We start from the raw sequence: 144,179 nt of genomic DNA on the forward strand, positions 1-144,179 counted from the left end.
TAGCCTATTTTGTCTTGAGTTAATGTTACTTTAGTTTTAGGTTTGCAAAAGATCATTCAATTCTTTTAGTAGCAAAGAGTAAATTAGTGAAAGTTCTAAGTTAAAGAAAACGTATCAAGATTCGATTTCATCGACCTAAATTTGTATGTTTCCTTATAAATAGATGCTTATGAACTTGCTAACGATCAATATAATTACGTATCGACACCTATATCGTCCGTGTCCGCAACGATATAGTTAGATTTACCGTATTGTTTAACCGACGATTTCTCCACCGTTTAAATAATACAAATAACGTTTTAAGAACCGATACTTAGTAAACATCAAACTCTAAATCCATGTCTGCAACTTATAGTTTGAAAGATGATTAGTTAGGTCTAGATACAAACATTGATGTCTCAAACACTTATACCAAAGAAAAAGCTTTAATAAACAAACTAAACCATCTATATTGATCATCACTTGTTCATACACATATATTCACAAGAAAAACATACAAAAGGCTAGGAAGATTACATCTTATCTTGATACAAAAGTGATTTAGCTATCCATGAGAATGGTAGCTTGCACAAGAAGGTAAGGATGAAGATCAACAAGCATCAAATGGCGATTAATCGCCGATCAAGGCTTCCAATCTTCAACTCTATATTTGCTACAGTGTATATTGCTCTTGTTTCTCTCTAAAATATCTCCAACACACCCTCCAAAAGTGATCTGGCCCATAAACAAATAAACAAAGTTTCGCAGACCGCGCTTAGCGCGGTGCAGCCCGCTAAGCGCGCTATCAATAATTGCTTAAACCGCCCAATCGCGCTAAGCGGGCTCCAGACCTCGCTTAGCGCGGAACTCTCTGCCAGAACTTCCTTCTTTTCTTCAAAAGCGCGCTTAGCGGGCTCAACCTCGCTTAGCGCGCTACCTCTTTTCAGCAATCCTTGGCTTTGGTCTAGGAACATCTTCAAAGTGCTTTTTCCATGGTCCCAGCTTCCAATTATCTATAAAAACTACAAAATCCAACATAGATTGCAAAGATAAGAACTATTCAACAATAATATAAATATAAGAATAAATATATACCAACTGACAATAAAATACTACTATTAACCACAAAAAGACTTGAGAGTTACCAAAAATTACCTAAGATATTTACACAAATTGGTAACTAACAACTCTCCCCAACTAAACCTTTGTTTGTCCTCAAACGAAAACAAACACAAAAACAATCAACAAGCAAAACCAAGAGAGCACAAGCTAAGACAAGAACAAATGGGTGGTTCAAATTCCATAAGCACACAAGCAACATCTCACCCTTGCTCAAATAATACCATGCTTGAGATACTAATCCTAAATACACAATTGATGTAAACAGCTCCTAAAACAAAATAAGTTCAAAATTGAATCACAACCTACACACTTCTCTAGTAAGAGACAAAATTGAGGACCTAACACTCACACAACAATGTCGCCAACATCCAGAATTAATTATGCAATCATCTACACAACATTTATATAAAAAGTGTAGAAGCAAGAATCACAAAGACTTAAGGGTTGAAACTTGGGTTGGTTAACAAGGAAGTGTCATTTCTCAAGGCCATTGAAACAAAAGGGGTCAATTCCTAAGAGAGCATTCAAATCATGATTAAATCCACACATCCTTATCAACCGATCACACAATTTTATTGCTCAAGAGTTCATCTTTTTATTTTAAAAGAACTAGCTATATACAAAGCTCTTCTCTTTTCCTTTTTCTTTTTCTTTTTTCTTTTTCTTTTCTCTTTTTTCTTTTTCTTTTCTCTTTTTCTTTTTCTCTCTTGAGCAATTATTTATTTTCTTCTACACACCAATACAACCAAGATCAAAATTTTATTCTCCCCAACTTGAATATTACCACCACATAATCACGAATGCTCCCTATTCTAAGGCGAAAAGGAATCAATCCTAACCACATTTCATGGTACTTTTCAAGGTTCAAAGAAAGTCATCAAGATTCAAATCAAAAATCGGCAATTATAAGGCATGACATGATACCGATTGAATCTTGGCAAAATGGCTCAAAGTGGTTAGCAAATACTCACACACTCACCGGGTAGGTTATATTTGGAAGAGAAGTTATACTCGTAATGCGAAACAAAATGCTTTGATCACTTTCATGCTTTACACAATTAAAATAAAAAACGCAAGATTAAACATAATAAACACGAGTTAAACGCACATTGTTGGTAACCACAAAATAATATATATATGTACAATGGAAAGGCTCCTCACACTAGTTTTAGAACTAAAATGATTCATTATTGAACTATATTTGTTAAAGAAAATATGACATCTCAATTGTACAGTTACAAGCATCTCATTCATGGTATATTTAAAGGAACGGTAGAAATGTACCTTGCACGTGCTAATTTCACACTATATCATCACCGCCCCAATTGGTTGTAAAAGCTTGCTTCATCAAAGGAAGCACTTTCACAAGAACAACAACAAAAATTTAAAAACACAATTGCATATGTATATAGAAATAAAAGCAATTAAACTAAAAACTTAATAAATTAAAAACAAACACCAACAGGTGTCAAAATATCCAAAAAGGCATAGCAATGCCTAAGGTTCAAAATACCTCATCCTATAAAAGGACGGAACAAAAACTACAAAGCTTAAGTCAAAAATAAAAAAAAACATACTAAACATACTAACTAAACATACTAAGTATCAACTAAAAAGAACTACTCATCCTCATCATCATCTTCCACATTCTCATTCTCGCCACCATCTCCCTCCTCCTCAGGAAATGGACTGACCTCAGGCCAATTAGCATAATCCACCAAATCTTGGCGAGAACTCCACGGATGAGCCACATGGGGCTCCATCATCTGCAACCTCAGCTGAGACATAGCGTCATGCATAAACATGAATGCTCTCTGATGTGCCATATGAAATGCCAAGTTCTCCTCTCTATCAGGATCACTACGGCGGCGAGCAGGGCGAGCAGCAGCAACAGGAACAGCAGTTAACCTGGACAAACAATAACGCTCAATAAAAGTATCGTCAATAAAAGTGTCAATGGACATAAGCCCCTCAGAAGGAATTTGCACTCTAGCTCTCCTGCACAGATTCATGATCAAACCCGGGAATATCAACTTGCAGGGAGCACGATCACCATGGCGAGTTCCACTCAAAGCAACCCTCTTCAGCTCATTCGCAATAATGCGAGTAATATCAATCGGCTCATGCTCAATCATACGAGCAACCAAAGCAGCAGACTCAGCGGGTAAAGAAGAAGTGTGACTCCTAGGCCTCAAATTATGAAGGACCACAGACATTAGAATCTGAGCATTAGTAGACAACGACTTCCTAGAGAATTTCTGGGGCTGCTGTGAAGGATTAAGATCATAAGACTGCCCAACCGAACACAAGACCTCCTTCAGATGCTCCCAATCGAAATTACCCCTTGCTAATTGCACATGATACCCACACAGCTCACCATCCTCAAAAGGTAATTGAGTTCCAAGAAACTCACGGATAGCTTGACGAGAAAAATCAATTTCCTTACCACGCACCCAAGTTTTGAACTCAAAGGGAACACCTTCAACCGGAAATTCTTCATTTGGAACGGCATTAGCATAGAACTCTCTTACAATCTCCAAATGAAACTTAGGTGCAGGCTCACAAAGTCTAAGCCAACCATACTCCTCAATGGTGCGATGACACCACCCATAGGTTCCCTCAGGATTGATCCTCACAATTCGCTCTGGCCACCATGTCCTAACCTCTAACTTCTTATACCTCGCCTCCTGAACATGACTCTTAAAACGGTTTTGATTAAACGGAATAGCCCTAGGTGCTTGAGAAGAACTGCCACCTTCGGTTCCGGTCTTTCTTTTCTTAGAGCCCAGGAATTTCGGTCCCATCTGAAATGATTAAAGAAATAGCACACAAAAACCAATATGTTAACACATTATATAATCAAAAATTAAACAGCCCTAGTATGAATCAAAGAACAAGATCACTCCCCCTGCATCAAACAAAAACAGGCAGAAGAGGGGATTTTTCTGAAATCCCCAGACCGCGCTAAGCGCGCCTACCGCGCTAAGCGGGCTCTGCGATTTGCAGAAAAAAATCCCCTGCGAACCAGGGTTTCATCCATGCATTTCCAGCACCCAAATATGATTCTAAACAAGCACAAAGCACTGGAAACCAGATTGAATCACTAAGTTTTCAAAACAACAACCCTAACCACAAAATTTCTATTCCTAAACTAAAATTAAACCCTAATATATAAAACAAGCATAAAGAAATAGTAAAGGAAATGGAGAAATTACCTTGGTGAAGATGAAGGAGAAGAAAAGCAAGGAATTTGAATGCTAAGCAACACAAAAATGGAGAAGCAAAGAGAGAAATTTCTTTAGGAGAGCAAAATGAGGGAAATGAGGCAACAAGACCTCAAAACCCTATTTTCTCCACTTTGCAACGCGCTGGGCCGGGTCAAAAACATAAAGGCCCAAAATTGCAATATTTTTTTTTTCTTCTGAAAAACCAACCCGCGCTAAGCGGGCTCTGAAGCGCGCTAAGCGCGCAAGTCTCTGGAACTTGGGGTTCCAAATTTTCAAAAGCGCGCTAAGCGGGCTAGTGGCGCGCTAAGCGCCCTTGACAGAACACAGAAAAATTTTTCTTCTACCAGCAAGTGTAACTTTACCGGTAGACTGATTTTGGCTCGACCAGAACGCAAAAAACATAAACGGTAAAAAACACATAAAACAAGCTGAATATTTACAAATTGGGGTGCCTCCCAATAAGCGCTTTGTTTAACGTCGGTCAGCTCGACGGTCAAAGGCAATCAAGGATCACCAAACGATAAAACACAAGTTTCACGATTAAAATCGCATCCTCGATAAACCTTCAACCTCTGACCATTAACTACCCATTCTTGCTTTGATTTTTGGTCCTCTATCACAATAGCCCCATGGCTTCTAACCTCTTTGACCAAAAACGGTCCGGACCATTTAGACTTCAACTTTCCCGGAAAAAGTCTTAACCGGGAATTGAAAAGTAAAACTAATTGCCCTACCTTAAAGTCCTTCATTCTAACCTTACTATCATGATAGAATTTGGTCTTTTCCTTGTAAATCGAATTAGACTTATAGGCATGCAATCTCATCTCTTCCAACTCATTAAGTTGGATTTTTCTTCTCTCTCCACACAACTTGTGGTCAAAATTCAAAAGCTTCAAGGCCCAATATGCCTTATGTTCTAGTTCTACGGGAAGGTGACAGCTTTTACCATACACCATTTGGAATGGTGTAAGACCGATCGGTGCTTTGAAAGCGGTCCGATACGCCCACAAGGTTTCATCAAGCTTCATTGACCAATCCTTCCTAGAACTAGACACAGTTTTCTCAAGAATTCTCTTAATCTCTCGATTGGTCCTCTCAACTTGCCCATTAGTTTGTGGATGATATGGAGTAGCTACCTTATGCTTTACTCCATATTGCTCCAACACTTTTTCAAGCGGAGCATTACAGAAATGAGATCCACCATCACTAATTAATACTCTTGGCGAGCCAAACCGCGAAAATATATTTTTCTTCAAAAACTTTATCACGGTCTTACCATCCGCTTTGGGTGAAGCAATCGCTTCCACCCACTTAGACACGTAATCCACAGCTACCAAGATGTATTCATTTGACATTGAGGAAGGGAATGGTCCAACAAAGTCAATACCCCAACAATCAAATACCTCAACTTCTACAATACTTTGGAGGGGCATTTCCTCTCTTTTCCCTATTCCACCAGTTCTTTGACAACTGTCGCATGAGGCAACATGGTGGTAAGCATCTTTGAACAAAGTAGGCCACCAAAATCCCGATTGAAGGACTTTTGTGGCCGTACGCAAACCATTAAAATGACCACCATAAGGCGAATTGTGGCAATGCCACAAAATGCTTTTTGTCTCCTCATCTGCGACACATCTTCTCAAAAGATTGTCACTACTCAACTTAAACAAGTGAGGATCATCCCAAACATAGAAATTAGCATCGTTCAAAAACTTTTTTCTTTGATTCCAAGTTAGATCCTCAGGTATCCAGCCAGATGCTTTATGATTAGCCATATCTGCGAACCAGGGTCTAACTTCTTGTACCATGTACAGTTTTTCATCGGGGAATTCTTCCCTCACCTCTTTTTCATTGTTTGTCACCTCGGTATTCACTAACCGAGACAAATGATCCGCAATCAAATTTTCTGTACCTTTCTTATCTTTCACTTCAAGATCAAATTCTTGAAGCAAAAGAATCCACCGAATAAGCCTCTGTTTTGAATCAGGCTTGGTGAGAAGATATTTGATTGCGGCATGATCAGTATAACACACAACTTTAGAACCAATGAGGTAAGGACGAAACTTTTCCAATGCAAATACAATTGCGAGCAATTCTTTTTCTGTGGTGGCATAGTTAACCTGTGCCTCATTTAAAACTTTGCTCGCATAATGTATAGCATGGAATTGCTTGTTCTTCCTTTGGCCTAAGACCGCACCAACCGCATAGTCACTAGCATCGCACATGAGTTCAAACTCAAGCGACCAATTAGGAGCGACAATTATGGGTGTGGTGGTCAAATTTGCTTTAAGTTCTAGGAAAGCTTTTAGACATGATTCATCAAAATTAAATTCCATACCTTTGTTGAGCAAATTACTCAAAGGCTTTGCGACCTTGGAGAAATCCTTGATGAATCTTCTATAGAACCCAGCATGTCCTAAGAAGCTCCTTATGCCTTTCACATTCACCGGAGGGGGAAGTTTTTCAATAACTTCAATTTTTGCCGGATCAACCTCAAGCCCCTTTGAAGAAACCTTGTGGCCAAGAACAATCCCATCCGTCACCATGAAAGTGCATTTCTCCCAGTTGAGAACCAAATTTGTTTCAATGCATCTTTCCATCACCACATCAAGGTTCTTCAAGCACAAGTCAAATGATGACCCGTACACAGAAAAATCATCCATGAACACCTCAATGCTTTTTTCGATCAAATCCGAGAAGATAGCTTGCATGCACCTTTGAAATGTTGCAGGAGCATTACATAGTCCAAATGGCATTCTTCGGTAAGCGAAAACGCCAAAAGGACATGTAAAAGCAGTTTTCTCGTGGTCCGCCGGATTCACTGATATTTGATTGTATCCCGAATAACCATCCAAGAAACAATAAAAATTTCTTCCGGCTAACCTCTCTAACATTTGATCCATAAAAGGCAATGGAAAGTGATCTTTTCTTGTTGCTTGGTTCAACCTCCTATAATCAATACACATTCGCCACCCAGTCACCGCTCTCGAAGGAATCAACTCGTTTTTCTCATTTCTCACAACTGTCAATCCACCCTTCTTAGGAACCACATGCACCGGGCTCACCCATTCACTATCGGAGATGGGATAAATCATCCCCGCCTCTAATAACTTCACAACCTCTTTTCTAACAACTTCTTTCATGGTTGGATTCAATCGCCTTTGAGGTTGTGCCACGGGCCGAAAATCATCTTCTAACATAATCTTATGCATACAATAGGCCGGACTAATACCCTTCAAGTCGGATAAAACCCATCCTATTGCTTCTTGATTCTTCGTCAACACTTCCTTCAATCGATGCTCTTCCTTGTTAGACAAACCACTATTAATGATAACCGGCTTAGTAGAATTGTCACCGAGAAACACGTATTTCAAGTGAGATGGTAACACATTCAACTCCACCTTTTGCTCTTCAACTTTAGGTTCATCCTTCAACTCTTCAATTTGAGTTTCAAATGGATTCATCTCCTCACAAGCCTCTAAATTTCTCAAGCAATCTTCAATTTCCTTCTCTTGATCTTTGGTGAGAACTTCGAGAGCTTCCATTAAAGTCTTCTCAAGAGGATTCGACAAGTGCATTTGATTCTCCACTTTCATAATAGCCCTTTCGGTAGCATCGATTCTAAAACAATCATCCTCATCATTAGGATGCTTGATGGCTTCAAAGAGATCAAGACATAATTCTTCATCTTGGTACCTTAATTTCATTAAGCCATCATCAATATCGATCATCATTCGGGCCGTCTTCATAAAAGGCCTTCCTAAGATCAATGGAATCTCAGGATCTTCTTCCATGTCTATGACGATAAAATCAACAGGATACCAAAATTTGTCGACCTTGACAAGCAAGTCTTCCGCAACTCCATGAGGATGAGCTGTGGATTTATCTGCTAATGATAACGTCATTCTTGTCGGCTTCAAATCATTGATTCCTAATCTTCTCACCATAGACAATGGGATCAAATTAATGCTAGAACCGGTATCTACCAAACCTTTGCCTATGTGAACATTTCCAATAGACACCGGTAAGGTTACCCGCCCAGGATCATTTGATTTTATCGGAGTAGTGCGTTGAATTAACGCATTACAACAAGAGCTCACCGTTACTACCTCCGGATCCAAGAATCTTCTCTTCTTAGTGATGATGTCTTTGATGAATTTTGCATACATCGGCATTTGCTCTAATGCTTCGGAAAAAGGGACATTGATTTGCAACTTGCTAAAAATGTCCAAGAACCGAGCATAGTGCTTTGCGTCTTCTTTCTTTGACGGACCAGGAGGGTAAGGTAATTTCTTCACTTGTATAGAATCATCCACCTTCTTCTTTCCCTTTTCACTCACACTCAATTTTTTTCTCTCTTTTTCTACAACTTTCTCAAGAGTTTCTTTTTCCACTAATTCTTTCTCTTTCTCATTTTCAACTAAATCACCCTCAACATTTTTTTCTACTTCAATCACCCTATCTTTTTCACTCTCAACAATCTCCTCCTCAACTATTTCTCCTACACCCATATCAATATTTCTACCGCTACGAGTTAGAATTGACTTACAATGCTCACGAGGATTTTCTTGTGTAGTAGCCGGAAAAGGACCTTTGTTTTGATCGGCAAGTTGCTTTGACAATTGCCCGACTTGAGTTTCAAGGTTCTTAATTGCGGCATCCGTACTCTTTTGGCTTGCAATTTGCAATTGCATGAATTGGCTAAGAGTGTCCTCGATAGAAAGCTTTGTTTGTTGAGGTTGTTGATTGTAACCGCCTTGATAAGGATTTTGACGATTCGATGGGCCCGCTTCCGGCCTCCATCCTTGTTGATAACCTTGATTACCTCTTTGTTGGTAACCTTGGTTATTGTTGTAAGGTTGTTGTTGTTGTCTTCCACCATATCCTTGATTAGGATTAGACACATAATTCACCTCTTCACCCGGTGGAGGACAAAAACCTGTTTGATGGTCACCCCTACACAATTCACAACACATCACATGTTGATTTTTAGAAGGGCTCCCATTTATCTCTTTGATTTGTTGAGGGAGTTTTGACATTTGTTGAGTGAGCAATTCTACTTGTTGTGTCAATAACTTGTTTTGAGCAAGTATTGCATCACTAGTATTCAATTCAAGAACTCCCGGTTTTCTTTGCAATGCACTACGGTTGTGTTGCCCTTGATGATCATTCAAAGCCATTCTATCAATGATAGCAATCGCTTCTGCAGCAGTTTTTGACATCAACGAACCACCCGCGGTAGCATCTAAAAGAGTTTTTGGTTGAGGTTGGAGTCCATTTCTAAAGATATGGATTTGAGACAATTCATCAAACCCATGACCTTTGCACTTTCTAACCATGGACTTGAACCTCTCCCATGCTTCATTGAGAGATTCATTCGAACCTTGAGAGAACACCGCAATAGAAGTTTTCGCTTCCATGAACCTATTGTGAGGAAAGAACCGATCCAAGAACTTCTCTTCTAACTCGTTCCAATTTGTCATGACATTATTAGGTTGATCAAGGTACCATTCCTTAGCTTTTCCAATTAAGGAATGAGGAAAAAGTCTCCTGAACACCTGTTCTTCTTGGTCTTCCGGAGCACCAATTGTTCCGGCAATCTCGTAGAACTTTGTTAGATGAGTAAATGGATCCTCGTGATCTGCCCCTGTGAACGGATTTTGATATAATAATTGAAGTAACCCCGTCTTCATCTCGGAGTTTCTTCCATTGGCCTGATCACGAGCAAATTGTGCATTGAGACGAGGGCTGTTAACACATGGCCCTCGAGGTGGTGGATCCGCAGCCATTTCTTCCTCAACCAAGTTTTCAACAGGAGTTGAAGAAGAAGATGCCTCTTGTTGTTGTCTTCTTTCCCTAGCTAGTTGTCTCCTCCTACGAGTTTTGCTATTCTCTCTACGAGCAGTCCTCTCAATCTCAGGATCAAAAAGGAGTTGATCTGCGGGTACACGTCCTCGCATAAACTGTAATCTGAAAACTAACCAAGCAAATTAACAAACACAAGGAAAATAAATTTAGAAACAAGATATTAATTATAAGACTCAATACAAAACAAACTATTGCAATGCTTGCAATATCTAAACAACAATCCCCGGCAACGGCGCCATTTTGTTGAAATAGTATTGTGGTGTACTTTTCGTTATTATCGTCTCCACAGGGATTATTGCGATATCACCGCCGTTCTATAGCCTATTTTGTCTTGAGTTAATGTTACTTTAGTTTTAGGTTTGCAAAAGATCATTCAATTCTTTTAGTAGCAAAGAGTAAATTAGTGAAAGTTCTAAGTTAAAGAAAACGTATCAAGATTCGATTTCATCGACCTAAATTTGTATGTTTCCTTATAAATAGATGCTTATGAACTTGCTAACGATCAATATAATTACGTATCGACACCTATATCGTCCGTGTCCGCAACGATATAGTTAGATTTACCGTATTGTTTAACCGACGATTTCTCCACCGTTTAAATAATACAAATAACGTTTTAAGAACCGATACTTAGTAAACATCAAACTCTAAATCCATGTCTGCAACTTATAGTTTGAAAGATGATTAGTTAGGTCTAGATACAAACATTGATGTCTCAAACACTTATACCAAAGAAAAAGCTTTAATAAACAAACTAAACCATCTATATTGATCATCACTTGTTCATACACATATATTCACAAGAAAAACATACAAAAGGCTAGGAAGATTACATCTTATCTTGATACAAAAGTGATTTAGCTATCCATGAGAATGGTAGCTTGCACAAGAAGGTAAGGATGAAGATCAACAAGCATCAAATGGCGATTAATCGCCGATCAAGGCTTCCAATCTTCAACTCTATATTTGCTACAGTGTATATTGCTCTTGTTTCTCTCTAAAATATCTCCAACACACCCTCCAAAAGTGATCTGGCCCATAAACAAATAAACAAAGTTTCGCAGACCGCGCTTAGCGCGGTGCAGCCCGCTAAGCGCGCTATCAATAATTGCTTAAACCGCCCAATCGCGCTAAGCGGGCTCCAGACCTCGCTTAGCGCGGAACTCTCTGCCAGAACTTCCTTCTTTTCTTCAAAAGCGCGCTTAGCGGGCTCAACCTCGCTTAGCGCGCTACCTCTTTTCAGCAATCCTTGGCTTTGGTCTAGGAACATCTTCAAAGTGCTTTTTCCATGGTCCCAGCTTCCAATTATCTATAAAAACTACAAAATCCAACATAGATTGCAAAGATAAGAACTATTCAACAATAATATAAATATAAGAATAAATATATACCAACTGACAATAAAATACTACTATTAACCACAAAAAGACTTGAGAGTTACCAAAAATTACCTAAGATATTTACACAAATTGGTAACTAACAGTGAGCATGGAGAAGATGCCTTCAACAAAGTATAAGATTGAAAAGTTCGCCGGAGTGAATGATTTTGGTCTGTGGCGCTTGAAGATGAAAGCCTTACTGATTCAGCAGGGTTGTTTGGAAGCGTTGAAGGGAGAGGATGCCATGAATGCATAATTGACGGCAGCGGAGAAGACGAATATGATCGAGAAAGCACACAGCGCAATTTTGTTGAGCCTTGGTGATAAGGTTCTCAGACAGGTATCAAAGGAGACGAGGGCATCAGGGTTATGGGTGAAACTTGAAAGTTTGTATATGACCAAATCGCTAGTAAATCGACTCTATCTGAAGCAAGATTTGTATTCATTCAAGATGGTTGAAGACAAAGTGTTGGCTGAGCAGTTGGATATGTTCAACAAGCTGATTCTTGATCTTGAAAATATTGATGTGAAGATCAAGCGCTATTACTATTGTGCGCTTTGCCTCGATCACATGCTCACTTCAAAGAAACTTTCTTGTATGGAAGGGAGTCCCTGACGTTTGAAGAAGTTAAATCAACCTTGTATTCTAAGGTCTTGAATGAACGAAAGGAGCAAAAACCTTCGAATTTTGGTGAAGGTTTGGCCGTTAAAGGAAAATTCTTACGAAAGAATGGTAAGTTCGACAAGAAGGGGAAAAGCCAGTCGAAGTCTTACAGTGGCAAAGCATCTGGCATTCGATGCTATCATTGTAAGAAGGAGGGTCACACAAGAAAGGTGTTCCCTGAACGCCTGAAAGATCATGGAGGTAAGGATAATGGCAATGCAGCCATTGTTCAAGATGATTTTGAATCATCTGATGTTCGTGTGGTTTCAAGCAGTGACTCGAGAAGAGAGTGGATTATGGATTCAGGTTGCACTTGGCACATGACTCCAAACAAAGATTTGTTTGAGGAATTATGTGATCAAGATGGTGGATCAGTATTGCTGAGAAACAACAAGGTTTGCATGATTGCAGGTATTGGATCTGTTAGATTCAAACTCGATGATGAGTCAATAAGGTTGTTGACTGAAGTCAGGTATGTTCCTGATTTGAAGAGAAATCTGCTTTCTCTTGGTGAATTCGACAAGAAAGGATATGTTTTCCCAGGAGAGAAAAGTATCCGAAGAGTCATGAAGGGTTCGAGGGAAGTCTTGAGAGGAGTGAAGAAACAAGGCTTATATACCCTTGAGGCTGAAGTTGTAAGTGGTTCGACAAATGTGCATCCACGAAACCTTTGTCGAAGACAGAAATCTGGCACATGAGATTGGGCCATGTTAGTGAAAGGGGTCTGGTCGAATTAGGGAAACAAAATCTGCTTGGTGGAGACAAAGTCGAAAAGCTGAAGTTTTGTGAACCCTGTGTACTTGGAAAATCTTTCAGAGTGAAGTTAAACAAAGGCAAACAAAGAACACATGGATCCCTTGACTTTATCCATGTTGATCTTTGGGGGCCTGCAAGGTGTGCATCACATTCTAGGGCGAGGTATTTCTTATCCATAGTAGATGATTATTCCAAAAAATTATGGGTATTCATCCAGAAGACTAAGGATGAAACTTTTGAGAATTTCAAAAGTTGGAAGACTCTGGTTGAAAATCAGACTGGCAGAAAGGTCAAGAGGTTGAGAACCGACAATGGCCTTGAATTTTGCAATGAGGCATTCGACAGTTTTTGTGCTACCTCTGGTATTGCAAGGCACAGAACTATTGCATGTACTCCACAACAAAATGGTTTGGCTGAAAGGTTTAATCGAACTATTTTGGAGAGAGTCAGATGTATGTTGACTAGTGTTGGGTTAAAGAAGGTGTTCTGGGCTAAGGCTGTTTCGACAGCAACATATCTGATAAACAGATGTCCTTCGAGAGCGTTAGATATGAAGAAACCTGAAGAAGTTTGGTCGGGACATTCACCAGATCTCGACAAATCGAAGAAGTTTGGTCGGGACATCCACCATATCTCGACAGCGTTAGATACGGTGAACTGACTTTATCAGAATGTCGTGGTAAGCAAGAGTCTTCACCGACTTTTATTTTATCCATATTAACAGAAAGGCTAAAAGAACAGGAAAAACCTTTTTCTTAAAAGAAACTGAGTACGGGGGGTAATTTATACAAAGGGAAGGTGTAAGACACCCTTTGTATCCATGGTTATCCATGGGCTCTTAATTGCTTTGCTCTTTTCGGAACCAAAAAGTTTTAGAAATGTAGAAGAAGAAGATAAGGAACAGGTTGGGACCCTTTTCTTGGCTTGAATCAAGCTAGAACTTGGAATTCGAGTTTGTGTTTTTAAGAAAAAAATCAAGTTATGTCCTTGATATCCTTGGCTGCAAAACCTAGTGAATTCGTCCCTTTGCCTCAGAATATGTTTGTGTACTTATATAGTGTGTATTAGGTCACAAATCATGGCCTGAATTTGATTGAATCAAAGATTGAAATCTTGGAGAATTTAATTTTATGAATCTTTCTAAAATTGGTCTAAACTCAATCCAATCTCTCCAATTCAATTATACATTAAATTTGATTGACCATGTGCTATAGTTGATAATTAGAATTGATTTAAAGATATCCTAAAAAAAAATCTTTGATCCTTATTTGATTTATATGAATTATAACATTTAAAAATGAATAAAAATTCATTAAAAATCAAAATATAATTTAAAAATCGTGGCAATTGGATTTTGGATCTTGGATAACTTGAGGATCAGGCTTGGGCCAAAAAAGTTTTGGTCCTTTTTCAAGAAAACTCAATTTGAATCCCTTTATTTCATATTTTCTTTCTCAAAATTGTCCAACTTTGACAAGACATATCTCCCGCAATTTTTAAGATATGGAAGCAATCTAGGACTTTTTGGAAATCTCAAGATGTCCTTTATTAGCCACTTTGGAAGATTTTTTCCATTTGAAGAATTGATCTTGATGATATTGGCTTTGACAAAAAACTGCTTTTGGTTGACTTTCAAAAAGGACCTATAATCTTTTGATCCATATCTCTCAAATGAAGCATTTTTGGACCTGGCTTGTGAGAGATAAAATTGTAGCGAATTCAATTTCCTTCAAAATGAGCTTTGGATGGAAACTTTCTGACGTTCCATGTAGGAGTTATGGCTAGTCAAAGTTCAATTGACTTTCTCCAATGAAAACCCTAATTTAGAAACTTTTGAATTTGTTGATTTCTGATCTTTTCTTGATGAACCATGATCAATCCTTGATCAAAAGGTGAATGATACTTCAAAATGATGTTGTTGACAAAAAATCAGGAGTTTTGACTATACTTTGACCACGGTTGACTTTTAGGTCAAACTAGTCGACTGTTGTCTTTCTGAGCAATTGAGTGATCAATCCTTTAAATTAAAGCCTGAATTTTGTCATGAAGATAGTTTGAAACATCATAAGCCATGTGAAATGCCTTGGAGCCCTTGGTTCATTGATTTTCTTCAGGAAACCACAAACTCTAGTTTCTTGAGCCTTTGTTTAGGAGGGATGTCTTTGAGCTTTGTACTTTGATCTGAGTTTGAACAAGAGAAATAGTATGGGCAAATTTTGGGTTATGACAACCCCAAACTTAGCACAACTCTGAAAACCATAACATTTATTCCGAGCAAGGGTTGGAAGTGTTTGGCTACGAATTAACAAATATGGTTATAGTAAACAAAAGGATGGCTCAACTGGGGTAACAACAGATAAACATATAATTTAGTATGGCTAGAAAGGCTCAGGTGGTAAAACAAACAAATTCCTTAGTGTGTGTCCTCATATTATGTTGTGTCAGTAGAACATACGCAAAATCAGAATGATAAAGTCATACCTGAATGAACTCTCATGATGATCATCTGTTGTGTTTGGCTTTTTATAACCTCACCATGTTGGGTAAGCTTACAGGTTCCAAAGCACTCCTCGTGTCATGTGGTTTCTTTCTGGCGCATGTACACCATACAATCCTCTTTGTCCAGTATCACCAAGTTGCGTCCAACAGTTACTTTTCTTTCGGCTGCATCAACTTCCAGGGTGCCTCGGGGGAATAGGTTCAGGTTGCACCTTTCATCCACTAACTACCATTCATCATTCATTCGGCATCCATAAATCAATCTATAACACAATGTCAACACAACACACAAACAAAAACAAAAATGGAAAACAACTAAAAGCAAATGAAAAGAACCCCTCCCACACTTGAACTAAACATTGGCCTCAATGTTTTAGAACAAGCCTTGGAGAGGTTACTTACAGAGGGTATTGCACTCCAATGATCACTTACGAGCTTTAACTAGAGATGCCCTCTTTTATTTCCTGAAAATAAAACAAACAAACAGAGAAATTAATTATTAAAACTGTGGGTTGCTTCCCACGGAGCGCTTCGCTTAACGTCGCATGGCTCGACGATCCATTACCCTTTATTATGGAGGGTATTTCCTTTTCCAAACCTTGTTGCTTGCCACTTCCGCAACCACGAACTCATGAGGATGAAAATTATGAACAACTTTTCTCTTCAACTCACTTCCCACATTCTTCTTGACTTCCTTAGCCTTCTTAGGATTTTTGATAGCCACATAAGTTGGTTCCACCCCAGAGGCTATGCTTGAAACTTTTTCTTGGAGATGTTTAGGCCTTTTGTCTTTTTCCTCACTTTCCGCTATATCAACAGAAGTTTGATCATTTACACATGTCTTATGTTTCTTAACTCCTAACATCTTCAAGGTTACTTCTTCATCAAATGATTTCAGCGTTAATGTCCCTTTTTCAATGTCAAAGTTGCAGCGGCCTGTCAACAAAAAGGGTCTCCCAAGAAGGATAAGAGTTTCTTCATCTTCTGGAATATTCATGATGTGGAAGTCAACAGGGAATACAAACTTATCAACCTCAACTAGTACATCTTCAGCTACCCCGTATGATTTCTTGACGGTGTGATCAGCGAACCTTAACTTTTTCTTACTTTCCTTCACCTCTCCCAATTCAAGCTTTTTGAAAATAGATAGTGGCATTAAACTCACATTGGAACCAGAATCGATGAGTACCTTTTTGAACATTCTATTCTTGATAGTGCATGGTATCGCCACAGCTCCAGGGTCTTTCCTCTTGGTTGGGATCTTCCTTACTGACGAGACTATACCACACTTCTCAATTGCAATTTTTTGTTCTCCTTCCACTGATCTCTTTTTCGCCATTACCTCCTTCATAAATTTCTTATATAAGGGCATATGCTCAAGTGCTTCGAAGAAGGGTAGATTTACCTCTAACTTTTTGAATAAGGCAGTAAAATTCTCGTCTTTCTCTTTTGAATCCTTCTTTGTCACTCTGGAAGGGAAAGGTAGTTTGATCACCGGTTCCGCATCTTTTTTATTTTTTTTATTCAAATGGTTTAACCGGTGATACCACAACTTCTGGCTCTTTATGGTTTTCTCTTATTTATAAATCCACCTCTGTAACGACCGTTTTTCTTTAATTCCTTATTTAAGTGATTTATGTGAATTAATTTTGATCTATGTGTTAATTATATGCTTAATTGATTTTATGTTGTTTTATTTGGGAATTATTAGTATATAATATAAGATAGTGAGTGTTGTTGATTATTGGGCCTAAGTTGGTATTAGTAAGTGAGGGGTGTTAATTAGAGCCCATTAGTAATTTAAGATAGTAAGGGTTTAACAAAACAAGGGTTTTTAGAGGTTTTAGACTTAGAAGCTCATTTTGACAAAGTGGTGAAAGAAGAGAGAATAGAGGAGAGAAGAGGAGAATCTCAAGGTTGAAGATAGAGTTGGCTTCAATCCAAAACCTAAGGTAAGGGTGGGATTCTTTCATGCTAAAGGGATGTATGATGATGTTTTGGGTGGGGTTTTGATTGTATGATGTTATCCATGATTGTGTAGAAGTTGAATAGAGATTGTTAGGGTTTATGATTAACTTCTATGAGATTATGAATCTAAGCATGATTGAAGATGTTATGATGTTATAAGACCCATAATATGTATTGTATTCGTGTTTATATCATGCATTCTGTGGTTGTTCGTGATGTTTGATGTTTCCAACTTGATTGGGTTGAGTTTGGGGGTTTTGGGATGGGTTTTCGTATGTTGTTTCTGTGTTTTGGGGGTTCCTGAAATCGCCAGTTCGCGCCGCGAACCCCTGTGCGCGCCGCGAACCTCTTGGCAGAAACTTGGGAAAAATTGGATCTGCTCAGTTCGCGCCGCGACCCCTTGTTGGCGCCGCGAACTGCTTGGCAGAAAGTTAGGGATTTTTGGATTCGCTCAGTTCGCGCCGCGAACCCTGTTGGCGCCACGAACCCTGTTGGCGCCGCGAACCCTGTTTTGCAGAATTTTTCCAAACTTTGAAATGACGTAACTTTTTGAACTGTAACTCCTTTTTAAGTGCCGTTTGAACCTATGCGAAGCTATAATTGAAACCTTTCTGATGAATGTGATCTAAGAATGCTTGTAAACCTTTTTGAATCCTTCTTTGAATGTATTTGTTGATGTTATGATTTGTGTGGTGAAGTGATGTGTTGTTGTATGATGATGCAACGTAGCGACGTGATTGGGAAGTGGTGAATTACTATAAAAGTAATGATGCTTATTCGGTATTTGTGATGTATTTGTGAATGTCGTGTTTGTATGGATGTTGCGTCTAGTGAGTCATATTCATTGCATAAAGAGACGGTGGCCTTAATGATAAAAAGTGACGGTGGCCTTAATGGCAATTAGCGACGGTGTGCCCAATGGCAAATCTTAAGACGTGGGAGTTTTACTCCAAATGGTACCACATGCATTTGCATAAGTCGAGTCACATGTGAGTTGCATTCGAGTCTTACTTGGTTTTGATGTGGTGACTTGATGATTAGATATTTGTTGTGATTGTATGGAATTTCACTTGCGAATTGTATTTATTGCCATAGTTGAATTGATGACATTGTTGTCATTTCTTATTTGATTATGTGATGTGAAATTGTTGTATTGAGTATTGTGGTGAGAGGTGGTGACCAATGTATGATCTTTTCTCTTGCTTGGAATGTTATCATACGTTTCTTTATAATGAATGATATCTCACCCCTTATGTTTGAATGTTATCCTCCGTTGGTAACGTGCAGGTAACGACGTGGAGTAGCCGTGTACCTTATAGCTCGAGTCGGTGTGTCAATGCTCTGATATGTAGCACTCGGGGGGGATGTTGCGATACTTGCTTGTGTCTTGTTTTATGTTGTTTATCTTTTCTTGAACTTTGATGTTATGTTGTGTGGGCATGTTTTAGGCCTATTGTGCCATGTTCACAAGAATACAAGATTTGGATATTGTGTTGTTATTTGGATTCCGCTGCAATATGATGAATTTGTTTGGATTTAGATGTTCAATGAATTATGAGTTTCCTCTGATATAAGTGTTATGTATCCATGTACTTTGAGCATGAATTGTAGTTTTGTTTAAGTCGAATATGTGATGCCTCAAATTTGTTACTTGCGCCGATGTTTTATACTCTGATTTCTCTTAATAATTGTGGGGTAGATTTGGGGTGTTACATTAGTGGTATCAGAGCAGGTCGGTCTTGTCTGGCCATGTGTCGTGTCGTAGTGTGGTCTAACAATCTTGTATTGTTGTTTTGTACTGATTGCTTTTGTGTTGTAGTGAAGAGTTGAGATGGCGGGAAGGAATGATGCTGCAATAGCTGCTGCTTTGGAAGCAATGGCTCAAGTTTTGGATAACCAACAGCATGGTGGAGAGAGTGATGCTTCTCGGAGTTTGGCTACCTTCCAAAGAGAGAACCCTCCCGTGTTTAAGGGAACTTATGATCCTGATGGCGCTTTGACATGGCTTAAAGAGATTGAGAGGATTTTTCGTGTCATGGATTGCACTCCTGAACAGAAGGTTCGGTATGGGACTCATATGCTAGCGGTTGAGGCGGATGATTGGTGGCTAGAGACCCGTAGGAGATTGGAAGCGAGTGGTGAAGATATCTCTTGGATTGTGTTTCGCATGGAGTTCTTAAGGAAGTACTTTCCTGAAGATGTCCGTGGCAAGAAGGAAATTGAATTTCTTGAGCTAAGTCAAGGGAACAAATCGGTGGTGGAGTATGCTGCTAAGTTTGGTGAATTGGCTAAGTTTTACCAATACTATGATGGACCGAATGGTGAGTTTTCCAAGTGCATTAAGTTTGAGAATGGGTTGCGTCCAGAGATTAAGAAGGCGATTAGTTACCAGAAGATTCGCATCTTTGCTGATTTGGTTGATTGTTGTCGGATCTATTTGACCCACTTGAACTTCCAGATATTTGATTGAAGTTGTGGTGTTTCTGTGGTTGGTTCTTGTCTCTTCTTGAAACTGAGAGTATTGTCCGGTCAATCTCTCGATAGCTACTTCCCACTCCGCCTTCTGAGGGCCTTGTTGTTGCTGTTCTTTCCAAGCAAAATTTGGATGATTCTTCCACCCTGGGTTATAGGTGTTAGAATATAGATTGTTTTTAAAAAAATCTACTATTATCTAAATATTTTTATATACGAAATATACTATTGATTAAAATATTTTTGTAAATGATACCTAAACAAAAATGATGTATACGGGAAAAAAATTATTATTGATCTAAATATGTTTATATACAAGAAATGATATTTATGATTAAGTATTTTTTATCCAAAAATTGTATACGGAAAAAAATTCATTATTAATGTAAATATTTTTATATACGAAATAATTAATTATTTATTTAGATATGTTTTTCTTTTTTTAACATTTTATTTAAAATAAATGATGTATTCAAATGCGCGTAAGAGAACAGAACATGTGCGTATGCACGAGTTTGTTACTAGTTATGATAAAACAATAAATCAAATAAATATATCATTTTATTCTATTTGATTTTAATTAATCCAAGCAATATTATTTTATTTTATCACATCACACTACTTTCCATTACAAAGATAATATATTCGTAGTTCCTAGTTTATTACATACATCAAAATAAAACACTAAATTATTGGTCACCATGATTTTCTTTGAGTCTTTTTAACCCATCATCAACTTGTTATCCTCTTTTATTATTTCCTCAGTTTCCATACTCATCTTAATCATCTCTAACTTGTATTCATTTTTTTCCGATTTAAAGGTAACATGAAATGTCACCATCAAATTGCTGCCAATATTCTAGGATCATTGTAAAGAAGGAATATCAAGTTCATGATTTGTGGACAGAACTTATATACGTGTGTTTTTATGAGGAAATTGAATAGTATAAGAAAAGTATGATGGACCAAACTTTGTTACTTGCTTCAATATCACAATAAGAATCAAAGTCAAGGAAAATATAATGCAGTTTGTGTTGTATGGTAAAGCCAATTCGAATATTTATATTCATCAATTTATTTACTTTATTATCCTTCCTCAGAATAACTACCACTTGGACATGCATGCATATGAAAAGCTCAGACATAGCACGAACAATGTATATGAAAAAAAAAAAAAAACTTGTTACATTGAAATAGTATATATTTTACACTCATTTATCAAATAATAATAATAATAATAATAATAATAATAATAATAATAATAATAATAATAATAATAATAATAATAATAATAATAATAATAATAATAATAATAATAATAATAATAATAATAATAATGATAACAACATACTCCATCTAGTCCTTCATATTAAAAAAAAAAAATTAAAACATGAAAATTAATATAATTAGAAATAATAGTTTGTTTTAGGGTTTTTACATCCATTTATATTAAAAACACATACATCGAATAAATGTTTAAAAAATATTTTAAATAATTAATACATGAAGTTGGACCACCTGAAATCATAGGTTCAACTTTGGTTGTCAAGTGAAAATTCTTTACTGAATAATTTATAAAAATATTTATTAGTGTTAAATGACGTTCATATAGAACTCCAATTCAATTAAAATTAAAGTTTTACAAGTATAGTAAAGAAAATAGAAAAGAAAGAAAAATACGCAATAGAAGAGAATCCCAATTTCTGTATCACAATAACTCATATATAATATGCATAAAAAAGAATCCATATACATGTGTATGTGGAACCCCACCACTTTGGAAACAATAACCCATAAACCACATGCCTCATTGATTCTCAATTCTTTACCTTCACCGGTTATTACTTTACTCATGCATGACATGGATACATACATATATAATTTGCATGACATGCATAATTTGCATTACATACATGTAACATTTGGAGTATAAATACACCATCCAGTCCAGTGGCTCTATCTTCAAATTCTTTCTCACATACATATACTCTCATTTAGTTTCATGATTCTGCAACACACCATTCTACTATCAGAGTCCTCTCCTCTCCTTCAAGGTATGTATATCCGGAAGTGGCTTTTGAGAATATATAACTCTTTGAGGCAAATATTTTGGATTATGAATCTGTTCTTGCAGCTAGACCCCAGTAATGTTGCACTCTATTTCACTTTTATAGCTTATTGTTGTTTCCCTGAAATTAAACAAGATCTCTTCTAATTACAATTACTTTCTCCTCTCAATTCAAGCAATGAAACTCAAGAAGAGAAAAAAACTCTATTCAAAAGGGAAGCTCCATACAACAATTATGATTTCCTTGATTATTAATAAGGTGAGAATACTAAGTCTCTACCTTAAATCTGATTGATTATGTCTTGTTTTTTTATTCAGTTTGATTTTTGTTGGTCATGTATTTATTTTACCAATTTTGAGTTCATTGATTGTTTAATTTCCTTCGTCAAACCATTGTTCCTTCTTTTCTGTTGATGCAATTGAGCATTTAAACCATAAATTCACAATCTCTAGGTATTTAAATTCATCGCCTATTCTGTCCTACTAATAAAATTTTATTTTAGCCTTTTATTTAGTCAAATGTTGTTATTGATATAAGGTTGTTGAGATTTTATTTTTACATATAAAATAATTTTTATGTAAATAAATAAACTAATACATATCTAATTAGCATTTGCCCTACTCATGTTATGGGATTGCCCTACTCATGTTATGGGACCATTGTTAGAGTCACCCGCTAATGCTAATGTTGCATATAGAATTTTCGGTACACTTTAACTTATGCCATATAACATTGGCTTTATATAAATAAAATCAAAATTTTTGTGTTATTTATCTTGGTTTTATTTGTTTAAATTTGAAGGTGGTCAAATAAAGGGTAAGTATTGGCCAATTGTGGACGTGAGGGACGTAGCAAATGCATTACTTTTGGCTTACGAGAATCCTATAGCCAAAGGGAGATACATATGCATGTCCCACACTATAACCGAAAAAGATCTGAGAGAGAAGATGAGGATTTTAAATCCCAACTTAAACTTACCCCCCACAATGTAAGTTTTGAATTCCAATTACTTTAAATATTTGTTTGATTGGAATATATATATTAAATTTTTTAATAATTAAAATTTTAACTTTTATTTTACAAAAACAATTTATGCTTAGTAACCGCGTTGCGCGGGTCACAATCTAGTATATTTAAGTATATAAGTTTCATTGTTAGGTGCGTCGAAGATGATGATATCTATGAGGAGGTGAATAGCTATGTTGATGAGGAGGATGTTAAACGGCAGCTGAGCTCTATGAAACTGCAGATAGATTTGGATTGGAGGTTCAAGCCGATCGAAGAGACATTGGCTGATAGTTTTAGAAATACTAACATAATGCGGCGCTATAAACCAGAGAGCGCTATGTCGTATATTTCACAACTTAATTTTTGTAATAAGGATTTATGTTTGGTTTCCAAACAGTGTCTGCTAGTGATAGGTGCTACAGCAGACCCATTCATGCTTACTTATGCTTGTACGCAATCCTCATATCTTAGGGTTAATATGATTGAATCCCATATATATTTCATGGTTATACATGCTATACATTTTCTTAAGCAAGTGTTTGCGCATATCAGGTTAATTATGTAGGCAGATTTGGTATTACAAGTCGGAATTCTCTCAGAATTCAAAGCGAAGGTTGAAGAGTCGGAATTCTCTCAGAATTTAAAGCGAAGGTTGAAGATGCTGCTTGTATTTTGTATATTAAACTGTAAGTTACTGTTAGCCTTGTTGGTCTGAGCTTAACTTTTGTGTGCAAGTTTTTTAGGTTTTTTCAATTAGTTATGGGTTGGTTGATAGTGGTAGGAGTTTTTTGCATTCTCTTTGATTTATCCACAAACAAGGTATATTAGCGGTCCTTCCGGAGTTGTATATGCAGTTTTAAGAGGCAATGGACAAAAGCTAAATTGGCAAACAAGGTATACCAGAGATTATTCACAAAATAAAGCAGAAGCTAGGCGTGATAGGATGGATACAATCATGCTATAATGTACACCCAACTTTAGTTCATATAGAATTGTGGTCCCCAATTTTGGAGAAGCATACCTCATATACAAGGATTTCATTTAAGTGACTAATTTCACTTCCGGAATGATACCGGGTAACCAATTTTAGTGACAGCCAATTCATGAAACACCAAAACAAAACAAATAAATAATAGCCATGAGTATAAAGTATAGTAAAAAGAGAATTTGAAAAGATAGGAGATGCCATTAGAATAATTATTATTGCTGCACCTAAAAATTATTTCTTGTAAGCTTTGTTAAAGCAAAAGTATTTTTAGGCAGAATTTGTTAAAGCAAAAGTTATGCTGTTCTATGTCAAGCAGGGAATAAAGAATATATATGCAAAGTGTAAAAAATATCCTATTTCAATGTAACAAGTTTTGGGGCATATAACAGCTTGTTGTGATTCTTCTTTTTTTTCATATACATTATTCATGCTATATGTTAGAGCTTTTCATATGCATGCATGGCCAAGTTGTAATTTGTCTGAGGAGGGTTAATAATGTAAATAAAATTGATGATTATGAATATTCGAATTGCCTTTACCATACAACACAAACTGCATTATATTTTCCTTGGCTTCGATTCTTATTGTGATATTGAAGCAAGTAACAAAGTTAGGTCCATTATACTTTTCTTATACTATTCAATTTCCTCATAGAAAACACACGTATATAAGTTCTGTCCACAAATTTAGAACTTGATATTCCTTCATTACAATGACTCTAGAATATTGGCAGCAATTTGATGGTGACGTTTCATGTTATAAATTAAAGCAAATCAGTTCCTTGAAACTCAACTCAATCGAAACCAAAGTTACAATTACTTTCTCCCCTCAATTCAAGCAATGAAACTCAAGAAGAGAAAAAAACTATATTCAAAAGGGAAGCTCTATACAACAATTATGATTTCCTTGATTAATAAGGTGAGAATACTAAGTCTCTACCTCAAATCTCAGCAGCAGAATAACCACCCTCTTCAATGTAGAGCACTTGAGCAAAATCAGCAGCAGCCTCTTTTGAGGGTGAAGGTTGAGCTTGATCAGCTTATTCTTAGTATTCTTGATGACCCTTCTGTTAGTAGGGTTATGAGAGAAGCTGGTTTTCAAAGTGTCTGCTAGTGACAGGTGCTACAGCAGACCCATTCATGCTTACTTATGCTTGTACGCAATCCTCATATCTTAGGGTTAATATGATTGAATGCCATATATATTTCACGGTTATACAAGCTATACATTTTCTTAAGCAAGTGTTTGCGCATATCAGGTTAATTATGTAGCCAGATTTGGTATTACGAGTCGGAATTCTCTCAAAATTCAAAGCGAAGGTTGAAGAGTCGGACTTCTCTCAGAATTTAAAGCGAAAGTTGAAGATGCTGCTTGTATTTTGTATATTAAACTGTAAGTTACTGTTAGCTTGAGATTAGGGATTATGCAGGCCATTTTCACAAATGAGTCTACATCAACTTAGGCATGTGCAGCCTGAATGGTAAAACAGGCCCTTGACACTAGTTATAAACAAATTAAATTATTATAATATATGTAGCATTATGAAATATGATTATTGTGGTAATAAAAGCATAGTGGGGTTTTGTTTCGTTTCGGTTCTCCTCTCTCCACTTTTGTAATTTAATCCTTGCAATTTTTTCTTCAGTCTAATAGAAAATATTGCTCAATTATATTTGAGACAAGAATAAATTTAACTTAATCATTCAAGTAAAACATCTTTGGAATACATCATGCAAAATCAGAAAGCTGAAACTACAACATCAAAACATCTTTAAAATTCAAACTAATCTTGAGTCAAGGCATTGTTGGATTGCCAAGATTTCATGAGCCACTTGATTCCCTTTTAGAAGAAAAAAAATCAAACAGTTTAAGCAGTCATATTTCTTTAACAAATAGAAACATAAATTCAACATGAAAATGAAAATAAAAAGAGAATAATATTGATATCATTTATCGCTTCTATTCCCAACTCAACCCCCTTGGTTAGCAGTTTTGTGACTTGTATATAGGATATTGAAGAATGTCGAAGAAATAATCAGCGCCATTTTAAGCTGCTTCAGCTAATATAATTTTTAGATTTGCAGCTAATATAACTTTTAGATTTGTCACGTGAAGTAGAAGATTGTGGGAACCTATCTACTCCATATAGGGGTGTCTTAATAAATTAATTTTGTTGGTGGTCTCTTGTAGAACATATAATAGAATTAAAGAGATGTGTTATGATTTGCTCAATAATTATCAATAGATTAGACTTAGAGATGCACAACCTACCTCATCCATTGGTACAACTATTGTTGTTGATGACGAGGCTGAATTTGATGCATACGTTGAGACGGTTGCAGAAAATTCAAGTTCAAGTGTTAAGTATGAGTTGGATAACTATTTGAAGGAGTCAGTTATAAAAAAAAACTCAAGATTTTGACATTTTGAATTGGTGGGTAAATAGAGTTGTGTATCCAACACTTCAAACAATTGCAAGAGCTGTGTTAGATATTCCTATCTCTACAATAGCTTCTGAATCGACCTTTAGTAATAGTGATCGAATATTAAGTCCTCATCGTAGCCGACTTAACTAGACTAATGTAGAAGCTTTGATGTGTGCTAGGAGTTGGCTATAAGCTGCTGAGAATAATGGTATATCATTGTCAAATAATCTTTACTTTCTACCTTAATTTTCTTGTTGTATAATGTATTGCTATTTTTTGTTATTATATATATATATATATATATATATATATATATATATATATATATATATATATATATATATATATATATATATATATATATATATATATATATATATATATATGCATATATATATATATGGATATATATATATATATATATATATATATATATATATATATATACATATATATATATATATGGATATATATATATATATATATATATATATATATATATATATATGTATATATATGTATATATATATATATATCTATGTATATATATATATATATATATATATATATATATATATATATATATATATATATATATATATATATATATATATATATATATATATATATATATATATATATAAACCTCAAAAGTTGCAGAAGAAATTGCTACTGTGTTGAATAAAATGGAGTCTGACGATGAATGTATTTTGTACTTTATTTAGTGTAAAAGTTTTAAGCTTTTGGTGTTTTATTTAACTTCAATTCACTTCTTAATACAACTGAATTGATGGAAAGTTCTTTGGGTTACCATTTTGAAGAGTAGAAATTGTTATTTCTTGCTTTAATAGGGTGAGCATTGTTGTTTCTATCTTCCAAATTCACATCTTCCTCAACCGCATAGAAACATCTTATTATCAATTGTTGGATGTTTTTTTAAATAATATTTCAATTGTTAGATGTTCTTTTAAATGAAAGATTTATATGAATTTTGTCACTTTATGTGGCTTCAACATTGTTGGCATTAGGTAACAACAATTTAAGATCATAGATATGGTAGAATTCAGAAAATGTTGTAATCTGGCGGTTCCTTTGGTAATTGATTTGGAGGATGAAAGTTGTTGACGTCTAAAATATGTACACATGTTTGCTAGAATGAAAAGAGTTTCGCTATTTGACAACACAGCACTCAGCTGTTTACCCAGAAAAATGGTAAACAAGCGCTAGTTTCCTTTTTAAAGGTTACTTTGCGGAGTCAACTAGAATACTCCAGGACTGATTGCTTTATTTTGTTATGTTATGTGTATTTGATTTGTATTAAATGTAAATAGTGACTTTAACGTAAAAGTAAGCACTGAAATTAAAGGCTTTAAAGTAAATCAAAGCAATAAAACAGAAGGCAGTAAATGTGCACTGAAAGATAAAATGTAATGTAAAATGATTGCATTTAATTAAACTGGTACGCATAGGTACATTCCAAAGTTGCACTCGTTACTCATTGCGCAGAGATTTGAGTTTACTTGTGTTTATGTAGAAAATGCGGACCTCTAACTATTCCTATGAAACTTGCTTAAATAGAAAAAAATAAAATAACTACTACTAACGGTCGACTGGCTATCAGTCAACACGTGTCTTCGACATGCAAGATCTTCAATTGTGAGACTTCCACGCGTCCTGTGAGAACTGCCAGAAAAACTGCCTGGAACTGCCTCTTAACTTCTACTGCCTCTCGACCTTGGCTTCAGTTTCTGCAGCCAAAAATCCTTAAGTCTTCGCATCCTTTTGGTCTGGTCGAATCGCTGAAGCCTCTGATCATCTTTCTAGTCGAACAGCTTCGACTACTAAGCGTTAATTGGTCGACTCGCTTTGACCCACCTGGTAATGTAGATATTAACGTGAGGCCCAATTACCAATTTAGGGCCTTTTTACCAAATTGAGGCCCAATTGCCAATTTTGGGCCTTAGTTGCCCATTTATTTAGTAAGTCGAAATCCTAGGGTAACATCAGCACAATAATTATCTCGTAGAAAATACAGATAAAGTTGTAGTAGTTCTGAATTCTGATATGTTGGAGTGACTATTAAGGCTAGGGTTACAAGATAAAGTTGTATATAATGTGACAACTAGCTTGTTTTATCTTGATAATAATAAGGATTTTATAGATTTTGATATTACCTAACTGTAATATCTACATTATTTTTATTTTCAATGATTAATAATCATTTACTCGATGTAAACAAAACATACATGTCTATTTGAGAGAACTTGTTTATGAAATGCTTGTGATTGAATTTCCTTGGAGACTATGTTACTTTGTTGTTGTTGGAAAGTTGTATTTTCATTGTAGACTTTAATTTTAATTGTAATGTTAAGATGTTGAAGACTATGTTAAGATGTTTGTGATTGAATTTCCTTGGAGACTATGTTAAGACCTCAATTTTAATTATAATTTCTTTGAGAGACCTTAAGGTAATTTGTGTTCCAAATTTCAATGTTGTTGTTGTATTTTTTTTGTGTTTTTTGTTGCAGGTTGGGGTGAAAAATTCGAACCCAATGGATGTGGGCGTGAGTGTTACTTTATCACCTGAATAGTTTTTAAGTTCAGGTTTGAGTGGTGATTTTGAATTTGGATTTGAATAATGTAAAACCTGCACACTACCATATCTGTTGTCCTCCCTATATATCATTTGGAAATTGGAACTATTTTTATACCAATAATTTAATATGAAAATTTCTTTAGCCACCTCCCTATGGGGTCACCCCCAGCGAAAATTCCAAAATACCCCTGCTTCGGAAATGAACTTCCGAAGCGCTTTTTTTTAAAAAACATTTCCACAATTCGGAAGTGCATCTCCGAAAACACCTCATGGGGGGTGTCTTCGGAGATGAACTTCCGAAAACACCTCATGGGGGGTGAATTCGGAAATGAACTTCCGAATTATGCAGAAACTGTGTTTTTTTTTTAATGTTTTTTCTTAACAGTCTCGCATTTTAATTAAACGCAAACGCCAAATAAAATAAGCAACAGATAAACTGAAAATACTAATATGATAAATCCAATCCAAATAATATATACAAACCGAAAATAATAATAACACTGTGCGAAAGATACAATCCGTAATCAAAAAATAAATAAACCCGACCACTACTGGGTGTGCCTAACCCTCTCACCCTGGGCCCTCCTCTGCCACCTGTACCCCGCCGCACGGCCTGCATCAGTGACGATCATCTCCATCACAACGACTGCCTCTAGACCGCCCTGATCAACGATACCTCGATCCAACGCGTCCCGCCCAAGCATCTCTATCCGCTGGCAGATCGACATAAGATCAATGGCGTGGTCATCCTCGGCCTGTTGGTTCTCCAGGATCTCCTCGTGTGCTGGCCTAGGAGCGCCGAGAACGTCGGGTCTCAGCAGAGGATGGGACACCCGGTAGAACCATGTGACGTACCCCTCCTCACTGTGCCAGTCCTGTGTGACCCGAGTGAGACGGTACTCCTGCGGTACCACATGATACTGCCAGTCCGCCCATATGGCAGTGAGCTGCACTCGGGTCACTGTGTCAGGAGCAGCCTCAAAGGGTGATCTGGGTATCCGCTGCACGAATTCGAACTGACGCATGCACCACTCAGGGAGATACCGGACCATGATGCCGGTCCCGCATGCCAGCCAGCCTGAATATAGAGCAATGCCGTCAAAGGGGACAATCTGAGCGTAGTCGCTAAACGGCCTCCAGGTGACGTTGTCGTGCATCGTGCGGTCCAAGTACAAACGGTATGGTCCCACCGCATCGTTCCCCCTCTTGAGAGCGTAACTGGCGGCCCTGGGCATGGCGTCCACGTATGCAGGATCGATGTGAAAGTCGTGGATGCGGGAGAAGTAGGAGATGATCCAGCTCTGAAACAGAAACACAATAATGTATTAAAAATAAATACGAAACATAAATAAATAAATAAATACGATAATGTATTAAAATAAAACGTACCGTAAGTAGTGTGCAGGAGCCGACCAACTGCCTCGTCCTCCAGTTGGAGGCCTCATTCAGCTTCTGGTAGAGGTATGCCAGAGTAGCTGCCCCCCAGTTCCACTGGTGAACGGTATCCAGGTCCATGAAGTAGCGGAGGTAGGTCACGTCTACGTACCTGGCACTCTTGTCCACAAAGCATGCAGCGCCTACCACATGCATGTACCAGCACCGAAGAGCGCAGCTGCGGTGATACTGTGTGAATAGCTCGTCACCCTCACCCTCAGCCTCGGCAGCCGCGTCCAGGTGGTGCTCAAAATAAGTGCTCAGTGTGGTGAACCGGACATGAGGCCCAGATGTCGTGGCGCACTCAAAGTGAGCAACCTCGTGCTCCATGCCCAAATAGAGCGTCATCCACTCAATGGCCTCGACCCTCTGGATCTTGGAGTGGGTGAGTAGAGGCCCCCTAATCGGCAGGTGGAGAAGACACTGTACGTCATGCAAGGTGATCGTCATCTCCCCAACCGGCAAGTGGAAAGAGGAAGTCTCCTTGTGCCAGCGCTCCACAAATGCCCCCTGCATGCCGGTGCTGATGGTGGTGTACCCCGTCATGCAGAGCCCGCTAAGCCCTAAACCTCGCACATGGTCGTTAAACCACTCAGCTGTTGGTTTAAACAGATTGAAATTCTTCCGGGCGTGGTTAACCATTTTCAACGGCTCTCGCTCCTGTTACAAAAAAAACAAATAAGCAACATATATCAAATAAGCGACAAATAAACGGTTAAATTATAAAAAATGGTGACAATTAAACGGTTAAATTATAAAAAATACCTCTCCCTTCCATATACGTCGAATGACGTGATCGTGGTAGCTAATCAGCACGGAGGTGTCAAAGGGCCCTCCCGGATAGCCGTCCTCCTGCTCATCATCCTCTCCAACTGGAGGGTCAACATCCGGTACCCCCTCCGGATCGTGGTAAGTCACTGCCGCCACCTCCTCCTCCTCCTCCTCTCGCTGGCGGGTAGAAGATGCCCGAGCCAGCCGACTCCTAGATCCTGAACCAGATGTACCCTCTCCCACGTCCACGGGAACTCGCAAACGGCGTCCCCGGCCCTGCCCCCGTCCCTGGGTCGACGCCAGCTGCGCCGCCGCCCGCTCGCGTCTAGCCGACGCAGTCTGAGACTCTCTCCCCTGTCTAATGCGTGCTGGTTGGTTGCCTGACATGTTCCTGCAAACAATCGAAATCGATTAATATGCGAGACAAATGAAAAAACAAAAAAAATGCACTTCTGATACAGTTCGGAAGTTCATTTCCGAAAACTGGGATAGAGGTGTTTTCGGAAATGAACTTCCGAAACACCCCATGCGATGGAGTTTTCTGCAACTTCCATGGCAGACCCCAAAACCAGACATAAAACCAATTCAAAATGCTTCTAAACAACCTAAATACTACTAACAACCTACCCATATATCATTTATGCAATTGAAACCCTAAATAACATGCATTTGAATAATGAATCTAACAAATTCAAAACTTACAAATTGAGTGATTTGAGGGCTTTTGAATGTTGTATAGCAATGTGATTGGAGCCTTGATGCAGCCTTGGAAGTGTGTTTGCACAAATTTTCGCCTTTGCTTGTTTTTGATTTGAGTTAGGGTAAATGAATGGGGGAGGGGGAGTGTTTTGATAAATCTGCAGAACGCGCAGTATTTCGGAAGTGCACTTCCGAAATGCTGTTTTCGGAAATGAACTTCCGAAATAAGACAATTTTTTCAAAAAAAAAAAAGGCGCTTTCGGAGATGCATCTCCGGAAACACCTTTTTCTTGCATTTCGAAAATGCATTTCCGAAGTTAGGGGTAGTTTGGGTTTTTCACCAGAGGTGACCAAGAAGACATGGGGATTGATAAAGAAATTTTCTTTAATATGATCCACATATAGATTTGAGAGTTAGTAGTGGAGATGGTATAATTGATTTAGTGGTTATTAATTGTCATTAAAGAGAGGAGAAGTTTTAAAATGATGGTAGTTAATGTCTGATAAATATTGAAATTACAAAATTACGGAGATGGAGAAATTTCAAAAAGTTAGTGGAAGATGGTTAGGGAGATAGAAGTTAAATTTTAGTAAGGGTCATGCTAACATGTGCCCTTAGGGCACATGTTAAGGATACTATAAATAGAAAAAGTTAAATGTAATTAAATGCAATAAAGTCATATTTAAAATTTCGATATATTGAATCCAGGCGTTTTAAGAAAATATTTCTATAAATATCTCATTAACTTGTGCCCTTGGGGCACATGTTAGCTTTTCCCTTTTAATAATATTAAGTAGTTAATGTCTTATAATCAAATTAATAAATATTGAAATTACAAAATTATGGAGATGGAGAAAGTGGGGAGAAATTTCATAAAAGTTAGTGGAAGATGGTTAGTCATTAGTGAGACTGGAGAGAGAAGTTAAATTTTAGTAATATTTAAACATAAAAAAAAAATACTAACTAATGAAATATATATAAATCAAGAAATAAAGATGGAGAAAATAAGGAGAAGATTTAAAATTATGATAATGTATCATCGTTTACTAAATAATAATAATAATAATAATAATAATAATAGGTTAAATATAATATACTAACATGTAAAATAATTTTACACTATCATTTAGTTGAAATTTATCAATCATCCATATCACATAACTTTTTAAAAAATATCAGTGTGACTTTATACTGTCTGTGTATATATTTTTTCTCTAATTATAATAATAATAATAATAATAATAATAATAATAATAATAATAATAATAATAATAATAATAATAATAATAATAAAAATAATTAATAATTAGTGGAAATTTTTTTAACCAATTACTGGATAGTTATAAGAAAAATAATTTATTAATTAAAATAAAAAAATTGGTTAACAAATGACAGAATTACCATTAGTTTTAGCGAAAAAAGTTGGTTACGAAACTTAAAAACTTTAATTGATAAGATTATTTAGTCTCCGCGTTCGTTATGAAGCTTAAAGACTTTAATTGATAAGATTATGGGTCAGTTTGTTTCATCTTTAAAAAAATAAATTTTTTTCTTTGTATTTTTTAAAATAGATTTTTCTAAACGGTTTTTTAAAATATTACAAGTTTTTAAGTATTTGTTTTTTCTAAAATGAAACATTAATTTTGATATCTTATAACATAAACACACACTATTGAAGACCAAAAATTAGTCAAAATCGCAATTTTTTCAAAAAGTTGTATTTTAAAAATGATTTTTATGAAAATCTATTTGAAATAACTTCAAAATTAAGTGATTTTTTGAAATTTTGATATCCAAATTTTTTCCCATAAATAAATGAAATACCTAAAATCACATTTTAAGAATAACTATTCAAACAAAAATTTTATTTGAAGCTTTTATAAAAAATTTCTTTGTAAAATTTTTTTTCACAAAATTATATAACACTACAAAAATTATTTTTGAAAAAAGACAAAACAAACGGGTCCTATTTAGTCTCCGCGTCGCTATAATAACATTCACGCCGCTTCTCCTTCCGTGCCATTCTCATTTTGAAATTGATTGCACCGAGATGGACATTTTGCCACCTCTAATGCAACAATGAAAGGGTTAGAATTTCTACTATAATGCTTATTCCGTTTTACAACTCATGTACTCCCTCCGTCCCAAATTATAAGAGAAAATCACTTTTTAGATTCATTGAATAATTAATGTATTTGGTCTATATATAGTCCAGATACAATAATTATTCAATGAATCTAAAAATTGATTTTCTATTATAATTTGGGACAGAGGGAGTACTCTGTTTTGTTACGTGTAGAGATAGAAATTCTAATACACATAGACAAGCTCACAAAATAGACAACCTATGTGTCACTTTTGTTTTTAGGAAAGGTTTCATAGATCCATCCAATTAACACCTATGATCTTATCTCCCTCTTCTAAAGTTAAAAAAGTAAACATAACCCATAGTTTAAATATATAAGTCAATTTCCACCCATTTTTGGGATCGGTTTGGACAGATTGGGTTAGCATGGGCCGCGGGTTATTACACACGATTCAATCGGGTTATTGAGCTATTTTTTTTGGTTACATAGAGGACCTAAGTCCAAGAGAAAAGCAAACTAAACACAAACAAACCTAGAGTACAAAAAACCCTTTAAATCTTTCTCATAACTATCATCAAGCCAATGAGGCAACTCATGGAACATTTCAAAACCACCTCCAAGCTTTTTCCCATGCAAGGCTAAAAGGTGAGCACACCCATTCACCTCACGATAAACATGCCAAACCTCCACCTTCTCCAACTGAAACATCTCCTTATGAATTTGCTGCGTCAAACTACATCTAACCACATGCTCATGAGAGGATTTCATGCAAATAGCAACAACTTCCTTCGAATCCGATTCCACCAACACCTTTGAAAAGCCAAGTCTTCTAACCATCTTAAGACCTTCCAAGATACCCCACAATTCTGCTCTAAGTGGGCTACTACACCCCACACATTTAGCAAAACCCCCACACCACAAACCTGCTTCATCCCTAATGACACCACCGCAGCCAGCACCACCATGAATCGTGTGAGCACCATCCACATTGACTTTCACAAACTCATGGCTAGGAAATTCCCATCTAAACAACTTCTCTACTTTGCTATGCTTCATAATTCTATTATTGCACACCACAACTTTATAGTCTCTGATTTTGTTGCCAATAGTATCCTGCAAATCAAAGGGCCTCACATAATATCATCGTGAATTTGCCTATTCCTCCACTCCCAAAATAGAATGACATGCCGTAGCCCAAAACTGGCTCCAATTAACATCCTCAGTTAAGACAGAATTATGGCTCTCACCCATATTAAGATCACTCCAACTCTGCAACTCCACACTGTAAAAATCCTTGCACAAATTGACTGGTATATTGTTCTTCCAAACATCCTTCACCGGCCTACAGTCTCTCAAAACATGCATAATATCTTCTTTGTAGTGCCCACAAAGCCAACAACAAACACTCCCTAGCCCAAACATATTCATCCTCTCACCATTCAACATTCTATCATGCCTAATCAAGCAAATAAAACATTTAACTCTCTCGGGGACCCGCAACCGCCAGATACCTCTCCACCTCTCACTCCCAATGGAATCATAACCATCCTCTAAAAACTGATAAATATTACTAACAGAAATAGATCCATCCTCCAACATAGCTACTTCATACTTGTCTTCCTCAGAACACAATTTGAACTACAAATTAATTCCAACTTAAATTCAAATTACAAAATACTGAATTCCAACATAAATCTAATTGTCTATCAATGGCCTTAACATAAAATAAATTGAACATCATTCTAGCATTAATACAACATAAATCCAGTATAACATAATCCAACCAAATCAAAACAAAAATTAAAATCAAAACTAAAATTAGAAGCAACGGGCGATGACGACGGAGGATTCACATTTGGTGAAGAAACAACAGCTCCTTAACAGTTGCTGCACACAAAATCTTGAAATATGAGGCTTGCATACCCCAACACAGAGGCTCTTTTGCACCATTTATCAGCAAAACAAATTACTTATCACTATAACTTTATTTCATGTTCCAGATTTAAGGTCAGGACAACATATATCAAGACCAGTAAATGTCACACTACGATCTCCAATTGTTTATTGAATATATTAATATTAGTAGATAGAAAAACAATACAAAGTATTTATTTGTTTTCCACTTACTGCTAAAATTGAAATACTTACTACAATACAAAATAGAAAAACAATACAGCAGGTAGAGTTAATTAAAATTGATAGAGATTTAGACTTCGGGTTTAAATTATACTACTGTGATAAGTTTATTTGGTAACTATCGATCCTCAAGTAAAAAAAACTGCAGAAAATTTTGATGATGCATTGAGAGAACTGTTTCGAATTTAACTGTTTTGTTAACCATTTTAGAGATCATGATAAAGAAATTGAAAAGGAGACATGGCATTTGTGATGTCAAAACAATTGATTTGTTGGGTTTTGAGGTAGTAATGATAGTTTAGAATGTATTTGGATAGTGTGAAGAGCTTTGGTTGATAGTTGAAAGATAGTAGCAAGTAGTCTGTGAGCTAATATCGGAGCACGGCAACACATAAGTAATCAATTTGTTGTAGGAGGAGAGTAATAGTAGAATGAAGCCTTCATTGTTATTGATATTGGACCTTAAAGACTTAAAGGCTTGAATACAATTACACATATGCTTGCCTATTTATAGGTGCTTATAGATGTTTCTAGAATAGAACTATCTAGGCTTTTGTTTGTCTTTCTACATTACATTGACATAGAACTTTCTAGACTATTAATTAATCTAAGATTTATTGGAACACTCTAAAAACATGCAGCAACTTTAGACTATTCTAGTTTTCTCTAAATATTGTCACATATTTTTGCTAGAATATTCTAGAAATATGCATCAATTTTAACACTCCTCCTTGATGCATATTTTCGTAACTCCAAGTGTAGTCCATAGTTGTCCAAATGTAAATTTGTGAAACTATATCCTCCTCCATTGATACTCTTATGTAATATATTCTATTTTGAAAAGTATCACCTTCACCGTGATTCAATTTTGTCACACTACTTCTTTCTCATCATTATTGAAGGCTTTTGACGAGAATCATTCTTACTCCTTAATTGCGTTTGTGATCTTTCTTGTTTGTCTTGTTAAAGACTTCTAACAAGGACCACTTTTGTTATCTAGTTCCATGTGAATCTTCTTGTCGGTTTTCTTGAATAACTCTAACAGGGATCACTCTTTCTTCTTAGTTGGTTATGAGTCTCTTTGTCATTTTTGTAGAAGAATTTTGACAAGGACTCTTTCTTGCTCTAGTATATGTATTTGTCTCCCTAGGCTTGTACTCAAGTTGAGCCTCAGAGGTCACAGGTCTTAATTTTTGTTATCGTCTGGACTTGTGCTTTATCATAACTCAAGCCTTATTTACCATAGGTTTACGACTTTAGTTAGAGTTGAAATTAAGAGGGTCAGACTGTTAGGCTACCTGAACTCCGCTCTCTCATTTTTAGTTTTGGGTTTTAACTCAAACAGAATCAGGCCGTGTAGCTACCTGTACTCCTTTGTGTTTGAGTCAGAGACCTCATTTTCTAGTTTTAATAAAATTGTTGGTGACAAGAAGAAATAGTTTGCTACGCCCTGTGAATGACCGAACGTAGCTCTGATACCACTGTTAGTAGTTGATTAGTTGATAGTTGATAAAAGATAGTTTTAGAGAGTTGTTTAGAAAGAAGGCTATGTCATTGATTTCTTGGATGATAAATTACAAGATAGCAATTGCCTATTTATAGGCTCAAGTCACCAACCTCTCAATGGTGGTGAATATTTCTACATCTCTTTAGTTCTTTCTAGAATTCTCATGATAGATTAGTATCATGATGATTCTAGGTTATTCTATATTTTACATACACTTATAATTCTAGATTGATCTACCATATCCATTCACACTATAGTTCTAGATTATTCTACCATATTCTTATACACTATAATTCTAGGATATTCTACCATTTTCATACATATTATATTTAGAATATTCTAGAAATTTGTAGCAATTTCAACATGATTAAACTTGCACCACAGAATGGTATTTTTAAACTTGGACTTTCGATAATTCTAATTTTCAAAGTCATACCAGCTTGGACAATGCCGGAATACCCGTATGTATTAACCATCTATAAATGGTGCTGATTTCTTGAAGCGGTAAATGATGCTGATTTCCTGAAGCGGTAAATGGTGCTGATTTCATAAGGAACATAAATTGAGTATATATATATATATATGAATCAAAAAGAGATAATAGAGGTTGTAGAATCAATAACAGAATAAGAAAGTATTAGAAAAACCCTAACCTTAAACTTTCCCCGTAGATTGTAGACAGGATGTGGCGAGAAGAAAAAAAATTATGATCAATAAACATGTTCACGTAGATTTTCGGTTGTAGATGTCCAATTCGTTATCATGAAATAAAATAATAACACATAATATTAGAAAACGGAAATCAATTTGAAACCCTAAAAGAACGAAGTTAAGAGAACGAAAATTAATCCAAGAGATTCATCACCAACCTTGCAAACAAAGAGAATAGAAGAACGAGTGACGGTGGTCGTCGTTGATTGAGGTGAGTGGTGAGAGGGAGAGGAGATGAGAAGCTAGGGTTAGAAAGTGAGGTAATATGTGTGGTGGAGAGTGAGTTATTTCTAACTTTTGCATGGAAAATAAGTTGTTGTCGGAATAGTTAACAATTTAGTAACGGTTATGTTGAAAAAGTACCGGAATGGTCGACATATGTGTAATCGATTTGAGACGTGTTAATTGGTTGTTATGTTGGAAGGTTGGACGAGGAAGCAAAGTCGATGATGGCTGTGTCGGGTAAATTTTCGAGGACAAAAATATTCTAAGTGGAGGAGAGTTGTAATACTCGTATTTTGATTTATTATTGGGTTAATAGTCATTTGCCCCCCTGCAATAGTAGCGATATTCGGTTTACCCCCCTTTTAAAAAAAAATTTTGTTCTCCCCCCCTATAATATTAAAATTATAAGTCTTTTGCCCCCTAAGAGGGAAAATTACCCCCCTGTAAAATATATTTTTTTGATTTTACTCCCTAGTTTTTACACGTTTAGGGGGTACCCAAATATTACAGGGGGGTAAAACAAAATTTTTTTTTAAAAGGGGGGTAAACCGAATATCGCTACTATTGCAGGGGGGCAAATGACTATTAACCCTTTATTATTTAATTTGGATTATTTTGGTATTTATTGAGTTTTGGCGTATTTTGGGCGATTTAGTCTGTATTATTTCGAGAAAGCGGATCGAGAGTTAATTGAGAATTTTAATATTTTCAATATTAGAAATATTATTGGAGTAATATTTGAAGTTTTTAGAAATATTATTGGAGAAATATTTGAAGTTTTGAGAATTTTCCGAGTAATTAAAATTAGACCAAAAAATATGATGTATTGAGTAAATAGGGAGTTTAATAAAATAAATTAGATGGGCTGAGTATTGTGATGCACGTGTGATTAGCTGTGACCCAAATTGAAATTTGTGAGGTAATACACCTAGGTTTTGGAAACTCAATAACATAACGTTTTGAGGAGAGAATAGTAGCAGATAGAAGAGGAATAAGGGTTTTGGTGATGCTATGGGAAGACATTGCTGTGAAGAAGAAATTGCGGAAAGGAAGAGAAATTGTGGAAGAGGAAAGAAACAGGAAGGATTACACGAAGCCGAAAGCTTAGATTCGGTCGGAAGTTGTAGAACGGACTTCGAAAACAAGGTAAGGGTGGGGTTCTTGCTTTATAAACGAGGATATGATGGACCGTTTGTGAGGATTGGGTTATAAATTTTATCCCTAAGTTTGTATAATTTTGGTGTTTGCTGTTATGTGATTTCCGAAAAAGCTGCATGCTAAACCGTTGCTGGGTGAATTGTGATTAACTGTGTTGATTTGATATTTTGCGAATGAAATTATTTCTGGTAAATTAAATCGATGAGTCTGTGATGAAGGATTTCAACGTTGTTGAATTTTTTTGGAAATATGTACCAATTCTAGGTTAAACTGGATTATAAATGGAGGTCTGGAAGAACAAAGGAGGAGGAGAGAAAAAATTGTGTGGAGGGGGCCACATGGCTAAGAGGCGGGCGCCTCATATGTGTAAGGGGGCGTCTCCCAAACCGAGGAACATGGGGTGGGTGCCACAAGGGGCTGGGGTGACGCCCTTGACCCAGGGTGGGGGCCATAACTTTTCTCGTGCTTAGTGATACTACAATTATATATATAATTAATGAGTGAGGGGCGGGTGCCACGCCTAAAGGATGGGGGCCACTATAGATCTTTTCCCATATTTAATTTATTAAGTAACCTGATAACTATGAATTAATAAAATTCCACTTATCCTTCATCCTAATCGATTTGGTAACACGGTGATATAAATAGTAGAGTAGAATTAACAAATGCAGCAGTGTGTTCATGACTTAACTGATAGCGTGGTTAGGATGTTATTAGGGAATGATGGGTAGTAGCAATAACATAGTGATGATAGTAAGGAAAATTAACAGAGTGTGGAAATAGCAGAGGTGCAGTATAATTAATGCAACATGTATGTTAGAAATATAAACAGAGACATTATTATTAACAGGTTTTGTAGTTCTGAAAGATTGCTAGCAGTTAGGAGACCAAATTAAATGGTAGACCGGGACTAAGTTAACCGAGTAGAATAAATTTAGCGAGTCCGGGAATAATTTGGTAACCGTGTTTTGTGAAGTTTTTGGGCAATGTTGTGACATAACGCATGTTATGAAGTATTGCGAGTTTTGTGATTTTGCAGGAAATTAAAGTGACGTTTATTTATCAATAATTATTGATATATCTTGGTGATGTAGGCGAATGTCTTTGTGACGATATTTGGTGACGTGTTTGTGAATATTGCGAAATGCAGTAAATAAAGCGACGTTGAGTTACCTCTAATTATTGGTAACATTTGTGATATAGGCGTATGTCTCGTGACAATGTTGTTGTGATTTGTTTTGTGACGATGCATTCATTGAGTCTCATGATTGCATGTTTTAGCGAAGACCTTGATTTGGCAAACGTGACGAAGGCTTATGCCTGTTTTGATGCCTCTATTTATTGGCAATTGGCGATGGGCGCTGAAGTCCTGGGTACCACATGCATGTGCATTTGTTAGAGTCGCATTTCATTTGTGTGATTATGAGTTTATGTGATTTGATGTGTGAACTTTTGTGAATTGTTGAGTAATCTGAATATGAATTTGTGTGAGATATTGTGACGTGTATTGTTTTGATTGAAACAGTGAAGTAAATTAGACGGTAATGATTATGCCGCACAGTGATGATTATTTTAACTTAAACCTGAATATACTGTTTATCATCACCTTGTTTATATTGTTTGATATCTCACCCTTTTTATTTGTTTCGCCGTTACCTTTATACTGGTAACGTGCAGGTGATAGCTTTGATGAAAATTTAGACGCTGTGAGTCGAGTCGGTGGTCGCTCTGATACGTAGCACTCGGGGGGATAAACACGTGTTTTAATTATTTGTTACTTGCTGAATTTTTAGTGATGCTTTATTGTTGAATTGTAGCTTGAAGCTATATTGCGAAGGTGTTATGATTAATTTGAAAATTGTGAAGTTTTGTGAATTCCGCTGCAAGTTGAAATAATTATTGTGATAAAGTGATTTTTGAGAATTAATTAAATTATCCGTTTATGTTTACGTGCTATGTATCTATGATGAAGGCAAGTATGTCGTGAATGATTTTGAATGACGAAATGTAATATCCCAATGTGTATGTTTTGAATTTTATACTCTGATTTTCCGCATAAATTACCGGGTAGATTTGGGGTGTTACAATGAGCACGGTGTGAAATGTGTTAAACAACTTAATGGAATCACAATGACTCCATAATATATCTCAAAATGGTGACTTTATCATCACAAATTGTCTACCTAGAAACATAGTCATCTTTATCCAAAAGCTTTAACAATTTTTGCATCTCAAATCTTGGTCCTCTTACCGTCTTGTTGTCTCGAGCACACACGTTGTTTATTTGCTTGATATTTGAAACATTTAGAGGTCTTTTCCATTTCAAATATGCAAGTATGTTTTTCGGAGCTACCATGTTTAGTGTCATGTCCGAAACAAGCTCCCCCCTTTGGAAACAAGGCGGCATATAATGGGATGGCCGACTAGATTGTCAGTCAAACCATGATTATGTATACTGGAAATCACGTTAAATTTTCATGTCTCATATGCCATATGGTATTTGTGCAATTTAAACGGGCACTCACATTTCCTCGATCATGTGTCATCTCGTTTCAACTTCCTAACCTATGGTTGGTACGTGCCACTTCTTTTGCATATCATTATTACAAATGCTTGTCTTTTATCCGAACCATTGTTGAACCTTTCGACTGCAACACCAAACTCCAAATTTTCGGCCTCCCCACAGACCCATTTTAGCATATGTTTACGAAAAATAAGCACTTATTTATTTATAAAATATGCACGAACATCTACTTCGACAACAATCGGTTGAGCATCAGTTTAACATCATCATCCGCTTCATCCGATTTTACATCTTCATTCACTTCATTCGGTTCAACGTCATGCTTCACTTCTACTGGTTTAACATCCACAGCCACAATAGTTTTGAGTAACATATCTGTATGCACCATACTAATACCAGCAACAACAGAAAAACATTATTAAAACTCAAACTACTAGGATAATTCACATATACACATCTGGACCATACTAAACTTCGTCCGAAGATGCATATCCGAATTCAAGTTCATTTTTCAGTTTAAATACAAAATTAATGCAAGGAATGAGGGATGAAATGGATGAGTTTTACCTATAATTCCAGCTTGTTTTGCTCCATTTGAAGTGAAGAAATACAACAATGATGTTTTAGTGTGATTAATAATGAGATGGTTTTTTTAAAGAGTTTTGTAATGGAGTATGTTTTTAGCATAAAGAAGAAGACCGTGCAAGGCGGTGTTTTATCAAATTTTCAGCTCAACATTTTCGGAGATGCATCTCTGAAAATGTCACTGGCTTCTTAATTAAATTAGTTGAATGAATAACAAAACCCTATAAATGAGTGCATGAGATACCCAAAGATGAATATTCAAATAAATCAAAACAGTACACAAAGATGAATCTCTGAACTTTTGTTTTTAAACTAGGGTGCATCTAAGAAACGTCAAGGCTAATGTAATTTTAAATACGTCTAAAAATGTATTTCTAGACACATTAAATGTATTTTCGAATTTTCAAGAATGAAAAAAAACGCATAATGGAAAGAAAATCCCCCAACAACAAATATTTCCCACTTTATACATGTTTTGCCAAATTTGGCAAAATCGCATACGTGTGTATTATCTATGAACATTCATCATATTTTTTGGTCAAATATCAAATTTAATATTTTTGGTCAAAAAAGTTTATCGCATTAAATGATATCTAAATGGAAGTATACTTGAAAATCCAAATCAATAAATTCACCTAAAACATAAAAATAGAAAATATTTAATGTATGTTCAAAGAAAATAAATATTGGATGTCACACATACACTGAACAAATCAGTGTTAAGTAACGTAATGGCAAAATAATATAAGTTGAGGTCATTTGATTCTCTTTTCAGTTGCTTGATCGTTTCTTAATCTACTGATATTTATCTGCTCATAGTTGCTGGAGTACTCATTCATTCATTTCCAACAATTTCATATTTTGCTCTAAAGTGAACGCACAAGACCAGGTATGCGATTCATGATTTTCTTCTTTAATTTTGTGATTCATGTGCACTTTTCCAGTATCGATGTCTCATGCGCATTTTCCGAATTTTTTTGAAGATCGTCTTTGATTTCAGGATATTTACTACTTATGGTTATTGTATTTTTACCGATGTTTTGAAAATCGAATCGAATTGAATAAGTTGTTCGATCGATAAAACTAATGGATAGAACCTGTAACGGACCAATTCGTTAATTGGGCAGGTCTTGTTTGAACTAGGATAAAATCATATTAGAAATACTTTTTGTTTATTTATTTAAATGTGATTAAACGGTTGAACTAATTAAATTATGGTAGAAGTTTTGGTCAACTGTTCCATAAAATATAATTTGTGTAGTAAAAAAACTTAATAGTATTTGATGTGGCCGCAAGCCTACAATGCTATTTAAAATGAAATAGTTCAATTTTCTGTAAATTTTGCGATTTTGATTAATGGTTCTTCGACGCAACATCTAAAAGAGTTTAGAGCAAGATGACCTCTAGCTTCTTTTCTTTGTCTGCTAGTGATGAAAAGTTTAAGTGGATTGTTTTTCAAGGCAAGAAGTTTGGGGTTTTTTCTATAGGTTTAGAGTAGGTTAGATTGGATTCCTCGATTTTATTTGAGTGACTTAAATAAATCTTTTCGATTAAAGTTATTCTTTGAAATTTTAAATTTGTGTCGGGTATTAAGGTGAATATCGCAGAATCGTTTCATTGGGGTTAATGTGGATTATGTCTTTTTGAATTTATCTAGTCATTTCCTTCACTACAAGCAAGAGTCTCTCCCCTTCAAGTATCTTAGGTTACCGCGGGGGAGACTAAATCCTCACAGTGTGTCTATGCGAGAACCTCTAGTTAGTTTGTTTTCTAGTAGGTTTAGCACATGGAAGCATCAATATGTTTGCTTGGTTGGGAACTTTTACTAAACTCAGTCCTTAATGATATACATTCTTGTCTAGAAAATGTTTGTTAAGATTTGGAAGAAGATTCTCACGATTCAAAGGAAGTTTCTCATGTGCGGAGTTAAAGAGGAGTCTAAAATTATTTGAGTTAAGTGGTATGATGTTCACAAACCTAAGCATAAAGGGGGGCTTGAGAATTCAGGATATTTATTTGGTCAATTTGACCATATAGGCCAAGTGGAGATGAAAGCTTATTTTAGGAGCCACTAAACTCTGGTGTGATATCTTATCTTCTATATATGGTGCTATGGTGTTCTCCTCCCTTCTTGGGGTAGGCCTGATGGGTTTATCTCTGCTTCATTTTGTAACAAAACATAATTCATAAAAAATTTCAAACTATGGGCAGTTTGTCAATAATAAAAGAAATTCGAATTGTTCATATAAATACCTTTAGTGATGATCTCATGAGCAATTTTTTGAATTTCGTGACTTTGGGTTTTCAAGGACCTTTCATCTACCATCTGATACTTCACGTAGCTGCTAAAATCATTCTTCTGTTCTCCAGCTTCTTCAATGTCATACTTGTTTTTCAGAGCCTCTTAAACATATTTTGAAGTATCGCATTTACTGTAATAGTCATACAGATCATTTTCAATCCCATTTAGAATGTTATAATCATTCTTTCTATAAGGTGATTTCTTTCCTAAGCTGTAAATTGTTCGCTTTAATCTGTGCAACAGATTCAACTTCAACACTATTAAGTGTTCCTTTTGAATTCTCTGATTTCTTACCGTTAGTTTGTTCGGTTGACCCTGAAGGAGCAACAAAATGTCCTCCGTCGGAATAATAGCTATCTTTTTAAACATTAAAAAGAAAATCATCTTTTGTCGCCAACATTTGAAGTGACATCTCTCAAACATGAACGGTTTGTCAAAGACAGTATCAGCAGAAGTACCAATAATTTCTTTGGTAGCCATGGCAATTCGAAACGTCTTAAAATTATTGGATCACGGTTCTAAAAAGTTTGCCACCAAAGAAATTACTGGGTCGAGTCGCGGACTAGGTCGCTCTCTTTAAGACGTTTCGCGGTACTGCCCAAAATTATGCAAAGTAGTCGAACTACCGCGCCGCCTCTAGGACAAAACAACTCAGTTCTATAATGTACGATTACTATTTGCACAATAGATAATCAGTCTAGAAATACACCTTTAGATGGTACTAAAACCATTCAAATATGGTATAAATACCACCTTAGTATCTGGTTTGACCAATCACAGTAATCTCTCAAACCAAGAGAAATTTTAATATTTCTCCAAAGAGAATTTAATAATGGCCATTTGACCAATCACAATAATTTCTCAAACAAAGAGAAATTCGAATAATTCTCTAAAGAGAATCCAAGAAAAATTATACTCGAAAATTTCTCAACTCAAACGAGGAGAAATTAACATTATTCTCTAAGGAGAATTCAAGAAAATACTCGGAAAATTCAACGAGTAGAAAGAAAGGGGGAAAGTTGGCGCTCCGACAATTCGAAAGACGCGGAGTTATGAAAGTGAGGAAGGAAAAACTCAAAATAATTTTTTAGTGTGTTTTGGAATGAAACAGATGACTTCCTTATATAATGAAGTAAACTAGGAAATATTTTTAATCTAAGCGATGTGGGACTAAGGAATTTTTCCAACTAACATACAATGTGGGACTTGACTTAATGAATTTTTTCAATTCATCTTCCTATATTGGAATATATATATATATACATAATTTTCCAGCAGGTATGATCTTCACAAAACTAAGCATAAAGGGGGGCTTGAGAATTCAGGATATTTATTTGGTCAATTTGACCATATAGGCCAAGTGGAGATGAAAGCTTATTTTAGGAGCCACTGAACTCTGGTGTGATATCTTATATTTTATATATGGTGTTATGGTGTTCTCCTCCCTTCTTGGGGTAGGCCTGATGGGTTTATCTCTGCTTCATTGTGGTGGAAAATGGTGTCTCTATTAGAATTGGAATATGTGGATGCTCCTAATTGGTTTATGGCTAGTCTTAGTAAGAAAATAGGATTGAGTCTTTTAGATCTCCTTTTGGAAAGATATGTGGGTTTGATCCCCCTTTTTGTCTACTAGATTTCCAAGACGCTTCAATATTTCTAACCAGTAGGATTAGGTCGTGGGTCAGATTGGGGTGTTCGTGGTGGTAAAGATCTCTCTTCCTCTACCAGGAAGTAATGGTCCATAATATGCTTTTAGTCATTCAAGATGTGACCCTCTCTCTCTCTCTAATTCTTAACAAATGGGTGTGGTGTCACTCTAAGGACGATGTTTTTTTCTGTCGTATAGACTTACTCTTGTCTCGTTGAGAGTGGCATGTTTAGTTCTCCTCTAGACAATTTGGAGAATTAAGTTTTTCCTTTTATCTCAGATAGTTGATTCATCTCTAAAGTAGTTGTTTTTTCTTTGCAACTCCTCAAAGAGAACGTTTCTGCTAGAGATAACCTGTTTAACCTTACAGTATTGGTGGATCTTAAGGGTGTTCTTTGTCCATTGTATGGGCGGAGGGGCACAAGCGAGTACTCTTTTCTTTGTGACTTGCGACTTGACTGAGTTCGTTTGACATTGGATCTTTATATGGTTGGGATAATGCTTTGTTCTTCCTAGGGACATTAGTTCCATTTTCTTGTTCATTAGATTGTTGGGTGGTATAGCAAGGGTCAGGGATAGTTTGGTCATAATTTGACATTATTAATTGGTTGATTTGGATATTCCATAACGATATTGTCGCTTCAGCCTCTTCTACCACAATGAAGGATTTGGAAGATAAATGGTATTTTGGTAAACATGCGGGAAACTCTTGTCTATACTCTTGTTGAGAAGATAGAGAAGTGATCATCTTTTGCCTTGTAGTTGTGAGTTCTTGATGGTACATGTGAAGGTTGTTTTCTATAAATTGTGATTTTTTTCGGTTGAGATCTAGTTTGTTCTACTTTGGGATAGTTCTTGCTTTTTTTTTCTTCGTGTTTTCATTAGATATTGGTTTCTTAGATTAGGAGAGAGTATTTTTTTTTTTACCTTTTCTGTTTTGGACTTATTGGATCTTATGCAGCGAAGAGTTCCTCTTTAGATATTTTTCTTTGGTATAAATGGATATCTTTGACGCGCAAGTGAAAAGACTAATCACTCGAGTTGAAGAGGACCACAATAGACGGCAAAACTCTTTTTCAAAATATTTAACACAGCTACATATTCATGGCTAGATTTAAATACTAATTATATATAATTTTCTTTTATTCTTATCCACACTTAAATTCTAACAATAAAATTTTGTTTTCCTTGATATTATCCTTCAAAATTAGAACAATTAACTAATTAATTTTTTGCAGTTAGATTCAAAACAATAACAATCTTAGTTTAGAAATCTAATTATAAATTTAAAGAATAAGATTTGAATATATACCGTGTCAATAAAACAGGTTTGAACAAATTTTAAAATATGGTTACAACTTACAAGTACTCTAGAAACTGGATCGAATCATATAACAACTTTATTGTTTTGATTTTGATAGTTCCCTTTCGCTAGACCATAGATTTTTCCGCATTGACTATTATAAATAATCTATTTTTCCCTCAACTTTTTACTTTATGCAGTAATGTCTTTCTTCCAGCACCTAATCATCATCCTCTTCTCATCATTGTTCACCCACTTCTCTCAAGCTGACGTTGGCACTGCTTCCCATTACGGCCCTCCCTTTTTACGTAAGTGCCCCTCTTCCTCTTCTGCTCCTGATATACAGTGCATCAGACAATTTATCCTGATGCACTGTAATATAAGAGCAGACTTAGAATTCCAACAAATTAAAATTATTGATTAATATTAAAATTGTTGTGTTTTGTGAAATGTGACAAGACAGCGACGGAGTGTTTTGGGGGAGGTGCGTCGCAATTTCCTCCTACCAACATGTTTGGTTCGGCTGGAGAGGGTATATGGGACAATGGTGCAGCATGTGGGAGGCGGTATGAGGTGAGATGCATCAGTGCGGCTGTTCCAAGAACTTGCATTCCTGGTCAAACAGTTCAGATTAAGATTGTTGACAGAGCACAATCCTCTGTTTCTAGGCCCTCAACGGATCATACTTCAATGGTTCTTTCCACCGCTGCTTTTCAAGTCATTGCAAATGTTTCTTCTTCATTGATTAACATTGAATTCCAACAGTAAGTTATCATTCATCTGTTCATTGATCGTTGAAAAATCAAATGTTAAATTGTGGAGTAGTTAATTTGATTATATTTGAAAATTAAAAGTTTAGAGTTTATGAAAAACTACATTATTTTTTCTAGTTAGGTATTGAAGTGATGTGTTTTTCATGTGCAGGGTTTGAATATTTGAACAGAGTAGTAGTAATTGGAACCTGGTGAATTTTTTGTTGAAAAATTAAATTTTATGGTGATTGAGGAATTTGTATGAGTATTTAAAATTCTAATTGTCAATATCGATGAATATTTATATGGAATTTTCTTCTAAAGATTATTCATTTTTCTTACTTATCTTTTTGAGTAATTTTGTGGATGTTTCAAGTTCAACTGATGAACTAGTGTGCTATACTAGTGTTTGTTGGAGTTTGTCAATAGTAAATCAAACCTATGCTAACGGTTCAATTGATTCGAATATTCATATGTCATGATTGATGCCGCTTATTGCGAAATCAAGGTGCAAATGTGAAATTTATTAATACAAATACACAAAGGTTCACTTGTACCCTTATGTACTTACTTAGATCAATGTAATCTATTTGAAAGGAAAACAACTCTTCAATCCACTATACTTCTAAAATTGTTACAAGAGGTAACAAACGATTTACAAGAAAATAATCAATCAAGTTCTCAAGAACAAACAAACCATATTTTCTTTCCAAATGTTTCCCAATCTTTTTAATTTTCTATTTATAATCATACAAGCCCAAGGTGTTTACAAGTGTTCTCCAATCTCCTTAGATACCCTCCAAAAGTTTCTCAAATTCCAATAACAAAATCATATGATTTTTTACCCTTGCAAAATTTTCATTGTGATTCACAAATCTTTTGTGTGTATTCAATTATAAAGTTATGAAAACAAGAATGATAGAAATACATATTTATAACTGCTGAAATCAAACAGATCCATAATAAGATATAACATGACTCATCAATGAACAAAATAGAAAACCAAAACGACCAAGCTCAATACCCGCAAACCGCCTGAATTGGACCCGATAACGAATAAACGCCAGCCGTAAAGACTCTACTGCCATCGCCCACTGCCTGTTTGTGGAACTATGTTCTTACTGGTTTAATCAAGAAGTAATCAAAGCTAAAGCAAGTCATCTTATCATGGTTTATTTCTGATGATTGTAGTACCTAAATTTTGTTTGGACAATAAAAATTGATTTCTCGATTTTTTATACTTTTTGATTAACCTAAAAAATACAAAAATATTTTAATTTAGTCTTTTATGTTTCATTTATTACCGAGCTTACCATTGTTTTTAATTTCTTCATGAAAAATTAAAAAAATCATAGATTTAGGGTTTTAGTGTTTTCTTGCAAATTGTCAAAATTCAAAAAATTCAAATTCAAAGGCAAATGTTAGTTGACAAAATATTTAATCATGGTCAAAGACTAATTATAGATTTATCAAGGAATTTTTCTCTTTGGTGTTAGTTATTTTTTACTTTCACATTTACCCTCCTTTTGTCTTGCCATTTTAGTGATACATTTGTTGTCTTGCATGATGCATTTTGGATGACTTAAGGGCCGACAACCTTTTTACCTCCTCAAAATCTGCATTTTTTAACCTCCTATCACTATCTCAAAACCCTAGCATTCCACTATAAATAATGGTTATTTTTGTGAGAAATTAGAGAGCTTTTTGAGAGTAAAGAAGTGCTGAAAATTTTGAGGGAGATAGAGTTTCTTTTATTGTGAGAGTTGGAGGAAGAAGCTATTGATTGGTCTTGTAAATAACTCAAACATCCTCTATCTCATAAAACTTGTTGTTGGTAGCCTCTTTTCCCACTTATTATTTTATTCTTTTATATGTTATTGAGTTCTTGTTCTTATATGTTATTGAAGTTGCTACAAATTTCTAGAGTATTCTTAAATATAATATGTATGAAAATATAGAACATCCTAGAACTATAAGTTGTATGAATATGGTAGAACAATCTAGATATATAAGTGTATGGCAAATATAGAAGAATCTAGATTTATCATGATAATAACATATCATGAAAACTCTAGAAAGAACTAATGTAATGTAGAAACATTCACCACCATTGAGAGGTTTGTGACTTGAGCCTATAAATAGGCAATTGCTATCTTGTAATTCATCATCCAAGAAATCAATGAAATAGCCTTCTTTCTAAACAACTCTCTAAAACTATCTTTTATCAACTATCAACTAATCAACTACTAACAATGGCATCAGAGCTACGTTCGGTCATACATTGGGCGTAGTTATATTACCTACCTAACATTCCAAAATCCTCCCAACTACTTCAAAAATTTCCTTTGTAATATTAACCCACTTCAAAAACAATTTCTAAGCTATGGATAACACCACTCAATCATCATCTATTTCTGTCCCTATTTTCAATGGTGAAAATTATGATTTCTGGCGTGTTAAAATGGAAACATATTTTTCATCTCAAGATATATGGGACATAGTAGAAGAAGGCTTCACTGTTCCCGCGGATACTTCAACTCTTAATGCAACTCAAGAAAAGGAGTTGAAGAAAAATAAACAGAAAAATTCAAAGGCGTTGTTCACCTTGCAACAAGCCGTGACTGATGCAATTTTTCCAAGAATTATGGGAGCTAAGACTGCCAAAGATGCGTGGAACACATTGAAGGAGGAGTTTCAAGGAAGTGATAAGGTACGTGCTGTTAAACTTCAATCTCTAAGAAGAGATTTTGAACTATTGAAGATGAAGGATTTTGAGACAGTTAAAGATTACTATTCTAAAGTCAAAGAAATAGTTAATCAAATGAGAACTTTTGGGGATGATATTCTTGACAAGAAAATTGTTGAGAAAATTCTAATTACTATGCCCCCAAAGTTTGACCCAATCGTGACAACGATTGAGGAAACCAAAGATTTGTCCACTCTATCAGTGACAGAACTGGTGGGCTCTCTTGAAGCATATGAGCAAAGACTGAATAGGCATAAAGAAGATACGCTTGAAAATGCCTTTCGATCAAAGCTCAAATTTCGGCCCCAAAATAAAGAAGATGAAGGAAAGAAGAGTTATGGAGAAACTTCTAGAAGAAGAGAAGCTTCTAGAAATTTCTCAAAGAAGCAAGCTACGGTTGCACAATCAACAGCAGAAGCAGAGTACGTGGCAGCTGCTGAAGCAACGAGTCAAGCTATATGGCTTCGCAGGATACTTGAAGACATGGGAGAAAAACAAGATGAGCCTACTAAGATAAACTGTGACAACAAATCAGCAATTGCAATGGCGAAAAATCCAGTGCATCACAGCAGAACAAAACACATAGCACTCAAGTATCACTTTATCAAAGAAGCTGAAGCAACTAAAGAGATCAGACTTGACTACTGCAGGACAGAAGATCAAATTGCAGACATATTCACGAAAGCGTTGCCGAGACCAAGATTTGAAGATCTACGAGCTATGCTAGGAGTCAAAGAAATTTGTATCAAGGAGGAGTATTGAAGTTGCTACAAATTTCTAGAGTATTCTTAAATATAATATGTATGAAAATATAGAACATCCTAGAACTATAAGTTGTATGAATATGGTAGAACAATCTAGATATATAAGTGTATGGCAAATATAGAAGAATCTAGATTTATCATGATAATAACATATCATGAAAACTCTAGAAAGAACTAATGTAATGTAGAAACATTCACCACCATTGAGAGGTTGGTGACTTGAGCCTATAAATAGGCAATTGCTATCTTGTAATTCATCATCCAAGAAATCAATGAAATAGCCTTCTTTCTAAACAACTCTCTAAAACTATCTTTTATCAACTATCAACTAATCAACTACTAACATATGTTGATAGAATCTTAAATACGTTGTGTTTTTGTTATATATATATATATATATATATATATATATATATATATATATATATATATATATATATATATATATATATATATATATATATATATATATATATATATATATTAGTTGTTTGAGTTTACCTCTTAAACATTTTATAGCGACATGTTTATGATAACTAATGGCATAAAGTAATTAAAACTCCTAAAACTCACTTTGGTCTTCTGAAAAAGTATATTTCAAAAGTTGAAAAATTAATTGATCGCAATGATTCGCGAATAACAAGGTACCTACTTCCATAAGAAAACAAGAATTTTGAGATTGCTATGATTCCTCACACCGACAAAGGTGTATTATCTCTTATATGCAACAACAATGTCCAAGGTTTACAAATATCAGACAATTGGATTACCGTAAACCTTCCTTCAAATGGTTTTATTGTAATTGTTGGTGACATTTTGAAGGTAATCTATTGTAAATGTGTATTTTAAATAAGGCATGCATTTTTGGTCCTTGTAAGTTAGCAAGTTTTTTATTTTCGTCCCTGTAAGTTTTTCTTATTGGTATGAGTCCATATATCTTATTTTTTGCTTGCGGTTTAGTCCCTAAAGCCAAAATCCGCAGAAAAATTTGCAAGTTTTCCTGCGAATTTTATTGCGAATTTTGATTTTAGGGACTAAAACAAACACGAAAGTGAAATATAGGGACTCAGACCCAGAAAATAAACCTTACAGGAACGAAAATAAATAACTCGCTAACTTACAGGAACCAAAGGTGCATTTAAGCCTTTAAATAATTTTTTAATTAATAGATATTAATTAATTATCATGATCACAGGCATGGAATAATGGAAGATTGAAAGCACCAAGACATAGAGTGGTGACAAGAGGAGACAAAAAGAGATTTGCATTTGTTCTTTTTGGATTGTCAAGGCCAGATATACTTGTGAAGGTGCCCTCTGAATTGGTGGATGAAGATCACCCTCTTCGTTACAAGCCATTAACGCATGAGGAGTACTTAATGTTTCATAAAACAATTGGTGCTGACTTTGATGCAGAGGGTGTACTTGAACAATATGCTGGAATTTGACTTCTTATTATGTGATGCCTGTATTAGTTCTTTATTTCATAATAATAATGCAAATTATTTGAACTCTCACTATTGCAATAAATAAAATGTATTTCCTTCTTACTTTTATATAATATAATAATAAAATCATGTATGTTCCTATATGAGTTGCACTCTTATCCTATTTACAGTATTATAATAGTGTACCAACGGGTATTATCATGTTTGGTTCTTTTTTTTAGTATCACATTTCTTTAATATTCTTCTTCTTTTTTATGAAATAGAAAAAAGTTGAAAACAAAAGTTGAAAAAAAATAAGAAAGTTATTTAAATAATTGATAAAATTGGAATAAATTTATAATTCAGGATTTTGGTCATTTTTTTAGTGTTTTTTTTTTTTTTGATTTTAGGCTCCCGCCTCATTTAAGTATCGTTTTGCATGACATGAGAGTTAAATTTTCACATCATTTATAATTCATTTTTAATTGATTAATATATCAAAAAAATTAAATAAAAAATTAAAATAAAATAAATAAAATTATCATATTTAAGTTGATTTATTAGAATTTGGAAACAAAAATTAACATGGTTTTGTTTTAGAAAACAAATTTAAATCGAAGTAACTTTAATATTAATATGATAATAACTTATTAATATTTAATTACAAATAAATAATAAAAATTACAAATGAATAATATTATTTATTTATTTATAATTTCTTATAAGTTAGTTTTAAGTTAATATATTTTCATTAATCTTAAACTTGAATTCTCAAATTCATATGGTTCAAATCTGTAACAAACCAAAAGAAACATACTCAATATTCAACAATCAACATACTCCATATTTATATTGACAGGAGTATTTAGATAAATGATGTATTTTTCAAAATCAAACACCACAAAACATATTCTTTTTTTTTTTTTTGGAGAATAGATATTTTATTCCACAAAAACAGAGAAAAAAAATCGATCCTAAAGGATCCAGACAGTTCACAACACATCCAACCACCAAAACAAATCAACAAATAACAAAGCCCCTATTTTCTACTCAACGAATCAACATGATCTCGAAGTTTCTTATGCCCTCTACTACGAACGAGAACAATCTGCTGAATCTGGTCCAGGATATAAGCTCGGTCCATAGGTTTGTTGTTAAAAATCACGTCATTTCTTGCTCTCCATATAGCATACGTTGTCTCTGCCAGCACCATTTTCAGGAGTAATCTTTTGCAACCTTTTTTTGCCAATTCTTGAATCAACCACTCTTTCTCAATATTCCAATTCTGTCCATTATGCGTGTAACCAATCCATTGAAGCACCCTATTCCAGATTTCAAAAGAATTTCGACACTGGAAAAATAAATGGTCAATCGATTCCACAGCTGGACAAAAATTACAAGATGAGTTTGTGATGATACCAAACCTCTGCATTCTGTCTTTAGTAGGAAGCCTCCCCATGAACAACAACCATAAATGGAATTTCGCTTGTGGTCTTGCTGCATTGTGAAAGAAAACTACCTGCCATTCAACCTTTTGTTTTTCTCCTCTCAATCTATGGTATTGTTTGGATATGGAAAATTTATCCTCCTGCAGAATATCTTGCCAGTCAGGGATATGCATACAGAGCTCTCTACTCTTCATAATTCTCTTCAGAATCCATGAACAATCTTGAGGGGGATTCCAGCCTTGGATGTCTCTGCCTTTGACATAATAAGCATCCAGCCACTTTATCCAAAGTTTGTCCTTCTTTCCTTGGATATTCCACAAAAGCTTTAGCATAGTAGCTTGATTCCATTCAGTCAACGAGGTGATATTCATACCTCCAACATTTTTTGGATTACAGACAATATCCCAAGCTATGGGTGCTTTCTTGCTATTGCTACTCTTTCCACTCCGTAGGTACATTCTGCATATGCTCTCCACATGGTTGATTATTTTCTTTGGGAGGGGAAAAACTTGCATCCAATAGGCAGCCACAGAAAAAATCACACTTTTAACCAGTTGACTTCTACCTGCAGCACTCAACAGGTGGGCAGTCCAGTGTTGAATCCGAGCAGTGATCTTATCCACATGTCGTTGACATTGATTGATACTAAGTCTTCTACTAGATAGGGGCACTCCTAGGTATTTGAAAGGAAAAACACCCTCCTCAAACCCTGTGATATTCAGAATAGTATCTTTCTCCACTTCATTTGTACCACCAAAATACACCTTGCATTTATTGGGATTTGCCTTCAAACCCGTGGCTTTGGAGAAATTGCTAAAAACCTGCATTAACAATTGAATGGAAATAGAATCAACCCTAGCAAACAAAAGTAAGTCATCTGCAAAGCAGATGTTTGTGATCTTCAGTCTGGCATATTATGGATGAAAATGGAAATTAGGATTGTCATTCAACTTTGCTAGGCATATATGCAGGTAATCCATAACTAGGACAAAGAGGAGAGGGGAGATAGGGTCTCCCTGTCTAAAACCTCTTTTGGCTTGAAGTCTCTTACTAATCTGACCATTTATGGTGTACTTGTAGCTGACAGTAGTGAGGCAAAGCATGATCCAGTCTACAAAGTCCTTTGGAAATCTCAACTCTTGCATAATGTGTTTTAATGCAAGCCATTCCACAGTATCATACGCCTTCTGCACATCCATTTGAATAGTACATCTAGGTGAGAGATGTTTTCTATTATATCCTCAAACAAGCTCATGAGCAATTAAGATATTGTCCTGAATATTTCTACCAGGTACAAATGCATACTGGCTCTCATCTACAATATCACCAATAACATTCCTTAATCTGTTAGTGAGGATCTTTGAGATGATTTTATAAAGTGTAGAACAACAGGCAATAGGTCTTAGATCTTTAACAGTCTTGGCTTCCTTTGTTTTTGGAATCAAAGTAACCAAGGAGCAGTTGGCTTCAATATAAATTCCCTTGTAGCAGAAAAACTCCTGAACTTCCCTAATCACATCATCTTTGACAATTTGCCAGCTCTGTTTAAATAAACTAGCACTATAACCATTTATACCAAGTGCTGTACAGTCTCCAATACCTTTTAAAGCTTGCCAAATCTCATTTTCAGTGACAGAACCAATCAGTTTATTAGCTTTCTCACTACTCAGAATAGGGCCTCTCCTTATAGCTTCAATATCCACATGAATCATGTTGGATGTATTGGTCCCAACCAGGATTTCATAGAATTGGATAATCTCATCTTCAATATCCTTGAAATCACTCAGCATGTTTCCAATATTGCTCTCCAATCTCTTCAGAGTAATTTGTTTGTTTTTTTCTTTCAGATTGGCATAAAAATATTTGTTATTTCCATCCCCTAGCTGAATCCAGTCTATCTTGGCTTTTTGCATTCGAATTTTCTTCTCAGTTTCAATCTTTAAAAACAATTCATCTGTTCTGTTCTTCACATATTTCATAAGATCAGCATTGAAAGGATCTTTATCCAATTGCTCATGTGCTAATTGTAGATTGTCTCTACTATCCTGAATGTTTTGGCTTCTTTGGAACATCTTTTTGTTGAGATTTCCAAGAGGAACTTGAAGGCTCAGTAGCTTTTGCCAGACCACATACATAGCTCTCCCCTGTATATCTGTATTCCATTTATTCCTCACAATTTCCATAAAGTCAGGATCTGCCCCTGTACAATTCAGGAACTTAAATCTATGCCTGATTTTGTGAGCATTTCCAGTCTTCTGCAGTGTAAGCCTCAGAGGATACCACAAAACATATTCATCAACTACATTCACAAATATTGTGTAAAATACCAAAAATATTACATAAAAAAAAGAAGAATATTCACGACAAAGAATTATATGAAGTAACAAGTTAGACAAAAACTCTAATCTTAAAACATTTCATTCAACAAAAAAAGAAGGTCCTCTAAAATCATTATCACTTAGCAAATCAATTTGGGAATACAGGTGTTGAAGAGATATAGCGGCAAGCAACAAAAGATTTGGAAATATTTATCCGGGAATTATCGTGTCCACAGAGATTGGTGATACCAAACTGCCGTTCGACGGATTCTTAGTTCTTGAGTTCGGGTTGAATGGGTTGAAAGTAAACAAGGAAAATATAACATATGAACATAAAATAAATTCATTCTTGATAGAGAATAGCTTATCTGGTTTGAATCTAAACTAATCCTCACAAACTTAGATTTATCACTCCGCCGTACTCAATCTACAATACTCGTCAGAATCACCACATATCCCTCACATCAATGTCCATTTCTGCAACATCGACGGAAATTCAACTATATTGCTCTTTCGACGATGTCTCAACCGATCGAACAACACAGAGACATTAAACTCAGATATTATGTGGATGTTAACCCCAATCCTATGTCTAGAATCAAAAGCTAACAGATATCCCCCTAATCAAGATTTGTGATGTCTATGTCTACAACAACATAAATCCAGAGCATTTAAGCAAAAAGATCAAGGAAACACCGATTAAGATTTGTAAAGCAAATATATTATACAACTAGTACAAAGAGTAACAAACATCCATGTGTTTAGAGTAAACTTACAAACAAACCCAACAAAAGTGGTTACAAAGAGAAGAGGAGGAGAAGAAAACCAAATCTTTCGCGGTGTCAATCACGATCAATCGAGCTCCCGACCAAGAATCTTCCGATTACAAGCCACAAATGTTGTTTTCTAAGCTCTCCCTACTCAAAAATGGTTATGATGACTTTGGGAACAAATACCCCAAAGCATCACCCTAAAAAATGTGATTTTTCCCTATTTAATGACTTTCCAAACCGCCCAGACCGCGCTTAGCGCGGTCAAGCCCGCTTAGCGCGCTCAACAGAACAGCAAATCTTGTTTTGGTCATATCTTGAGAACCGTAACTCCGATTTGCGCCCGGTTCGAAGCGTTGGAAAGCTTATTTCATGCTCTATCTAACAATGACAACATATCAACCAAATTGGTGATTTATTATTATTTGGTTTTGAGCTTTATTCGCCGAATGAATTGATTCCGCCGCTCAAAATCGCGCGTTTGAAGCCGTGTCTTCGCCACGTTATTGCTCATGCTCCAAATACGCCTCAATACCTACAAAATGAATAGAAAACTATCAAAAAGTATAAAAGTATATGAAGTTACATCTATTCACAAAGTATACGTATTTATACACAAAACGGGGTATTATTCGAACGGTATTAACAAAAAGTATCGATAAGTGCCACTATTTACAAACACAAAATAACTACATTTTGACACTTAACAACTCTCCCCAACTTGAATTTGTTTGTCCTCAAACAAGGCCAAACACTCAAATCGCAAAAGTTAAAATCCAAAGAATCAAGAATCAACACGATTTAGAAAAACGAAACAATTGTTCGGTTCAAACAAAAACGTACCAACAAAGTAAATACTTACCACAATCCTACAACGACAACATGAAAATGAAATGGATCCTAAGTACAAAAATCATACAAAACATTCTAAAACAAAACAAGCTCAATCAAAAATCACGCCTAGCAAAAATTCATCGGTAGATGAAAAACACCGAAAGGTGAGGACTTTGACACACACCCGACAAACTTGCAAACAATAGACAAAATTATGCGTTTATCCAAAAATAGTATCGAAAACGCAACGACACGAATCACAAGGGCTTTAAAGGTTGTAATGTGGCTCGGTTAACAAACAAGTGATAATTCCTAAAGCTAATCGAAACAAAAACTTGCCTAAACCTAAGGGAGTAATTACTTCCACAAAGTTTCAAACAAAGGAATTTCAATCAAACTTCTTCTTCCTCACATGTTTCACCAAACACAATACTTATTAACACAAATCTTATTCCAAACTCTTTTTGTTCTTTTCTTTTTCCAATTTTTTTCTTTTTTCTTTCTTTTTCTTTTCTTTCTTTTTCATAATTTTTTTTTCTTTTTCTTTTATTCACATCCTCACACCAACCACAATATAAGTAAGCAAACATCCTCTCCCCAACTTGAATACAACTATCATCATAATAAGAATACTCCATACTTTCTAAGGCAAGGTAAAAATTCAAACTATAAATCATAGTTGAGGGTTCAAGAAAACAAAGAATCAACATCCATACACAAATGAAAATCAAACGCTCATAGACAAGAATTTAGCAAAAACAATATGGATATTGACAAAAAGGCTCAAAGGGGGTCACTAATGGTCACACACTCACAAGGTGAATTGATATTTGGCTATGGTAGTTGCGCTCAAAATCAAACAAGTGCCTTGATCACTTTCGTGCATTCACAAAATCAATACAAACGACAGATTAAACATAATGATATCCAGTTAAAACAAGAAATGTCGGTCACTCGCATATGTATACAATGGAAAGCCACCTCACATTTATGGTAAAAAGGGGAAACTAATGTGATTCAAGTCATGAGCAAGTTATGTAAAAAGAATGAATAATATGAAAATTGTACAAATGAAAAGTCTCATAAACATGCTATGCTATAGAAAGCGATAAACGAGTACCTTGCTATGTACAAATTTGAACAATCATTACCGCACAATTGGCATGTTGAATCAATCAAAATTGGAGAATTACCAAATGCGATTCCAAGTAATCGGGCCAAAATTTGAGTCTAAACATCAACAAAAGAATTAAAATTATAACTATAAAATACAATACTATAAAGCCTTGGTGTAAGTGGGAAAAAGGCGAGTCAAATGAATCATTAAAAAGAATTCATTAGCCAAAAGCTACAGACCGCGCTAAGCGCGCTCTAGCACGCTAAGCGCGCTACACCAGAAAGACAAAAACTAGTGCAACAAAACAGAAATTCCAGTGTGCTTCCACTTAACACATTTACATCTCATTTACAGAAAAATAAAACCGTTGGGGTGCCTCCCAACAAGCGCTCGTTTTACGTCGTTAGCTCGACGCCTTTTATTGTTTCGCGAATGGTAAGAAACTTCCTCGCGGTACGCCAATGCTTTCGCCTCAAACGCAACCTAAAGGAAACGTCCTGCCCAAACACTTAACAAACGAATCAAAAGCAAAAGTATATACAAGTATGTGTAAAAACACAAATATACATAAAACACAATATTTACAAAATCCTTAATTGGCTAAACAAATTGAAAAGTGAAGATTTAGAATTTACGAACTATCCGAGTTCAATTTGTTTAGCCAACTTCACCTTGCTAAATATCAAAAGTAAAGAGGAACAAAATCAAACACACAAACATGTACAAGTATGAAAATATGAACATGTATCAATATAAGAAAATATATAAGTATGAGAATATGCACAAAATATACGATATTCACAAAACTCAAAAACAAAGAAACTATCGCAATGCGAATTCAATAAAAACACCAATCCCCGGCAACGGCGCCATTTTGTTGAAGAGATATAGCGGCAAGCAACAAAAGATTTGGAAATATTTATCCGGGAATTATCGTGTCCACAGAGATTGGTGATACCAAACTGCCGTTCGACGGATTCTTAGTTCTTGAGTTCGGGTTGAATGGGTTGAAAGTAAACAAGGAAAATATAACATATGAACATAAAATAAATTCATTCTTGATAGAGAATAGCTTATCTGGTTTGAATCTAAACTAATCCTCACAAACTTAGATTTATCACTCCGCCGTACTCAATCTACAATACTCGTCAGAATCACCACATATCCCTCACATCAATGTCCATTTCTGCAACATCGACGGAAATTCAACTATATTGCTCTTTCGACGATGTCTCAACCGATCGAACAACACAGAGACATTAAACTCAGATATTATGTGGATGTTAACCCCAATCCTATGTCTAGAATCAAAAGCTAACAGATATCCCCCTAATCAAGATTTGTGATGTCTATGTCTACAACAACATAAATCCAGAGCATTTAAGCAAAAAGATCAAGGAAACACCGATTAAGATTTGTAAAGCAAATATATTATACAACTAGTACAAAGAGTAACAAACATCCATGTGTTTAGAGTAAACTTACAAACAAACCCAACAAAAGTGGTTACAAAGAGAAGAGGAGGAGAAGAAAACCAAATCTTTCGCGGTGTCAATCACGATCAATCGAGCTCCCGACCAAGAATCTTCCGATTACAAGCCACAAATGTTGTTTTCTAAGCTCTCCCTACTCAAAAATGGTTATGATGACTTTGGGAACAAATACCCCAAAGCATCACCCTAAAAAATGTGATTTTTCCCTATTTAATGACTTTCCAAACCGCCCAGACCGCGCTTAGCGCGGTCAAGCCCGCTTAGCGCGCTCAACAGAACAGCAAATCTTGTTTTGGTCATATCTTGAGAACCGTAACTCCGATTTGCGCCCGGTTCGAAGCGTTGGAAAGCTTATTTCATGCTCTATCTAACAATGACAACATATCAACCAAATTGGTGATTTATTATTATTTGGTTTTGAGCTTTATTCGCCGAATGAATTGATTCCGCCGCTCAAAATCGCGCGTTTGAAGCCGTGTCTTCGCCACGTTATTGCTCATGCTCCAAATACGCCTCAATACCTACAAAATGAATAGAAAACTATCAAAAAGTATAAAAGTATATGAAGTTACATCTATTCACAAAGTATACGTATTTATACACAAAACGGGGTATTATTCGAACGGTATTAACAAAAAGTATCGATAAGTGCCACTATTTACAAACACAAAATAACTACATTTTGACACTTAACAACAGGTTAGATTTTAGGAAGAATATGACCTAACAAATCAAATCCCTATTTTTATTCTAAACCAAATCACCCAATCAACCATCTCATTAACCCAAATTTAAAATCACATCTGGGATGAGATTGAAAACAAATCTATAATATAAAAAAATTTACTGTTCTGGAATTCACCATAATACTCTTTGGTTATCTTAGTCAAAATTAATATTTTTGGGGCAAATAATGTCTTTTACTGGTTTTTTTCAAAATGATATTATTTTCTCTTTGTTTAGCTGTATGTCATTATCTCAATTTCAAATTTCAGTTTCTTCTTTCTCTCTCATCCTTTCTCTCACTCTCTCTCTTCCTTTCTCTCTTTCTCTCTCGCGAGTTTCATTCTTTTATTTCCTCTTCTTCCTCCTCTTCTTCTTCCTTTTTCCTCTTTTTCCTCTTTTTTTTATAAATCGATACTCTCTGTAAATCTTTGCTAACGAAGCCCTAATTAAAATCGATAACTATGCACAAAATTAGGGTTTCAAAAATCCTATTAAAATGAAGATGCACAAAATTAGGGTTTCAAAAAATTATCAACTATTTTAAGTTTTTGTATATCAGGTAATCCATTTTCGTTTTTGATTTTTTGTTTTAGTTGATTTTTTGTTTTTGATTTCCGTTATCCGCATATTTATTGTTGTTTCTATTATCTTCATTCATATTGTATTAACATGTGCAGTAGCAATCCAGATTTGCACGGGGAACATATTGATTGTTGTGAACCCTTTCATAAATTTTCCTCATTTATATGATAGCCATATGATGGCACAATACAGAGGAGCAGCATTTGGTGAGTTAACATTTAAATCTGTGTTACACTTTAGTCCATGATAGATAAAACCTGTAGTTATTATGATAATAAAGATTGAAAACTTTGAAAACAATTTGCCTTTTTTGAACTCGTAGATTCAAGACTCATAACTCATATTTTGTTTAGTTCGAAAAGGGATGTGTGAGAAGGTATGCACCTAAACTCCTTTCACACTCATTTTCAGTTTATTTACCATTTTTAGTTTGGTTTGATGCAACATGATGCAAGTTTGGCTTGAAGTTTGGATTCTCGAGGATAGCTTGGATAATTAAGGATGCAGGGCATGGTTCAGTTTGAACTATGCGAGTTGGTTCTTTATTGGAGGTTTGGAACTGGACTTGAACTGCCATAGTGTATGTATGAATATTTGGCAAGGAACTCAACTTCTAGCTATTGATGCGGCCGCCATGGTTTTAGTTAGAAGAACCATGATAGGAGATGAATTGACTGAGAAAGAGAAGAAATCACTCAAGAGATGAATTGACATGGCATCGATGTCTTCCGGTGAGTACTGCTCTGCCTATTTTAACGATTTAAGTTAGGCTAAATATCTTTTTAGACTTTACCATGTGAGCAAATTTGAGGGTAAATTTTTCTAACACTTTAGTCATCAGTATCAATTGCCCATAATCCTCTTTGTGTGTGTTAAGTATGACAAGAACTTAGCTACTTTGGCATATGAGGGATGCACTTAAAATAGTAAATTGTAGAGTTATACTCATTGACTGAAAATAGCCATATTAATTTGGTAGGTTCTTACAGGTTACTGGTGTTGGATTTGTGTGATGTTCTAAATAGCCATTTTAATTTTCTATAGGTTACTGCTGTTGGACATGCAACCATGTTGGCTGCTATTAAAAAATATGAAACCCAGTGATATTGGCTCCTATTAAGAAATAGTTTGGTTATTATTTGGTTAGGTTTCAAGTTGTTGCAATTTTTACAGGGTCATTTTGTATCAATGATTACATGTGTATGCTTTTCCTGTATTTCACAACCATTGTTCATTTATTTAAAACCAAACTGAACATATAAATAATTTATGAGATATGCTATTGAATACACTGATTCAACGTGCATGATTTATTGCGATGAATGCGATGTATTGCAATATGCTATTATTGACTACACTTATCAACATTCAGAATTTCCAAAACAATTTATAACGATATTTCGGTAAGTCATTTTTCTTAAACATGGATGAAATTTCTACTGGGCTTGACAGTTCCACAACTTTTCAGATTGTGAGCTCTCTGAGGAAATATGTTCATATTATGAATGGAACTGTAGTTATATCACTGCTCCAGCCAACACCTAAGACTTATGATCGTTTTGATGACATTATCTTAATCTCTGATGGACAAATTGTGTACCATGGCCCACGTGAATATGTTCTCAACTTTTTTGAATCTATGTGTTTCAAATGTCCTGACAGGAAAGGTGTTGCTGATTTTCTTCCAGAAGTAACATCAAAAAAGGATCAAGCTCAGTACTGGATGCGCAGAGATCAACCATACAGATTTGTAAATGTTACTCAATTCGCTGAGGCATTTCAATCATTCGACATTGGTAGAAAACTTGCTGAGGAGCTTTTTGTTCCACTTGACAAGACAAAGAGCCATCCAGCTGCTGACCACCATGGCTCAAATGGGATTATTCTTAATTGAAAGTGAATAATGTTAGAGTGCATTGTACCGAGTGGAAATTTCTAATTCTTTGGGTTTTGGTGCAGGGAGCAATGGAATTTCCTACCAAATTTAGTCATCCACAGCGGGCACACTCATTAATGAGGTTTCGACCGAAGAGGAAAGATAGATGCTTTGATAAGAAAGTTTGATATGATCGATGTATGTCAAGAAGTTGCTCTCAGGTCTGGTAACTATCCTACATGTGTTTCTAATATAAATTTATGAGTATTAGAATGACTTATTTTAAATTTGAGTATAAGGTAAAGTTGTTTGCATTCTAAGCTTTAAGTTTTTCACCTATTAATAGAAGTTCGCAATTGGCAAAAATAAGGATTACTTTTCAGAATCTTCAACTCCTTGAGGCAAGCAATTTGGATTATAGTTCTCTTCTCCCCGCAATTACAGGATGCATAGGTATTTTTTCACCTTGCTTGACCTATACCATTTGGTCGTGTTTATAATTCTATGGTAACAACAAAAATATTTCATTTTTTTTTCTTTTGCATAATAGTTTGATTGAGTAATTCCAAACGAGTTGTGTGTATCATCGGTAGCTGCCATAGTAAAAAAATTCCTTTTTCCAAAACTTGGACCTATTGATGAGTTATGTTGGTCTAATAAAGATTTTTGCCTAAAAAATAAGGTTGTTAAGATTTTACTTTTACACACACGCATGCACGCACGCACACGTGCGCACACACATGTGAATATGAATAGAACAATAATGAATAAGAAAATAATAACCGATCAAATTAGTAATTAATATATATATATATATATATAGGGGACGACTCAAGTGAGAACACTTGGTTATTATGAGAAATGAGAACAATGAATCACGGCCATTAAATTTGTTTTTAATGGACTGGATTGGTTTCTCTTTCTAAGATTCAATCCATTAAATATTAAGGATCTTAGAAAGAGGAACCAATCCAGTCCATTAAAATCAAATTTAATGGTTGTGATTCATTGTTCTCATTTCTCATAATAACCAAGTGTTCTCACTTGAGTCGTCCCCTATATATATATATATATATATATATATATATATATATATATATATATATATATATATATAAAATAAGTGTGTGACTTGCAATAATTAAATAATAGGAGTTACAAAATATAAAAAGACTAGTTTAAATATTTATCTGGTCTAATTAATATTCCAATTAACATTCTTTAATGTAATTTATTACTTTTAAAACTCTTATTATCATTATATTTTATAAACTGTCAATAACTTTTAGCATATTTTATAATTTTTGTTATATTTAATAAATAATAATAATAATAATAATAATAATAATAATAATAATAATAATAATAATAATAATAATAATAATAATAAAAATAATAATAATAATAAGGCTACGGTTAAGGGCATAAATAAACATACATATTTTCTTATGATGAGGCACATAAATAACATACATATTTTTTTATTAGTATTTTTGCATGGTTAAGTATAGCAATAGAAAGTGAATAAAAAGCACATCAAAAGATTTCTCTTTCTTCTATTTTTTTCTTAGATTTGGAATGTTTATAGAGAATATGACGAAACATAGATGTACCGAACAAAATGATTCCCTTCTTTTTTTAATACTTTATGGCTATGTAGGCCCGCGTGGAATTTTCATCTTTTAATACTTTGTGGGATGCAGAGGTATCACTTGTAACACAAAAACAGAAGAAAGAAAAAAATCACTTCCTATAAACCTCTCTTAACTCAATCTCACAGGCACAAATCTGCAAAAATAAGAATACATAAACTAAAAGCAACTAGAGAGGAAGATAAGAGAATGTGATACTTCTCTTGCTTAAGATAAGAGAATGTGATACCTCTCTTGCTTGAATAAGAGAGAGGTTGAGAAGAGAGATTAATTTATGATGGGTCCCATTGTTTCTTGTTTTCTCCTTGGTTTAGCGAAGAAATAGCAAAGAAATGGCTTGACGAAGATGTTGGCAATAAATTTTACCATTTGTATCCAAGCATATTGTTTGAATATATTAAATACTCTTTTATTAATAAATATTAAATACTCTTTTATTAATAAAAATACTTATGCTGGCTGTAAGTAAAATTTTTTAATTAATTAAATAATGATAACTTATTATTAATAATGATTCTCACAAGAATACCAATTGCACTATATAACTATCCACTTCTCTTCACTTTCTCCCATCCACTTCACTTTCTTCCATTTCTCTCTTCTTCATATCTCTTCTTCTCTATCTCTCCTATCTCATATCCTTTATTCTCTTTATTATCATTTCCTCCCAGCAAACACTTAAGGTAATAATTTTTTATTTAATCATTTATCCAGATTATATATTTAGTATATAACATATTTATTAATAATATTTATTTTTTGTTTTTTGATTTCAGATACTATATATATATATATATATATATCAACCAAAGCAACCAAAAAAATTCAAATCTATATTGTTGTGTGTTCATCCAAGGTACATATTTTCTCTATTTTTTGCTTTAAAATGTTTTCTCTTCTCTATTTTTTTTTCTTTTAGATACTTATATTTATTTTTCTCTAAAAAACAATATTATGTTTATGTTCATAAGGGAAATGTTTATGTTTAAAAAAAACTATATTATGTTAATGTTTTATTATAAAAAGCAGGGCCGGCCCTGTGCATGTGCAAGAAGTGCTACAGCACAGGGCCCCAAATTTAAGGAGGCCTCAAAATTTGGAAATGTCTATTTTTTTTTCATAAATACTGATCCAAATAAATAAAATTTTATAATAAAAATCAATTAAATTAAAAAAATGTTATGATAAAAATTCAATGCATACAAAAATTGAGATAGATCAAGCCTCAAAATAATTATAATTAAATATATTATTGATTAATCCATAATTGTATTTTTATGTGTCTTTTTTAATTATTATAATTATATTTCTATTTTAAATTTAGGCCCATTTTTAGAATTGGAACGGGGCCTCTGCGTTGATTGGGCCGGCCCTGATAAAAAGAAACAGTATACTTTTTTTAACCGTATAGATTGTATAGAAAAAAAATATGTCTTTAAGTGTATTCATAAGAAATTTATAAATTTATGTTTGTTGAAAAAATTTATGTATGTTTTATTAGAATAAATATTTATAAATTTATGTTTGTTGACCAATAAAAAAACATATTTATAAGATAAAAAAGTATATTTATAAATTTATTAGAATAAATATGATCAATAAAAATGTATATTTATAAATTTATGTTTGCTGAAAAAATTTATGTATGTTTTATTAGAATAAATATTTATAAGAATAGGTGATTATTTATGTAGAAAAATTCATATTTTTTTAGTTTAGATTTACATTTTGCCAGGGGCATAACTCCTAGCAAATAAAAATAGTTGAAGTACTAGTACTCTTTTATATGAAAATTAGAAAATGACCAAATAATTAGAAAACGAGAAATAATTGAAAATAATTATTACTAGTATATTTTAAAAATAGTTAAATGATGTAGTATAATTTTATGTGTATACCTAGTATTTATTTGTTGGGGTTGTGACGATTTAAAGGTTGTGAACATAAAAAGAAAAAGGAATCTCAAATAATGTGCTTTGTAATAGTAAAGCAAGAAACAATGATGCAGGTACACAGGGCTATAAATTAAAGCAATCAGTTCCTTCAAACTCAACTCAATCGAAACCAAAGGAGATCTCTTCTGATTACAATTACTTTCTCCTCTCAATTCAAACAATGAAACTCAAGAAGAGGAAAAAAAACTATTCAAAAGGGAAGCTCCATACAACAATTATGATTTCCTTGATTAATAAATAAGGTGAGAATACTAAGTCTCTACCTTAAATGTGTAAAAATGATGCTTGTTGAATCATGTTTTCATGTGCTATATGAATTGCCCTTTTGATCTTCAATGTATAGTTTTCCATGTTATTGACCAAAATAGAAATAGGCTAGATTATGTTTTCATGTATGTGCTATATATATGAATTGCCCTTTTGATCTTCAATGTATAGTTTTCCATGGTATTCACCAAAATAGAAATAAGCTAACTCACGAAAGTATTTTAAGATATATTCAACAAGTATTAATAATTTAATAATGTTTTTAAAGTTCTAATTAAATTTTCATATTCTCTGTGTCATTGGCGCAGATGGATTTATTGGTTCCTGGCTACTCAATTTATTGCTCTCGAAGAGATATTACGTACATCCGACCACTAAAATACCACAACCAGACTGCCTTACTAAATGTCCACTATTAGGCAAAATAATGACTACTTTTCCAAATCAGCTTCGACTATTTAAGTCAAATATTTTGGATTATAGCTCTATTCTCCCGGCAGTTGTGGGATGCAGAGGTGTTTTCCACCTTGCTTGTCCTATTTCGTTTGGTCACGTTAAAAATCCTTTGGTAATCAAAAAAATATTTAAAATGTTTTTTTTCTTTTGCATACTAGTTTTATTGTAATTCTCATTTTTCTTTAATATTGTAGGAGGAAGTAATTGAACCTGCGATCCAAGGAACATGCAATGTACTTCAAGCTTGTAAAATTGCTAATGTCAAACGAATAGTGTATGTTTCATCGGGGGCTGCCATAATAAAAAATCCCTATTTTCCAAAAACTGGACCCATTAATGAGTTAAGTTGGTCTAATGGAGATTTCTGCCTAAAATATAAGGTTGTTGAGATTTTATTTTTACATATAAAGTGATTTTTATGTAAATAAATAAACTAATACGTTGCATATCTTTCAGAGGTGGTATTGCTACGCCAAGACAATGGCAGAAAAGAATGCAGTGGAAATTGCAAAAAGAGATGCGCTTGATTTAATTAGCATTTGCCCTACTCATGTTATGGGACCATTGTCAGAGTCACCCACTAATGCTAATGTTGCATATAGAATTTTTGGTACTAGGCCTAGAGTTTGTTTTCATTATAGTGAGTGAAAATGAAATAAAGTGGCGTATCAGAGGGACGTATTTTGTAGTTTGTGGACATAGATCACACATAGTTGACCATCATCTATACATCTCTGACATAGTTCTCACATAATTTACAAATACAACGTTTTTTAAAAACTCCATAAATTTGGCTGTCGCAATAAAAATAAAGGCGATTTACATTTAAATTGATAGTTTTTGTTTGAAAATAGTGGCGGTTCCAAATCCCGTTTAATTCACATAATAAGCAAATGTATTCAAATTTTACATTGTTGTAATATACTAAAAAAATACGTCATTTTAAAGCGTCCTAATATACTTATGATATTAGCCAAAATAGCATTGTGTTAACCAACACAATTTTCAAATTGATTTGAAAAATATCTCTTTGAAATATGCTAAAATAATTTTAAATTTTTTTCAAAATTTAAAATATCTATAAAAATTAACATTTATTCTTTATTGTAAAAAAATTAAAGAAACATATATTAAAAGGCCTACAAATTATATATATATATATATATATATATATATATATATATATATATATATATATTTATATATATATATATATATATATATATATATATATATATATATATATATATATATATATATTTATATATATATATAATTTGTGGGCCTGTGTAGAGCGGTATGTTTGTGAATTATATTGAGTTTAGCGTATTTCCCGTCCTCTGGGGACTGGTGTACAATAAAGAAACAGTTTCTTCATAAGTCTAATTATTCTGACAGCTAATAATTTTTCATCTACACCTATATTATGCAAACGTTTGAGCCACATTAAATAAAAAGTTCCTTGTTCATCTAATCTTGGTAATTAGAGCATCCACATTAAATAAAAAGTTTGAGTGTCTTCCCTCTTACCAATATTATTGTACTTTTCTCTTTTTCAAATTTTTGGATGAACATATGTATATTTAGAAAATATGGATGAATGGTTTAAGCCTTTAAGGTATTGGAAAATGTGGACCCTCTTATTCCATATGTTCTCTTTTCTATTTTAAATTTCAAATTATTTTTCACTTTAGAAAATTATGTGATACTTATTTTTCCAATAATTTATTTTTATTTATTATATTTTTATTTCTGTAACTGCTCGACTGCATTGTTAAAAAAATTATATTAGTAAATAACCTATATTTTATCATTGAAATTGACCTAACTAATTATTATTTTAAAAAATGTGAAAAATCTATAAAAAAAAAAAAAGAAGAAGAAGAAAGACACTTAATATGTATGAAACGCATGAAACATTTTAAATTGAATTTTGTATCACTCAAATATAGACAATAGACTAATATTATTGTGAATGAGTTTAATCAAATTGTTCTCTTTTGTTTCTTAATAACTTATAAAATGAAAAATACATCTTATGAAAATGCATCACCGAAGAATTTGCTTTTAATCAAGAACATATTCTTTAATGTTTTCTTATGCATATTGTAGCCTAATAAAAGAAAGGTAACAAAAAATAGTAAACACACCCAACATAACGATAAGGAATTTATTCGATAAAGATTTTTTTTTGTTGACAGAATTCGATAAAGATTATTCATTGTGAAAGTTGTAATCTAGTCCTAAGTTTACTTTAAAACTTTATTTATATGTGGTTGTTTTTCAAAACCTTATCAACAACTATTAGGCCTAGAGTTTGTTTTCTTTATAGTGAGTGAAAATGAAATAAAGTGGCGTTTCACCACTTGGAGAGAATCCAAAAATATTTCAAATTTGTTTTCTTTTGCATACAAGTTTGATTGAGTTATTCTCATTTTTCTTTAATATTGCAGAAGGAAGTAATTGAACCTGAGGTCCAAGGAACACGTAATGTACTTAATGTTTGTAAAAATACTAATGTCAAACGAGTCGTGTGTATCGTCGGTAGCTGCCATAGTAAAAAATCTCTTTTTTCCAAAATCTGAACCTATTGATGAGTTATGTTGGTCTAATAAAGATTTCTACCTAAAAAATAAGGTTGTTAAGATTTTATTTTTACACGCGCATGCACGCACGCAACGTGCAGACATGTGAGTATGAGTAGAACAATAACAAATAAGAAAATAATAACCAATCAAATTAGTAAGACGTAATTTAAATATTTATTTGGTCTAATTAATATTCCAATTAACACTCTTTAAAATAATTTATTACTTTTTAAACTCTTATTACCATTATATTTTATAAACTCTCCATAAATTTTAGCATATTTTATAATTTTTGTGATATTTTATTGGGGACAACTTCTCTACCCATCACAAAAGTTGGGTAATGTACCTTCAACCAATCACATGATACCATCTAATCTTAACACATTTAATTATTTATTAAATATTACAATTGTTTATTATTTTCAAAGCATTTTACAGAGGTAACTTTACCCAACTTTTTGAGTTGGGTAGATAAGAATTCACCTATTTTATTTACTCTTATTTTTTAACCCTTCCCTATCTTTTACTATTTATTCTCCATAAATTTCTATTTATGTATTAATTTCAATTCATTCATATTCTATTCAATATTATTACTATAAAATATAAAAATATAAATTAAATGATAATAAGTTAAAATCATATATATATATATATATATATATATATATATATATATATATATATATATATATATATATATATATATATATATATATATATATGGTGTGATTATGCATAGAAAAATAATAAAAAATAAAAAATAATACCTAATTAAGTTATTAATCAAAATGTATATCAATTTATTAAGTAGGTGAATAGTCATAATTAAATAATATGAGTTATGGAATAGGAAAAAAAGTATAGTTTAAAAATTTATGTGTTATTCTGTATTTATTTATAGTGGTGGATTAATAGTATTTATATTATTATTATTATTCTTATTATTATTATTATTATTTATTTTTAATATAAGGTCAAATTAGAAAATGATATATTTGGGGTTTTGGCATCATGATGATATGTGCTTAGGGTTGCCATCATGACAACCATGGATTTATTTTAAGTAGATAGATAGATTAGGGTTTGGGGGTGCAACTGAGTTTGTAAGAGAGGGGATAAGAAGAGTTGACCAAATGAATGACTTTAACCGAAAAGTAAAATGATGTTTTTGCGGGTGTAACCGGTTGTGTGTTGGGTGTAATCAATTACCTATCCAGGCTTTAAAACATTTTTCAGAAAATTTCGAGGTGTAACCGATTACATCATTTATGTAACAGATTGGCAAAGATTCAACATGGATAATGCCAAACCAGTTAGCACGCCTTTAGCTAGTCATTTTCGCTTATCAAAGGACCAGACCCAGAGACGAAGGAAGAAAAAGAATTGATGGCTAAGATTTCGTATGCTTCATCCTTTGAAAGTTTGATGTATGCGATGGTATACACGAGGCCATATAATGGCCATGCAATGGGAGTTTTAAGCAGGTTTATGTCAAATTCAGGTAAAGCTCATTGGGAAGCTTTGAAATGGATTTTGAGGTATGTACGAGGCACTAAGGAAAAGTATTTGTGCTTTAGTAAAGGTGAATTAAAAGTACTGGGCTATGTAGATGTGGACTTTGCTGATGAAGTTGATCACAGAAGAAGTACCACCAGTTACATATTTATTGTTAGTACTATAGTTGTTAGTTGGATGTCGAGGATACGAAAGATCGTTGCTCTATCTAGTACAGAGGCTGAGTATGTAGCAGTAACATAAGCTAGAAAATAGTGTATATGGCTTCAAGGATTGTTGACAGAGTTCAGATTCATCCAAAAGAGGAGTGTTTTGCATAGCGACAGTTAAAGTACAATACATATGGCTAAGAAATCACCTATATTATGCAAAATTTAAAAATGTTCTTTGTTGATCGAATCTTGGTAATTGAGCTATATATGTAGGGCATCCACATCAATAAAAAAATTTGAGTATCTTCCCTACCAATACCATTGTATGTGTCTTAACTTTTTCTTTTTTCAAACTTTTGTATGATCATATAAGGATATTTAGAAAATATGGTTAATGGTTTAATTTATTGGAAAATATGAATTGATATAAAAAAGTTAAATTGGATCCATTTAAGATTAAAAAAAAATGAATGTGATGGATGTATAAGCTCTATTCTATTTTTAATTTCAAATTATTAGTCACTTTAGAAAATCATGTGATTCTTAATATTATTTCTCTAATAATTTATTTTTATTTATTGTATTTTAATTTTTGTAACTATTCGGCGGCATTGTTAATAAAATTATTTCAGTAAATAACATATATTTTATCATAGAAATCGACCTAATTAATTAATATTTTAAAAAATGTAAAAAAATATAAAAAATTATGTATGAACAAGAATTAGGCCTGAACAATCCAAATTTAATGCTTATTGTGAAGTGAGGTGAAAACCCAACCATAAGAACTTAATATGTGGTGGTAGTTTTAAGATAAAAGAATAATTGAAATAAAGCTATGGCCTATGGCAACTAGCACATAACAAAGTATGATTTTACAAGAAATATAGTCATTTTTCTTATTTAATAGTGATGGATGTTTAATCTTTTATGGGTAGAGCTTTATAGTCATTTTGGGTGTAACTTGTGTTATAGCGGGTAACTTTGGTTGTTTTTATGCCTTTTGGGTGTAACTTGTGTTATAACCGATAACTTTGGCAGCTGATTTCTCTTAGTTAAGATGTTGGTCATGATATATGTTTGCTTCTATCTTTGCCTCTTTGCTTTTCTTTTCACATGTTGTTGTAGTTTTTAATAGCTTTTCTATTTTGTGTTCTCTACTATAGTTCAACCTAAATTTTGTTAGCGGTCAATTATTTCCTTGTCAAATATTTCAATTCATATCTTCTCCATTTGCATTTCAATTAATTTGTTTTTTTAATCGTATTTGAAACTATTATGTTTTTACTTGATCTTTGGAAAGTTGAAAAAATTGGGTTTTTTAGCCAAATATGTTGTTGTTATTCAATTGTATCGGTAGGATAATGGCATCAAGATTCAATGTTGCATTTGGCAGTAGCACTACATATATACCCTACGTCATTGGAGTAAATGGTTTTATTGATTCGTGGCTACTCAAATTATTGTTGTCCAAAGGATATTCTGTACAAGCACTTCGTATTAATAGATGTACGCTATTGGCAAAAATAAGGATTACTTTTCAGAATCTTCAACTCCTTGAGGCAACCAATTTGGATTATAGCTCTCTTCTCCCTGCAATTACGGGATGCATAGGTATTTTTCCACCTTGCTTGACCTTATACCATTTGGTCAGGTTTAAAATCCTGTGGTAACAACAAAATATTTCAAATTTGTTTTCTTTTGCATACTAGTTTTATTGAGTAATTCTCATTTTTCCTTAATATTGCAAAAGGAAGTAATTGAACCTGGTGTCAAAGGAACGCGTAAGGTACTTAATGCTTATAAAAATACTAATGTCAAACGAGTTGTGTGTATCATCGGTAGCTGTCATAGTAAAAAATCTCTTTTTCCAAAATTTGAACCTATTGATGAGTTAAGTTGGTCTAATAAAGATTTTTGCCTAAAAAAATTAGGTTGTTAAGATTTTATTTTTACACACGCGCATTCACGCACGCAACGTGCAGACATGTGAATATGAGTAGAATAATAATAAATAAGAAAATAATAACCGATCAAATTAGTAATTAATATTTATATCAATATAATAAGTGAGTGAATTGCAATAATTAAATAATAGGAGTTACAAAATATAAAAAGACGTAGTTTAAATATTTATTTGGTCTAATTAATATTCCAATTAACATTCTTTAAAGTAATTTATTACTTTTTAAACTCTGATTACCATTATATTTTATAAACTCTCCATAAATTTTAGCATATTTTATAATTTTTGTGATATTTTATTTACTCTTATTCTTTAACCCTTAACTATCTTTTAGTATTTATTCTCCATAAATTTCTATTTATGTATTATTTTCAATTCATACATATTCTATTGAGTTTTTTTTTTGGAATAAAATAGACTTTCATTAGAATTCCAAAAACAGGGATTACAAAGCGATCAATCGATCCAGCTATCAAGAGGACCAACAATCAACAAAAAGGGGAAATTAAAAAGCCATATAATTCACAATGTTGCCTTTTAAGTCTTTGCACCCCCAGCTTCTAAAAACAATTTTATCCATAATATGCTCCAAGACTTTATCTCTGTGCATGGCCTTGCCAAAACAATTGCCATTTCGGTAAACCCAGGCCCCATATATTGTTTCAGTAATGGCAAGTCTGAAGAGTTTTGCCCTCCATCCTTTACCTTTTCCTTGCCTTTGAATCCAAACAATCTCTTCTTCCCATCTTTTAGGAGAATGATGAATGTTCAACCAATGAAGAACTGAATTCCAAATGCTCCTGATTTCATCACACTCGAAAAACAGATGACTTGCAGTCTCCTCCTTATCACAAAAGCCACATTTGTTGTCATTAATCAATCCAAATCTACACAGTCTGCTCTTTGTAGGGATTTTTCTATGACACACTAGCCAAAAAATAAACACAGCACGAGGAGAAGCAGGATTAAACAAAAGAAGCTGACTCCAAGAAACTGGGGGAGAATCCTGGAAAACTTTATAGAACTCATTACACTTAAATCTCTGCCTCGTGTTCATGTCTTCCCAAATGGTTTGGTATTTATGAATGCAGTCCCTTTGATTCAAAATGGCGCGCCTTATCCAAGAATGAGTCGGCTTACTCTTCAGCTCCATAATCGTATGCCTCTTAAGATAATAGGAATTTATCCACTTAACCCATAGACTATCAGCTTTGTTGCAAAGATTCCACAAAAGCTTCAACATAGTGCAATCATTCTAGATGAACAAGTTAATTATGCCAAGACCACCATGCTTTAACGGTTTTCAAACCTCAGCCCAAGCAACTAGGCTCTTGCGGGACACAACATCTTTGCCAGTCCAAAGGAAAGATCTGCAGATGGAATCAATCTTCCTAATTACAGATTTGGGAAGGGGGAAACAAAGCATCCAATAGTTAGTCATAGAAAAAGATATGCTTTTGATAAGCACAAGTCTACCTGCATAGGTTAGGAGCTTAGAAGACCAGTGACTGATTCTAGCAACTATCTTATCAATAAGAACCATGTAATGAGTGACTGACAGCTTTTTACTTGTAAGAGGCATCCCTAGGTATCTAAAGGGGAGGGAACCTTCTTTAAACATGGATAAATTCAAAATCTAAGATTGCACATCAGTAGAAACATAACCAAAGTAGATCTTACTTTTAGTCTTATTTACCTTCATACCAGTTGAACCCGGGAAGCTATGAAATTCCTTGAGCAGCAAGTCAACAGAGCTCACATCACCCCTAGAAAAAAATAGAACATCATCAGCAAACATAAGGTTGGTCAATTGTAATTTGGAACACTTTGAGTGATGCTTGAATCTTGAGTTGAGCTGCATTTGATGGATCTTTCTTTGAGGATACTCCATTAGCAAGGAAAACATTGGATCTCCTTACCTAATACCTCTTTTTGCTAGGAGAAGTTGAGAAAGATTACCATTTATGTTGAACCTGTAAGAGACAGTGGTTAGGGTAACAAGGATCCAGTTGATAAACTTACAAGGAATCCCCATTTCTTGCATAATGGTTTCCAAAGCATTCCAATCAATCATATCGTATGCTTTTTGCATATCAACTTGAATCATGCATCTAGGAGGCCCCCTACTTCTACTGTAACCTTTAATTAATTCATAGGCTAGCAATAGATTGTTATGGATCTGCTGCCCTGGTATGAAGGCAGCTTGATTTGGGCTGACAAGACTAGCAATGACAGGACTTAGCCTGGATGTGAGGATCCTTGAAATGATTTTGTAAAAGGTAGTACATACAGAAATGGGCCTGAAGTCTTTGACACTCTTTGCAGACTGACTTTTAGGGACAAGAGTAACTAAGGTACAATTGAAGGCTTTGTAGAGTTTCCCTTTATCAAAAAACTCTTGAATAGCATTAAGAAGATCATACTTAATGATATCCCAAGTGCTTTTGAAGAACTTTGAATTGTAGCCATCTAGGCCAGGAGTAGACTGATCATCAATACCTTTGAGAGCTCTATAGACTTCTTCTGTAGAAACAGGTTCAAGGAGGCAATCTCTTTGGTTCCTATTAAGCTGGCTTCCCCTTCTCATGGCAGCAATGTCAATATGATCTAGGTGAGTCTCTTTTTTCCCCATGAGGTTACCATAGAAAGCTAAGACTTCTTCAATGGCAGATTGAGAAGTCAAGATAGTACCATCATCTTTAGTCAACATAGTGAGAGCTTTAGAGTTTTGTCTGGCTTTAATAGAAGCATGAAAGAATGCAGTGTTTGCATCCCCAGTTTGAAGCCATTTGATCTTGGCCATTTGTCTAATGTTTTAGTCTTCAATCTCATTCCATTTGATAAGGTCCTCAGTACATCTCTTAACATCTTGAATCAAAGAAATGTTCATTCTATCAGAGGCAAGCTTTTGCTGAGCAACAAAAAGATCATCTCTTGCCTTGGTCATATTCTGTTTGGCTAAAATCAGAGGCCTGTTAAGTTTATACAAAATAGGTTGAAGCCTTTTCAGCTTATGCCACAGGATATAACTAGGCCCCCCCACCAGAGGTTGGTTCCAACTAGTCTTGACTGCATCCAAATATCCATCACAGGCAGTTACATAGTTGACAAATCTAAACCTCTTATGAATTTTAACAATAGTATTCTGATTGACAAGACATAGCATAGAGTGGTATGAAACACTAGGAGGTAAGATCTTGAGGGTGGTATTCAGATTGTTATGAAACCAAGCAGTATTAGCTAGCACTTTATCTATTCTAGAATAGATAGGCTCAACAGTATGCTTGTTAAACCATGTGTAGTGGTCCCCATAGCTGTCCATCTCTGAAAGATCCTTTAGATCCATGAGATATTGCAGATCTCTCACCTCTGCTTCAGACACAAGGTGGCCCCCAATTCTATCATTACCCTTAAGAACATTGTTGAAATCCCCTATAAGACACCATGGTCCCTGTAGGTTGAGATTTTCCAAGTCCTTCCACAATATCCTCCTTTGCTCCAATTTATTCAGTCCATAAATAGCAGTCATCCAAAAGCTAAAGGAACCAGACACATCATAGACACCATAGTGAATCATTTGAAATTCCACTGAATCCACAGCCTACCATTATCATGAGAGGAGTAGTTATCTACATAATTACCCCCTAAATTCAGTTTATTTCTAATAGTGTTTGCTTGACCAGGCTTAACTCGAGTGTCAATCAGAATATTAATATTTGGCTTAAGCTCTAGGAGACGGGAGCTAATCTCCCTAAGCTTACCAGGCTTATTTAACCCCCTTAGGTTCCAGGCTTATTAAGCATAGGTCTTTTACCTCTGTCCATACCAATTTTACTAACTTCAATCCAAGCACCTGTCTGATCTGGTTGAGTAATAGCATCCTTTGTAGTTGGAGAAGTGGTTGGCCCAGGATCTCCAGTCTTGAGCTGGGAGGTTTGGTCATTAGTATGGTTATCAGGGGGCTTAGCTTTAGGTTTCCATTGTGTCACTTTAGGCTTTGGCTTATCACAATTGTGACCTGGCTTTTGGCATCGAGCACAATAGATGGGCTTCCATTCATATTCAACACCCTGCTGCATCTTCATACCTTCATTTTCACAGATTGTAATCTCACTTGGAAGGTCCCTTGTGATATCCATTTCAACCAAAATACGAGCATAAGAAATGCGCAATCTATTAGCAGTACACTCATCAGTGACTAATGGGGTTCCTAGAGCACTACCGATTTTATTCAGACTCATTTCAACCCATAAGTAAAGAGGAAGCTGGGGAAGCTTAACCCACAGGGGAATGGTTCGAAGAAAGTCATCTTTGAGTTTGAATTCAGGGCTCCATTTTTTAAGCAGCAGAGGCATATTTCTAATTGTGTAAGGGCCACGCATCATCACTTCATCTCTGTCTGTGAATGATCTGAATTTGAGAAGGAAATACCCTTCCTCATGGTAGTACATGTCCAGAAGTTGAACAAAGTTCCAATGCTTTGTCATGTAAGTTTTCACAGAGTTCATACTTAGGTCACTCCCCATAACATACATTATAAGAGATGAAGCCCAGAAATCAACTTCCGAAGCAATGTCCTCAGGAGCAATTTCAACTTCCACACCACCGCTTGCCAGCTTTGGTGCAATATATCTCATAGATCTTCCTTTCGCAGGGTTTCTGTTATCATTAAGAACGTCTACCCATAGCTTCCTTTCTTCAGTAGGAGCTAGGGTGTCAACATGTTTAGGCACCACCGTTGGGGTCTTGTTAGCCTTAAGAGTACTAACTTGTCCAGGTGAAGCCACAGTACCGCTAGCAGATGCAAAGGTTTCAGGCGGCGGAGGAGGAACCGCTTTTTTCCGTCTCCCACATCCCATCCAAAACAATTGTAAGAATTAAAACTTCAAAAATGATGAGTTTTTTATATTCTATTGAATATTATTACTATAAAATATAAAAATATAAATTAAATGATAATAAGTTTATATATATATATATATATATATATATATATATATATATGGCGTATCATATGAGAATGACATATTTATATTAGAATGAATCTAAACCATTGGATTTTAATATAAATGGTGGAGATGGGTGAATTGTTTTTTTCTCTCTCCTACATTTTGAAATAAATGATGTAGGAGAGAGAAAAAAAAGATTCACCCATAATCTCCACCGTTTATTTTAAAATCTAATGGTTCAGATTCATTCTCATATTCTTATATAAACATGGCATTCTCATATATATATATATATATATATATATATATATATATATATATATATATATATATATATATATATATATATATATATATATATATATATATATATATATATATATATATATATATATATATATATATATATATAGGGACGTATCAAATGAGAACTTTGCCTATAATGAGAATTGAGAACTTTTAATAATAACCATTGGATTTGAATTAATGGCTCAGATTTACCTCATATATTAAATACATATTACATAAATATCTTGTTCAATTAAACATTAATTAAATATTTTAAAAGATGAGGTAAATCTGAGTCATTAATTCAAATTCAATGGTTATTATTAAAAGTTTTCAGTTCTCATTATAATCAAAGTTCTCATTTGATACGTCCTATATATATATATATATATATATATATATATATATATATATATATATATATATATATATATATGAGCATATCAAGTGAGAGTATTTTATAATGAGAGATGAGAGGAATAAATATTAACTATTGGATTCATCAAGAGAGAGAAATTAATATCCACATTAATGCATTAACATTCTCTTTCTTGATGAATCTAATGATTGATATTTGTTCCTCTCATCTCTCATTATAAAATGCTTAATAGCCTCATTAATGTGTTAACATTCTCTCTCTTGATGAATCCAATGATTGATATTTCTTCCTCTCATCTCTCATTTAAAAATGCTCTCACTTGATATGCGGTGTGATTATGCATAGAATAATAATTAAAAATAAAAAATAATACCTAATTAAGTTATTAATCAAAATGTAGATCAATTTATTAAGTAGGTGAATAGTCATAATTAAATAATATGAGTTATGGAATAGGTAAAAAGTATAATTTAAAGATTTATGTGTTATTTTGTATTTATTTATAGTGGTGGGTAAATAGTATTTATATTATTATTATTATTTTATTTTATTTTCAATATAAGGTCAAATTAGTAAATGATATATGTTCTGGACTGGGCCAAGAGTCGGCCCAATCTGCTTTTGGCCCACTTGATCTTGGGGGCCCAAACTGTTTCATAGCCCCTGAAGAACAAAGACTGCTCGTCTATCCTTTGCTCGGCATAATGCTCCCCGCGAGCTGCCTAGCGCCCGGCGCGGGTGCTCCCCGCGAGCATCCCCTTGCCGAGGACCCTGCTCCTCGTAGGGCTCCTTCATATTCGACCCCCCGAATAATGTGGAATCCACGTGGTCCCTAAAAGACCGCGTCTCCCTTAAACTTCGCAGCGGTTAACCAGGACAGAGGGCACTCACGCACCTCCGATATTTTCGCCCAGGAAACCTGGCAGTCTCCTAGTTAGGCTTGGAAGTCCAATCCAGTAGCGAGATCATGGCCCAACGCTGGGGGCTATAAATACCCTCTTTCACTAGAGGGTCAGGTATTCACTTCTTTCTAACTCTTAGCTGGTACTTGCACTCCTTTGCTCGTTTCCTTACTTTGGCATCGGAGTACCTGTCGCACCCCAATTTTTGACCTACGAATTTCATTCATAAGATCATGTTGCATTCGTAATTCGTTTGCATTCAAATCGTCGCATTGTTGCATATTTTAGAAAAAAATTAGACTGTTGTAGCATTCATTTGCATTTTTTACATATTTAAATTTTTAGTTTAATTAAAAATTTGTTTAGGTTCAATTTAGATTTTTTAGTTTAGATTTGTTTTAAATTAGTTTGTTTTAATATCATTTTATTTTGAGTTTTTGGTATCATTTTATTTTATTTTAGATTTATTTTTTATTATTATTATTACCTACTATTTATTATTAGCATTTTTAATTTTTTTATTTTTATTATTATTATTATAATTATTAGTATCATTATTATTGTTATTATTATTATTTACACAAAATACAAAAATAAGAGTTTGTTTAATTTTATTAGTATAGGCCCATTTTTGTTAGAAGCCCATTTTACACAAAAATAGTACAGAAATTAAACAAAAAATATGAGAATTTTTGTCTTCATGCTTCTTGCCTCTATCACTGTCAACTCTGCATCTTTCTCATGCCAAACAAATCACTCCAAAAACCTGCACAAAAACAAACACAACAGTCCAATTTTCTGCACAAAGACTTGTCCGTATCATGCCACTACCACCTTGCTCTACCCATAAACCTGTCTAACCTCATTGCTGCAAACACCCTGCTTCAACCTGCAAAACAGCTGCTGTAATGGTCCAAACCTTGCATAAAAAAGGCCATACAAAAAGCTGCACCAAAAAGACACAAAACAGGGTCACAAAAATGTTCAAACTCATACCATTTCCCCCCAAAACCGATTCTAATCCCTCTATAAAAGAAGGGCAACAACAGATGAACAAAAAAAAAAAAGAAAAAGAGACTCGCAAAACCTCTGCAGAACCTAAGCCAAATCCCTGCAACAACACTCCTAAAAAACCTTCAGCTTCAACTTCCTTCAATTGCATACTCGACCACTCCATAAACCAACCAACGATCCTCACAAACCCACATAACTCTAATCCGATACAGCCACAAGCAGCACCACAGACCTCAATCCTTCTGCAAAACTTAGTTCGAACTCACCTTCATGGATACCACAACCTAGCCTCATTCCTCTCAAAATACTCACTAAACCACAAAAAATACTCACTGCAAAAATCACCAAACCATCACCGATTTGTTCATCAATCTGCCTCATCAATAACTCAACCCATCTTCACTCAACCTCACAAAACGCACGCAGAACCTACAGCAACCTAGATCGCAAGAATCAAATCACAGAAGACAAAGACGGATCCGAGGGCAAAGAAAGATAAGCAACGCAGGTTTACCTGGATCTTCGTTTCTTTTCATCTGATTGTTTAAATTTCTGTGTTTAAATTCCTTCATGTAACTTCTAATCTATCAAAATCATAGTGAACTGGGGAATATTGGGATGTTTGGGTCTTAGGGTTTATGATTATCTTCTGTTGTTGAGCTGAGTATTATTGATGAGTAGAATCACGAGCTGAGAGAGTTACCGAAAGAGTCCGAAAGTGTTTTCGTTGTTGTTGCTCACCGAGAAAATCGAGAGTGAAACTGACGAGAGAGAACCGTGAGAGCTGCGAGATTGAGAGATAAGAGAGAATATCGAGAGAGGAGTTCAGAGACGAGTGAAAAACGTTAAGGGAGGCGAAATCCCCTTCTCTTTCTGTTAGGTTTGTTTCAGTTTCGTTATGGGCTGGATATGCTAGAGCCCAATTTCATTTCACTTGCTGCACCCAGTTTTTTTTTTTTCGAATCCACACCCCCAGGTTATCTGCAGTTTCGGTTTGGGCTTAGATCTCCAAAAGCCCAGCGACCAATATCTTTCTCTTTCACTTTACACCTCCCTTATTTACTGTTCTATTAAAGTTGGTTTATTGTTATATGCTCCCACAAATTGTGTTTATGTTTTATTTTAATTTATGATTGAAAAAATACAAAAATATTTTACTATATTAGATTAGTTAAAATTAGTTTCTCATAAAAATCCCCAAACAAATGTTTTAATTAGACTCTTATTTTCTCTTTTATTATTAAAAACACCAAAAATATTACATTGATCTTTCAATCCAAAAATCAATAAAAACTTGGTCCAACGCCAAGTCCGTCAAATAAATTTCTCGATCCAATGTCGAGTTTCTTTTCAAAATAGTTTCTTTAAACCATATCGAAAGATCGAGTGACAAGAAGTGTACACCTCTTGAATACCTCGATTCTTTTGGATTCACTTTTTTTTTTTTTTAAACCTTTCTTTAATTAAATCGAAAGATCTTGTGACAAGGGGTGAACACCTCTTGAATACCCTGGTCTTTTGAACTAAAATACATGATTTAAATCAAAGTGATTAAGTGACAAGGGGTGCACACCTCTTGAATACCTTTGATCCTTTGAATAAAAAATCTTCATTAATAAAATCAAAGTGATCAAGTGACAAGAAGTGCACACCTCTTGAATACCTTCGATCCTTTGAATCAAACAATAAAAAACTTTCTTAATCAAATCAAAGAAATCAAGTGACAAGAAGTGCACACCTCTTGAATACCTTGATTTTCTTGAACCAAAACTCTTTAATTAATCAAAGTGATCCTGTGACAAGAAGTGCACACCTCTTGAATACCTTGATCCTTTGAATCAAAATACATCAATCAAACCAAGAGATTGAGTGACAAGGGGTGTACACCTCTTGAATACCTTGATCTTTTGAATCTAAAACACCTTAATCAAACCGAAAGATCCTGTGACAAGGGGTGAACACCTCTTGAATACCTTGATCTTTTGAATTTAAAATACATTAATCAAACCGAAAGATCTTGTGACAAGAAGTGCACACCTCTTGAATACCCTGATCTTTCGAACCAAAATTAATTAACTTGGACAACAAGTGAAAATGGGGCTCGCTCCTGTTCAATACCTTGGGTAAAGACGCGCTAGGTGAACACCTATGCTCAATCCTTTGCTAAATGTCCCTTTAAAACACAATGTCAATTTCATTCAAACCTTTTGCCTCATGGCTTTTAAAACTCTTTTCATAAACGAGACACTTATTCAATTTCAATACGAACATACTTCCACATGTGAAGATCGAATATCTTCCACTCGAATGCGATGATGGCCAAAATCATGTCTTATCTTGATTTAGTCATCCATTCTTGTAGTGATCTCATATCCATGTGCGCGTAGTATTTCCATTTGAAAGCGATCGAGTACCTCTCGCTAAAATCAACCAACAAACTTTTCGTGGTTCCTAGCCCGAACTACGATTGCTCTGACTTTCCCATTGCACTAGGGAATACGTAGGCACAAGATACAAACGTCTTGGCGAGCATAATAATAAAAAATCTTTTCTTTTTCCTTCATAATAATAAAAACCCTAAAAAACATTTCTTTCTTTTTTATCTTTTAATAAGTTAAAGAACACAAACAAAACACTAACACTCAAACACGAAACTAACTAAATGGGTCCCATCGAGTACGATGGAGGTGAGGGGTGCTAATACCTTCCCCTTGCTTAACCGACTCCCGAACCCTAATTTGGTTGCGATGACCATCTTATCCATTTTTCTTTATCTCGTGGGTTTTATCGATATTTTCCCTTTCCTTCTTGGAATAAATAAAGTTCGGTGGCGACTCTGTTGTACTTTGAGCGCGCGATAAACGCTCGAGTCACATTTTTACCGCTACAGAAAGTGGCGACTCTGCTGGGGATATCCTAAGAGAGTCAACCCTAGTTTAGTTTGTTTTATGTTTGAGTGTTTACTTTTGTTTGTTTATTCTTGTGTTTTTTATGCTTATGTTCTTTATATTTATTCTTGTACTATTTATGTTTCTTTACTCTTGCTTTACCGCTTTTTATTTATTTCTGTATATACTCAATTGTGGGTGTGGGAATGATATTTGAGTGAAGCTCTCAACCCGAGCTTTTGAAAAACAAGAGAAAAAAACATAAGTTAGGAGGTGGTTGTGTAGTGCTAGTCCCCAAGGTGAACACCTTGAATGGCTAATGCGAAAACCCCACTTGGAGGAGACTTAGTCATGAAATTTGTCATAAGATGGTTCGCCCATCGCATGGCAGAAATCTGATTTCGTCGCTAACTCCAAGGACCTTTAGAACCCGTTCCATCTAAAGAAGTTATGTATCGATCCCCAAGGTGCACTCCTTGTCTGATTGGTACAATAACCTCGCCTAGAGGTTGCATATTCATGAAATTTGTTATAAGACGGTTCACCTGTCGCATGATCAAATTCTGATCATGCTCGGATGCCTCTAGGTACCGTTATTTCCGAAAACTGTAGGGCTAACCTTGTGAGGGGATTCTTGGGTAAAGAACTTAGAACTGTCCTAACTTAGGGAGCCTTCCTCAATAGGTTGTTTTTGTTATCACGCTTTGCATCCAACATTGCATGACATTGCATATCATTTGCATCACGCCGGTACCTCATTCCAACTGTCTCTTTCATTCAGTTATCTGTCAACTGTCAAACTGGTTCCTCCACACGAGTACGAGACTAGAGCCAACGTCAGACGAAGAATGGCGGACCAAGAGCAACACAATCTTGAAGTTAGAATGGAGATTGAAGATTTGAAGTCAGGAATGACTAAGCTCACCGAGATGTTGCAAGTTCTGATTGCTAGAGGAGAGCCACCTCAAAGGACTGCTATTCAAGAGGTCGCCAACAATGTTGAAGACCCTATTTCTATTCAAAGGCCCGCCACCACATGGCCCGAGTTTGGTTTACCTCCAGATTTTTCTCCACCTCACGCCACTGCTGCTATGATAGGTCAACCTTCACGACCAATGTTCCAAGCACCAATCATGACTGAGTCTCAGCCAATTGTGCACGCTGCTGCCCAAACTACTTATGGGAATCCTCTCTTTGAGTACCATGCTGGAGACCATCAAAGTGAAAGTCAAAAAGAAGCTGGTGACATTGACGAAGTCAAAGAACAATATCAAATCCTGGAGAAAAGACTAAGAGCCATGGAAGATGCTGGTTATTTTGGGGTTGCTGCTGAGAATATGTGTTTGGTTTCTGACCTAGTTATACCTGCAAAGTTTAAAACTCCTGAGTTTGAAAAGTACAAAGGGTACACTTGTCCAAGAAGTCATTCGACCATGTACTACCGCAAGATGGCTGCTTATACCAAGAACGACAAATTGCTGATTCATTGTTTTCAAGATAGCCTGACTGGTGCTTCCCTGAAATGGTATATGGGACTGGAGAAGAGTCGTATTCATTGCTTCCAAGATCTGAATGATGCTTTCATGAAGCAATACAAGTACAATTTGGACATGGCTCCTGATCGCCGTCAACTGCAAAACATGTCTCAAAAGGAAAGAGAGTCCTTCAAGGAGTATGCTCAACGTTGGAGAGAGCTAGCTTCTCAAGTGGAACCTCCTTTGGCTGAAAAAGAATTAACTGGCATGTTCATGGATACTCTCTCACCTATCTATTGGGAGAAGATGATTGGAAGCGTTTCCTCCAACTTTACTGATTTGGTGACCATTGGTCAAAGGCTAGAGGAAGGAATCAAGAAAGGCAAAGTTGCTAATGCTGCAGAATCCTCTAGTGGGGCAAAGAAACCCTATGGAAACTTCTATAAGAAGAAAGATGGTGAAACCAACGCTGTTTCAAACGATGATAGAGGACCTCGTCAGAAAGCTCAACATCATGATCAATCCCAGATAGCTGTTGTTGCTTCTGTTGCCAAAGTGCAACCAGTTCAAGCTCCTCTCCAAAATGCTGGTCATAATCAAAATCGCGCTGCAAGGTCTAGGACTCAGTTTGACCCGATCCCGACGACTTACACAGAACTGTATCCTCATTTGGTTCAACTAGGTTTGATTACTACAAGACCCTTGACTCCTCCAAATCCTCTTCCAGATAATTTCAGATCTGATCTTCACTGTGAGTTCCATCAGGGAGCCGCTGGTCATGATTTAGAACGTTGTTACGCACTGAAGGCTAGAGTACAAGACTTGGTCAGAGGAAAGGTGATAGAATTAAAGGCTCGTACTCCAAATGTTGTCGAGAATCCTTTACCCGAGCATGACAAAAGTGGCTGAAAACTAAGATTGACAAGCTACTTTCCTAAAGCCAAGTGTTTCAGACAGGATAGCTCCTCCTTGTCACTGATTAGTCACTAGGCCTTGTTTCTTTATGTTTGCAATTTCCTTGTTTTATCTTGTGTACTGCATTTGAACTTTGTTTGTTCCTGAGTGTTTAATTTTAATGAAATGAGCATTGCGTATTTTGATTCAATCAATTGTGTGCTTCTTTATGTTTTATCTTTCAAAAAACAAAATATACATCTCTTGTTCACTTTCTTCTATAAAACTTGTGTTTTATGCAAAGATTGGAGGGAGGATGATGAAAACAATATACCCAAATTGTTGAATTGTATGCTTTCAAATAAAACTTTGCTGATGATGTACAGGCATTGTTTCCATTCCCAAACACTGGAGAAATAAGGAAGTTAATCCCTCGTCAACCCCTTTGAGCCTAGAAGTTGGTGTTTCTTTCTATATGAAAACCCGCAATTTTAACCTGGGGCAGGGTAGTTCTCAGTTAATTTGTTTATGCATTCAATTTAGTCATTAAGTACGCCTTTCAATAAGGGTTTCAATCAAAAGTGACCAAGATGGTTATCATTAATCATTATCAAGGCAGTCACTATCTTTCCAATACAAAAAACATCAAAGAAAAAGCCCGTCAAGTCAAAACCTACAAAGGAGACTTAGGCAAAATTGGGGCATCCCGCTGACTGTAAATCTAAAAAGAAACAGTTCAGGCAAAAGTTAGGGATATAAAGCGAAAAAGAGAAGTCAATAAAGTCCTTGAACAACAATAAAACGTTGTGACTATCAAAAGGAAGAAGTGACTGCCATCTCAGAGATTCCCTTGACCTTTAAACCATCACCATAATCATAGGTGCAATTCCAAAGTCTCTTGGAACCTGAATGTACAGTCTGATTTAACTAAGCGTAGGATTGAAGTTCATCACGAAGAATGGGGTGGGTACAAATGTTTTTGAGCCTATATCCTTTGTTTCTAAAACCGTGAACCAAGCCACGCTACAACCTTCAAAAGACCTAATTGAAGCAAGTTTCATTTTGAAAGCATACTACGACAAGGTTGCGTTAACCTGACTCCTAAAGATCTTTGCAAATATTTTTGTTTTACCATACCTTTTGATTTCTCCATCACTTTGAATGTCTAGACAACTGTGTTTGGACCTTTGATTCATTTTTCTCTACATCAATAACATTTCCTACAATGACTTTGATTTCAAAATATGCTTTGAGCATTGCATTAAATTTACCATTTCGAATAAACATTTTATTTGCAAGTACTCATCTTTCAAGGAAGTTTCAAGTTCAAGAGACTAGATCAGTGATCCTATCAGGGGCAAGTTACTTCAAGATCTTGTTATTCAAAAGTTATACTAGGGGCAAGAATTACCAACATTCATTTCAAGAAACTGAAGCCAGGATCAGTTAACAAGCAGTCAATCAGAGGCAGTTTTCTTCAGCGATCCCCGAGCAGTTTATCAGTCCTTCCCAAAAGGGATCATCAGTGTGACAAAACCAACTTGGCAATGTTCTTGTGTTGAGGAATCAAAGTTCCAATCTTCCCTCACAAAAGAGTCTATCTCAGTTGTCATAATCAATTGCATTACATTCATCATTCACATATCATGCATAGAAAATTCAAAAAAATCATGCATCTAAACAAAATTCATACTCATTTATGTCTTTACCATGAGATCAAAGCCCAACTTACTTGGCATCTACCAAAATATTGTTTGTCCTTTCACCCAAAGCTAGTCATTGGATTCATAATCTTTCATTGCCATCTGAGGCTGTTATCAGATGTCATAAATCTTCATTGCCATCCAAAGCCTGTTATTGGATATTCATAATCTTTCATTGCCATCTGAGGCCTGTTATCAGATGTCATAAATCTTCATTGCCATCCAAAGCCTGTTATTGGATATTCATAATCTTTCATTGCCATCTGAGGCCTGTTATCAGATGTCATAAATCTTCATTGCCATCCAAAGCCTGTTATCGGATGTCATAATCTTTCATTGCCATCTGAGGCCTGTTATCAGATGTCATAAATCTCCTTTGTCATCCAAAGCCTGTTATCGGATGTCATTGCCATCTGAAGCCTGTTATCAGATGTCCTAACCTTTCATTGTCATCCAAAGCCTGTTATTGGATATCATGATCTTTCTTTGTCATCCAAAGCCTGTTATCGGATGTCATTGCCATCTGAAGCCTGTTATCAGATGTCCTAACCTTTCATTGTCGACCAAAGCCTGTTATTGGATATCATGATCTTTCTTTGTCATCCAAAGCCTGTTATCGGATGTCATAACCTTTCACCGCCATTCAAAGCCAGTCATCTAATGTCATATCCTTGTTGCCATCCAAAGCCTGTTATTGGATGTCATAACCTCTCTTTCATCTGAAGCCTGTTATCGGATGTCATGCTTCCTTCGTTGTCATCCGAAGCCTGTTATCAGATGTCATTTTTTCTTTCTTCCATCCGAAGCCTGTTATCGGATATCATGATCTTTCATTGCCATCTGAGGCCTGTTATCAGATGTCATAACCTTTCATTGTCGTCCAAAGCCCGTTATTGGATATCATGATCTTTCATTGCCATCCGAAGCCTGTTATCGAGTGTCATAATTTTTCATTGCCATCCAAAGCCTGTTATCGGATGTCATAATCATTCAATGTCACTCTCAAATTTATCTGATTATTGGTATCGTCTAATGCCACCCTTAGACGTTCTTACTTTTTTCCTATCCAGAGTTTTATCCCTGTTTTCCGAGTTTCCCCATCAATTGTTAATCTCATGTGGCGCTAGTTTCCCGCAGAGATTTAAGAATGTCTCATATCGCATTGCATTCAAAATAAATTAAAAAAAGGAGTCCATGCATTGCATCTCATTTGCATATGTAGGACAAAAATTGTGTACTTTGTATTTAAATCTCTTCACATCTTCGATAGAAGAAACTTAAATAGGGGCATCTGTCGCACCCCAATTTTTGACCTACGAATTTCATTCATAAGATCATGTTGCATTCGTAATTCGTTTGCATTCAAATCGTCGCATTGTTGCATATTTTAGAAAAAAATTAGACTGTTGTAGCATTCATTTGCATTTTTTACATATTTAAATTTTTAGTTTAATTAAAAATTTGTTTAGGTTCAATTTAGATTTTTTAGTTTAGATTTGTTTTAAATTAGTTTGTTTTAATATCATTTTATTTTGAGTTTTTGGTATCATTTTATTTTATTTTAGATTTATTTTTTATTATTATTATTACCTACTATTTATTATTAGCATTTTTAATTTTTTTATTTTTATTATTATTATTATAATTATTAGTATCATTATTATTGTTATTATTATTATTTACACAAAATACAAAAATAAGAGTTTGTTTAATTTTATTAGTATAGGCCCATTTTTGTTAGAAGCCCATTTTACACAAAAATAGTACAGAAATTAAACAAAAAATATGAGAATTTTTGTCTTCATGCTTCTTGCCTCTATCACTGTCAACTCTGCATCTTTCTCATGCCAAACAAATCACTCCAAAAACCTGCACAAAAACAAACACAACAGTCCAATTTTCTGCACAAAGACTTGTCCGTATCATGCCACTACCACCTTGCTCTACCCATAAACCTGTCTAACCTCATTGCTGCAAACACCCTGCTTCAACCTGCAAAACAGCTGCTGTAATGGTCCAAACCTTGCATAAAAAAGGCCATACAAAAAGCTGCACCAAAAAGACACAAAACAGGGTCACAAAAATGTTCAAACTCATACCATTTCCCCCCAAAACCGATTCTAATCCCTCTATAAAAGAAGGGCAACAACAGATGAACAAAAAAAAAAAAGAAAAAGAGACTCGCAAAACCTCTGCAGAACCTAAGCCAAATCCCTGCAACAACACTCCTAAAAAACCTTCAGCTTCAACTTCCTTCAATTGCATACTCGACCACTCCATAAACCAACCAACGATCCTCACAAACCCACATAACTCTAATCCGATACAGCCACAAGCAGCACCACAGACCTCAATCCTTCTGCAAAACTTAGTTCGAACTCACCTTCATGGATACCACAACCTAGCCTCATTCCTCTCAAAATACTCACTAAACCACAAAAAATACTCACTGCAAAAATCACCAAACCATCACCGATTTGTTCATCAATCTGCCTCATCAATAACTCAACCCATCTTCACTCAACCTCACAAAACGCACGCAGAACCTACAGCAACCTAGATCGCAAGAATCAAATCACAGAAGACAAAGACGGATCCGAGGGCAAAGAAAGATAAGCAACGCAGGTTTACCTGGATCTTCGTTTCTTTTCATCTGATTGTTTAAATTTCTGTGTTTAAATTCCTTCATGTAACTTCTAATCTATCAAAATCATAGTGAACTGGGGAATATTGGGATGTTTGGGTCTTAGGGTTTATGATTATCTTCTGTTGTTGAGCTGAGTATTATTGATGAGTAGAATCACGAGCTGAGAGAGTTACCGAAAGAGTCCGAAAGTGTTTTCGTTGTTGTTGCTCACCGAGAAAATCGAGAGTGAAACTGACGAGAGAGAACCGTGAGAGCTGCGAGATTGAGAGATAAGAGAGAATATCGAGAGAGGAGTTCAGAGACGAGTGAAAAACGTTAAGGGAGGCGAAATCCCCTTCTCTTTCTGTTAGGTTTGTTTCAGTTTCGTTATGGGCTGGATATGCTAGAGCCCAATTTCATTTCACTTGCTGCACCCAGTTTTTTTTTTTTCGAATCCACACCCCCAGGTTATCTGCAGTTTCGGTTTGGGCTTAGATCTCCAAAAGCCCAGCGACCAATATCTTTCTCTTTCACTTTACACCTCCCTTATTTACTGTTCTATTAAAGTTGGTTTATTGTTATATGCTCCCACAAATTGTGTTTATGTTTTATTTTAATTTATGATTGAAAAAATACAAAAATATTTTACTATATTAGATTAGTTAAAATTAGTTTCTCATAAAAATCCCCAAACAAATGTTTTAATTAGACTCTTATTTTCTCTTTTATTATTAAAAACACCAAAAATATTACATTGATCTTTCAATCCAAAAATCAATAAAAACTTGGTCCAACGCCAAGTCCGTCAAATAAATTTCTCGATCCAATGTCGAGTTTCTTTTCAAAATAGTTTCTTTAAACCATATCGAAAGATCGAGTGACAAGAAGTGTACACCTCTTGAATACCTCGATTCTTTTGGATTCACTTTTTTTTTTTTTTTAAACCTTTCTTTAATTAAATCGAAAGATCTTGTGACAAGGGGTGAACACCTCTTGAATACCCTGGTCTTTTGAACTAAAATACATGATTTAAATCAAAGTGATTAAGTGACAAGGGGTGCACACCTCTTGAATACCTTTGATCCTTTGAATAAAAAATCTTCATTAATAAAATCAAAGTGATCAAGTGACAAGAAGTGCACACCTCTTGAATACCTTCGATCCTTTGAATCAAACAATAAAAAACTTTCTTAATCAAATCAAAGAAATCAAGTGACAAGAAGTGCACACCTCTTGAATACCTTGATTTTCTTGAACCAAAACTCTTTAATTAATCAAAGTGATCCTGTGACAAGAAGTGCACACCTCTTGAATACCTTGATCCTTTGAATCAAAATACATCAATCAAACCAAGAGATTGAGTGACAAGGGGTGTACACCTCTTGAATACCTTGATCTTTTGAATCTAAAACACCTTAATCAAACCGAAAGATCCTGTGACAAGGGGTGAACACCTCTTGAATACCTTGATCTTTTGAATTTAAAATACATTAATCAAACCGAAAGATCTTGTGACAAGAAGTGCACACCTCTTGAATACCCTGATCTTTCGAACCAAAATTAATTAACTTGGACAACAAGTGAAAATGGGGCTCGCTCCTGTTCAATACCTTGGGTAAAGACGCGCTAGGTGAACACCTATGCTCAATCCTTTGCTAAATGTCCCTTTAAAACACAATCTCAATTTCATTCAAACCTTTTGCCTCATGGCTTTTAAAACTCTTTTCATAAACGAGACACTTATTCAATTTCAATACGAACATACTTCCACATGTGAAGATCGAATATCTTCCACTCGAATGCGATGATGGCCAAAATCATGTCTTATCTTGATTTAGTCATCCATTCTTGTAGTGATCTCATATCCATGTGCGCGTAGTATTTCCATTTGAAAGCGATCGAGTACCTCTCGCTAAAATCAACCAACAAACTTTTCGTGGTTCCTAGCCCGAACTACGATTGCTCTGACTTTCCCATTGCACTAGGGAATACGTAGGCACAAGATACAAACGTCTTGGCGAGCATAATAATAAAAAATCTTTTCTTTTTCCTTCATAATAATAAAAACCCTAAAAAACATTTCTTTCTTTTTTATCTTTTAATAAGTTAAAGAACACAAACAAAACACTAACACTCAAACACGAAACTAACTAAATGGGTCCCATCGAGTACGATGGAGGTGAGGGGTGCTAATACCTTCCCCTTGCTTAACCGACTCCCGAACCCTAATTTGGTTGCGATGACCATCTTATCCATTTTTCTTTATCTCGTGGGTTTTATCGATATTTTCCCTTTCCTTCTTGGAATAAATAAAGTTCGGTGGCGACTCTGTTGTACTTTGAGCGCGCGATAAACGCTCGAGTCACATTTTTACCGCTACAGTACCTTGCAGGTACACCCTCCCTTTCACTCCTCGAAGATCCAGTTCCGAGCAGCCCGTGACAATCCTTCTGATCAGGTACGATCAATATATTTGGGATTTTGGCATCATGATGATATGTGCCTAGGGTTGCCATCATGACAACCTTAGATTTATTTTAAGTAGATAGATAGATTAGGGTTTGGGGGTGCAATTGAGTTTGTAAGAGAGGGGATGAAAAGAGTTGACCAAATGAATGACTTTAACCGAAAAGTAAAATGATGTTTTTGTGGGTGTAACCGGTTGTGTGTAATCAATTACCTGTCCATGCTTTAAAACATTTTTCAAAAAATTTCGAGGTGTAACCGGTTACATCATTTATGTAACCGATTGGCAATGATTCAACATGGACAATGCCAAACCAGTTAGCACACCTTTATCTAGTCATTTTCGCTTATCAAAGGATCAGACCCAGAGACGGAGGAAGAAAAGGAATTGATGGCTAAGATTTCGTATGCTTCATCCATTGGAAGTTTGATGTATGCGATGGTATACACGAGGCCATATAATGGCCATGCAATGGGAGTTTTAAGCAGGTTTATGTGAAATTCAGGTAAAGCTCATTGAGAAGCTGTGAAATGGATTTTTAGGTATGTACGAGGCACTAAGGAAAAGTCTTTGTGCTTTAGTAAAGGTGAATTAAAAGTACTGGGCTATGTAGATGCGGACTTTGCTGATGAAGTTGATCACAGAAGAAGTACCACCAGTTACATATTTACTGTTAGTATTATAGTTGTTAGTTGGATGTCGAGGATACGAAAGATCGTTGCTCTATCTAGTACATAAGTTGAGTATGTAGCAGTATCATAAGCTAGAAAAGAGTGTATATGGCTTCAAGGATTGTTGACAGAGTTCTGATTCATCCAAAAAAGGAGTGTTTTGCATAGCGACAATCAAAGTGCAATACATCTGGCTAAGAATTTAGCATTTCACTCTAGAACGAAGCACATTGATCTGCATTATCATTTCATTAGAACTTTGCTTGAGGATGAGATACTAACATTAAGGAAGATTCTCGAAAGAAAGAAGCCAGCAAATATGTTGACAAAGGTGGTGACTATAGATAAACTGAAGTTGTGCTCAACTTCAGTTGACCTCGTAGAATAACATGTAGGATCAGGTGCTTTCCATTACGCTAAAAGCAATTGCTATTAGTGAGGATGCAACTTTATTTTCTTATAGTATGAGCCCCTTCAGCATTCCATTCTAGAACGTAGCACATTGATCTCCATTATCATTTCCTCATAACTCTGCTTGAGGATTAGATACTAACGTTAAGGAAGATTCTCGGATGTAAGAACCCAACAAACATGTTGACAAAGGTGGTGACTATAGATAAACTGAAGTTGTGCTCAACTTCAGTTGACCTCGTAGAATAACATGTAGGATCAAGCGCTTACCACTGCGCTAATAGCAATTATTGTTAGTGAGGGTGCAACTTTATTTCCTTATAGTATGAGCCTCATTCGCATTCCACTCTAGAACGAAGCACATTGATCTCCATTATCATTTCATTAGAACACTGCTTGAGGATGAGATACTAACGTTAAGGAAGATTCTCAGAAGTAAGAACCCAGCAAACATGTTAACAAAGGTGGTGACTATTGATAAACTGAAGTTGTGCTTAACTTCAGTTGACCTCATAGAATAACATGTAGGATCAAGCACTTACCATTGCGCTAAAAGAAATTGTTGTTAGTGAGGGTGCAACTTTATTTCCTTATAATATGAGCCCTCAGGGCTGCACCTAAAGCGAGGTTTTGTAAGTTCTCTCTAAGCGCCATGAGTTGGGATGTTAAGCCTATTCGAATCCCAAAGGGTGGTGCTGGATTTGTTTATCCAACAATCTCCCCTTCCCCCTAGTGTCAGTCGGGGGGATTCAAACACATGACCATGCTCTGATACCACTTGTAGGATCAAGCGCTTACCACTATGCTAAAAGCAATTGTTGTTAGTGAGGGCGCAACTTAATTTCCTTATAGTATGAGCCCTCGGGGTTGCACCTAAAGCGAGGTTTTGTAAGCTCTCTCTTGGCGCCATGGTTTGAGATGTTAAGCCCATTCGAATCCCTAAGGGTGACGCTGTTTATTTATCCAACATAACATACCAGAGAAGGCTCCTACATGATCGAGGGGTGAAAACCGAGTGAAGTCAACCTTTAAGTGGGAGATTGTTGAAAAAGTCATTGTTCTCTTAATATTTGGATGATCATTATTTTCTTATTATTTAGAAGTAAATGGAAGATGTTTCTACTTTATATGAACGTATTGAATGAGTTGCGGATGATGCATCCAATGCTTTGGCTATATAAGATGTCAAAGCCAAAATAATATTCGTTCTAACATTGAGAGCATTTTCAATAACTAGGGAAATACACCAATGACAAAAACTCAGAGTCTAAAAAATTCTTATATACAATGTGTATTTTATCTTTCCAATAAATAAAAAGTCTCGAACAGCCTGTATAAATTTCTGTGTGTTATTATTCTGCATTTATATCGATATTCCACGAATCTGACTATGACGAAATGTTGTGTAGTTTCCTAACATATATATATATATATATATATATATATATATATATATATATATATATATATATATATATATATATATATATATATATATATATATAGGGGACGACTCAAGTGAGAACACTTGGTTATTAAATGAGAACAATGAATCACGACTATTAGATTTTGATTTGTTGATTTTAATGAACTAGATTGATTTCTCTTTCTATGTTGATTTAAAATAAATATTAAGGATCATAGAAAGAGAAACCAATCAAGTAAATTAAAATCAACAAATCAAAATTTAATGGTCGTGATTCATTATTCTCATTTCTCATAATAAACAAGTGTTCTCACTTGAGTCGTCCCCATATATATATATATATATATATATATATATATATATATATATATATATATATATATATATATATATATATATATATATATATATATATATATATATATATATATATATATATATATATATATATATATATATATATATGAGATATCTTTTAAAATAAATGATGTAGGAGAGAGAGAAAAAGATTCACACATAATCTCCACCATTTATTTTAAAATCTAATGGTTCAGATTCATTCTCATATGATATGCCATATATATATTTATATATATACACACACTAGTAGTTAGACCCGTGCGAGACACGGGTTAAATGATTTTTAAGAAAAAAAAATATTTGAAAAACACTTATATTTTAAATTTATTGAACTGATAAAAAATTTATAGTAAGAAAATATTTAAAAAATTATAATAATATTTATATTATATTAGAAATATTAATGCATTATATTTTAAATAGAAATTCAACTTTTAGAACCTAAAAAACGATAGTAAATTAGTAAGATAGGATTTACACATGTTAAATTAAGTATTTTAATCTCTTAAAATATTTTAATGTTATAATTGGAATAAAATCTCTTATAATTTCGAAAAAAATTTATTATTATTTTATTATTTAAAAAAAACAAAAGACCAAATCCAAAATTATTATGATTTATTTATTAATTAATAATTAAAATTAAATTAAATAAATAAATAAAAATAAAATAAAATAAAATAAAAACTATCCTACAAAAGGGAGAAGGACGCCCCCATTCCTTAAAAAAATTAAAATTTTTAAACTAATTTTATTATTTCAAAAACAAAGAATCATGAAAACAACAAATAACCTAAAAAGGATTGAATTATTATTTTATTTCAAAATAGTGAAAAACAAACTTAACCAAAAAAAACAAAGAATCGTCCATGGTAAAAAAAAGACTTATTTTAACTGATTATTATTTAACTAATGAATATCCACAACTAAATAAAAATAAAACAAAAAAATATACAAAAAAAAAAGAAAGAAAAGAGAGCGCTTAATGAATTCAATTTTTAATTAAGATCTTATTAAATTAGCTTAAAAAACAAAGACCAAATCAAAAGTCACATTTGTTATTTTATTAAATTCTAACCATTTCTTATTTTTATTTTAGTTTTCATTTTTTTGTCTATAAGTATTATATTATCAAGCAGAAGGATTATTAATATTATTGTTTGTTATTATTTACTATTGTCTCTAAAAAAATACATTAATGGATATTTTTATTTTAGTTTTCATTTTTTTGTCTATAAGTATTATATTTTCAAGCAATATGATTATTAGTATTATTGTTTGTTATTATTTACTACTGTCTCTAAAAAAATATATTAATGGATACGCTACGCCAAAATTGACTTTTACTAGCGCACCTTAGACAGCGCTTCCTTCCAAAAGCGCTGCTATAAGTTAAATAAAAAATAAAACACGAAAACTGTATACGAAAACGAGTAGAAGCGCTGCTAAAAGTCCTACCTGAGACACCGCTTTTTAAAAGCGCTGCTAATTGCCTACCTTAGCCAGCGCTTTTGAAAAGGTCTACCTTAGACAACTCTTTTCCCATAAGCGATGTCTAAAGTCATGTAAATTTAAAAAAATATATATTCTCAAAAGCGCTTCTAAAGGCCCATGTCAGCCAACGCTTTCAAAAGCGCTGCTAAAGGCCTACCTTAGCCAGCGCTTTTTCTCCAAAGCGCTGTCTTAGGAGAATTAATTTATAAAAAACAAAACTCCTAAAATAATTAGAAAGGGCTTACGAACAAAATTCCAAAACCCTAAATTATTTCTGTATCTTCTTCTGAAACTCCCGTTCTCAAAAATCATTCAACTTCTTCTCAAAAATTCGTTTACCCAAATCGTTCAGCTTCTTCTCCGCTCGTGTTGTCGTTAATTAGGTCTCTGCTCGTCGTCAATTAGGTCTCCTGCTCAACGAAGAAACCAAAAGAAGCTTGTTCTTCTCATCTTCTTCTCATCGAAATCAAACAGAGGTTTTTTAAGCATTTTGCTAAAATTTTATTTATTGTAATTTTGGCAAGGCACATATACCATATTTTCTATTCCTCGTCATAAATTTCATTAGGCACTGCATTTGTTTTGAATGAATATTGGCAATTATATTGGCAATATTCATTCAAAACAAATGCAGTGCCTAATGAAATTTATGACGAGGAATAGAAAATATGGTATATGTGCCTTGCCAAAATTACATTAAATAAAATTTTAGCAAAATGCTTCAATTCATAGTCTTGCATGACATTAAATAAATATATTATTAAATATACTCTTAGATGTGTAAGTTGATTATACGAAATTCAGGGGTGGCCCTGAGCACGGGCTCGCAGGGCGGGAGTCTAGGGCCCCATAATTTTAGGGGCACCAAAAAAAATTCTTACCCCTGTATATATTAAAAGAGAATTTTCTATTGAAAAATTACTTCCTAAATTTTTTTTTTTTAAATACTGGTTAACAAAATTATAGGGGCACTACTTCATAAAAGAATGTAGTTTCTCATAAATAAAATATAGAGTAGAATAAAATCAATTAATTTCTCTAAAATAAAATCAATTAATATATCCATAATTTTAGCAACTAAAGGATTTAATTGAGACACGGAAATTTAAACAATGATATAGAAAACATTTTATATTATTGATCCCAAAATTAAAAGTGAAGCACTACTTCAACTTGATGAACAAAATACTGATCCCAAAAATAAGAGTGAAACTAAATCTTTAGCAACTCATGAAATTGAAAACTTTGAATTTTTAGTAGCTATGATTATTTGGTTTGAAATGTAATTGTTGTTAAAGAAATTAGCAAAAGTTTGCAAAAAAAAGACATGTGTATTGATGTGGCTATAGAAATATTAAAAGGTTTGATCAAGTGTTTGAAAAAAATAGAGAATTTGGATTTGTAAATGCTAAGGCTAGTGCTGAAAAGATTGAGAATGAAATAGAGATTGAATATGTGTATTCAAAAACGTCAAATTAGTAGAAAATAACACTATGATGAAAATCCATCTCAACCCACACAACTGAATCTTGAGTCTACTGAAGAGTCTTTTCGAAATCATTATTTCTTATATATTGTAGATCAAACAATTGGCCCACTTGATAGAAGATTTGAGAAGTATAGTACATATTTTTGGATTCTTGTACAGTACATATAGAGAAGTTTTAACAGTTGAATCAAAATCAAGCTATATGATATTGAGTTCTTTAAAGACTTTTAATTGTTTTTCTAATGCACGCATAGATTATAGAATAATATTGATTATTTCTATCAGTGTTGCATCTGCTGAAAAAAGTTTTTCTAAATTAAAATTATTAAAATCTATTTCAGGTCTACTATGTCACAAGATAGATTAAATAGTCTTGCATTGATTTCAATTGAAAATAATTTTTTGAACAACCTTGATTATGAACAAATTATTAACGATTTTGCAACAAAAGAAATGCTAAGAGGGTGATATTTAAATAATTTTAAAGGTTTGGTCAATTTTTTTATAGGAAAAAAGAGGGGATCAAGAAGAAGAAGAATAGTAAGTCTCTTTATAATGGTTTATGTTTTGATGTAGTGTAAATATTGATTCAAAGATCTATATTTCTATTCTTTTTGCACAATGTCAAATAAAAATGTGTTTTTTATCCAATTATTTATTTTATCCTTATGTATTTATTGTTAAAAAATTATAGGGGCACCACTCTTTTGATTCGCCCAAGACACCCAAATTCAAAGAACCGACCCTAATACGAATGATATCAAGTTGTTTAAATTATACACTTTTTAATTTAATAATATTCTAGAGATTTTATAATATTCTAGAGATTTAATAATATATATGTCCAGATAGATAAAATCACATTGAATTATTCTCATGAATTTAAAAAAGGTCATATTTACTGTAAATATTTTCCCTTCCCAAGATAAGGTTAAACTTAATTGAACTTGAGAAAAGCCAGAATAAGGCTTCTAACTAAATTTTTCACCATCTTAAAAGTGGTCTCAAAAAATTAACTTATGCCAGTAAACTATGCTTACTAAGAAGTCACTGGTTTCTTCTGCTCTTTTTCATTTACCTAAAATTTTAATCATAGAAGATTTAACTGTGCATAATAAAAAATATTTTGCCACATAACAAAAAAGAAAATAGATGTTTGATTATGATTAGGACGCATAGAAGCAAAAGTAGTTTACCTTCTCAATTGCATTGCGAGGAGTGACGCCCACACAATAAGTTGAGTCGGTATCTGAAAAAATAAACAATTTTTTAGAAGAAAATTACTTTTGAAACTCTCATAACTATGATGAATAATAAATAGATGTATCAAGGAAACACAATTGACAAAATATTAAAATAGCATAAGAGAAAATAAGTGAACATGTGAAAGAACAGAGGTAATGATCAAAATTGAAGAATTTTAGGAGTGTAATAGCTAAAAAGAATTTTGCAGGATAATTCATCTTTCTCTTTGGGCCGTGATAATAACCAAGTTTAAACATTCAAATTTGGGTTTATTATTGACAACATCATATGCATGCTTCTATCTTCTATGGAACAAAACTGTCCTCTATAAAATGAATTGAAAAATTGGAAGACAAAAAGAAATCTTAACCCTATTCAATTCCCTATGTAATATGAGTTTCATCATAACCAAGAGTAAGAAACAACAACCCCGACTTCTCCATTCATTAGAGCATTCTTGCTGCTGCCTGAGAAGTAATCAATCCAAATTCTAGTGCCAATGCATCTTGCGATTCATAACAAAATTTTGATTCACAATTCAAATCTCAATTTGATAACCAAACATATAATGAAATTGATAGCACAATATGAAGAAACATCTAGAATAGAATCTATTACCTCACCCCTCTCCCTTCCATCAGTATCCTCAAATCCATAGCAATAGTACACGGCTCAATTCCAGTACACTTAGCCATCCAAATACGTAGTCGTTTGAGATCTGCAATAACACAAACACAATATTCAAGAATAACAACACAAAAAACATCCAGTATTTCAGGTTTCATCTCTCCCCTTCAAATGTTATTAGCTCAATCAATTCAAAAACCTAACCTCTAAAAGTGTCCATCTCTCTAAAAGTATTGTTGAAAAAATGATGCATCAAACTACTCGTCCCTGCTCAAGCAATAGAATCAAACCATATATTCAGATCACACGGCCCAAACACAAAACCGTTAAAAAATGGACGAATTGAAAGAAGTGTGAAATGGGAGAATAAATTGTTCTTATTTATATAACTTGGAAGTGTAACATCAACATTAATTTAAATAAATTAACTAGAAAATTGAAGAAATGGGGAGAAGAGAAATTAGAATTTAAGTTTGCATTGAGAAACCCATTTGGAAAAGGAACCGACAGAGTCGTTGTTTGTGCTCACAGATGGAATTCTACTGTTTGTATTGAGAAGCAAAATTTGGAAGAGGAACTGGAATAATCACTTATTTTTTAGAAACCAAAATGGGAGAAGAGCGATCGTTTGGAATTTGTAGGTTAGGTTTCTTTATGGAAGTTGTAGGTTAGGCATTAGCAATAAAGGAGTACTGGATCAAAGAAATGAAAAACAATTAAACATTTAGAAATTATATATTAATTATTAAGGTTAAAACTTCCAATAGATGATTCATATTTCCAATGGCTCAACTATTTTTTGATTTCATGTGAAAATTTAAAACAAAGTATTAATTATTATATTTAGAAAATTATAAAATTATCTTTAAAAAAAGCTTCCTTTTATAGTAACCCACAAAAGATGATAATTGATGTGAGCATAACACTTGTTAAAATTGCTCAAAACTCATTTTGCTTTATTATTATGTATGATATATATCATATGAGAATGTCATCTTTCTATGAGATTGTGAAAATGAATTTGAACCATTGAATTTTAAAATAAATGGTAGAAATTATGAGTGAATATTTTTTTTCTATCTCCTACATCATTTATTTTAATAATGGAGGAGAGAGAAAAAAGATTCACACATAATCTCTACCATTTATTTTAAAATCTAATGGTTCATATTCATTCTCACATTCTCATATAAAGAAGACATTCTCATATGATATATATATATATATATATATATATATATATATATATATATATATATATATATATATATATATATATATATATATATATATATATATATATAAGGACGTATCAAATAAGAACTTTGGCTATAATAAGAACTGAAAACTTTTAATAATAACCATTGAATTTGAATTAATGACTTAGATTTACCTTATATTTTATAATATTTAATTAATGTTTAAGTGAAAAAGATATTTATGTAATATGTATTTAAAATATAAGGTAAATCCGTGCCATTAATTCAAATCCAATGGTTATTATTAAAAGTTCTCAGTTCTTATTATAGCCAAAGTTCTCATTTGATACGTCACACACACACACAAAACACACACACACACACACACACACACACACACACACACACACACACACACACACACACACAAACACACACACACACACACACACACACACACACACACACACACACACACACACACACACTTACACACACACACACACACACACACACACACACACACACACACACACACACACACACACACACACACACACACACACACACACACACACACACACACACACACACACACACACACACACACACACACACACACATATATATTAATCATTTAAAGAAAAATAATATGGTAAATATCTATAATATAAGAATATTAATGGTTGTGGAAAAATCCAAAATACCCCTAGTTGATTTTATTGTCACCATATTAAAATTGTGGTTTTTTTGTCTTCGTACTTTAAAGTTCTTATTTCTTAATTTTATTATTAAAATAATACAACTCTTATATTATATCAAACTTATCAAGTCTCTCTCTATTCTCTATTTTTTTTCTCTTTCATCACTTTCTCATTTCTTTCTTCCAAAAAAAATCTATAAATCTATAATCTATAATATAAGAAAAGAAAATTTCTTTATCCACCCCCTTTTCTTCTTGGTGACCCCTGATGAAAACCCCAAAATGCCCCCTGTTTCGAAAATGCATTTCCGAAATGCAAAAAAATGTTGTTTTCGGAGATGCATCTCCGAAAACGCCTTTTTTTTAAAAAAAATTGTTTTATTTCGGAAATGCATTTCCGAAAACAAGATTTCGGAAGTGCATTTCCGAAATACTGTGTGTTTTGCAGATTAAGCAAAACAGCCCTCCCCCTAATTCATTTACCCTAAATCACCATCAACACTTCCTCAAAGAGATTTTTTGCAAAACCAAGTTCCAAGGCTACATCAAAGGTTGTTTCTACTTGCTCTACTACATTCAAAAGCTTCTCAATCACTTCAATTTGTAAGTTTCTTAATCTTTAGATCCATGATTGAAATGCATTTTAGGGTTGTTAGAAATTACAAAAATGATATGGGGGTAAGTTGTTAGTAGTATTTAGGTTGTTTAGAAGCATTATAACATGTTAGAACATTGGATTTTGGGTTTTGCCAAGGAAGTTGCAGAATTTGACTTCGCAGGGGTGTTTTGGAAGTTCATTTCCGAAAACACCTCCCTCACCAGTTTCAGAAATGAACTTCCGAAGTGTGTCCAGAAATAATTTTTTTTATTTTTTCAATTGTTTCGCATTCTTATGGATTTCAACTGTTTCAGGAATATGACAGGCAACCCAGCACGCATCAAAAAGGAGAGAGAGATCCAGACAGCGTCGGCTAGACGTGAGCGGGCGACGCAGCTAGCATCAATGCAGAGACGGGGTCGTGTGTGAGTACACGTGCAGATGGACGAGGGTACTTCCTCATCTAGATCGAGGAGTCGTCTGGCTCGGGTCTCTTCTTCCCGCCAACAGGAGGTACGAGAGGAGGAGGAGGAGGCAGTTAGATACCAAGAGGCGGAGGAGGATGTACCGGATGTTGACCCTCCACACGGGGAGGAGGAGGGCTACCCGGGAGGGCCCATTGACACGTCTGTGCTGATTTCCTACAACGAGCACGTCGCTCGACATGTCTGGGAGGGAGAGGTATTTTTTATAATTTGTCCTTTATTATTTAACCGTTTTTATTTAGCTTTTTATTCCACATTTTCTTAACGATCTAATTAACAATGTTTTTTTTGTTTTTGTTGTAACAGGAGAGACAGACTTTAAAAATGGTGAACCAAGCCCGGAAGATTTTCTGTCTCTTTAAATCAGAGGCGTAGTGGTTTAACGACGCGGTGACAGCTTTAGGGCTAGGTGGGTTGTACATGATCGGGTATACCACCATCAGCCACGGCATGCAGGGGAGCCTTTGTGGAGCGGTGGCATAGAGAGACGTCTTCTTTCCACTTACCGGTTGGGGGGATGACGATCACCTTGCACGATGTGCAGTGTCTTCTCCACTTGCCGATTAGGGGGATGCTGCTGGACCATTCCCGGATCTAGAGGGTCGATGCCATCAAGTGGATGACGGTCTATCTGGGTATGGAGCCAGATATGGCTGATTATGAGTGACTGACGACAAATGAGCCTCATATCCGGTTCTCCACATTGAGCAATTATTTCGAGCATCACCTGGTGGCGGCGGCCGAATCCGAGGCTGAAGATAACGACCTATTTATGGGGTATCACCGTGTCTACGCTCTCCGGTGTTGGTTCATGTTTTTGGTAGGCGTTGCACTCTTTGTGGACAAGAGTGCAAGATACGTCGACGTGACCTACCTCCGCTACTTCATGAACTTGACTATCGTTCACCAGTGGAACTGGGGGTCATCTATTTTGGTATACCTATACTAGAAGCTGAATGAGGCCTCCAACTGGAGGACCAGGCAGTTGACCGGATCCGCCACACTCCTGAAGGTACGTTTCATTTTAATTGTTTCACATTTATTTATGGTTCGTATTTATTTTTAATACATTATCGTGTTTGTGTTTCAGGGCTGGATCATCTCCTACTTCCCCCGCATCCACGGTTTCCACATTGATCCTGCGTACGAGGATGCCATGCCTAGGGTCGCCCGATACGTTCGCCAAAGGGGGAACAATGCAGTGGGACCATATCGTGGGTACCTCGACCGCAGAGCTCACGATGACATTAGTTGGAGGCTATTCAGTGACTACACTGTTGTTGTTGCCTTTGTCCGCATCTCGTTATATTCTGGCTGGTTGGCATGCGGGACCAACACCATGGTGAGGTATCTCCCTGAGCGGTGCATGCGGCAGTTCGGATTTGTGCAGATGATACCCAGGTCACCTTTTGAGGATGCTCCTGACACAGTTACCCAAGTGGAGCTCACTGGCATATTTGCGGATTGGGAGCGTCATGTGGTCCTAGAGGAGTATCGTCGCATGCAGGTCACCCAGGACTGGCACAGTATGGAGGGGTATGTCACATGGTTCTATAGAGTGTCACATCCTTTGATGACACCCGATGCTCCCGGCGCTCCTAGGCCAGCATACGAGGAGGTCCTGGAGACCCAGCAAGCCGAGGATGACCATGCCATTGATCTCCTTCCGATCTGCCAGCGGATATAGCTGCTTGGGTGGAACGCGTTGGACCGAGGTATCATTGATCAGGGCGGTCCAGAGGCAGTCGCCGTGGTGGAGAGGATCGTCAGTGATGCGGGTCATGCGGCGGCATATAGGAGGCAGAGAAGGTCCCAGGGAGTGAGGGTTAGGCATACCTAGTAGGGGTTCGGGTTTATTTTTCTTGTATTCGGCTTGTATATTTCGCACACTATGACTCATTTTGTATATATTATTCGGATTTTATTTATTATATTAGTATTTTATGTTGATATGTCGTTTATTTTGTTCGGCGTTTTTGTTTTGTATATATTACTCGTTTGGTATATATTTTGTACGGGACTGTTAAGAAAAGCATTAAAAAAAGAGACTTCTGCATAATTCGAAAATGCACTTACGAAAATCACCAAAAATTGTAAAAAAGGTGTTTTCGGAAGTGCATCTCCGAAAACACACCCCATTTGGTGTTTTCGGAAGTGCACTTCCGAAGTCTGGGAAAATTTAGAAAGAAAAAAAATACTTCGGAGATGCATCTCCGAAGTAGGGGCAAATTGGGGTTTTCGCTGGGGGTCACCCCCATAGGGAGGTGGATAAAGAAATTTTCATAAGAAAATTGATGGTTGTGGAAAAGTCTAAAATACCCTTATTTGATTTTTTTTGCCACCACATTAAAATTGTGGTTTTTTGGTCTTCGTACCATAAAGTTCTTAATTTTATTATTAAAATAATATAACTCTTATATTCTATCAAACTTATCAAATCTCTCTCTATTCTCTATTTTTTTCTTTTTCATCACTTTTATCATTTCTTTCTTCCAAAAAAATTCTATAAATCTATAATCTATAATATAAGAAAATTAATGGTTGTGGAAAAGTCTAAAATACCTTTATTTGATTTTTTTGCCACCACATTAAAATTGTGGTTTTTTTGTCTTTATATCATAAAGTTCTTAATTTTATTATTAAAATAATATAACTCTTATATTTTATCAAACTTATCAAATCTCTCTCTATTCTCTATTTTTTTTTCTCTTTCATCACTTTCTCACTTCTTTCTTCCAAAAAAAATCTATAAATCTATAATCTATAATATAAGAAAATTAATCGTTGTGGAAAAGTCCAAAATACCCATATTTGATTTTTTGCCACCACATTAAAATTGTGGTTTTTTGGTCTTTGTATCATAAAGTTCTTAATTTTATTATTAAAATAATACAACTCTTATATTTTATCAAACTTATCAAATCTCTCTTTATTCTCTATTTTTTTCTCTTTTATCACTTTCTCACTTGTTTCTTCCAAAAAAAAATCTATCAATCTATAATATAAGAAAATTAATGGTTGTGGAAAAGTCTAAAATACCCTTATTTGATTTTATTGCCACCACATTAAAATTGTGGTTTTTTGTCTTTGTACCATAAACTTCTTAATTTTATTATTAAAATAATACAACTCTTATATACGAGAAATGAAATTTATGATTAAATATTTTTATCTAAAAATGATATACGGTTAAAAGTCTATTATTGATCTAAATATTTTTTTATAAGAAAATTTAATATTGATCCAAATATTTTTTGTAAATGATACCCAAATAAAAATAATATTTGTATTACTATTTAGGAAAAAATTTATTTTCTGATCTAAATATTTTTTATTCAAAAAGGTATATGGGAAAAAATCTACTATTGATGTAAATATTTTTATATACGAAATTTACTATTGAAGCAAATATATATGGGAAAAAATATATTATTGAGATAAATATTTTTATATACGAGAAATTGTATTTATGATAAAAAAAATTTTATCAAAAAATAGTATACGGGAAAAATATATTGTTGATCTAAATATTTTAATATACGAAATTTAATATTAATCCAAATATTTTTGTAAATGATACCTAAATAAAAATAATATTTGTATACGTAAAAAAATCTATTACTTACGAAAAATGGTATTTATGACCCAAACATTTTTTATTTAAAAATGGTATACGGGAAAAAAATTATTATTGATCTAAATATTTTTATATATGAAATTTACTATTATCCAAATATTTTTGTAAATGATACCTAAACAAAAATGAAGTCTGTATTAGTATACGGCAAAAAAAAGTTATTATTGATTTAAATATATTTATATACGAGAAATGATATTTATGATTAAATATTTTTAATCCAAAAATGATATACGGGAAAAAATCTATTATTGATCTAAATATTTTTATATATGAAATAATCAATTATTTATCTAATTTTTTTCTTTTTTAATATTTTTATTTAAAATAAATGATGTATCTAAATTCGCGTAACCGTGCATATGCACGAATTTGTTACTAATTAGTGTAAGCTTTATTAAAGCAAAAGTTATGTTGTTCTATGTCAAAAGAATTTTTTTCCCTTGGAGTCTAACTTCAAGGAAATATTTTTAAAAAGTTTTAATTATTTTTTTATAATGATATTTAAAACCACATTGCAGTTGCCAAATCCAAAGCTAGCTTTGGTGCAGCTTCGTTGCAATCTCCTTATTAAGCGATTTGGGAAATGAAGAAAAGATGGATCGGTTGATTAATGATGAGTATAAAAAAGAAATGATTCTATTCTTTGCAAATGTTTGGATGAGTAAAATTAGTGACACCCAAATCATGGTATGTGAAGAGTAAACCATAAAAAGAAAACTCTCACAAATCGCACCAATCAGAACAAGACAAAATATAATACTCAAACATTTTCAACTAGTTATAACTTAGACAACGTATGAACTGTTTTAATCCAACTTCTTTTCTGTTCTCATTTTATTCGTGAACATTATTATTATTATTATTATTATTATTATTATTATTATTATTATTATTATTATTATTATTATTATTATTATTATTATGGGTGAGTATGATAGTTTTAAATTACGGTCTATAATTACAATATTATTGATGCAGTAGTTTTTACAATTGCATCAGACTACAATAATGGTGTAGTTCAAAATCACACATTGGGAATAATTTCAGACATATTTCTTCAAGTATTTTTGTAAACACTAAAAATGTATAACTTCAAAACTTAATTTACTTTGGAAAAATTCTAACATTAAGTGTTTTTTAAAGGTAGGGATGAGTATGACAACGGGTCGAGTGCGGGATTCACTCTATTCAAACCCGTATCCGAAAATACCATCCAAACCCGAACTTAAATGTTGTTCGGGTGGAAAAATAACATTCACACTAACACTCATTGAATTCGGGTTTTTCACCTAAACACAAACCCGCAGTAAAATAAATAAAATACAATTTTCCTACAACTTTCTACTATATATATATATATATATATATATATATATATATATATATATATATATATATATATATATATATATATATATATATATATATATATATATATATATATATATATATATATATATATATATATATATATATATATATATATGAGGAGGGTTATATTTACTCCAAGAGTAAGTGTTCAACACTTACTCTAAATCTTAACCATTGATTTTCATTAATCCAACGGCTTTAATTAAAGTTTTATATAGAAAAATATTTCCAAAAATAATTAGATTAAATGATCAATTAAAACCGTTAGACTAATGAAAATCAATGGTTAAGATTTGGAGTAAGTGTTGAACACTTACTCTTGGAGTAAATATAACCCTCCTCTATATGAGGAGGGTTATATATATATAAATATATATATATATATATATATATATATATATATATATATATATATATATATATATATATATATATATATATATATATATATATATATATATAGGGGATGACTCAAGTGAGAACACTTAGTTTTATGAGAAATGAGAACAATGAATCACGACCATTAAATTTTGATTTTGTTGATTTTAATGGACTGGATTGGTTTCTCTTTCTATGTTGATTTGAAATAAATACTAAGGATCATAGAGAGAGAAACCAATCTAGTCCATTAAAATCAACAAAATCAAAATTCAATGGTCGTGATTCATTGTTCTCATTTCTCATAATAACCAAGTGTTCTCACTTGAGTCGTCCCCATATATATATATATATATATATATATATATATATATAAGCGGGTGTGGTTTCATACTACCCAAACCCGCACCCAAAATATAGGATGACACTCGAACCCAGTCAATTCGAGTTTTTACCCGTTAACTCAAGTTCAGGTGCATGTGAGCCCCGCGGGTTTGGGTCTGCTTGTCATCCCTAATTAAAGGTGTATTCAAAACTTTTCCCAATCAAAATTCATAATGTAACGACCGCAATGCGCGTTACGACAATCATAATAACCTCATTCGCAACACCTGCAACTGCAACCGCATCCTCAATCCCAACTACAATTTAAAACTATTGTGGTATTAAAGAATAAGCGATACTTAGCCTGTTTGGTTATGTTTTCTTTGTTCAATCCATATTAAATGATGTGATTGAATAACTTTATGTACAAGGATATTTTGCAACTATAAATGAAATATGTTATTTTCTCAAAAGTTTATTTCTTTGTGATTGTGCGTAGTAACTGAGAACCTGTATACGACTGATGTGGTCGAGGTGCGGTACACATAAATTCAGGGGTGTTGCTCGAGAATTTTTGACGTCCAAATTCATCAATTAATTCCCCACATTACAAAGAAAATCAAGGGTGTTACCAGAGACGCTTTGACATCTGGTACAAAATTTAATTCCCCACCTAAAGTCAGTGTGCTTGTTAGAAATGCATAAGATAAGTATTTCTTTTATCGTCTCCTCAGGGATTGATGTGTTATTACCGCCGTTCTACAGCTTAGTGTATTTTGAGTTAAGTTTGGGTAAAAGTTTGGTGACATGAAATGTAGATAGCATAAAAAGTAAGTAAAGACAATAAAATAGGGTTTGAAAACGATTTGAGAAAACTGTGTCAAGATTAGTGTTCGTTAGTTTGCTTCATATGTACTCTAATGATCATATATATGAACCTATTAATGATTAATACAACCACGTATCCTCTCGATATTGTTTATCTCTAAAGCAATATCGTGATTATTATTATATTAACCGTCAGATGATCTCTCATGCCGACAATTAACGTGATAATCTTAAAAGCTTGATACAAGTGATTATGAACTCACAAATCTATCTCTAGAGTTTGTTTATTGATAGATGAATATCTTTTAGGTCTAGCTTTGAAACATATCTCTCAATAGTGATTCATAATAACAAATAAAACATAAATAACAAGATATTCACCATATATTAATCATCAACCAAGTTCATACATAAAAGATCAAAGAAAATACATATTTACAAACTAACTACCTCTAATCTTGACACATGATGAAACTTAGCTCTTCATAGCCATGGAAGCTTCAACAACAAGCAACAAACCAAGATTTAGTGGCATCAAACTCAAGAAGAATGAAGAAAGATGCTTGGAAATCTTGATTTTACACTTTTGAAATGATTTTTCTCTCTTCTTCTCTTGCCCTAGCTTTTTCTCTAAAGTTGTGTTATGTTCAAGTTAAGTGAACCACACAAAAATATCAAGTTTAAGTGGCTAAGCATTAGAGATGAAAAAGTAGGTTCGCTAAGCGGGCTAGGTCCGCTAAGCGGACTAGCCAAAATATCTGATTTGTCTTCAAGGTCCTCTAAGCGGAGGGGCTCCGCTAAGCGGGCTTACATTTGATGTTCGCCTCTGCCAAGCTCCGCTAGAGGTCCGCTAAGCGAGCTTTATGACCAAAAGTTTCTGCCTGCCTCCGCTAGAGCTCCACTAAGCGGACCTTCTGGTGCAATTCTTCTTATTTTGGTCTTCCAACCTCCTTGCAAGCTTGTTCTCATCATTTCTTTTCATTCTAACTTGCCAAAAATTGCTAATACCTATAAAATACATTAACAAAAGTTACTAAACTAACTTATATACAAAATAAACAAAAAGTTATTTATTTACATCCTAATACATCAAAAGGAAATCAAACTTGGCACAAGAGTTTAAGAAATACCACAAAATTCATATACAAAATTACACAATTGGGATTCTAACAGTGCTGCCGGAGAAGCTTTGACGTCCAAATACATCAATTAATTCCCCACCTAAAGTAAATGGTGCTTCCAGATACGGTTAAACTCTCGTATACAATAATCAATTCCCCATATAAATTTAAGGGTGTTTTCGTATACGCTTTGACGTCTGGCTACAACAATCAATTCTCAAGGGAAAATAACGGTCTGCTACCTCTGGTAGTTAGCCACTCTAGAGGCTGTTGATGCGGTAAAGCGGCAAGCAACAAAAGTTTTAGAAATATTTATCCGGAAATTTATCATGTCCACAGAGATTAGTGCTACTGAATTTTCGTTCAACGAATTCTTAGTTCTTTAGTTTGGGTTAAATGGGTTTTAAGTAAAAATAGAAAATATAGCATATGAACATAAAATAAATACATTCTTGATATAGAATAACTTATCTGAATCAAATCTAAAATACTCCTCACAAACTTAGATTTATCACTTTGCCGTACTCAATCTACAATACTCATCAGAATCACCACGTATCTCTCACATCAATGTCCATTTCTGCAACACCGACGAGAGTTCAACTATATTGCTCTTTCGACGATGTCTCAACCGGTCGATCAACAAAGAGGCATTAAACTTAGATATTATATGGATGTTAACCTCAATCCTATCTCTAGAATCTAAAGCTAACAGATATCTCCCTAGTCAAGTTTTGTGATGTCTATTTCTACAACAACACAAATCCAAAGCATTTAAGCAAAAAGATCAAGGAAACATCGATTAAGATTTGTAAAGCAAACTTTATACAACAATAGAGTAACAAATATACATATGTTTAAAGTAAACTTACAAACAAACCCAACAAATAGAGAATACATAGAGATAAAAGAAGAAGAATCACAAATCTCCCAGTTTTCCAACTCCGATTGATGAGCAATCCGACTCCGAATCATCAAGATGAGTGGTTCATTGCTGTTTTCAAGCTCTCCCTACTCAAAAATGGTTGTAATGACTTTGGAAACAAATATCCCAAAGCATAACCCTAAAAAATATGATTTTTCCTATTTCATGACTTTCTAAACCGCCTTGAGCGCGCGTCGCGCGCTACACCAGAACTTAAAATCTTATTTTGGGTATAACTTAAGAACCGTAACTCCGATTTGTGCCCAGTTTGAGCCTTATCCATTCACGAGTTGCTCAAAATCACGCGTTTGAAGTCGTGTCTTCGACAGTTTATTGCTCGTACTCCAAATACGAATCAGTACCTATAAGAAGACACAAAAAATATCAAACAGTATAATAGTATATGAAAATACAACTATTCACAAAGTATACAGATTTACAAACAAAACGGGAAATTATTCAAACGGTATTAACAAAAAGTATCGATAAGTGCAACAAATTATAGGCACAAACTAACAATATTTTGGCACTTATCAGAGGCCTCAATGGGTTAGCTACACGTATACCCCTGACCATGTTATCATATGGAATGAGGGAAAAGGAACTAGACTTTGACCATAAATGACCACAGTGACGTCCAATTAACTTCGAAAAAAGACTTTGCAAGTTTTCACAAGATCCAAAGCTTGCACAAAAGACCATAAAAGTACGTGACACATTTTAAAAAGTATTTCATTCCTAAAAAAATAATGTGTATTCTCCCATTACAATGTACTCCATATGCGCTACATAGAAAAAATGGCCAACTAGGTTACTTATGCATAGAAATGATCTTTCCATCCCTGAGTATTTGACCTACCCATATTTTCTCCCTTGATACAACCAGGGGCGACCCAATCAGACAGAAGGCCCCGTTCTAATTTAAAAATGGGCCTAATTTTTCTATAAAAAAAAATACAATTATAATAAATAAAAATGACACATATAAAATATAATTATGTATTAATAAAACAATTTAAATTTAAATTATTTAGATTTTGATCAATCTCATTTTTTTATTGTATTGATTTTTTTTATTATAATATTTTTTTGATTTATTACATTTTTTATATCAATTTGTATATTTATTAATATTAATGCAAAAAAAATGAACTTTTCAAAAATGTAGGGCCCTCTAAAATTTGGGGATTGCCTCAAGGGTAGAACTCTTTGAGTCAGACAAGAATTTTAAAGACACAACGACTCTTACTCTCCCACGAGTAGACGATAAACTACCCCAAATAGAAGTCAAAGTCTGGTTCTTTTTCACCATTATCTTCACTAGATGAGTCACCTAGTTGGAGAGAGAACCAGCATGATTGAGGGGTGTGAGATATTGGATCGAACTCTAGTATTGTCAAAGGGTAGCTTCTTGGTTCGACAGTTCGACAGAGTTAAGCATGAAGTCGAAGGATTGTTCACATGCTGGTGTCGAAGTGTGCATGCTGTAGTCGAAGATGGGTCTAGCATGCAGATGTCGAAGATGCTAGGGTTGTTAGCATGTTAAATTAGGTTTTAGTGTTTAAACCCTAATTTGTTAAGTTAGCTTGTTTATTAAGTTGGCTTGTGTAATGGGCCTTGCTGAAAAAGCCCATTAGTTAGTATGTTAGGTTTTATTATAAATAGCATACTAGTCTCTCATCATTGCTAAGCTGCAAATCCTAATTTAGGGTGAGAGAGGTTATTTGTTATTCTTGTAAACTTGTAATCTTGTTTTAAGAGAAAGTAAAAGAATAACGGTTATAACCAATTATTGTGTTCTTCTTCTCCCCTATAATTCCCTATTATACTTTGTTATTGGTATCGTTTTTCACAACAAATTGGTGCGGTGAGCGTGGAGAAGATGCCTTCAACAAAGTATGAGATTGAAAAGTTCACTGGAGTGAATGATTTCGGTCTGTGGCGCTTGAAGATGAAAGCTCTACTGGTTCAGCAGGGTTGTTTGGAAGCGTTGAAGGGAGAGGCAGCCATGAATGCAGAATTGACGGCAGCGGAGAAGACGAATATGATCGAGAAAGCACACAGCGCAATTTTGTTGAGCCTTGGTGATAAGGTTCTCCGGCAGGTATCAAAGGAGACGACGGCATCAGGGTTATGGGTGAAACTTGAAAGTTTGTATATGACCAAATCGCTGGTAAATCGACTTTACCTGAAGCAAGCTTTGTATTCATTCAAGATGATTGAAGACAAAGTATTGGCTGAGCAGTTGGATATGTTCAACAAGCTGATTCTTGATCTTGAAAATATTGATGTGAAGATCGATGATGAAGATCAAGCGCTGTTACTATTGTGTTCTTTGCCTCGATCACATGCTCACTTCAAAGAAACTCTCTTGTATGGAATGGAGTCCCTGACGTTTGAAGAAGTTCAATCAGCCTTGTACTCTAAGGACTTGAATGAACGAAAGGAGCATAAACCTTCGACTGTTGGCGAAGGTTTGGCCGTTAAAGGAAAACTCTTACGAAAGGATGGTAAGTTCGACAAGAAAAAAGGCAAAAGCCAGTCGAAGACTTACAGTGGCGAAGCATCTGGCATTCGATGCTACCATTGTAAGAAGGAGGGTCACACAAGAAAGGTGTGCCCTGAACGCTTGAAATATCATGGAGGTAAGGATAATGGCAACGCTGCCATTGTTCAAGATGATTTCGAATCATCTGATGTTCTTGTGGTTTCAAGCAGTGACTCTAAGAAGGAGTGGATTATGGATTCAGGTTGCACTTGGCACATGACTCCAAACAAAGACTTGTTCGAGGAATTATGTGATCAAGATGGTGGATCAGTATTGCTGGGAAACAACAAGGCTTGCAAGATTGCAGGTGTTGGATCTGTGAGATTCAAGCTCCATGATGAGTCAATAAGGTTGTTGACTGAAGTCAGGTATGTTCCTGATTTGAAGAGAAATATGCTTTCTCTTGGTGAATTCGACAAGAAAGGATATGTTTTCCAAGGAGAGAAAAGTATCCTAAGAGTCATGAAGGGTTCGAAGGAAGTCTTGAGAGGCGTGAAGAAACAAGGCTTGTATACCCTTGAGGCTGAAGTTGTATGTGGTTCGACAAATGTTGCATCCACGAAACCTTTATCGAAAACAGAAATCTGGCACATGAGATTGGGTCATGTCAGTGAAAGGGGTCTGGTCGAATTAGGGAAACAAAATCTGCTTGGTGGAGACAAAATCGAAAAGCTGAAGTTTTGTGAACCCTGTGTACTTGGAAAATCTTGCAGAGTGAAGTTCAACAAAGGCAAACAAAGAACACATGGATCCCTTGATTACATCCATGCTGATCTTTGGGGGCCTGCAAGGTGTCCATCACATTCAGGAGCAAGGTATTTTCTATCCATAGTAGATGATTATTCCAGAAAATTATGGGTATTCATCCAGAAGACTAAGGATGAAAATTTTGAGAATTTCAAAAGTTGGAAGACTCTGGTTGAAAATCAGACTGGCAGAAAAGTCAAGAGGTTAAGAACCGACAATGGCCTTGAATTTTGCAATGAGGCATTCGACAGTTTTTCTGCTGCCTCTGGTATTGCAAGGCATAGAACTACTGCAGGTACTCCACAGCAAAATGGTTTGGCTGAAAGGTTTAATCGAACTATTTTGGAGAGAGTCAGATGCATGTTGACTAGTGCCGGTTTAAAGAAGGTGTTCTGGGCTGAGGCTGTTTCGACAGCAACATATCTGATAAACAGATGTCCTTCGACAGCGTTAGATATGAAGACACCTGAAGAAGTTTGGTCGGGACATCCACCAGATCTCGACAAACTGAGAGTATTTGGCTGCATAGCCTATGCTCACATTAGGCAAGACAAGGTCGAACCTAGAGCTCTGAAATGCATGTTCATGGGATACCCTGAAGGAGTCAAAGCTTATAGGCTATGGTGCCTAGAGCCAGGTCACAGGAGGTGTATCACCAGTCGAGATGTAGTTTTCAATGAAGCTGAAATGGCTTTTAAGAAAACTGATGATGTTGGTCGAAGTACAGAAACATCTGACGAAGAGCTGGAACAGGTAGAGATTCCTGTTGAGGTGGAGCATGTTGATGCTGAATTGCATATCCCAGATGAAGTCGAAGAAGAAGCAGAAGATGCTGAAGTTGAGGAAACTGACGATGACTACCTATTGTCGAGAGATAGGTCGAGAAGAGTTATCAAGCCACCTCAAAGACTTGGATATGCAGATCTTATAGCTTATGCCTTAACCTCTGCAAGTGAGGTTCTAGACGAAGAACCTAGAGACTATAAGGAAGTTATGAGGAGTCGAAATAAGACTGAATGGCTGAAGGCCATGGATGATGAGATAAAATCTCTTCATGATAATCATACCTGGGAACTGATCAAGAAACCTGCTGGGGCAAGGTTAGTCAGCTGTAAATGGATTTTCAAAGTTAAGGAAGGAATTGAAGGAGTGACGTCGAAAAGATACAAGGCAAGGTTAGTTGCAAGGGGTTTCACTCAGAAAGAAGGTGTCGACTTCAATGATGTGTTTTCTCCTGTTGTGAAGCATAGGTCCATTCGAATGTTGCTTGCCATGGTGGCACAGTTCGATCTTGAACTGGAACAAATGGATGTGAAGACTGCGTTCTTGTATGGTGATTTAGATGAAACGATCCTGATGAGGCAACCTGAAGGGTATGTCGAAAAGGGGAAGGAAGATTATGTGTGCGAGTTAAAGAGATCTTTGTATGGGCTGAAACAATCTCCTCGACAGTGGAATAGGAGATTCGACAAGTTCATGGCACGCATAAGTTTCATTAGAAGTCAATTCGACCACTGCGTTTACTTCAGATTTCGATCTGGTAATTCATTTGTTATTTTGTTGCTTTATGTGGATGATATTCTCATAGCAAGCAACAATGTTGAAGATGTGATGAGGGTGAAGGCTGAACTCAATAAGGAGTTCGATATGAAGGATCTGGGAGCTGCTTCCAGGATTCTTGGAATTGACATTCGAAGAGATAGAAAGAAGTCGAAGTTATGTCTATCTCAAGAGGCATATCTACGGAAGATTCTTGAAAAGTTTGGTATGTCGAATTCGAAGCCAGTTGTGACTCCAACAAACCCTCAATTCAAGCTGAGTATTGATCAGTGTCCCAGTACTGATGTCGACAGAGCCTATATGAATAGCATCCCATATGCTAATATAGTCGGTTCTTTGATGTATGCTATGGTCTGTACTAGGCCCGACATATCATATGCAGTAAGTCTTGTAAGCAGGTATATGGCGAACCCTGGAAAGGCTCACTGGCAAGCATTGAAGTGGATTTTAAGGTACATAAATGGGTCTCTGAATAGAGTCCTAATTTATGGTGGAGCCTTGGGTGAAGATATTAAAGCAGTAATAGAAGGATATGTCGACTCTGATTATGCAGGTTGTATGGATTCCAGAAAATCTATTTCTGGATATGTTTTCACTATGTTTGGCACTGCAATTAGTTGGAAAGCAACACTTCAGAAGGTTGTTGCTCTATCAACCACTGAAGCGGAGTATATTGCCCTAACTGAAGCTGTGAAAGAAGCATTGTGGCTTGAAGGTTTTGCGAAGGAGCTGAAACTTCAAGGTCAAGGTATCACTGTTAAATGTGATAGTCAAAGTGCAATACACCTGTCGAAGAATTCAGCCTATCATGAGCGAACTAAGCACATTGATGTGAGGCTGCATTTCGTCAGAGGAGTAATCGAGCGTGGAGAAGTCCAAGTGCTGAAGGTTTCGACTGAAGACAATGCTGCTGATATGATCACCAAGACATTGCCGAGTTGCAAGTTTTTCCACTGTATGCAGTTGATAAAGCTGCATGAAGAAAGCTAGTTTGTTCCTTGACGTTGTAGAGCTAGGTCCAAGGTGGAGATTTGTGAGATATTGGATCGAACTCTAGTATTGTCGAAGGGTAGCTTCTTGGTTCGACAGTTCGACAGAGTTAAGCATGAAGTCGAAGGATTGTTCACATGCTGGTGTCGAAGTGTGCATGCTGTAGTCGAAGATGGGTCTAGCATGCAGATGTCGAAGATGCTAGGGTTGTTAGCATGTTAAATTAGGTTTTAGTGTTTAAACCCTAATTTGTTAAGTTAGCTTGTTTATTAAGTTGGCTTGTGTAATGGGCCTTGCTGAAAAAGCCCATTAGTTAGTATGTTAGGTTTTATTATAAATAGCATACTAGTCTCTCATCATTGCTAAGCTGCAAATCCTAATTTAGGGTGAGAGAGGTTATTTGTTATTCTTGTAAACTTGTAATCTTGTTTTAAGAGAAAGTAAAAGAATAACGGTTATAACCAATTATTGTGTTCTTCTTCTCCCCTATAATTCCCTATTATACTTTGTTATTGGTATCGTTTTTCACAACAAGGGGAAACAAAATGTCCCCTACCCTGATAAGAGAGGTAGAAGCTATCTTTACTTTATGCAAGTACTTGTCCTGCTAAAGCTTCCGACTACAAACACTCTCCTCCAACTATTGCTTCTCAACATGATTCTGATTTGAGCAAAGAGCATGGCATGCGATTTGGGGCTGATGGGGTGATAATAAAGAATCAATCTTTAAAATGATCTTTAAAACATTCTCTAGAATATGCTTGTACCACCACTACCGAGAAATCTATGTAGTTTTTATTTTATTTTATTTTGAATGAAAAATTCTTTTTGTACTTTTTTATTAATACTTGGAAAGCAAAATAAATAAAAATAATTATAAATAAATAATAATAATAATAATAATACATAAAAAATTTAGCTTTCAAATTAAATTTAAATAAATAATTTAATAAAATGTTTAATAATAAAAAATGATTAATTTAAATAAATAATACATAAATTAACTTAACTTTCAAATTTCTCAACACAATTACTTTTAACTTTCAAATTAAATTTATAAATAGATAATACGTTATTGCAACAACAAAATTGAATCGACTGAGTAAAGTGCATCGATATACATTATAAGTTATTTTTTTAACTCTTGCAAATCATTGATTAATCAAATGTTATAAGAATTATACACTAAAAAGTTATAACACAAACTAGTGCGACACCCGTGCATGCGCACGGGTACGTGTTGGTGCCGTGTTATTTGGGTCAACTAATAGTTATTTGTCTATCTAAAATTTTTGTAAATATTTTTGAGGTTTTGATAAATATTTATTTGAATATATTTGGATTATGCCTACCTCTTAAGCTTTCATTTTTTTGAATTGTATTTAATCCTGGTAATAATAATTTATTGTGTAAAATATTAATTTGTGTACCAAAAATGTAAATATGTTGTATTTATACTATTTAATAAAATGGAATGCATAAGGTACTACATGATGAAGGGTCCATGCATCACAAATATATCACGTGTGTTAAAACTGTTAAAAAATATATTTAATGAATCCCAACAGTTATAGAAAGTTTTTGGAAACATAATAGGATACAAAGAGTCAGTAGTGGTACACTGCATTTTGTCTATTTTGTTTACAGAGTTTAGAAGTACTTCCGAAATAGAAGCTTCCTAGGTTGTTGGTGATTTTCGACCCGTTTTGCTTACTACTTCGCAGAGCACAACAATGGCTAGGTCTGATGGCAAAGTTGAAGATGAAAGGTACTTCTATCATGTTTTTTCCATTTCTAACAGTGACACTTCGTCTTTCTTCTTGCATGTGTGTTTTGGTTCTCGATTTTGTTATTCCCGTTAGTTTTAGAAGGTCTGTAATATTTCATCAGTATTAGAATATGCTAGTTGTTCATGCATTGTTATTTATGGTACTCATTTGTGTGCTGGGTGTTGTGTTTTATAATAGGTATTCAAGTCTGGTAGTTGTTCATGCATTGTTTTTGTTTGGTACCCATTTGTGTGGTTTTGTTGTTTTTGTAGATTAACCGATGGCGGGCAGGGAAGTGGTGAGACTGTTGCTGGAGAGGGTTTGAAGGGCAAATCGAGGAAGGCTAAATTTGTGTAGGTATTCTGTTTTAGGACATTTATTTTGTTTATTTGAAAGACCGCCATTAATGTTTTTGATGATACTCCAGATATGTTAGCTCAGATGAGGAGTATGAAGGTCTGTTTGAAAAATATAGTGTAAATCAGATGAAAGTTGTCAAATTATTGAAGGATCCTTGTGTCGATGACCGTAGCTCTGATTCGGGGAGTGATGAGTTAGGGGATGAAGGATATGATTTTTACCACAGTTGGAAGGTTGAGGTTAAAGACGGACAGAGCATGCAGACTAATGTGCAGGTAATACTTTAGTATTGTGAGTTTTTATGTGTTATGATATAATCGATACGGTCAATGATTTTACTATTATATGTGTTCGTTGCAGTCTTTTCCTACGTGTGTTTCAAAACACTATCTGCTGTGGAATCAAAGAGGCATTGAGCTTATAGAAGAAGATACTCGGAGGAGTTATTATGTGGAGATTGGCTGGCCAATGCGAAACGAAAAGCCGTTTAAGAGGGAAAAATTTATGGCTGGAGGATGGCACGAGTATGTGAAGAATAGGGATGTCCGAACTGGAGATACCTTGTGGTTCACCATAGAGAATCCTCCGAGACGGCTATATGTTACGTTGGTCAAGGGGTAGGGTGTTTTGGATTTGGACTTGTAATATTGACTGTGTTTAGTTTTTTGGTAATATGTATTGCCTGAACAGTATGGGTGGTTTTATTGTTGTTAATTTTTGGTGGGATATAGGGGAAGTTTCAGGTTTTTTTGATCTTCCCGTGAACAATCATATAACAATTGTGAATTAAGTTTTTTTATGTATTAAATGATAAGATAGGTGTGTTATCCTTATGGTAGTGTTTTTGTTTTGAATGAATTATATTATTTGCTGAAGTTCCGATAGATTAGTATTCTTGATTAATATAAAAAAGAAGTTCTAATAATACTATTACATTTATCCGTTATATTTTTATTGACCTAATAGCGGAAAGATAATTTGTTCGTTTTGGACTTATTTTTTTGTTGTAAAGATTTTTATATTGTTGTAGTTATTTATTGGGTGTGTTTATTAGTTTTAACATAACGTTTAACATTTGGAATTAAGTTTCTATTGAAAAGAATTATGACATTAAGTATTTCGGTGGCTGTAATAGAGGAATGGTCAGGTGTGAGTAGTAATGGGCTTTTAGTGTCATTAGTGATGAATAGAGTAATATATTACTGCACATGACGTAGGAAACGTTGTGTTTGTTTCTATACGTTACGTTGTTTCAGTTTTTAATATAAGGTTTATGCCCTCAAAGGTTTTACGCCTAGTTTTTCAGAAGTTTGGTTGAGGAATGAGTGAAATGGGTGAGAACAGTTCAATGATTTCTAGTGGAAGGTAATTTCCTGCGTGTAAATTTAATTTGTAATGTAGATGGGATAATCAGCTAATGTTGATACACGTTCTGTTATTTCTATTTGCATGTTCAATCGTTGATTCACGTTTTATTCGAAATTATATACTGATTCTGAATAGTCTTTGTTCAGCAGGAATGCAGGGAAGATGGAATTTGATGAAACATGGGATATGCTCAAAAATGAAGTTCTCATAAAGAGGGTGTTGGAGGAGAGGCGGATTCAGAAAGAATGGAAAAGAAGTTGGGAAATGCTGAACATTGGGAGTGAGGTTAATGTGACGGCTGGCAGTGGTCCTAGAAGAAGTGCTCGTTTATGGAGCCAAATAACTGGGAAAGAGGTTGTCGTTGAAAGATCGACTGATGGGAAACATGATAACAGTTTGGCGAGTGGAGATGTGGCTAACAGGAGGTCTTCTCCTGTTACGATTGCAAAAGAAAAGAGGAGCAAGAGGGTGGAATCCATTGATACGAAGGAAGAGGATGGATACAAATACTATTCCTGGTGTAAGGTTATTGATTCTGTCAAAGTAGCTTCTGAAAATGTGCTTGTAAGTATATTAAGTTAGTTATGTTTGGGTTAAGTTTTTTCAAATACTCTTGTTTTTGAATTTCCTCTACTTATATTTAAGTTGTATGCTTTAAGATGATATATTATATGCTATTGTTGCAGCAATTTCCTCAAGAAGTCGTCCGCAACTGCTTGGACAAGCGTTATACGCGCGTCTTGTTTCGTGATTCTGACTTCAAAAGGGTATTCAAGTGTGAGCTTCATTATTCCAAGAGGGAGTATTGAGTTGAGAGATATCTTTGGAAGGGTTGGTGCGATTTTGTGAAGGAAGGAGGCATTCAAGATGGTGACCGGCTGAGATTTGTAATATGCGACAAACCTTGTTCATCAGTGCAACCTGGGACACAAATGGTAGCTGTGGCAGTGGTCAACCGATCCCGTTGTGGATAATGCAGTTGAAATATGAGTGTGTTATGTAATGATAGGTTTAGTAATGATGGTGTGACAATAGTTATGTATTAGTGGTGGGGCTGTGTTTGTTTTATGTTGTTTGAAGCCTGATGTAATTTTAAGACATATCTTTATGTTTCATGTCAGTTGTTGGATAAGTCCTATAATATGTTATATGTAATATTAAGTTTATTGTGTGTTTATTATATTAATAGATGTGTTTTATAAGTTATTTTTTAATGAATGTTTATAACCGAAATTAAATGTGAATGTTACAAATTGATACCATATATGTTTGTTGTTCTATAAAATACCAAAAACCGCATTGAAACAAGTATAGTTTGCAGTGTTTTGAGTATCATACAAACACAAGTTGTGTCTTTGGTTTCTACTAAATGGATAAAATAGGAACTCTCATTCATTCCAGACAGATTGACTGTTTTTTAATTGCGAAAGTATGTTCACAGGTATGTACAGCAGTTTCTTGGGTAATTAAGCATTGGTATTATGTTGTTTATTATGTTAAAATTATCTCCACTCATAAATTAAGTATTGTAAATTTCAAGATGTATCCTGAAATTGATCCAGAATTCACACTGAATTACAATGACGAATTAAACAAAGTTTGGATAGTGCTCAACAACCAAGGTGTCCACCATGAGTTGATCTTTAATAAAGTTGGCGATCATCCGATGATAATAAGTGGTTGGTGCTTGTTAGAAGCATATTATGCTTTTCCTGCGAGCGTTATTGTTGAATTTGGTTATTATGGGGACAATAATTTTGGAATAAACTGGTTTAAAGAAGTGGGAGATTGGGTGGATTTACCGTACTTTCATAGCCGATACACATTTGATGACAACATTTATTCGTTTGTTGTTACAGTTTCTCAGTCTTCATTAAATGAGGGAAAATTAGTTTAGTAACTTATTCTAATACTTTTCATGTTTTTGGGTTAAGGTTTAATGAAGTAATTGTGTGATTTAACAGTTTGTGTTTGTATTGCAGAAGTTGGGGTTAAATACTGCAAGAATCTTGGGAAGTTGTGGGTATGAAGCCCTTGTTTTGTGCGGGGACAGCGGTATGTCCACAACAATGAAACTGTCAAACATTCTTGATCCTTACAATACTGAGTTAGGTCCTGGGTGGGATATGTTTTGTAGATGTCATAAAATCGATGTCGGTGAATGTATTGTATTTAGAGTTGATGTCCGATGTCGTTGTGCAATATGTTACGTTTATAGGTTTCCCGGATAGTATATTGCAGTAATTGGCAGCTATCACTATAATTGCTTTTGACGTTTTTTAGTGTCGATCTGTCAGTAAACCTTAAAAGGGATTTAAATTTAAGAATCAGTATAATAAAAGCAACAAATACAGGAATTATATATTGTCGAAGATCTCCTTGTAAACTACATTTGTAGTTGTTGTTTTAACTTTTGCATGTTGATCATGTATTAATATCTTGATTCCTTGTTTTGTGGTCACTCTTGATAGTGCAACATATATTTGTCCATGTGTAAAAACATCCCTTGGTAGGTATAGACCAACAGTATCCAAAGACTGTCCTTGGGATTTGTTAATTGTCATGGCATATGACACTATAATGGGGAACTGTCTTCTGTTGAGCTTGAACGGCCATGGTGATTGGGAAGGTGACATATCCATTCGTGGGATGTAAACCTGATTGCCACAGTTCTTTCCAGCTATTATCGAAGCTTCAATAACATGTGTCCCCAATTTTGTTACTATCAACCTTGTTCCATTACATAGTCCTTCTGACTGATCAATATTCCTCATGAGCATAATTGGTGTTCCAACCTTTAACTTTAAATGATGGGTAGGCAAACCAGATGTACGGAGGGAACTGAGAAATTCTGGAGTTAGGATATTTACCACTGTGTCGTCATTGATTTCGGACTTATCAATAGTATTTGAGCTGTAGTAATCTCGCATGTCTCCTGTATGAAGAATATAATGAGTTAAGTGAAATTAATATGAAAAGTTGTTTTTCGTAAAGGGTAGTGAGAGAGATGTAGACCTGGGATTAAGTCAAGGATATGATTGTTTATTTGTTCCACAATTTCTAATGTTGAAGCCAGAATTGCTCGACCCTTAAGGTATTGGATTGAATGAAAATTGTGAATAAAGTCAGGATATGTAGCATTAACAATGGCGACGATCGGGTCTTCGAACTGTGTTATCAACAGGTCAGGTGGAATTTCAAAATCTGTCACACCGTCATTGGGCTCAGATACTTTTCCTTCGCCAATTCTTAACAACCATTCAGAAAACTGTTGCATTTCATTTTTATCATCTTCAGTCGGATCGGATTGCAGGCGCATGTTTTTGGTTAATGTTAACACTTGAACAGAATTCCATATATAAGACGCATTTATGGCAGAATGTACAATATCCGAACGGCTTCCTCGAGGGACAACAGGTAAAATCTGCCTGAAATCACCTCCAAAAACAACAACTTTTCCACCAAACATCTCCTTTGAGTTACCGTATTTAGACATTACGTCTCTGAGCGTTCTATCTAGTGCTTCAAAAGTATGCTTGTGTGCCATTGGAGCCTCATCCCAAATAATTAGTTTAGTTTGCCTAAGAAGGTCTCCCACATCATCATTGTACTCAATTTTGCAAGTAGAATTATCGAGCGTTGGCACTGGTATCTTAAATTTTGAATGTGCAGTTCGACCTCCTGGCAACAATAATGACGCTATACCACTGGTTGCGACTGTCAGACATATATCATGCTTCGACCTTAATGCAGCCGCCAGTGTTCTCCACATGTATGTCTTACGGGTTCCATCGTAACCATGTAGGAAGAAGACTGCACCATTCTGAGACTCAACTGCGCGCATAATTTTTTGATACATAGCTGTCTGTTCATCTGGGTCAAGGTTATCAGTAAGGTATTTCACAAAATTGGTTTTCTTCAATAGCATAACTAACGATATAGTTATTATGAATCGCTAAATGATCAACCAAACATACAGTAGTATTATAAAATTTAGTTAATAATAATTTCAATGGTATACCTGTAAGTCCACGAAAGAGATTTGTGAATTATGTCTTTGTTTTGGCAATGTTATAATTGCGTTCGTCATATATCAGTCTATTACCTAATTGTTGCAGAACATATCCATCTGGATAAGGGATTGGTTTGAAATCTTTTAGTGTCCTTTTATTTTCTTGAAGCAGCTTTTCTATTTCAATCAGGGTCAAATGTTGCAATTCGGCATCTGTGAGAACCAATTCTGTTTTTCAACATTACAAAGAAGAAAGTTAGGCATTGGCTAATAGAAGAGATCCATTTGGTTGTAATTATATATATATATATATATACTAAATTATTGTTGCAGTTATATATGCAGCAATAATTTAGTATATATATATATATATATATATATAGTGATAGATAATATAACTGCAGCAATAATTTAGTATATATTGTTTAAATTTAAACTCTTAAAAACCTGTATTTAAAGCCAATTGCCTTTGAGCATGTAGGACACCATCAGATAACAGCTGCCATGATTCCTTCCAAACGTGTGCTGGGCGATTAACAGCACCTGACAATAGCATCACCACAAATAGTTTTCGGACAAAATGTCCAGAGCCCCATTCACTGGCCTCTTTGAGTGCACCAATATATTCTTTGTCATCTTCCAGAAATCCCATGGAGAAGCATGCATCTCTAAATGTTTCATACTGGGTATTACCGACCTTGCGAATTTCTTCATAACTTTTTGGTCCCTTGACTACCGTCAACATCATCCGCAGGTAAAAAAGTTCACCTGTTGTTGGTGGAACCCATATCAATCTCCCAATGGTGAATCCCTTTTTGCGGGGCCTCCACTCCCTTTCTTTTTTGTGGTAAACAAACTTAGATACAAATTGACCATAAGTGAGTGACTGTGCCTCAGTATACTTTGAGTTTGCAGATAGCCAACCAGTAAACATGGAATCAGTAACACTTGCATTCTCCAAAACATTTTCCATTCGATCGTGATCAGTGTAGTAAACAGCCTTTTCGCCTACCAAGTGATAAAACATACGTTCAACTGCCGGTCTTCTACCATGAATGTGAAAGGAGAAAATTCTCCAGCATGCTTCACATGGTGAGATATATCTGCAATCTAAGTATTGTTTTATTTCATCAACCGGTTCATTGTTGTTGGTTGACACCGAAGCTGTTATTCTGTCATAGCCTTTGCTAATGTATTTGAAAAGATATTTGATTGAAGTGCTATGGTTACACCATTCCATGTTTATATGTGCGTTATATTTGAGGAGAAATCTTTTGTTATAAGGTACCACATGACGGTTGTCCAATGTGATACCATTTTTTTCAATAACGTGGGTTTTTGATCTTCTCCTATAGAGGGGATAACCTTCTGCATCAACAATAGTTTCCTCGTTAAACTTCTTTGGAAAGTATTTAGAGCATTTACCATTTTTCATACAGGTTGGTGTCATGCGCGCCACTCCACATGGGTCGTGCATCATGTTAGATTTAACCAACGCATACAACCTCGGATGAACAGCAGGGTCTGGTATTTCAGCACAGATGATGTTGTCAATGTCAGATGGTGTGGGGTATTTGCTCTGAGGATGTACAAAAATCAAAATATGTGCGTGTGGCAATCCCCTCTTCTGAAATTCAATAGTGTACATAACTATAAATGTACCAGTTAGTTAATATGTAATTTCAATTTAGGAAGAAGATGTTAATTAATTAATAGAACATAAAAATGCATACTTACGGGCCAAAACTTTCCCTAGAACATGCTTTTTTGTTATATCTGCAATGAGTTCGTCAAATTTGATTTTGAAGACTTTAGTAATAATATCGGGTCGATCGTGTGGTTGTAACCCAGTATCGGACAAGGCACGGATAATGTCTGGCCATGTTGGATTGCAAGTAAATGTAATGAATAGGTCCGGAAAACCCAATCTACTTGAAATTGCCATTCCGTCAAAATACAGTTGATCCATATATCTTTTTCCCCTAACAAAAGATGACGGTAAGACAACTCGCTTTCCCCGCTTTTGTTGTTGTCTGCCATCATCGTTATTGCATTCATCTGTCAACCTGTTATATTTTCCCACTCTTAATTTGGATTGATTATTTCGCAACCAGTTCAGCCTTTCAGATTCCATCATACAATAACCATCGACCAAGAACTGTTGAAACAGACGGCGTGAGTGTAGCAAAGTTTTTGCCTCCTCGCTACGGTCTTGTAACCTGTATGAAAGCCAGTCCTTGATGCTCTGACGATTTTGTCGGGTAACCTCAGTTTCATGGCGATATCTATGCAATAAATTTTTCCTATAACCATCTTCACCATACGCAAATATGAGAGGGTATTGATATGCCAAATATGCTGGATGAAACTCATCAATACGTTGCAAACCACCGTTGCGTGCTTGAATAATAATGTCCCTATTACAAGCAGAATCAATGTCTCCCACAATTAGCGCAGCAACTTCTGAAACCGTTGGTCTGTTATACACGCGTCCATCCTCAGGTCTATCACATATAACCCTCAGTTTTAAGTCTAAGAATGCATTATCGTCCAGGACATCCCTCGCCATTCTAAAAACTTTTGCATGAATATTGAACTCATCTAACATGATCTTCAAATTATGAACAGTGTTCTCGTCAATTTCAGTATTGTCTCTGCGCATTTTATGCGACGTTAAAAATAAATATAGGTAACGATCACGAAGACCTTAACTATTTGTGGAATATTAGAAATACCTGAAACACTTCATTCTATTAGTAACTTCATTATCTGTGTCATAAATATATAGCTGAGCATATTGCGGACGGTCTCCATTTTCTGGTAGTAGAGTACCTATTCGATGACAGGTTTGACCGTGCAGTCTCAAAGTTGGTGGTCCTCCTTTCTTTGAATATGTGGTGTCAAATTTCATTCCAGGAGAAGTAAACGAAAACATTGAGTTGTATGTTCGAATATTATTTCGATAATTTTTGCTCTCGGTAGATGTTTTGTTAAACAGCAGATGTCTCAACAGTGGGGGTGCCTCTTCAAGTAAAGGTAAAACAATTTTACCACTGCGACAACAGCGATGGAATGTTGGAACATGTCCCTTTTTGGTTTTACTGGCATGTTCTTGAAGCCACATGTGTGCATGACAATATGTACATTCCCATATTTGATCCCCTATATCAGAATATTCTGCAGATTTAGAAATTAGCATAGTGTCATTTGTGATCTAAATATTTGATATGCCGTTGAAATGTTTATTATTTGTAACATTACCTTGTAAATTTGAATCTGCTAACGGTGCTTGTTCCATATCATCTTCAGAGTCTGAAGTATTGGATGAGCTGCATTCATCCTCAGAGTTAGACAGTGGCACTTGGGAATATTGTGTTTCAGGTGGCATGACAGAAAACTTTCTATTCTCTATTATAAGCCTTCTTTTCTTGCGAGCATCAATTGAATGAGCTCTATCTTCTACATTTGGAATAGAAACTGGGGAGACTGTACTTGGGGATGGGGCACTGGTGGGATGACCACATGGTGATTTCTTATTTTGCAATATCAGCCTTCTTTTCTTCCTTGCATCACTTACATCAGTTTTATCTACCAAGTTTTGAGAATGATCTGATTCAGTGCATTGTGCATCTCTCTTCTCCTTCATTCTAAGTCTTCTACTTTGTCTAGCAATAGAAGAGTTAGTATGACTGGTTTGTTCATTAGTTTCTAGCATATTTCCTAAAGATAGCTACGATGCCAGTAAGTAGTTCTAAGAAGAATATGAGTGGACTAATTATATAGATCAATTCCAATTACAATATTAAACTGTATAAATTCTACAATATAAAACTGTATGGATTCACATTACTCAAGTGATAACAGCTGTTATGAAACAAACAGATATAATATTAATGGGGTATGTTGGAAAGTTGATTGGGATGAGGCAATAAGTGAAGCATTATCTGCTATATACTTTATACAATGCAAATGGAAGGTCTTGTCATTATAATTTCAAAACGTTATGTACAATCTTTATATTACCTATTATAACAGTACTTATTAATGACAACATGAATGGACATTAACATATTTCTAACTCTCATGTGTACCTTTATTTAACTCAGTAGGTGATCCCATTCAATCCAATTGCCACAGGTGCTAAGATAAATGTCAACAAATTGAAGAGAATACATACAATGTCATATGCGCAGCTATATTAATTTTGATTATTTATAACATTCAACGGAGCATTTCGTCGGTGCATGTTCGGTGTGTTGATTTCTCAGCATAATTGCAAGTTCAATTTCATGTTAGGAACTTTTTAATACGTTTATGACATTCAACGGAGCATTTGGTCGGTGCATGCTAGTTGTGTTGACTTCTCAGTAAAAATGCAAGTTCATTTTCACGTGAGTAACTTTTGAATAAGGTTTATGTGTCTTTTACCTGTGTAGTCGTAACCAATATTGCAAATTGTGGTTGTTATTAGTTGTGACAATATGTTTTTACAATAGCATGTAATGCTAGTTTGGATATTGGATATGAGTAAAAAACAAAGTATATCATAGCAGTTGAATAGATGATTAAGAAAAAACAGAAAAGTCTTATATTAAGATAACAGAAATTAAATTACATAGTTGTTACCAAACCAAAAGAAACAGACTTACAAGTCTGATTTGTTTATGTGGAAATACAAACAAAAAACAAATAAAGTGGAAAGGAAATAAAACATGTCCACACCATAAAACAAAAACACACCAAAACATACATAAAATTATGCAGGAACTACTAATCTATCTTCTCTATTTTTATAATTTTCTTTAACTTGTTTGATGAAAGTTCTCCATCACACGTGGCATCCGAGGTTGTTGACTCGCTTGATACGCCTGGAAAGTGTCTTTTTACAGTAGGAGTAACTGGATTTGTGCTGTGCGTTGAACTCACATCAAGATCCTGTTACATAAGTGAACAAACATCACACAATTAATATTCAACAGTACATTAAAAGTGGAGTACATTTCAGTACAGTAAACGTCCTTACGACGACAAAATTAGGTTCGGATCGAACAGTGGTCATTGCTTCGACAGCAGGTTGTTTCATCTACAAATCATTCAAAAGATAGTACAAAATCATAATATGCGCAAAGTCAGTTTACAATGATTTTAAGTTGCATAACACATGCAAAAATTAAATTCAAATACCTCATCTGTGTCAAACTGATCAGCAAGCTCTTTCACAAAAGGGTCATTCTTCAATAGCATAACGACAGAGACATTCTTCCAACGTGGTTGCCACTTAACTTTGAAAGCCATCTTGCAATCCAACATCTGATCCAATGCTAGTGGGAATTCCAAGGGATCATGAATGCTAGCCTGTAGGAGATTGCAAGACAAAGATCAGTTAACTCTGGCATAATTGTCTAGGTTTTTCCAATAGTATGTAAACGGAAATACCTTAATCATTGTATGACGCAGCTGAGAAGCAGACAATCCCAAAAGTAACTCACACTCTCGGTCCCAAAATAGAAAGTTACAGCTATTCCCGGCATGAGTAACCTCAATCTCAATCTTATACCTACATTCGCAGTATACATAGAGCACTCAAAAAGGTCATGTTCAGTACCTTGACAATCACACATATAAATGAAATAACATAAAACATGTGACAAGTATGTTAACCTAAAAATCTCTGCCTCAGTGAAATGTCCAGCCTCACACTCAAACGGAGCTTTGTCACCACACGCAATACATGAACAAGCATGACAACCACGATAATACCAGCCATACGGAGAGGCAACCAGCATTTTAGTTTCTCCAACAGTCGCAGAAAATGTAATCTGCAATTATGGAACCAAAAGATAATACGATACACAGTCAAATGCAACGGAAAAATGGCAATATATACTAAATCAGAATAAAGGGCCAACAACTTCCAAACATACAGTTCTAAGTTTTATAATATCCCCAATAGGCATTACAACAGCCTTTGAAAGCAATTTCTGTACAGGAGTCATCTGTTGATTTTCAGAGTTCTGTGCTGAAAGCTGTGAGTTGGAACCCTCCTGGCCAGACAACGTAATCATGGAATCCTTCGGAAAACTGTCAAAGGAAGACAGTAATGTAACAATCACATTGCATAAAAATTAAAACCACACAAGAGCAAATCCAGGGAGCATACCTTTCTATAAACTCTTTCATCGGCAGCAAATCAGTATTCAGACCAAGGACGGTAACATTAAACGTGTTTGTCACGGACAGTGGAAACTTACCTATTCAAATAGAATGTTACATAACCATCTATATCAAAATACAAGGATATCTAACCATCTATATTCAATTACTAACTCTGTTCCTTGACTTTCGCATATTGGATCATGACAAAAATAGGACCAGAATCATCTCCGCGCTCCTGCTTGAACTTCATGAATTGTTCAGCATAGGATTCCCAAAGCGTGCAATTGATAGTATTCTCACTGAAGAAATAATACAAACCATGTCATCTACATAGTCACATAAGATATGTTCGATAAATTATACAATAAATATGAATACAAACCCCCCGTCACGCAGCATCATGTTAATCTGCTGCTTCCGGGCACCTGATGTGGTCTGTGAATACCCAATACTTTCCACCATACCGATGACATCTAAAACACATACAGCCAAAAAAACCTTAAAATGAAACAACACATAAAAAACAAATCCAGTCAAACAGAATAGAGATAAAATATTCTACCTATTAGCACATCCTTGTTAAAGTTGCCGTTTATTATATCTGTAAATTTAGTAAACACCAACGGCTTTGGAGGTATTTCAGCGTTGTTATCATCCGTAACCGTAGTGCCAGCAGTAAACTTCAACATAAACTTATGAGACGAAGGTCTGAAAGCCGCAACATTAGCCTGAACCTTAAAATTGGAAACCGTGTAACTATGATCCAAGACCATTTTTTCGGAAAAAAGAGATACATGCGGTGCAGGAACAACAACATGTATGTCACCACCCTGGAAAAAACATTAAAATCAAACATACAACAAACCAAAAACAATATATGTAAAAACAACCAAACAATGCACTTCATTACCGATACATCAACAAAAATCATCTCAAAATGCTCCCTCTTGTTCGAAACAACTGTCCATTTGTGGTGCACACGAACAGAAACTTTCCAAAGTTCTTTGTTGTCATTGATGTCACATATTTTTGCTAATGGTCTTGCCATATTGAACACTGGTATGATACTGCAGAAAAGTGTAGCCAACCAATACTATAAATAACAAAACCATGTAGGAGTTACAAACTCTTTATTCCACTCTTCATTACATAACCATAACCGATGCTGAAGCTGAATGGAAAGAAGCATATAAAGTCCTCATTAAGTTCTGCTTGTAACATATAATAATGGAGCATAGAAGCTGCATGGACAAACCGAACTTAATGCCAATTATATGAGACATCAATGGTGGAATATGGAACAACATACCTTCATTAATCATCAAAATTACACATGGCGCATCAAGAAGAAACAAATTCTGCTCTAAGACTAAGCCACTTGGCAGCACCACATAGAAAGTTCAAAAAGATAGAACTTTCTTATATTATAGATGAGTTCTTAACAGTAGTTTAACAAATAATAAATAGATAAAATATAAAAAAGTACACTAAAGTAAAATATGTTCAGAGTTCTTAGGTGTGAAATTAGGGGTGGCAAAACGGACCGGGAATCCGCGCACCCGCCAAAAATTGGCGGGTTGGGTTGGGATTTTAGGCTCGCCGCTCGCCAAAGCCCGCCCCGCCAAAATCCGCTGCCCGCCATACCCGCCCCGCCAAAGCTCGCCGCTCGCCAAAACCCGCTCCTCCTCCAAAACTCACTCTTTTTTTAGTTAATTCTAGTAATTGCAATTCTTGATGGTTTATTTTATACATTTATTTATAAATATATGTAATATTTTTTAGAGTAAATTTGTTAAAAAATTAGTTTTATTAAAAATTGTTTTAAAAAATAAGTGAAAAGTTTAATTAAAAGGTAAAAAAAGCATATTAATCTATTAAAAAATATAAATAAAAATAGGCGGGTAAGCCCGCCGCCCGCCAACCCGCCATCTTGGCGGAACGGGCATGATTTTGATGCCCATTTTACTTGGCGGGCCTGCCCGCCCCACTCGTTTTTTGGCGGGCATAAGGCGGGGCGGGCGGCGGGGCGGGCTGCCCGTTTTGCCACCCCTATGTGAAATATTATAGTCAAATATATTATCATTTATAATTATTGAACATTTTATAATTGAAAAAAAATTATATTAATTATCATTAACATATCTATGAATATTTACAATCTAAATATTTTATATACTTTCTCGCATTTTAAACAAAATTTTTATTTATTTTATAAAAACTAATATTAAATACATGTATATCACAATATTTTTAAAATTTATTTATTAGTTGGCTTTAGTTCATTAAAATTATCATTTTCTGAATTTGTTAAAAATCTAAGATGGTATATTCTAATAAAACTCGTGTAATTCACAGGTAATTTACCTAGTTCATTTCAATCTCAATGAATATCATGTAAAACCTAAAAGGACATTACCAAGACTCAGAAAATAAAAAAGGTATGAACAAAAAACACCATTTGTCGTTCTTTAAAACCATCAAATTAACTAGTTACTTATTCTTTCAAATTGAAAGTTTCAATTTTTTAATTATAGTTTGAATGAACCAGAACAATCTTGGATGAAAATTGTCCCGTAACTACAAGAACAAATATGTTAATAGAACAACCACATAAATCGTTCCAAGAAATCTTTGGTAATATAATCGCATCATTTTTTTTATTTGGAGTCAAAGCATTACTTTCTTATTTATCCAAAAAACAATAAGTACATCTGATCCAAAGATCCAGAAAACTAAATCATATCTAGCTATGACAACTAATTAGTTATTATATGGAATTTAAGTTTGTTGTTCAAACAATCGCACCATTCTTTAAACCTCTTCTCTGTCCGTTGAATGGCTATCCGCCCACGCCACTTACTACTACTCCGATGATAATAAAGATGCAATAGGTGATGCATGTGACTGTGGTAATTATTTATTCTTCTTTTACTTCCCTTTGCTCTCCTTCAATTCATTTTATATTCTTTCTATTTTGCATGGTTAGTCAAATGTTGCAGATATTTATGCTTGGGCAGTTTGGCATGGTGTGTTCTACCATTAAGCAATTTCTTACTTAAGTAGTTTTGTTTTCTAATTTTTCTACTTGCCTTTTAAACCAAATTTCTTTGTTTTTTCTTCTCCCAGAAAATACTTCGACCTATAAAAAAATTGTCTCATGGAAATATTACACAAGTTAAAAGTTTTAATTAAGTAGTGGCTTAATGTTAAGATGTTCAGTTTTTATTTAGATTTAAATTTGTAATGGAATAATCCATCAACTTTGTATATTTTATCTTTAATTTAGAAGATAAATGAATTATTAAAAAATAATTAAATATCTAAAAAAATTAGACATTGAAATAAAAGAGAAAATAGTTTAAATCTATTAAATCTGTTATATTTTACCTTTGCACGAATTCACTTTTTACTTTTATGTGCATTTTATTTATGGAGTATTTGAAATGAGATATAAATTTATTAGTATCTTAATAATCCTTTGTTCTTTAATATTATTTTCAATTAAAAAAAAATATTAAATTATTCAATTAATTATATTAAATAATTATTTTTAATTAATAATACATACTCTATTATTTAAAGAAACTTTTATGTATCCTATTGATAACAAAGACATTTCATAATAAATTATAAGCTTACTAACTTTATTTGTAAATTATAAATAATTCTAAAATATTTTTTTATTTAACAATTTTTAATCCGTGCCTCGCACGGGTCTAAATACTAGTCTTCGGTAACAATCACACCATGTTTTTTGAGTCAAAGCGTTACTTATTTATCCAAAAAACAATAAGTACATCTGATCCGAAGATCCAGGAAACTAAGTCATATCTCGCTATGACAATTAATTAGCTATTACATGGAATTTAAGTTTGTTGTTCAAACAATCGCACCATTCTTTTAACCTCTTCTTCGTCCGTTGAATGGCTATCCGCCCACGTCACTTACTACTACTACTCCGATGATAATATAGATGCAATAGGCGATGCATGTGACTGTGGCGACCCTCTCAGAAATGGTTTTTAATCTGAGTCAGCAGAAGACCAAATGTGTTAAAGATTGAAAATAATTGAACACAAAGAGGAAATCGATTGAAGAAAAAATCAATGAAGGATGAGACGAAAACAAGTGTTGATGGAGAACGATGGATTTTGTTCAAAATCAAGCCATAATGAAGCAAAAACAATTGAAGATGAACATGATTCTTCTTTTAGGGTTTGGAATTTGAAGGAAAACGAATACCCCTTTTGAACGTTTCAAAAGTTTACAATTTTTAATAACTTAAAACTATTTTGATTAATTATTTAAGTTAATACTAATATTATAGATATTAATAAAAATAATTTAATATGGACGAAATAATATTAATAATTATGCTTGAATAGTTTTTTGGCTTTGTAAGTTGGCGTGTTTTTGTTTTAGTCCCTAAATATTTTGTTTTTGAATTAATCCCCGAATATTAAATTTTTTTGGTTTTAGTCCTTAAAGTCAAAATCTGTTAGAAACTTACGGATTTTAACTTTAAGAACTAAAATCAAAAGACTATTTAAGCCTAATAATTAATATGACATAAAAAATAAAAGTGATTAATAAGGATCTGTCAAATCATCGGTATATGTGTCATGTCATTAAAATTAGTCTCAAATTAGAAAGAGACTAAAATAAATTAAGTTAAATAAGAAACTAAAATTTCGGTGTAAATTAAGTTAAATAAGAAACTAAAATTTCAGTGTTTAAAATGTGGCATAATCAAAAGTTAGTTGGTCCAGTAATTTGGCGATAGACTTGGTATGGAGGACCACAATTCGATTTCTGCAATTGTAATTAAAAGGGAATTGGAACCACTTGATGTCAAAACTCGTCTCGGACCAGATTAGTTGGTCCAGTGAGCCGGATACTAGTAGTAAAAACTAAAAATCTAAAAAACTTGGGATCAAAACTAAAAAAAAGTAAAATTGGAAAACTAAAATTACAATTAAACTAAATTAAGATGATCAAACAAGTTTTAATTCATTTTATTATTAAAAAAATTCTTAAAATTAATTTTTAAAACAATTTTCAAAAACAAAACAAAATTCAACCAAACATGGCATTAATTTTTTGTTTACATAAATCACAACTCCTAATTTTAGAGAAAGTAAACCATGCCCATTCTACACTACCATCCATGATTCAAACTTCTCCCAAAAATAAACATTACACAAAATTAACTAACACAAATCATGCTTAACCATCCAAAAAAAAATGCTTCCTTTTTTAGATAACAAATTCGGTTACAATTTTGACCTCTAATTCCTCACACAACATATGTATAAATACATAACATACAAACCCATAACTCAACAGCAACTCCAAAACATACCAACTTGGTTTTGGAGTTTCTCAAATTAAATAAGAGAAAAACAATTAAAAAACAAACATGGGTTTGACAAACTCCTATGTTCTGTGCATGGCACTTATGTTGTCTTTCTCTTCAATTAACTGTTTTGACATAACAAAAATTCTAGGACAAAACCCAGAATTCTCCACTTTCAACAAATACCTAACGGAAACCAAGTTGGCTGAACAAATCAACGCTGCTAAAGCCGTTACAATTCTCGCCCTGGATAACACCGATATCGCTCCTCTCGCTGGTAAATCACTCGACGCCATTAAAACCGTTATTGGAACCCACATTGTAACCGATTACTACGATGAGAAGAAACTCGTTGAAGCCATTGGAAGCCATGCAGAATTGGCTACACTCTCACCGGCTTCCGGCTTAGCCGCTAAGATCTACGTGGCACTTATTAATGAAGGTGAGGTGGCATTTAGTTCCGCTGTTGCTGGTTCTACTTTTGATACTAAGCTTGTTAAAACCGTTACGACTGAAGCTGGAGTCGTATCGGTTCTTCAGGTTACGCAACCTATTGTTAAGGTTGCTGATTCAGCTCCGGCGTTGTCAACGCCAGTGCTTGCTTCTGGTGCTGCTGCCAAGGTTGCTTCACCCACCGCGTCTGTGGTGGCTGAGGCACCTAAGACTGGGGCTGCTGGTGCACCTGCTCCTAGTGCTTCTTCTCGTACCACGTTTGGGTTTGTTGGTGTTGTTATGGCTTTTGCTTCCATTTTTGTTTCTTTGTAAGCGTGATGTTGATGGATTTCTAGAGAGGAAGTGGTTTAATATTTATTGAAAGGGATAATTAACTCTGATGAGTTGATTTTTGTTGTAACACAGAAGAAAAAATATAGTAACAGTGTTGATTTGTGTTTGGGGAATTCATTTGTTCAGATTGAAGATAATATACTCTTCTCTTATCTCTTACTTTATTTTTTTTAAAATATATTTATGTGGATTTCTTTTACGAGCTTAATTTTCAAAGATTAATTTGAATGAGTGAAAAGTTTATGATAGAGAATTATAATTAAATAAATAATTTAGATATTAAATTAGAAATCAAATTTATGCTTCTAAAATTTAGTTTAATTTTTAGAAACCGATAGGTTAAATGTCATCATTAAAATTCAAATGTGGTATTTAGTGTTAAAATCTTATTAGGACCTTTAAATATTCAGAAAAGATATCCTTACACTGCTTTTCACACTTACACCGTAATTGTATAGCAAAACTCTACTAATTTTAGTTTTTTAATAATTTAATCTACATTGATTCCGTGCAAGAATGTTTTGCAATGTTATATATATATATGGTGTACATACTAGTGTATGGAAAATTGGTGTAGAAATAACAAGCCTGTTAAATATTTTATTTTTATTATTAGTTTTTTATAGGATCATGAAAGTAGTTTTTAGACAATTTACATGTTTAAATTAGAAGTTGAATTTAATTTAGTTGGATTTTTAGCCTTTGAGCCTTTTACTCTATTATTCATTTAAGGATACCTACTGCCGAGGTCTTCTAGGAAATTTATTGTCAAGACTAACTAGGGAATTGATAAGGTGAAATGATATGATATACCTCTGCTTGGAGACTGACAAGGTGAAATGATATGATACACCTTTACTTAGAGATTGGCAAGGTGAAATAATTTGATATACATTTGCTTAGAGACTGACAAGGTGAAAAGATTTGATATCTTTGCTTGGAGACTGACAAGGTGAAAAAATTTGATACCTCTGCTTTGGAGAATGATAAGGTGAATTAATTTGATACCTCTGCTTGGAGACTGCGGGGTGAAATGATTGATATACCTTTGCTTAGAGACTGGCAAGGTGAAACTATTGATATACCTTTGCTCGGAGACTGACAAGGTGAAATAATTTGATATACCTTTGCTTAGAGACTGACAAGGTGAATTAATTTGATATGCTTTTGATTGATGCCCTCGTGGTAGGCCGTGGATGGTTAAGACACAGAGAGGTTGATTGTGTAACAAGGTTGTTTGTCACATGATAGTAGGGTGTTATGCTGACATGATTTCCCGATACTCGTTTTGAACTCGCAGATTGTTGATGTAGGAGAAGGATCCACTAGGGATTGTGAAAGTACGCAGAGAGCTCGCCCTTTGTGGAATGTCCTGCCCCAATTTGCTGGTAGGGTCCTTGGAGAGATTCTTCTTGATATGATTTCGGAAGTACCCTGGGTAATTGTCTCTTGGAATGACTTACCCCTGATGAACTGTTTTTTTGAATTAACTCTTTTGATCGAGCCTCGTGGCTATTTGCTCCAATATTCGAATTTTGCAATGTATGCCCCCAATCTCTAGGATCCGGAGGAAGTACCCTTAGGAATACTTGAATCCCATCATGATGAACTTGATATAGATTTCCCCAAGTATGAATCTTTGAAAAGTTTGTACTTGAAATTGCTTGAAATGAAACTTGGATTCTACATGCAATAGGATAAACTTGATATGCACTACCCCAATATTTGAGTTTCAAAGGTTTCCCCCATTCTTGAGAAGTTGTCGAAAGAGGAAACCGAGTCCTACCATGTTGTGATATGAACTTGATTAAGAAATTCCCCTTCGAAAGGTATGCCTCGAACTTAACGGTGCTTTAAAATGTGACCCAAGTTGATTGAGTCTTAGAATGAATATGCCCCTTGTCAATAGGATCTTCACGCGATGTGTCCCTTTGATTATTAGGATTTGCCCTTGATTGTAGGGCTTCTCTTAGAGGTTTTTCCCCTAGTCATGAGGGTCTTAAAATGGGTCACTTTTGATTAAACCAATGTGAAATTCCCTTGATGTTAAGTGTTGATTTGTAAGTAAAATTGTACCTTTTTGAAAAGTAATTCTAAGGCGATGAACATGTAAGTTTTGAAATCGAAATTGATTATTGAAAAGAAATGGATGATTAGAGATGAAGACGTGGAAGTGTGGTGTTTAGCAATAGTTTTAACAAACATTGGAGTCAGTTTAACATAAATATTGCTTAGTATGCTTTCATAGTGGACCTAGCTTCAATTAGGACTTTTGAAAGTTGTAGCGTGGCCATGGTTCATGGTTTAAGAAAAAATATATAAGGCTCAAATTTTATATAAACTCACCCTATTCTCCTTGATGTCCTCAAATCCTAAGTTCGTTTAATCCAACGGATGTATTCAATCTACAAGAGAATTATCGTAGTCGCGATGATGAGCACAAGCATTAGTAAAGATCCGAGCACCAATGAAAAACGTTGATAAGATCCAAGCATTAATGAGGAACATTGATGAAAAGCCTCGATGATTCTTAAGGTGGCAGTCACAAGATTGTTCTCCAATTTATTTATTTTCAATCTCTTATTTTTTGCATGGACTAATTCTTTCGAATTTTGGTCCAACGGGACACCCTAACTTTGGACTAAGTCAATTTTTTTTTTTGTTTTCTTTGACTTAGCGGACTTTCTCCTTTTGATTTTTTTATTGCTTTTTGATTTTGAACATTTGTGAAAAATTAATTATATAATCATGTTTGTGGTGAAATTTCACTTCTAATGGTGTATTCATTTGCTTAAAACAGTTAAGAACTGTGTTTTTTTTTCATTTTTGTGTTCTTGAGTTCATGAATATTCTTGAACCGATTTTCCAAAAATTTTAATTAAATGTGTTTTAATTCAGTTAATGGTTAATCTAAAAATTTATGGATGTACAAAATGAACGTGAAAATTTGAATTTAAATGTAGAATATAAAGATTTGAGATTTTAATCTATGAGATATACCAAAAATACACAGTAATTATGTGCTCCCAAGTAGCATTGAGTAAGTCACTCCAGAAAAAATCTAAATCAACACTACTTTTAAATTGGTTAAATTTTACCAATCGTTAGTTGGTCCAGTGGTAATTGGCGCTGGACTTAGTAGGGAGAACCACGGTTCGATTCCCCGCAACTATTCTTGCGCTGCAATATTTATACACTATATTTACACCGTAGAAAGCAACAAAGTAAAATCTTAATTACAGAAAAACCAAAGTAAAAGAAATTAATAAAAAAATGAAACTACTATTTTTGTGTTGTGTAAATCTCAAAATTAGTGCAAGGATATCTTTTCCGTAAATACTTAGGGAGAAGTAGCGTTATTCTTGCATAATTTTGGGGAGTTTATTAAGAGTTAAACCTTACTCTAGCTATGGGTATTAGAAAGGTAGAGGTGAATATTGACTCTAAGGAGGTGGTTCTTGCTCTTGAAGAAGGGAGGACAAGCATTTTAGAGTGTGTGGCTATCCTACGTAGGATTAAGATTCTCATGGATCTTCATGAGAATGTTGTTATCTCTCATGCCTATAGATCTACCAACATGTGTGCGGATGTGCTTGCAAAAAAAAGTTATATTAACAAGACCTTCACCGTTCACAAGGAGCCACCAGATTTCTTATGGCCTCTTATGGCGGCAGATTCTTTAGGGATTAGTAGTCTATTTTTAGATTCGGTGTAATTCTCTTTTTTTTTTTGGACTTAGGCCCTCCATTTTATAAAAAAAAAATTTCCACTCCATATATGATTATTCAATATTCAACTTTCCTATTCACTGTCTCCATACACTTAGCCTTGCTTTGGAATTAAAATGTCTTTTCAGTAGGGGTGGCAAACGGGCATGTCCGCCCCGCAAAAGCCCGCAAAAAAACGGGGCGGTGCGGACTTTTTAAGAGTGCGGGTTTAAAACCTTGCCCCGCCCCGCAAAAAAGTGAGGGCGGGACGGGGAAAGCCCGCGGGCATTCGACTTTTTAGGCCTAAAAATAGTAAAATTCTATAAAAAAAACAAATGCCCGCAAAAGCCCAAAAAAAAATGGGGCGGGGCGGGCACATTAAAGATAGCGGGCTTAAAACCTTGCCCCGCCCCTCTAAA

General features: G+C 34.5%; 6 protein-coding genes and 2 long non-coding RNA genes across 22 annotated transcripts; 3 read left to right on the plus strand and 5 right to left on the minus strand.

Annotated features, from left to right (window-relative positions):
* Window positions 1–21,862: 21,862 nt before the first annotated feature.
* On the plus strand, window positions 21,863–70,292 carry LOC131660556 (cinnamoyl-CoA reductase 1-like). 11 transcript variants are annotated; one of them, XR_009300966.1, is made up of 6 exons: window positions 21,863–21,988; window positions 22,179–22,261; window positions 22,805–22,991; window positions 23,162–24,917; window positions 69,489–69,634; window positions 69,751–70,276. XR_009300966.1 is itself a non-coding variant. In XM_058929808.1 (6 exons), the coding sequence occupies exons 4-6, from the start codon at window positions 69,266–69,268 to the stop codon at window positions 69,940–69,942; spliced, it is 519 nt and encodes a 172-aa protein (XP_058785791.1). In that variant the 5' UTR covers window positions 66,756–67,299; window positions 67,393–67,472; window positions 68,625–68,813; window positions 69,147–69,265; the 3' UTR covers window positions 69,943–70,284. The 11 variants fall into 11 exon arrangements, 5 of the variants coding, with proteins under 5 accessions (XP_058785795.1, XP_058785793.1, XP_058785794.1 ...); XR_009300964.1 differs by having other exon boundaries at window positions 69,489–69,674; window positions 69,751–70,275; XR_009300967.1 differs by having other exon boundaries at window positions 21,891–22,078; window positions 69,489–69,674.
* Window positions 43,593–49,119, plus strand: LOC131660558 (EG45-like domain containing protein 2). Its single transcript, XM_058929813.1, has 4 exons — window positions 43,593–43,748; window positions 48,313–48,420; window positions 48,576–48,876; window positions 49,037–49,119. The coding sequence occupies exons 2-4, from the start codon at window positions 48,315–48,317 to the stop codon at window positions 49,041–49,043; spliced, it is 414 nt and encodes a 137-aa protein (XP_058785796.1). The 5' UTR covers window positions 43,593–43,748; window positions 48,313–48,314; the 3' UTR covers window positions 49,044–49,119.
* Window positions 70,293–76,026: 5,734 nt separating the features above from the next.
* On the minus strand, window positions 76,027–78,324 carry LOC131657674 (uncharacterized). The gene is made up of 4 exons (XM_058927043.1): window positions 77,441–78,324; window positions 77,218–77,287; window positions 76,831–77,157; window positions 76,027–76,776 (listed from the first exon to the last, which is right to left on the minus strand). Exons 1-4 carry the CDS (start codon window positions 78,322–78,324, stop codon window positions 76,027–76,029), a joined length of 2,031 nt encoding a protein of 676 aa, XP_058783026.1.
* A 4,305-nt stretch (window positions 78,325–82,629) lies between these two features.
* Window positions 82,630–83,932, minus strand: LOC131660559 (uncharacterized). Of its 3 annotated transcripts, none has more exons than XR_009300971.1 (2): window positions 83,568–83,932; window positions 82,630–82,928 (listed from the first exon to the last, which is right to left on the minus strand). It is a non-coding gene; the product is annotated as an uncharacterized LOC131660559 (long non-coding RNA). The 3 variants fall into 3 exon arrangements; XR_009300970.1 differs by having other exon boundaries at window positions 82,630–82,985; XR_009300972.1 differs by having other exon boundaries at window positions 82,630–82,985; window positions 83,127–83,932.
* Window positions 83,933–91,706: 7,774 nt separating this feature from the next.
* Window positions 91,707–93,009, minus strand: LOC131660560 (uncharacterized). Of its 3 annotated transcripts, none has more exons than XR_009300974.1 (2): window positions 92,645–93,009; window positions 91,707–92,005 (listed from the first exon to the last, which is right to left on the minus strand). It is a non-coding gene; the product is annotated as an uncharacterized LOC131660560 (long non-coding RNA). The 3 variants fall into 3 exon arrangements; XR_009300973.1 differs by having other exon boundaries at window positions 91,707–92,062; XR_009300975.1 differs by having other exon boundaries at window positions 91,707–92,062; window positions 92,204–93,009.
* A 33,091-nt stretch (window positions 93,010–126,100) lies between these two features.
* On the minus strand, window positions 126,101–131,470 carry LOC131657675 (uncharacterized). Its single transcript, XM_058927044.1, has 7 exons — window positions 131,017–131,470; window positions 130,491–130,932; window positions 129,493–130,409; window positions 128,203–129,405; window positions 127,849–127,983; window positions 126,759–127,673; window positions 126,101–126,678 (listed from the first exon to the last, which is right to left on the minus strand). Exons 1-7 carry the CDS (start codon window positions 131,468–131,470, stop codon window positions 126,101–126,103), a joined length of 4,644 nt encoding a protein of 1,547 aa, XP_058783027.1.
* A 1,985-nt stretch (window positions 131,471–133,455) lies between these two features.
* On the minus strand, window positions 133,456–134,684 carry LOC131657676 (uncharacterized). Its single transcript, XM_058927045.1, has 7 exons — window positions 134,474–134,684; window positions 134,294–134,384; window positions 134,083–134,210; window positions 133,916–134,006; window positions 133,680–133,836; window positions 133,516–133,574; window positions 133,456–133,465 (listed from the first exon to the last, which is right to left on the minus strand). The coding sequence occupies exons 1-7, from the start codon at window positions 134,682–134,684 to the stop codon at window positions 133,456–133,458; spliced, it is 747 nt and encodes a 248-aa protein (XP_058783028.1).
* Window positions 134,685–139,262: 4,578 nt separating this feature from the next.
* Window positions 139,263–140,166, plus strand: LOC131655074 (fasciclin-like arabinogalactan protein 14). Its single transcript, XM_058924976.1, has one exon. It carries the CDS (start codon window positions 139,331–139,333, stop codon window positions 140,030–140,032), a length of 702 nt encoding a protein of 233 aa, XP_058780959.1. The 5' UTR covers window positions 139,263–139,330; the 3' UTR covers window positions 140,033–140,166.
* The last annotated feature ends 4,013 nt before the right edge of the window (window positions 140,167–144,179 follow it).

This window comes from Vicia villosa, linkage group LG3 (genome assembly GCF_029867415.1).
Source record: "Vicia villosa cultivar HV-30 ecotype Madison, WI linkage group LG3, Vvil1.0, whole genome shotgun sequence".
Classification (NCBI taxonomy): Eukaryota; Viridiplantae; Streptophyta; class Magnoliopsida; order Fabales; family Fabaceae; genus Vicia; species Vicia villosa.

What these genes read in the sequence shown, in the direction of transcription:
- LOC131657676 (XM_058927045.1), bottom strand. Translation starts at nt 134,684, where the DNA reads ATGGTCTTGGATCATAGTTACACGGTTTCCAATTTTAAGGTTCAGGCT. An exon ending in ATGAAAGAGTTTATAGAAAG is followed by an intron (nt 133,837 to 133,915) that starts GTATGCTCCCTG and finishes TTCCTTTGACAG; the next exon opens with TTTTCCGAAGGATTCCATGA. An exon ending in ATATTATAAAACTTAGAACT is followed by an intron (nt 133,575 to 133,679) that starts GTATGTTTGGAA and finishes CCATAATTGCAG; the next exon opens with ATTACATTTTCTGCGACTGT.
- LOC131660556 (XM_058929808.1), top strand. Translation starts at nt 69,266, where the DNA reads ATGACTACTTTTCCAAATCAGCTTCGACTATTTAAGTCAAATATTTTG. An exon ending in GTCACGTTAAAAATCCTTTG is followed by an intron (nt 69,407 to 69,488) that starts GTAATCAAAAAA and finishes TTAATATTGTAG; the next exon opens with GAGGAAGTAATTGAACCTGC. An exon ending in ATTTCTGCCTAAAATATAAG is followed by an intron (nt 69,675 to 69,750) that starts GTTGTTGAGATT and finishes CATATCTTTCAG; the next exon opens with AGGTGGTATTGCTACGCCAA.
- LOC131657675 (XM_058927044.1), bottom strand. Translation starts at nt 131,470, where the DNA reads ATGCTAGAAACTAATGAACAAACCAGTCATACTAACTCTTCTATTGCT. An exon ending in AGCAGATTCAAATTTACAAG is followed by an intron (nt 130,933 to 131,016) that starts GTAATGTTACAA and finishes CTAAATCTGCAG; the next exon opens with AATATTCTGATATAGGGGAT. An exon ending in TATCCTTGACTTAATCCCAG is followed by an intron (nt 126,679 to 126,758) that starts GTCTACATCTCT and finishes TTCTTCATACAG; the next exon opens with GAGACATGCGAGATTACTAC.
- LOC131660558 (XM_058929813.1), top strand. Translation starts at nt 48,315, where the DNA reads ATGTCTTTCTTCCAGCACCTAATCATCATCCTCTTCTCATCATTGTTC. An exon ending in TTACGGCCCTCCCTTTTTAC is followed by an intron (nt 48,421 to 48,575) that starts GTAAGTGCCCCT and finishes GTGACAAGACAG; the next exon opens with CGACGGAGTGTTTTGGGGGA.
- LOC131655074 (XM_058924976.1), top strand. Translation starts at nt 139,331, where the DNA reads ATGGGTTTGACAAACTCCTATGTTCTGTGCATGGCACTTATGTTGTCT.
- LOC131657674 (XM_058927043.1), bottom strand. Translation starts at nt 78,324, where the DNA reads ATGGCCAAGATCAAATGGCTTCAAACTGGGGATGCAAACACTGCATTC. An exon ending in CGGGTTCAACTGGTATGAAG is followed by an intron (nt 77,158 to 77,217) that starts GTAAATAAGACT and finishes GTGCAATCTTAG; the next exon opens with ATTTTGAATTTATCCATGTT. An exon ending in GCCTAGTTGCTTGGGCTGAG is followed by an intron (nt 76,777 to 76,830) that starts GTTTGAAAACCG and finishes TTGTTCATCTAG; the next exon opens with AATGATTGCACTATGTTGAA.